The sequence below is a fragment of the Pygocentrus nattereri genome, chromosome 13 (assembly GCF_015220715.1).
Source record: "Pygocentrus nattereri isolate fPygNat1 chromosome 13, fPygNat1.pri, whole genome shotgun sequence".
In the NCBI taxonomy this organism is placed as follows: Eukaryota; Metazoa; Chordata; class Actinopteri; order Characiformes; family Serrasalmidae; genus Pygocentrus; species Pygocentrus nattereri.
This window is the reverse complement of record NC_051223.1, coordinates 27,734,312-27,876,943: the sequence shown is the minus strand read 5'-3', so window position 1 is coordinate 27,876,943 and position 142,632 is coordinate 27,734,312. Positions and strand designations below refer to the sequence as shown.

Here is a 142,632-nt window from a genome sequence, read left to right as displayed (position 1 = left end):
TGTTAAAGGACCTCAGCCTCCTCAGGAAGTACAGCCTGCTTTGACCCATCCTGTACAGGATGTCTGTGTTGGCTGACCAGTCCAACCTATCATCCAGTTGCAGCCCGAGTTACATGTAGGTCATTACCCTCTCCACTTCAACTCCCTCAATAGAGATTGGTTGTGTGGGTGGCCTAACCCATCTCCTTGGTCTTGGCAGTGTTCAGAAGCAGGTTGTTCCCACAGCACCACTCCACAAAGTCCTTCACCAGGGTCTTGTACTCCTCCTCCTCCCATCCCCTTACACAAGCCACAATGGCAGTGTCATTCGAACACTTCTGCATGTGGCACGTCTCAGAGTTGTACTGAAAGTCTGAGGTGTACAGTGTGAACAGAAAGGGGGAAAGTACAGTCCCTTGTGGTGCTCCTGTGCTGCTGACCACAGTCTCTGATGTACAGTCCTTCAGCCTGACATACTGAGGTCTGCCAGTGAGGTAGTCAGTAATCCAGGACACCAGGTGTGGATTCACTTGAATGTTAACCAGCTTGTCTCTCAGTTGGAGGGGCTGAATGGTATTAAAGGCAATGGAAAAATCAGCATGGCATCCTCCACTCCCACTTTCTCCCTGTAGGCGAACTGCAGGGGGTCTGTGGTGTGTCGAACCTGGGGTCTGAGTAGGTGTAGAAGAAGGCGCTCCAGTGTCTTCATGACATGGGATGTCAGAGCAACAAGCCTGAAGTCATTGAGTTCACTGGGTTGCCCCCTCTTGGGTACTGGAATGATGCATGATCCAGTACAGGATTCCACAGTTTGGGAACCCTCCCCAAGCGCAAACTCAGATTGAAGATGTGCTGTAGGGGTGCCCCCAGCTCAGCAGCACAGGAGCTAAGTATTCTAGGACATACTTATAATATAATAAACTGTGATACAAATTCATTTTAGCAATATGATTTGATTGGTTAAACTTTGTGCTTATAGGCAGACTCAGAGAATATGTGGTCCTAAGAAAACGTGTAATTCAGATATGGATGTTAATGGGTTAATCCTGCTCATGGAGATCCACTGCCTTGCATTTTAACCATGCCATGCCACAATAAGCCTGATCCAGCTCATAAAGGTGAGTTGGGCAGTGGATCTCCACAGGCAGGATTAAAAAGCTATGTTTCCTCTACCAATCCCGTGCATGCCGGGTGCTGTGGCATTACAAAAACACTACTACTATGATGTCGCTCAGACGAAGACAATTCACAATCTCATCTAAAGACAAAATTGTGCTAAAACATCAAAAATAAACGTTTAAAGATAACCCTCATCTTTTTACCATTAACCTGCTTTGCTCTACTTTGTTTTGTCAGAAGGACAGAAATCAGCCTTGACGATAACTTTGCTCCAGAAGATATAAACATCCTGCTTTTGAATTTTAACCCAACTCTAGCCATAGTCTCCTAATGCCATTTATTAGATTAGTATAGGACTTGGAGAAAGTCAATAGCATTAGTACCTATTCATTTCAAAGAGATTTCTCAGTGGTGCCATGTCTCCATGGAAGTGTGTCTTCAACACTGCCATATCTGTTTCTTCTGCCTATTTTCAGAAAAGGAAAAGTGACTTTGAAGGAGAGTCTATGGAGAGACTTTTTTGGCACAAGGTGGGATTTATACCATTTGACCCCTAGGGTTGGCAGGGCTCACTCCATGAGCCAAATGCTACCTGTCTGGTTTATACTACTCCTGACAGTAGAAGGACCATAATACCCTACACTGCCCTCTTGTGGTGCTTTGCAGCATCTCTAAGTCTGATATCTTTTTCACCAAGCTCATGTTTTTGCCTGCTTTTGACTATCTCTTAGTGAGAAATGCAAAATGCATTTACAGTACACAACTGCAGAGAGTGATAAACTGCTTCTTAGAGCAGACTACTGTGTAACGTAAACCATGGGGAGAGATTATTGGAGATGCTGGGTCATGCATACCAAATTGCAGAGTGCAACAGTTACATCCCCCCTCCTTACCTCTCAGGTACTATGGTATGCTTTCAGTTGCTCATTTTCGTGGAAAAGGGGAGGGAGGGCGTCATGTTGCATTCTGTCCTCTCTTCACCATGTCTCCCTGGCTGTTTGAGACAGCACAACTCCTCTTAGAGACGGGAATGCTGGCTGGGGATTACCAGACAACACCACGCATGAAAGCTATCCATCAGACACACTGTCCTCTCCAGACATGTGGCAAGCTAGCAGTAAATGAGAAAAACCGTATGTGTATGTGTGTAAATTTGAGGTGAGAGAGTTTATCAGTTGTGTAATGTATATGAGGCTAAATGGAACTGCAGCTGTTTCCTGTATAATCTTGAGACCTCCAGCCAGTCTGCATTTTGGTTGTATTCTAACACTAAACAGTGTGACAGGGAATCAGGGGCTGTACAATACTACTCACTATAGAGTAGAGAGCAAATGTGGACTTCTCAATGATCTTTAAAGAACAGTATACGCCAAATTTGATGTACACATGAAAAGTTCTGCTGTGATCTCAAAGCAGAGAGCATTTTCTTGGAACTCAAATTTTCCTTTGCCCTGGTGTTGATAGAGAAAGGTCACCTCTATATAATGATATGGGTAATGCTGAGCTGAGACATGGGGTATGACAGTAGGGCATGCCAACAAAATTTGTGCCAGTGGACAGGCTCAGGCAAAAACCACAGCACTTTCTCACATATCGTAGAGATAGCTATGATAAAAAGTGAACGTCTAGAAAATATGGGAAATGATGGACACAGAGCACTCAAACCTGCATTTATAACTGCAGTTATAATTGGATTGTCTAAAGTTTAAAAGCATGACTACTCAATTTCTCTCCCTAAACCTACTTTATATATTTAAATCTCTCTTTTCTGTTTCCTGTGATGTTTTCACCCATCTCTTCAGTTAAGAACCCTCCAATCTGTGTATAAAAAGGAGCTGTTCTAAACTTCATTCCAAGTTCTCAGACCTTGTCCACACAGAGATACATTTGAATGTCTTTTTTCACTCAGTCTTTTTGAAAAGAATGTAAAAATGTTAACATGCCTGCAAGATGACATAAACTGCATTTAAGTTGGTCCATGTTAGTACGAACAAGGCCTCAGAGTTCCCTCAACTTCTAAAATTTTGTAGTTACTGCTCATAGTCAACCATACACAGAAAATTCACATCAGATTTATTTATAATTTAACAACTTTCTTCAGTATATGTAAGAATCCGCTGCACCCAGTAAAAGCTATGTTTCCAGTGTAGATGTGATCTCAGCTACTGAGGTTTTGAATAGAGGTCACAGAGTTGTTCTATTTCTGTCTTTGCCAAATGGCTTTTGAGAATGTGCACAGTCATTTGGTGGAGTTGAAAATTAGCATCCTCTCTTAGCCTCACTGAGATCTTCAACAATATTTCTTGGCCGCAGTTAAGAGTTGATGAGAGATCAGACGAGACATGTGCAGCCTACATGGCGAAACACACAGTAACAGATCTAGTGGACTGGCAAACATGGTGAATGTTAAGTAATTCTGGCAAAGTGTTCTTAGTTTTTTCTACAACTTTTATAAAAAAATAAATGTGTAAATATTACGTACAATGAAAAAAGTGATGCAATGAATGTGTGCATCATTTCAATATTAATTAAAGGTATTACAATACATTTTTGCATTGTGTTCTGTCTCTCATTTGACCAAATGTGGTCAGTAATTGTGCTGATGTGATTTGGTTGACATGGAAATTATGAACATATGAATGTGAGGTATAATGTTTTTTGTTGTAAATTTCACTCAAAATCTCATTTATTACATGAAAACATCATCTAAATATTGGTGGGCATTATTTATATCACACAAATAATTGAGTGAAACAAAGATGACATTATGCTAGTTTGTTGGTTCCATATTTTAGTTTTTATTGAGGTGCACAGTCAGTGCACACAGATTAGAGACATTCTACACTGAATAGTGTATAAGGACAGCCTTCAGCATCAAGAAGGATCTCTCTCACTCCTCATATGGACTGTTTTCATTCTTCCCATCTGGAGCATCCAGGCCAAGTCCTCCAGACTCATGAACTGCAGACTATTTCTGCCTGGCAGTCCTTTACACCTCTGAACTCAACTGCTACTTCAGTCCTAGTGAAAATATGCTCACTAATAGTAATAAAAATAAAGGTTTTCTAAAACAAGAAAATAAAACTATAATGTCCACTACAAAACTAACTAAAACAAAACAGAATTACTCAGGGGAAAAAAAATAGCTTTTGTTTTTTTTGTCAAATACATGTTACCACAGTGTTTATACTTCTTATAAATAGATACTTCTTATAAAGCCTTAGGCCAGATGTGGGGAAAGTCCAGTCTTGAGATTCCTCCACAATTTGTTGATTTTCTTGCATAAACACACCTGATTCAACTCATGAATTAATTGCTGTGCTTAACTGGAAAACTAGAGCAGGTAAATCAACAAACTGTGCTGAACTTCATTTAATTTATTAAATTCAATGTATCAGTTCATCATCTTAAAATTGTATCTTAGAGCAAATGTAAGGGTGATTCCAGTTCAATACAAATAGCCAGCAACACCATGTGCTTGTTCTTTCTGTCATTCTATACAATGTATATTTTTCATATAGCTTCCTGTACTCTCAGATGAGCCCAATATATTAGCATTTTCCTGGATCTACAACATCTTTTTGTTTTATTATTCATGATTCAATGATGTAATAGAGAAAATAATCTCCATCAAAGCAATCTGAGAAGGCATGGAGACATAAGTCATCCACAGCTGTCTGAAAATAGGTGTAAGTACTTTCTTCAGGGTAAATTTGTACTGAATGTTTCTTTAAACGTCATCAGTTTAAGCCCTGCATTGTGGGCTGGACAATCAGTTTAAGATAAAATTGATCAGGACAAAAAAAATCTATGGTTTTAGAACCATGACTATTACCTGCCCAACATGCACTTAACCTGAAGGAGACATGATTCTACGTCCTCTGTAGCCACTATGGCCAGCACACCATAAGGCTCAGGAGAATTCCTGGTAATTCTCCTAAAAATCCCTAGGGTAAGTAGCATTAAACAAAAAAGGAAGCATGATATACTTTTGGTCCAAATAAAATTCATAATAATTAATCCACAACATCAAAACTGAGAAGGCTTTTAGTCATGGATGAGAAATGGTTGAGCTCATGTCTTTTGCAGAAAAGCATGATCATTGTTATCTTGGCAAATCTGAGCATGTGTGGCTTTATAGAGACATCTACCGAGACTTGAGCTGAGACATGTAATGATATAATTCAGGGGCATCATAAAAATAGAGGACCAGAATTGAGGACCTCTGATTTAAAAGTACAAAATCCATCAAGATTAATGCAATGTTACTGCATAAGTATGCACCCACCTACCCTGCACATTTTAATGTTTCCTCTGACTTCCTCTGAAGTGGGTGTGCTGGGAGTAGGGAAAGCATTTAAATGTGCAGGGCAGGAGTACTCCAGAACGAGGTAGAGAACCTTTGTTTTGAGAAATTGATTGTGAGTCTTGTAAATAAAAATCATCAGTGCAGATGTCTGCATTTACCAAGCATTTTAACTGTATTTTGCTAATTTACTACAGTAACTCATGTGCACATGAAAGGGGTTAAATCAGGTGTACCTTATATTATTAGAACCAGGTGTGTTGGATCTGAACTTTCCAGTGTCTGATTTCCAGGACCAAGACTGAGCAACATTGGTTTAGTTTGTGAGGTGAAGCTTTTTTTACTTAGGTTTAGAATGGGCTACAGTACTAGGGTTAACCTGTAGATGGCAGCATCTTAACATTTTACTCTCCTGCAAGTAAAGTTTTTGTTTCTGAAATGTCAGCCGTCTATGGCCTGACATATCCAGCTAATGCAGCTACCATATGCAACAATTTTCTGATTCAGAATGAGTCAGCAAAACGGTGACTGGCTGCAGCATTTGTCGTTCTGTAATCACAAACTGTGATTGTGAAATTACAAAAACAATGTTAATATGTGCTAAAAGCTTTGACAAATGTGTCCCTTAACGTTACTCACATCCTCTCAGCAATGAACCTTTTGCTCAAAACATTTATTCATCAAATGCATAAAATCAAGCTGTTGCATCTGTTTGCATATTGTAGTTTGAAAAGCTGGCAGTCAAAAAAATGATTTCCATAATAAACCAATTATAGAACAATGAAAGGACCCATACAGTATTATTTATTTATTTATTTGCTTATCTATTTATTTTTGTCCCCTAAGTTCTGCTTATGCTTTTTTCCATATATGAATGGTGTGGCTTGAAGAAATTGTGTATTTTGAAACTTTATTTGCATATCGCAACAAACTATGTGCTGTATGTTAGAACTATAACATTTGTAATATGAATACTTGGTTATTATGCATGGAATCACCTGCATATCATGATGTCTCTTCAACCAAGAAAGAACTTAGTGTTATACACTAAGAACATTATACTATTATACAGAAGTTATATGGTTGGTATAGTATAGCGGGTAACACCTCTGCCTTCTACACTGTAGACTGAGGTTCAATCACTGCCTGGGTAAACACCCTACTCTATACCAATAAGAGTCCTGGGCAAGACTCCTAACATTACCATTACCTACCTGTGCAAAAATGATCAAAATATAAGTCACTCTGGATAAGAGCAAATGCCTGTGCCAGATTGCAAATGATAGATATTTTTCCTCTTTAAAATAGGGGGTTTCCAAACAACACAATATTATTATCCTTCCCTCTCAGACACTCAAAGCTAGTCTAGCATTTATTAAATATTGACCTGAGCTTTGCAACAGATGGGGAGGATCTACCATAAATATGAATATAATGTATCCACCATAATGGATATTGATTTAAATTATTCTTACATAACCATGTGCTGTATATACATCAGTCTGATATTGTGCCAAATATTTGTGAGTTTCATATGGGCTCCTACATTGCCCTTGATTAGTCTTAGAATGAATAACATGCTCTGATGTAACATTCTGCTTTATAATGCAGACATGCTGTGAAAACATCATATTGTGGCTTAAACTAATTGTTGGTTTTCATCTGGAAAGTTAATCACAGATCACAGAGGTCACATTTCATAATGATTATTTATTTCAAACCTCAGGGTTTGACATAACTATCCATTCTGTATGAAGCCATAATTACAGAGGTGATCAGTTGAGCTTTCATCATAAGCGTCAGTCAAAAGCACGCATCCATTCAGAATGAGGACAAATTACAGAAAGGCAGAGACTGTCATATTTGTAACAATAGATGTGCCTTTAACAAATAGTCTGAATAAAAAAGGTGTGTAAATGAAAAGAAAATATGCACATGGCTGTGTTATGTATGTCAATACAGCACAATACATAAAACACAGTCTACATATGCATAAGTAATAACATCATTGTGCAGTGTGACATTTGGCCCTAGGTTTACCATATCTATTTCACCAGAGCTAATAATCCTTCACCAGGATGGATATGCAGGTTTCCCACTGTAATAAAGGAGCAGGTATAATCATCATGCCCAGTGCATGTTGGGAGAGTTTTATCATTAGAAGGATTGCTACAGCGGAACATGATATCTTACAAACCAAACAGGCCAAAGTTCTCCTGATATTAGCCTTTACCATCATCTAACGCTCTGAATTCCGTTCATGAAGTCCTTGCTAATTAGCTGATAAGTTGAATCAGGTGTGTTTAAGGAGGCAGCATGCTGAAGTCTGCAGTGTTTTGGCCCACGAGCACTCAAGTCTGACACGTGTGCTACAAACCATCAACACAACTGGATCTCTTGTTGCATATACACTCTGAAATGTAAAGCAGCCAGAAAGAGTTTTTTGCAGCAATGATATGAACCAGTGTTTCCCAGCCCTGGTCCTGCAGACTCACTGCCCTGCACATCTTAGTGTTTTTTCTGCTTTAACACTCCCACTTCAACTCAGTAAGGAGGTGTTAATTAGCTGACTAGTCAGGTATGTTGAAAGCAGATAAAACACTAAGATGTGCCTACAGCACCAAAATTGGGAAACATTGCAATAAAAAAAGGTTTCCTGAGGAACCTTTCAGCTAAATGGTTTTAACAGAGTTTTAAAACATTCTTTAAGCCATTGGTTTTCAAACTGTGGGCCAGGACCCAGTGGTGGGTTGCAGTGTGGGAGCAATAAAGCCACATCAATGCATATTTTCTCAATTACAGTGGTCCATGATAAGCTATTTAAAATAATACAGTTTACAATCAGTAGGTGGTTCTACATCCGTTATCCATTTAGTTACACTAAAGCTTTAGTGCCTATTAAGCAAAAAACAACAGTAATCAGAGCCTACTATGCTAGCAGACAACATGGACCAGAACAAATGTAAATAAGACATAATGCCCTACAAAATGCTAATGAAATTTTTTAATATATTTTTACTGAAGATAAGAGAATGAATTAGAGCTACACATAAAACAAATAAATGCTTTCATTAATGCAAGTTTTATTGTTTTCTCATGCTTTTTAACTGAGTAAACAGGGATTTACAGCTTAAGGACTTCACTAAGTGGTTCTCAGGACAATTAGTACCTGTGTACTTGTGAGTCATGGCATGAAAAGTTTGGGAACCCCTGCTTTGGGGAACCAAAAGTGGTTCTTTGATTGCATCGTGCTTATCTTTTTAGCATATATTTATGCTATTTATATTTATATATTTAAGCAAGCATATTCTCTTTAAACTGGTTTGTTGTTTTACCGTGACTCTTTTAGTGTTGTTTTATTTTGACGTATTCAAATGATTGTTGACTCACATTTATTATTATTGTTGCTTTTTCCTGTTTTGTAAGGTGACCTTGGGTTTTTGAAAGGCGCCATGAAATCAAATGTATTATTATTATATATGTTTTTAAATCTAATACAGCTGGGATCTGATGCCCATAGGCCAAAAATTAGAACTGACACTAGATTAAAGATATCTTTATCTGTCCTTTTAAAGAGACCAAATCTTACATTTTTTTCTTTCTCATATTTTACCTTTACCCTGAAGTCCAATCCTGCTTGATCCTCACCCTGGAGATCTACCTCCCTGGAGAGTTCAGATTCAACAGATTTATTTTTCCACTAAAGTTCTTCTATGTTTGTGTACATTTATGTACCAAAAACAGTCAAAAATAACTTTTATAGGACAGTATTCCAACCTTTCTTTTTCTCTTAGTATTAAACAGACTGTTTTTGCCATTGTGCCTTTAAGAATGATATACACTATATTTCCAAAAGTATTCATTCTTCCAAATCATTGAATTCAGGTGTTTTGATCACTTCCATGGCCACAGGTGTATAAAACCAAGCACATTTGCCTGCAGACTGCTTCTACAAACATTTATGAAAAAAGTGGGTTGCTCTCAGGAGCTCAATGAATTCCAGCATGATAGGATGCCACCTGTGCAACAAGTCAAATCATGAAAATTCCTACTAAATTGCTACTAAGTATTCCACAGGCAACTGTCAGTGGTATTATAACAAAGTGGAAGCGATTGGGAATGACAGCAACTCCATGTGAAATGACAGAGCGGGGTCAGCACAGAGGTTGCTAACTGTCTGCAGAATCAATCGCTACAGACTTCCAAACTTCATGTAGCCTTCAGTTTACCTCAAGAACAGCATAGAGAGCTTCATGGAATGAGTTTCCAAGGCCAAGCAGCTGCATCCAAGCCTTACATCACCAAGTGGAATGCAAAGTGTCAAATGCAGTGGTGCAAATTGCCACCACTGTACACTAGAGCAGTGGAGATGTGTTCTCTGGAGTAACAAATCATGCTTCTCCATTTGGCAATCCGATGGATGGCTCTGGGTTTGGTGGTTGCCAGGAGAATGGTACTTGTCTGACTGCATTGTGCCAAGTGTAAAGTTTGGTGGAGGAGGGATTATGGTGTGGGGTTGTTTTTCAGGAGTTGGGCTCAGCTCCTTAGTTCCTTTAGTGAAAGGAACTCTTAATGCTTCAGCAGACCAAGAGATTTTGGACAAGTTCATGCTCCCAACTTTGTGGGAACAGTTTGGGAACAGCCCCTTCCTGTTCCAACATGACTGTGCACCGGTGTGCAAAGCATGGTCCATAAAGACATGGATGAGCGAGTTTGGTGTTGAAGAACTTGACTGGCCTCCTCAGAATCCAGACCTCAACCTGATACAACACCTTTGGGATAAATTAGAGTGGAGACTGCGAGCCAGGCCTTCTCATCCAACATCAGTGCCTGACCTCACAAATGCACTTCTGAAAGAATGGTCAAAAAGTCCCACAAACACACTTCTAAACCTTGTGGAAAGCCTTTCCAGAAGAGTTGAAGCTGTTATAGCAGCAAAGGTTGGGTCGACATCATATAAAATCCTGTGGATTTAGAATGGGACCTCACTCATTTCATATGCGTGTGAAGGCAGATGATCGAATACTTTTGGAAATATAGTGTATGCAAATTACCTTGTTGTGATTGGCTGCACTGTACTGTGCCTTATTTAACAAGCAGTCCTGGCTAAAAAACTTCTTATAACTTAAGCATGCAGGTTAAACTGTTGTAGGATGAATGGACGGATAAACTGTACATAAACGTGTTCACTCTTGTGAAATTTAAGGGACAGGGCCCTGTGTTCTTGTATGGCCATGTGGCCTTATAAATGAAATCACTAACATGATACAGTTGCCATTATAGCCAAAGTTTGAACCTGAGAATGAAAGTGGCTACCTTGAAAAATGAAAGAGACATGTGACATTGTGACATTGTTATGAACGTATCAAATAATGATAAGAGATGGTGGACAATATTACAGTAACTTAAGTAGGATGGAGTAAAGTTCCAAAGTCAAAGGTAAAGATGCAGTACCAAGCCCGAATCACTTGGTGTCAGAACTGTGCTGGTGAGGCAGGAATGAATGTCAGTTCTCCCTCTGTGGGATTTGGTAGACAGGAGCTATAGGAGACTATAGAAGACTCTTTACACATGAGGCACTTTTGCTGAGTAAAGCATGAATGACTCAATCACTGAATAACTGGGAAGAGGTTGGGGTGGGTAGGAGTGGCAAGCTCAACTGCACTGTGACCCCGTCCACTGCAGAGTAAGATATTAGTGACTGAACACGCATACACACATGGTGAACAACCCTGCAGGTGTCTGTCAGTGATATCTCGGTCCTACTAAAACTGAGACTACACATTCAAGGACAAATCACAGGTTTTGCACATTATTATCACATTCGCTTTTGTCATTTCTCCTTTTTCTATATTTCACCACCTTGGATATCTATATTCATCCTCAGGGCTCCTTGTGATCCTGTGATCCAGTGTTAATGTGAAGTAGGTTGATATATGTGAAGCGGTGCTGTTCAAAGGAAAAATAAGTGGATGACCATTAAGTATTTATCTGAGAGACTTCATCTTGTGCAAACATTGCACTCTATGTGTATGCGGGTGCTGTGCATTGCTGAATCTCAAGGCCGACCTGTCCTTTGAGTAAGTCTCTGCAAAGGCCTGGGCTGGGCTGGTCTAACTCAGGACCTCATGGAGCTTTTGCTGGTCTGTCAGTGCTGGTTGTGGTGCTGTCAGCACTGGTTGTCTCTGATGGAGGCCAGACGGTCGTGCAAGGGTGTGTGTGTGCTCTCTGCAGTACCCCTGCGCAATCAGGTGGCCTGCATTCATGCGGGTGGCGGCCTGCTGCAGAGTCCTGGAGCAGGGCCAGAAGCTAGGGTTTGGATGCAATGATCTGAACTGCTGCTGCCACGACAGGGCAGAGCTGAGAGCCACTGCAGGGGATTAAATCATTAGCCCTTGGACACAAACAACTAACCACAAACATTTACCACTGCACCAACTTTAGTAAAGCTCAGCCCTGTGCTGTAATACAACCATAATTAACACGGTGCAGTTAGTAAACTGCAGTAAGTGAACTATTGGTCATTTAAATACCCTCAGTCAGAGTGTAGATAGGAAGTTGAAAAGGGTAAAGGACATTCCTAATGGACAATTCTGACTTTGGTCTTAGGTTAACAAGGAATTCATACTTCATGAAATACCATATGCATGCAATACATATTCAAACAAACAAAGATATAATATTTTCTTTGCTTCTATACCACCATACGGTTTTGTGTACATTGTGTTTATGTCCAAAAGTTTGTAGATGCTCATTCATATAATGCTTCCTACAAAATCAAGGATATTAATAGCCTCCCCCATCACTCCACAGAAAACTGCTCAACAGACCAACGATGGGTGCCATTAAACCCCTCTATCCAACACTTGGAATTGAGCATGTTTACTTTAAGCCTTAGTCTGATCAAAGTGTGGCTTGCAATCTGTTTGCTAACAGTACTTAGCCAGCTAGACATTTACCCTAATCCCAAAGTGAGAACAAACATAACTGTGCACAATATTGTAAGCACTTTAATAAATTTAGCGAAACATTAAAAAATACATTTTTAAAAACTCAACCTATTTACCTTCTCTCTTTGTATATTGTATTGCCTTTTTGACCCTTAGCCTATCATAGATATTGCACCCTGGCCCCCCAAAACAAAATGTTTGAGCACCCCTGCTTTTTGCTCATATGCGGTGGCTCATTCTACTAGCAAAGCTGTGTGTGCGCAAGTGAATGTGTCAGCAATGTGTGCACTTTAATGTAGCTGAATTCACAAATTAGAAGGGATGTCTGGATACTTACATATTGTGCAAACTACACTGTATGAATATGCTGACTGCCAATACACTGTTTATATGCACATCTGTTGCCTACGTATTGTTTTCTACCTATCATGCATCATGCATCAACAATGTTGTTGAATGATTGTGTGGCCTCTGGCAAGTAAGACTTTCACTGTCTCTATACTTTTACTAGGCATATATGGCACATAAACCTCGATGGCATGAATAAATGGCAATAATCAATCTCTAGGCCTGGTGAACACAGAGGCAGAATGTGTGCTAATCTAATATCTTCAATTGTTATTTTGTGGTTCATCCAGTCTTTTATGCATAATTGCTCCTGTCAGCATAATGAAGGCACAAATTAGAATCTTTGTGTTTACTGTGCCATCAGCGAGACGTAAGCAGTTATATATATGTAGATAAAGGTGATATCCAAAGCTCTAAAACTCTGATATCCAAAAAACAAACTTGGCAAAATAAGGCAAAACATTGAATACTTCTCATAACAGTATATTATAGTTATAGTTTTCAGATTATACTCCTCTAAAAGTGAACAAATTCATGAGGAGAAGCACTGGTACTCCATATTTATAGTGTATCGTGCATGGCTGTGTCAGTAAGAAGGCTACATTCATTTTCAAAGTGTGCTAATTGGCTGGCAGGAATCAGCTATGTTGGATAGGTCCTGCTAAATACTTGCTAAAATATTGATGTTGCCCAGTATGCACAGCTGAAGCCTGAGCTGTTCTTAGATTACAGTTAGAGTTTCACAATGTTGGATACATACTACATATGTTGAGTAAGAGAGTTGTACTCAGCCAACAACGCGGTCAAAATATGGATTTATGTATTTGTTGCTTTTATATGAAAACCGTCCTCTTTCACACTTAATAGTTCTGCAACTAATATAATTTTTGTATAATCTCTTTTGCAATTTCACTTCAGTTGGACTTTAACCTGCTGCTGATGGTTCCCAGCAATAAAATGTCTATATAGCTTGGCTTTAAAAGGTGATACTTATGGTATGTGAAACTATCACCTGTTGGTTTTGAAACAAAAAACTATACATTCACCAAATAACTGAATTCATATATTAATGTTAGCTTAAAAGCATCTAATGCATTGCTAGTATTATGTTTGTATTAACCATGTTGTCTTGTAGACTGTAATGTAGGACATTAATGAGAACAATGCAATTTCTACATGAGACCACACTTCTAAATGGATTATACTGCATAAATCGATTAGAATTAGGTGGACAGTTAGATCACTGCCTCGTCTAAGCACTCAAGAGCAAAAGCCATCCATAATTAAATCTAAAATATCCCTTGTCACTGATCTCTCTAAGCTTTAGTGAACTGGAAGGCTGCATTTGCCATGAGGCATCCAGGGGACTCTTCCCATTTGGTAATCATTTTTCAATTATTTTTTATTATAAATGGAAAAAGAGCACATAGATTATGTGGACACAAATCTCTTTTAATCAGCTTTAGCCGTGCAGTTCCAGAGACAGCTTTTCTGAACAGGATGGGTGATACTCTCAGATTTATCTTTCAGATTTATCTATCTGCAAGGTGATTACATTTCAGCAACCAAACTCTGCTTTCTATCCCGTTTATAGATGAAACTTACAGTCACCATTCAGTACAGTGAGTTATCCACAGGAAAAGTGGAAGAGAAAACATAAGACAAACAGAAGATGATCTGAATCGCTTTTTGTTCTTCTGTGTCTTTACACATAACATATATGCACGCACACACTGAGAAATGTGATCCTAGTGTTACAGCATATATCAAGACCTCAAGGTGCATTAAGAATGAACAGGTCTTCAGTTTCACGGTTCTCACTCTTGGTAAACACCTGAGTGGTCAGGGGCCCTTTATACTTACTATTGTCACCCACCTGTGTCTCATGTGGCTTTTTGCGTCCTCAATTGCCCATTGAAAGAATTGGCATCTTATTACAGTGGTTTTTGGAGCGACTGTAGGCAAAATCACTTGATCTCGGCTTTCTACACTGTTCTCTTCAGACCTCATTAAATTCATTGAATGTAACAGATCTCATACAGTTTTTCCCTGTGGATTTCATTAATGATTTCAAGTTTAGTTTTATCCATTTCTGCTTGCATCCCGTGTCAGTATAATATAATGGAATTTCCTGCATTGCCTGTTAGTTATATGACCAGGTTTGAGGTTGGTCCAGTACAGGTTATAATGCAAAGAAAGCAATATCATGATATTTTCCAAATTTACTATGGTTTCAGATTTATGTACACATTAATATGGTTAATAAGTTACCTTTTCTGATTGCTGCTACTGAATGTAAAAGAACAGCTTATAAACTTGACTTGTTTTGAATGATTACTTTTTGCTCTATTTTCTTCCCTTAAAATTACACTCAAAGATGATCCATTGTAAATGTTAACCAAGCAGATAAATGACATACATTGACATTAATTGCCATGCCCTGGATACTATAAATGAAATGCACAAAGTAGAATTAAAAAATTTCAAACTAACTGCTTGGCAACAGGTTTTCTGGACATTATGTCAGACACCTTAAATCCCTATTTTCAAATTTATAGCTAGAAATATTGCTAAAACTTAAAAGCAATGTACATTTCCTACTAATACAGGCAATATATCATCCAGCCATATTTTTGCATAAAAAGCTTACTTTGTAAGCATATGCAGTGTCAGAGGAAGAGGACATAAGTACTTCAATCCGAGAAACACATGGTCATACAGTAAAAGCACATTAAGGACATTTATGATTTGTTATTTCCCCATGACATGACTGTTAAGTCTTTAAAATTCAGGGTAATCAGAATAAATTATGTTGACACTGAGAACTCTCAAATAAAAAGCTGTTTTTGTCTAGGGCTATGCTTAATCTGTGTCTGGACAATTGGCCCACATTTATGAACTATTCTTGGACGTGTGATATTAACAGACCCATCCCTCTTTGCCGTTTATCAGAGCAAGATAAATGTCATTCCCTTAGAACTGTACAGTGTTGAGGCCTGTGTTTGCTTGTATGTAATCTTAGTACTTTTTTATTGTTGTTGCTGCTGCAGGGCCAGTTTTCCCAATGGGCCAGGAATATGTTGCAAGCTTATTGATAAAAAGACCTACAGCTAAAGATACTATGCTTTAAGCTTTGCCTTTTATCACATAAGTTTTATTTTACCAGATCTTCTTGTATGCCCTGTAATTGTTATCCAACGGCAAACCACAACAATGAAATATTCTACAGTGTCTTTTGTGATACTTTAACTGAAGAAGAAATGTATTGCAAAAAATAACAATTTGCTTATTTCTCACAAAATAGGAGCACAATCTAACAGGGATTATAGCACATTCAAATTCCAGATTTCTCTATAAAGAGAATGGAAACTCTTAGGTTACTCAGAAGAGGCAAGCCTCTGTGCTGGTGTTATGGACGCAGATCCTGGGTGATTCACTATTTCCCAATGTTTTTTACAAGCGCTGGAAGGGGAAACATAAGGGAACCACCCTAGCTAACCATGTACAATTTTGGGCTGAAGGTACTGCGAAGTTAAACTCTCATACAATCGCTCCTTATAGAAGTTGCAGACGGTATATGGAAAAAACAAGTAGGAAAAACAAAACCACCCCATGAACCAAATCCATTCCAGAGACCTTAATATCATCACCTGCTTTAAATAAAGCCACCATGAACAACAGTGAAACAGCTTGAACTGTAATTATAATGAGAAAATTAGCTTGAACTATTTTAAGTAGGCCTACTCTAAACAAGATTACATACTCCAGCATTTAAATCAGCCTAGAGAGATTTGGGCCTGTCAAGCACAGATAAATCAGCCTAAGATATACAAATCTGTCAATGCATCTCTACCTCTGGCATTATGCTTCAATCCTCAGGGTATTTTCCACCCTCCAAAACAAGAACTGATACCCTTTTCATCATTAACTGCTTAGCCTCTGTTAGGATCTGACATGCAAGGCCAATTTTTCAAACTTGTTTTCAGGAGCAGAACTCACATTGCGAGAACTGGCCTATGTGCCTAGCCTGTCTGAGAAAGTCAAGTCATTGTACTGCATATAATTTGAAGAAGACTAAACTGCTTGCACTACAATCAAGAGACGTTTGTCACCAGCACACGCAAGAATGTGGAACTTATGACAACACCACAGTTATAAGGCACTAAAAGTACATGTATTCAAAGGTCAAATGCCTTACTTTACTTATATACTGTTCATTTAAAAGTCCAGATCATCTCAGGTGACTAGAGTTTCTACACATTTATGACCGGCTCACTGCTACACTGTGTGACCAAGGGAGTGACGCATTGCAGGTACAAACGAACCAATCAGAGCCGTCCGCACGACCGCATTTCACAGAGTAACCCTCCGCCGTCAGATAGTTCTCATGTCTTTTTGGCGAATGTTTTTTCATTATGGTAAAATTAGAATAATGTCTCCTTTTTGGTATTTCCAGAAGCATATACGATTAAGTCTGCCCGCGATTTAGCGAGCAATTTTGTGGTACTTTTGAAAGGCTCCTAGCCAGAATGCAGATGAGCAGGCGGATGGACACAAGCATAGGGGAGGCGTTTATGTACAACCGTCAAGGCGGGTCTACGCTGTACTGAATTTTCTGTTCTCCATTTGAGGACTGGTCTCAGTGGGTGGAAGGTGCAAAACCACAGCAAAATGGTAAGTCGAAACGGGTGTTTCCTTATTCGTTCAGAATATATTGGGGATACGTACTTGAGAAAATTAATCATTTACGATAATCGCTACGAAAGTAAAAAAAACGATTGAATGTCATTTTCCGTGCTGCATCACTCGTTCCGTGTTCAGCCTGCCCGTATCGGCATTGACTTTAGATCAAGGCTCGTCAGCCAGGCGAAAGAGCGGTTTTCATAGATTATGCGTTCGTGTGCCGTTACAGCGTTCAGTGCACGAGCAGTTTGTTTCCACGCGCCTTCCTCATTCTTGCGTTGTTGCTTTGGTTACGCTATGGTGGAGCTTGTTCGCTAGCTAGTTGTCATAAGCTGGGTGAAGTTAGGATGGGGAAACTAACAGCGTTATACTGACTCCTTAGGAAAAAAAGTTAACTGGCTGTGAAGGTGTAAGAACCGCTTGGGAAATGATTTAAATTAAGTCTGTCGGAAGCGGTTGTTTTTAAGACTGACATTAACTACCAAGCAGAATTTCCGGAGGAGGTGTGAACTTGAACACAGTTCGCTGTGTCTGTATAAATGCCATTTCATTCATGTCAATTTAACTGTTATTATATGGACGTTTACTGTATAACGGAAATATGGATATGTTTGCCTTCTGTCGAGGCAGACTGACATGATGACTGATTATGCAACGAATGTAGCTGTTTGAGTAAGTTAACTCCTAATTAGCTTGAACATCTCACTTGCAGTAAACGAAGCTAAGGTTAGCTAACTAGCTAGATAACCACGCTAATTTAACGTTATTGATTTTCAGTCAAGAGCTGTGAGCTAGCTAGCTAGGTTAAACAACTCACGAATTAGCAAGCTAGCGTTAGCTAATGTCGGGTCGTGTTGGCTGTCCTTTTCTCAATGTCTTGTTAAGTCCTTGTTAGCTTAGTATGTGAAACAGTCTACGCCTGAGTGTTTATTTTTATTTACCTTTTACCAAGAAAAAGACATTACTCTCAACGCCTCTGGCTAGCTAAGCTAACTTGGCCAGTGAACTGTCTAACGTTACTGCTTTTATGTAGCAGACATACTATAGGGGTTTATTAGTTGGCTCCATGAAATTTAAGACGCTTGTGTGATAGCTTGTCCCATTAGGCATAGCTTGCTTATAAGGGAAAGGGTGTGAGATCAACCTGTAAACTGATTTAGGTTAGTTTCTTCTGGTGAGGAGCCTGAAACCGACTGTTTGTGAGAGTTGTGGGCTGTCGTTAGCCTCCCTCCCCCAGAAATGTTGGAGGGCGGGAATCCGAGCTCTTTGTTCAAGGCAAAAAGGCGCGCTGTTCCAAGCGGCACACAAAGCTGGTTATTAGAAACTAGGATTTGAAAAAGCCCTAGCTCCTTTTGAAAAACAAATGTATTTAAACTTTAAACACTTTCTTGACTGTCATTTTTTATTTCCAGGCTGATCAACTTACAGAAGAGCAGATTGCAGGTAAGGTCATAAACTCGCTTTACCCCACCCAGTTTAGTCTAGCTAGCTTTGCACATTCCTTTTTGCTTGATCTGTTGCAGTCTTGCCATCTGCTCATATGTTGGATTGTCAGCTCGTTTGTTGCCTTTTAAGGCGGGTTCTTAGACGAGCCTATGTGTTAACTCCCTGTGTGCGTGAATGGGTTGTCCAACTGCAGAGAGATTACTTCCTGAAAACTGCCACTAAAAAAAAAAGTCAGGGGCCTTGTGGAAACTTTGTGGGAACAAGCTATTCCTTTGTGAATTAATTGAAACCCTGTAGGCTATTTACATTTCGATTAGATCCTATGCTACTTCCTGCAGTTTATGCTTCATGTGTTTGTTACAGGCCTCTGTCATGCCTGGTGCATTTTATTTGAACTTTTTTTAAACTGTCAGACCTGGTGTGCAGTTCTGAGGGGCAAAGGAACTGTGGGAGAGCTACACTTCAGAATACCATGGATTTCAACCCATGGTGTACTGGACAGATCATGGGATGCGTTGCAGCCATTTCTATCTAATCTTCTTCCCCACCTACCAACCAGGGTGCTGAACCCAGCCATATTGGCTAGTGTAACAACCAGTCAAGCCATTTTGTGTAGCTTCTGCTTCAGTAACTTGTCGATGATTACAGATCTCGGTCAGTATTATTGACATGGCCCTAAACTGGTTAGGGTGGTTCAGCGTTGCTAAGGCTGTGGTGTTAGTGTGCCACCGCTCCCTTCTGCTCTAGCCATTTGTTACAGTATTGTTGGTAATAGTGTCTTAGCAACACTCATTAATGCAACTGTTAAAGAGAACATGTTTTAGCTATGCTTTAAGTGCCAGCAGTGAATTTGTAATATTCTGCTATCTTTAGAAGTAGTGATTTGAAAGCAGACTTCTCTGTTTGACTTATGAGGTATGTGGGAGCTCTTTATCAAGATCTGCTATGTTGTTAGTTATAGGAAGATGTGAATGCATTGCAATCAAATTGCTTTTCGTTGTCGATTTTGGGGTTTTGTTTCCACTTGTGAATGTGTAGAGCTTTAGGTAGTACTGGACAGTTGGTGTGAAGTAGTGTAAATATTTAAAAATTAAAGGTGTGTATTTTTGTGTAGTATAAGTAGCACTAGTAAAATGTACTGTATTTTTGTCTCAACAGAATTCAAAGAGGCTTTCTCGCTATTTGACAAGGATGGAGATGGCACCATCACCACTAAAGAGCTTGGTACAGTGATGCGTTCTCTTGGCCAGAACCCAACAGAGGCAGAGCTTCAGGACATGATCAATGAAGTGGATGCAGATGGTGAGAACACATGAACCCATTTGGGGTAATTTGCAGTAAAGAGACCACAACTCCTAGAGCTGTTTATTCATAGTTTGAATGCTGATCACTAAATTACAGTAACTTTTTTTTTTTTTTTTTTTTTTTTTTTTTATAAATACACTCTGTGGGCTAGTACAAATGTGACCAATCTTTTTTTCTCTTATGCAGGTAATGGAACAATAGACTTTCCAGAGTTCTTGACCATGATGGCAAGAAAGATGAAAGATACAGACAGTGAGGAGGAGATCAGGGAAGCTTTTCGTGTCTTTGACAAGGTATGTTCTGCCAGTTTTTTGGTGCTACTCTGTGCACAATACCCACCTGCTGTTATGATTCCCAATTTTCTTAATGGCCTAAATGTTTTTGCCAGGATGGAAATGGATACATCAGTGCTGCTGAGCTGCGTCATGTGATGACAAACTTGGGGGAGAAATTAACAGATGAGGAAGTAGATGAAATGATCAGAGAAGCTGACATTGATGGTGATGGCCAAGTCAATTATGAAGGTAAGGACACTGTCAGAAACTAGAATTTAGTTGGTAATAAAGCTTGAATAACAGGCTAGAAGTCTACTGAATTAATGGTCCCATTTTCTGTCTTTTCCCACAGAATTTGTACAGATGATGACGGCGAAGTAAAGGCCTTGTACAGAATTTCTTGTATAAAATTTGCCTTTTCTTTGTAACTTCTGTAAAATGTTTCATTTTAATTCTATCCATCTTCTGCTGTCCAAAGGAACTGCATGGGTTTTTTTTTTTTCTTTTTCTTTTTTTTCCCCCTCCTGTCATTAACATCTTTTTGATCTGAGCAGTCGCAGGACCAGGTAATGGGTATAGGCGCACATGTTGGCTGGCACGTTCTTCTCGTGCTTTTTGCTGTATGCCTGCCTGCTACCTGTTGAGTGAAGATATTGAGGGTCCAGCTGACTTTTTTTTTTTTTTTTTTTTTTTTTTTCCCCCTTATTTTTGTTCTTTTTGATTTATGTGGAGGAGCTACTCTGCATGGACAACGGACTAAGTATGTGTATATACACGTGTGGAAAAAGATCAACATTGCACTATTGCAACATCGGTGAATGAAATACTAACGGGTTTATCAGCAGGTACTCGTACACTAGTCTTTTTGTATTTGTTCTGTTCTCCAGGTTATTACTATGCTTTATAATTAGTCACGTTTTCTTTTTTAACTGCTTATGGCATAGCCATGCCTCAAAGAATCCATTCCAAGTTGTATATTTGTTTTCCAATAAAATTAACATTTTATCCCAAAAATGCCTTTTTTTTTTTAATTGTTTTTAAAAAAAAGCTATTCAGTCATAAGTACATCTGTTGCCTTGTTTTTAAATTCTTTCTTTGGATTAAAACCAAACATTATACAAGACAGAGCATTAATTCTGGATAGAGCAGAACTCTGACCCATATGCAGCAAGCTCATGTACCCTTCCTATATGTAAGTTAGGTTTGTTGTAAACCATGCTGCTGGATTGAGTAGATGAAGCATATTTATTCCAAAAAAGAAACAATCCTGGTTCATAAAGTTAAAGGTGGGGGGGGGGGGGGGGGGGGAGGATAACTGCATATTGTGGGAGGGTTTGACATGTGATCACAGTCCAACTGAGCAATTTTGTCAATATTTCTCCAGCATGGAATGGCCAGTGTGTTTTTCAGTGATGTTGTAGTGTCAAAGACTTGAGACCTCTGCAAGAGCCTTTATACTTAATCATTTGGTTGCTTGGTTCTGCTTGGATGTTTTCAGTGGTGCTGCTGCCTGAGCCCACTACTGCACAACCATCTCCATAAAAGGGACCGTTGAAAAGCAGCCAGGGTTCCTGGTGTTGTACATACAAAAGGTTTGAGGCTGGAAGGCAGAAAGACAAACGCATTGCCCAAGTGTGTCTTTGTTAACAGCATGCATAAATGGTGCTGGCTGACAGGGTCTTCTGAAGTAATCAAGTGTGGGTGATGTGGAGTTCGAGGAACCAGGCTCAATCACAGTGCAAACAAATGTGAAGGAGCTGTGATGAAGACCAAGTTATGTGTGAATGGTCTAATGTATCAAGAAAAGTATGCTTCTAGTTTCACTGGGCTGTTTAGCACAGACCTGCATTGGGCTTTTTGACTTAGATGATCATGTTCCATGAAGTCTCCTAGCAACCATAAATTCCAGTCCCAAGGGTAGCTGTGTTCTCTTTTTCCAGCAGACTCTGAAGGATCATCTCAAAGTTCAGTAGAGCACGTCATGTAGCTACACTGCTGCCTGGGGACTTACATGGGCGTATCTTAGGAGAGGGACGAATGCATAATTGTATTAATGGTGCTTTTTTTTTTTTTTTTTTTTTTTTTTTTTTTTTTTTTTTTTTTTTTTTTTTGGGGATGTGTGAGGGGAAGACATTAAGGCCTGCTTCTTCGCTATGCTTATATTAACACTTCTAGCTCATGGTGGATGGCATCCTCTGAGCTTGTGAGATCAAAGGCAGGAACAGTCCACCTGCCAGCAGAGCCATGGAGCTGTGTGACATTACAGAAAGCCCAAGCTATCAATAGCTTTGAGGTTAGTTGCTGTAGTCGAGTTTCAAAAATGTTAGTGCTGCAGTGTGTGTGAAATCAGACAGTGCAAACTGTTAAAGCCCCTGGAGGCCACAGCTCTTCTTGTCTTTCTACATCCCCTTGTGAAAGAATTGCAGAAGCTGATGGGGAAACTGGTTAAAAGAAGAAAGATGGGTAATAAAAGATATAAATCCTCTCCTCCAGGATTTACTCTGCCCATTTGTAATTTGATGGGAGAAAGAATGGTATCACTATGCTGGGGCCTAAATAGTTTTTTAAAACCAGGCTTTAGTGAGACGTGTACATTAGGAAACATGCTGGCTGGGTTGCACAGAAGGCATGAAATAGGCAGAGTCGTTGAGTTTGAAAACTTGGACACGTTTAAAATTTTCATCAGTCTATTCGATTGTCTTTGTAATGGAAATGCATCATCTCCCTCAAAAAGGATTCTTGTCAGGTAGCCTGGCTGTCTGTCTCTGAGAGGAGCTTGTGATGTTGGCGTACTTATGATTATACCAATCACTCAGCACGGACACAATGCAAGCCATTCCCAGAATGTGTCAGACGCCTCACAGACAGCTCCCCTGCCACACTGACACTTAATAAGATCATCTTTCTCCCCTGGTCCTGGCTGTCCACCCTCTCTGCGCGTGGTTTAGTAATCGCTGTGGCCATTATCACATGTTGCTGATGGATGTGTGTGCGTGTATGTGTGTGCCTGAGTACCCAGCTGCTCCTGTTGTTGCCATGATAAATGAGCAATGGTGTTTAATGGGTCCCTGTGCCCTGCTGTGATGGTTATTTTTTAATCCGGTGCTTGGGGGTGGCTAGGAAGGGCATGTCTGATTGGTCTTGTTTGTACCAAAGATGGCATCAGAACAGATTCAGAGACAGATGTGTAGCCTAACCTTTCACCTGAACACAGCAAACAGATCAAACATTTTTTACATAATTTGAAAACATCAGCTATCCTTCATTGGTCTATCTGGCTTTTTCAAAATGTCTGCATTATTAATTCATTAAGGTATAAATAAAATTTATTCAGAGTGGTTTGATGTGAAGAGGTCTGTTCTAGAGAAACCTACCAAGTCAGAATGGTTCACAGTGGTTATAAAAACCAGATGTCAAAGTTGAATGCCTTTAATAGCTGCCTCACATAAGTATGTTACATAAAATGTACATGTTACATTTAATTATGCCTGTAACATTGCTTTAGAATAGTTCTGCAACAAGGTTTGTGGCCTAAAATGTATTGTTTTGAATCTGGAAAGGTACAGGCAGGGTGTCATAAGGCAAAATAGTCCCTAAAAACTTTTTCAGGTTTATCACTATTTTATCAAAATCTGTTACATATTGTTGTCAGAGAAAAACCTTCTATTTCTAAAATGGTAATTCTTGTCTTGAAAGTTGACGAAACTAGATTTTTTCCAAGTCCTCCTGCTAACTTACAAAACTTTACATAGTTTTAGGTCCTCTGAAACAGGTCATCTCGCTGTCCCACAATTTGGAGGCCACTGTTGGAGGCAGATCTTTCAGTGTCATGGCCCAATCTTTGGAACCCAATCTCTCTATGACTGTCCCGCACCTTCATCCTTTAAAGCTCAGCTTGAAACCTGCGTCCTCTCAGCACTATAATTCTTCTGCTTACTAATGTTTTTTCCTGCATCTGTAAAGCCACCTTGGGTTGGTGAAAGGTGCTATATAAGTTGAACTTAATTGTTTTTGAATTATTATTATTAATTTAGGACTATTTTTGAATTTTAAAAAATTCCCCTTTCATTTTTCATGATGGAAAATCAGTAGATATGGGCCAAACATTACTTTACATGAAATCTTGTTTCATTAACTTGCATTAAAACTGAAGAACAGTTTTTCCCTTCTCCAGAAACATTCTCGGTGCGGAGAAACGAGGTTGCGTTGAGCTCAGTTGCTTAGTGACCTGCTGTTTGACTGGCACACTGTTGGACAGGTTAACCTCAATGGAGTCTCATCCAAGTCGGCACCTGGTCATGACACGAGAGTTTTAAAAAGAGATAATGTTCAGCAGCTACTGCTAAGGCTTTGCTGGGCTGGTTTAACAGCGTGCGACTAAATTAACACTTCCTCCTGAACCTTACAGCCCCCCTCCAACCGAAAGGATTAGGTGACACCTGGAGTCTGATGACGTGTCATTTCTCTGCAACCAGCTTGCCAGGAGAAGTGGAATACGCTTAATGTACACACAAACATGTGTCTGTTCTTTATGTCCACTTTCACTATGTTTTAAACAGATTACATAAGCAAGATGAAACTAATAATGAAGTAAAAAAAAAGGAGTTCGGCACTGAAGGAGAGCTTTCCTCATAAAGCTTATTAGGCGTCTGGCTGTGGGTGGCCTGGCGTGGGACATGGCTGGGTCAGAGAACTAAGTAATCTGCTTTCTTACTGGTGTCTCATTTTTCTTTCTAGAAAAGCACAGACAGAAGCAATGTGTGCTATTTCTGCCCGTTTGCCTGCAAGGGCCCAGGGCATGGTGGTGAGAGAAAAAAAAGCGGGGGGGGGCTGCTGAAAATAGTGGAAAGCAATTAGAATATCACAAAGTCCAACCCCTGGAGGGAAGACTGGTGAGATTTTTTGAAACGAGCTATGTTCTGAGCTGAGTGTGCAGGGTGTGCAGGAAACAGAGAGAGAGAGTGTGAAAGAGGGAATAAGAGAGTGAGTGAAGGGGGAGTGTGTGTGTGATGTGACAGTGCAGGAATGTTACCCATAGGGATCTGAAGCCAAAAGGAGAGCGCTTTCTGGCTCAAAGGCACAGAAGAGTCTTTTCAGGAATTGTCAGTGGCCGAGATTATGTTAAGAGGCTGTCTCTCTGTAGCATTTGTGGAAGAGAAGCCACCCATGCCTAACACACTACAGAGTGCATGTAAACGGAATAAAATAAACCACAAGAGCAAAGGAGTATCAGCAGTGTGTGTGTATGTGTGGTTTTTGTGGACAACCGATCATCTTTGTGTTCTCTTCTGTAAGTGCTGGAAGAGCCCCAGGACTGGCCATGGTCACGTCATTGCAGTGAAAACTCCTTTTTCCAGCCAAGGACTCAGCGATGGTGGAGTGAATGAGAAGGATTTTACAAGATCTTTCCTAGCACAGTATTCTAACCTCATATACTGTGACTTGATTACATTTCAGATCAGTGCTGACCCAGACTACTCTAGCAGTTCCTTTGCATAAACTGTATATTTTTACAGGGTAAAATAATTGCTGAGTGGAGCTCTGCATTCTGTTTTCAGGGCAAGAGTCCATTTTGTAGCCTTTTTGAATGACTAAAACATCAAAAGAAAAATGTATTTATTTATTTATTTTGCCGACACTACAACCTTCAAAGTCGAACATGTCGATGAAACATAAGTTTCAAGATCTGTGAAAAGATTTTAGTGAGCCAAATAGTAACATAGATTAAAATCAATACCATTCACCAAAATCAATACCATTCACCATATTGACCTTTTAAGACTTCTGTTTGTGTTTCTGGGCAACAGCTCTGTTTATTTACTGCAATGGCCCCAGGACAGCCAATAAGGCAGCAACTAAATCTGACTATAGGTACTAGTCTGTGATGTGTGAGTAAAAAAACAAACACACACTTTTCTAAGCCACTTATCCTTCTGTGTCACAGGGGTGCTGGGGCCGAATGCAGGAAACACCCTAGACAGTTCACCGGTCCATCACAGGGCACAAACACCTTAGCATGTCTAATAAGCCTCATTACGTGTCTTTGGACTGTGGGAGGAGCAAAATCCATGCAGAAAGGACCCTGCTCGCCCAGCCAATTAGGCGAACCCAGGCCCTACTTGTTATGAGGCAAAGCCACTACTCACTGCGCCGCTACACTGTCCAAGTAAAAGGTATGAAAGGTATGAAAAAGAATTCACTACAATTATCACATGGTTGTTAGTGATTGGACAAATGTTTAAAGTGCAATGCAAAGGTTTAATATTGAGTTTTAATGTTTCACTGGCAAGCTGTGGCAGCAATAATGTAATCATGCTCATGTAAATCCATTTACAGTCATTCTCCAACTGCTTGGCAAAGTGGCTGCTCGTCATCATCTCACTAATGTCCTCATCCTTTCTAATTGATTCAATACCACAGCAAGACATGGTGATCAATGGCCAGGCCTCCTCTGGCACACTGCTTTGCAGTCAGCCAATTACACCATGAATGTTATTCATACAAGGATAATTTCATTTTGGAGCTCCATTCCAGAGAGGATACATATCATGTTTCTTGGTTTACTCTTCAGAAACAATCAGTGAACAAAGCAAGCAAAGTGCAGATGTTCCAGAGATGTTCATGACATCAATGAACCAGGGAGGTCCATGATGTCATTGAGGGAAATGCTGTATTCCATTTACACATATGTTCCAGTCCACTGTTGTCAAAGCATTTTTATTAACCTTGGCTCGCAAACACAGTAGATGCAAGATGCAGTGTGGATAGCAGATTTCTATGAGAAAGTGAACAACAATAGAATTATTTGTTTTACCCAAACAAATTGTCCCATGCTATATTTGTAACTGAGTTCATGTTTGTGTCGGAGGAAGGGTTATCATTGTAATCCTGATCTATTAAGGCAGAAATCACTGGTAATCTCAGTGACTGAGAGTCTTGTCAACAGAATAAGACAAGGGATTAGGTCTTCTTCCTGTGGAAAGCCTGTTGCTAGGGAAATGGATCTGCCATGCAGACATGAAACCTCTAAGTGGCTTCTTGACAGATTTTCACATCTCTGGAGAATGATTTAGTCATTTTCACCAGGTCAAGCATCCTCTTTGTGGCTGTTTTAAGTCGAGAGTGACTAATATTTCAAGGACAACTGCCCGTCTCGGTTTCTCCTCCAGAGCATCTGGATTCTTAAGCATAAAAACAACTGGTAAGGGCTCCAAGCTATCAATGTAATTTCTGATGCTTTCAGGTGTGAGTTATCATAGACATTATCTCTGAGAAAAATTCTGAACAAATTCCTGCTTTACAGATGGACTGTTTGCCTAGTCAAGGCTAGCAAAACCTAATAGTCTACCAGCCCAAGTTTAAATAACTCAGTTTGTGCTTGACAGAGGTGGACGAAGTACACAAACCATGTACTTGAGTTAAAGTAGAGATACCCAAGGTAAAATATCACTCCAGTAACAGTAGAAGTCCTTACTCTAGACCTCAACTTGAGTAAAAGTACTAAAGTATTTGCCTTCAAATGTACTTAAGTATTGAAAGTAAAAGTACTAAAAGAGTAATTATGGCTCTGATGTCCTGTTATCATTTTTATAAAAAGACTTGCTTCATGAACTCATTTTAGGTGAAAATCCTCCAGCGTCTCTCTTGGTAAACCAGTCTTTTAATAGAACGTCATTAATTAGTGACGCTGACGTCTATTAAAATGATCATAAGCACAAAACACTGAAGGGAAACAGTTTCCATCAGGGAGAACCGAGTGGCTCTGAAATCACTTTTTACACACAAGCAAAGTTTCAGTTTAAGATTACTTTATAAATTAGTTACAAGTTGAATAAAAACTTGCTTTAACAAATAAGGTTCACAAATAAGTTTTCCTTTACTGTATTGATCTGTAGGCCTCTGTTCATAAACATGAACTAACTGAAACTAATTTACTATAAAATGAAAGTGTTTGTATGAATTCAGAAAAAAAAGAAACATGACTGTCATGACTGCATATGTGATATGTGTACATATTTCTATATTGTGGTCTATTTAAACAAAGTTAGGTTAGTTCATAATTTAGGTAGATGTATGTGCTCCCAAATTTTTATGCTGCTGCACTGACGTTGAACCGTGTGCTGCACTGGGTCAGTATGACCAACAGATCTAAACAAGCTCAGAACAAAGTGACCGCTGTGCCCTGATTGGTGTTCTTGCTTTGCGCTTCTTTTGTTTTGACATGTTACATTTTTATACACACAGAAACCAAAAGGAACGACAGATTTCTTAAATGTAGTGGAGTAAAAAGTCAGATATTAGACTCTGAAATGTAGTGGAGTGAAAGTAAAAAGTCGCCCAGAATGGAAAAACTTAAGTAAAGTACAGATACAGAAAAACTACTTAAGTACAGTAACTAATTACATTTGCTTAGTTACTGTCCACCACTGGTGCTTGATTATGTTCAGTTGATTTCAGTGTTCAGTGGTGAACCGTGACTGCAAAAACTGTGGTCAGCTATGTTAGTAAGATAAGAATGTTTTTCTAGAAGAATACTTACAATACAGTTACAAGAATACAATACAATACAGTGTTAACATGACAAGCAATGAATTTAGGTGTTCAGAACAAGTTAGCACCTTGTTGTGACTTGCTTGATTTTATTTAGCATTAGCATTTTGGAACAAATTATACTAGATATTATTCTAATATATTATACTGGACAGTAATAATATATTGTTCTCCATACAAATACTTTGAGAACCTAATGGATCACAGCGCTCACACCTATAGCTATATATAACTCTATAGCTCTATCAAGGATTTATCTCACTAAAAAGTAGTGTTTTTCAGAAAACAGCAAGCTCTGTGTAAGATCTTTAACATCAAGCTTCTTCAGTGTGTTGTATTCATGATGAGTACAAGTAAGAGATCAGTGCCCTCCTCAGAGTCTGTGTCCAGGCCTGGGGTAATCCTCTGATCCATCAGGATGACCCAGGCTCTCTGTGATAGGCATCTAATCTCTGACATGTGCTCTTGCCTATGATTAAAACTCCAAGTAAGACGGCGTCTATGAGACCAGAGCATTACACAAACACACACACACACACACACACAAGTGAGAATGCAATCCACTGAAATCTCTCTGACCTTAATTCAACCTTTCAGAAACTCTCCAAAGTACAAGAAAATGTATTCAAATAAACAATGAGTTGGAGGGCAGGCACAAAAAATCTAATTATTAAAAATGGCTTGGGAGTATGTCTGACCTTCAGATGGATATTGAAGCTGGAAAGGGAATCAACACAGAAATGAATAGGATAATAGTCCCTGTGCTTTTCAGTGCCTTTGGAAAGTCTTGAAGTGGCAATGAAGTGAAGGAAAGAAGAAAAGGAAAGAATAACAAAATGTTCCCCTTAGATCTCTCTTGAGAAATGAGTCTAATATTGTAATGGATTTAGATTTGTGATGCAGATTATAACTGCAAGTGCTACAGGTTTTTTATTCAGTAGTCATGCAAACAGTTGTCCTGTGTTGCTTTGTAATATTTTTGTGCAAATGCTTTTTTAAAACTAACTGCTTACCATTATATACTATTACAGTGAGGAGAATATACACAATACCAGACATTACCAAAGCTATCAAAGAAGGTCACATGTGAATTATCCATGGCCCCGTACCCCACCTGTGCATTTTTCCAGTGGCTCTCCAGATGAGATGGCCATGACAGGGCCTCAGTAATAGAGCCAGGCTGCAGAGCCCTGGTGTCCAGTTCCCCTGCCAACACTGGCTCCCCTGGATGGATTGTGCTGCTCTATTGAATGACTCCTGAAACTTTGATGAGCCTGAATAGGCCACTGCTCTGCTGACAAAAAGAGAGTGCTGTTTGTCCAATAGTGCCGCTGGCATGATGTTGGGTCAGCCGTGGGACGTGAATAAAGCTTGTTGTGTTAATCTGATGACACGCTTGTACTTCCAAAAAACAGTGGACAAGGGGAAACTTGTGGGTTATGCCAAAGGGCACAATCAATTAGGCTTGTAAACAGGGTCACTACCAGAGTTCAGCAGAGACGAGAGGAGCAAATGAGTTTAAATTCAACGGTTCAGCTTACTGTATGCAAAACCTTAGAATAGGCCAACCACTTGGATGTAATTCTGACTGATTATAGTGTTTCTTAAGAATGTCATCCAAAAGTCATTTAAGTTGTTTGACATTATTGGGATAATAATAGTGTGGCTACATTGATGGAACTGTACTGTTCTATTCAGGCTCATCAAAGGCTCCAGAGCCTAAAGCTGTTTGGAATCAAATACACATTTTACCCACCCAGAACTTGTGAACACATGATGCAACATGTACATGTTGAAGAAGTGTGGCCATGTAAACTTGATACAAGTGCCTGGTAGGGTTCTGAAGAACCAGAGATACATTTACACAGACTGCTGTTTTGCTTAGGCACAACAAATTCATAGGTGGGCCGGATCTTACTTCCATAGACAGTTGGGATATAGGCTACAAAGTGAAGTATGTCCATAATTGGATTTGTTAAATGTCATTTAAACAGTGCTGTAGGAAAAAAAACTGCAGAAGAAACTCACTAGTTGACCAGAACAGAGAAGCTTAGCACTTAATGGCCAAAATAATAGTGAAGCAATAATGACTGGCTCAGGATGAGGTGACGTAACACCAATTATGGTAATTGGTTAAACTTGGATTTTGATTGGGGGATGAGAAAAATTATTAATGTTATATATTCAGCGAATGTGTTTTCATTATTCACTATTTTTTCCTCAAACTGTTAATTAATTTTAATATTAAAAGAAAATCTCAGCAGTCATTTTGGGTGGCCCAAAGAAAAAATTGGTGGGCCTAGTTCCACTGGGTCCAGTCATACCAACAGGTTATAAGTTATGCATACTTTTGGTACTGTATAGAATGCCTTTCTGCTCTGAGACACTGTTAAAATACAAGAAGAAAGATGATGCAGGATTCAAACAATATTCTGCTAATATAAGCATCTCTTTTATATTTCTAAAATATACACAGACTACATGTTAAAAAAGAGAACAAGAAAAATTCTGAATCCAGTGAAGGAGAAGAGGAATTACATCCTCCAGCTCAAGCCAGGTCAAAGAAGCCCACAGCAGTAGAAGACTCTCCTGGAGATCTTAAGGGCTTTACTGCGATCAGCCATGAGAGGGGCACTAAGGCTCAATAGGAAGGTTACACATTTACCAGTGCCCTTATGAGACCTTACCTCAAATGCCCTGAGTGAGCAAGTGAGAGAAAGAAAGAATACCTTGGATTTTTTGTGTCTGGAGTCATTGTGATTTGTTCTTGAATATCATTGAACAACATTATAACTACAGGAGCTCATCAATCATTGTAGTTTACATGCAGAGAATCAGACTCTAACAAGGGAGCCGCTGAGGATCTCAGGGATTATCAATGATTAGCTCCTTCACACAGAAGCTCATTCAAAACTGAAAATAGAAAGGTATCAGTGGGCCTGGACCCCTATGGCGTGTCCTATTTCTTCCATTAGATTCCCCAGGTTAAATAATTCTGTTCATTAGCATATCTGTCATGATTGGCCCCTCCCAGTCCTGTCCATGTGTTCATGTTGCGTTTTGGTCTAGTCCACGTGATGTGTTGCTTGTTCTCTTTGAAGTGTTTTGTTAAGTATTTGGATTTCTGTGTTCTTTGTCATGTCTGTCCCTCCTGCTCTTCGTATGGGCTACCTGAACCTGGACTGTCATGACCACGGCCCTGGATTTGCCCCAAATAAATTTTGCTTTTCTCTGCATATGCGTCTGCCTCCTCATCGCTCCACGTTACAATATGAAAGGAAAAAAATCATCCTAAATCAACACTGCTATACTCTTTAAAACAACATCCAGCTGTACAGTCCTAGCACAATCCTTTAATAACTATAGAACCTTTGTATTATGTGGAGGATCTTTAAACTTTATATCCAAAATATAATTCTTGGTTCTTTAAAGAACAATCTTTAGGAAACCAAAACAGCATCACCCCAATATACCCCAATGATTTTTTCGAAGTGATCTCTGAGGTGTTTAATTGTAATGAAAACGGACTCTTTCGTAGTTCAGCTCAATACTTGCCCTCATTTATTTCTTTCATTTAAGCATGAATAGCCACATGCAAGCATCTCCTTCTCCTAACAGATGGGTGATATAATGTGTTCTGGCCATGTGTTAAGCCCCTGGGTTTAGCATGTGCACAGACCCTCTCTCACCATCAGTTACTGTCTGATTGCATTCTCTAAACAGAAAAAAAAACAAGTTCTGTAAGAAAAATCTCTATGGGGGAATACAGAACACAGAAATATTTGCCAGAATGCTTGGATTACAGGCAAACGAGCTTAGGAACAATGTCCAGTTGGACACCACGGACTGCTGGAGAAATCAGGTTGCGTCAAGAATGTTACATTATGTAATGTGCACTTTCTCCCAGTCAAAATGGCAGAGCCACAGGCTTCATTACTACAAGATGGAAAAATTCACTGTTAATTAATGAAGAACACAAGGAGTCTTTAGAGATCTATTTGTTTCACTAATGGATGTCTTCAGCTGATAGATTAGTGGTAATCAAGGCATTATCATCATCAAATAGACTGTTCACTGACTTACACAACAAACGTAATGCTTCAGTGTGCATCCTTAAAAAGTAGAACATCTGAATTCACATTCAGTGCAAAATATGAAAGATGTTTTCCAGTGTTGTTTAACCAGGTTGATAACTTGGACCTAATGCTACATGTTGCTGTTGTCGGAAGAAACCTTGCATCTCTATTTTTCAGTTCTTGGCATAATTTGAAAATGCATGTTGCTTTTTACATTGTGTGTTCATTTGATGGTGAATGGACTAAAAGACTTGGAAGAAAGTCAGTAGGTTTTTTCCTTCTCCTGTAAAGTTATCATCTTGGAGATACAAGAATTTTTTCAGACAACAGTGATATATAAGTTTTAAGTTCTGCATGGTTCATTTTCAAAGGCAGGATAATTGGTCATGTTTCATTGGAATTAGTTGAATAAAAAACACTGCATGTATATTTTTATAGCATTTTTAAAAATGTGGCAGTACTGGCAGCTTTTTGTCTGTGTTGGCTGGAGTGGTGTAATGGAGCAGTGGAAAGGTGTTCTCTGGAGCTAAAAATCATTCTTTACTGTCAGGCTGATAGATGAATCTGGGTTTGGCAGATGCCAGGGAAATGCTTACCACAATGCATAGTGCCAACAGTAAAGTTTTGTGGCAACAGTTTGAGGAAGGCTCATTGCTGTTCCAGCATGATTCTACCCCTATGTCCATAAACACATGGTCTGATGAGCTTGGTGTGGAGTGGCCTGCACAGAACACTGATCCCAACCCCATAGTCACAAAGTAGGGGTCAACATTGTGCTAATGCCTATAGTTGTGAAATGGGATGTTAAAAATATATGGGTATATGGGTATGCTGGTGAGGTGTCCGCATACTTTTGGCCATACTGTGTAGCTTAATGTTAGTCATGTTTTTAATGTTTTTCTGCCACCTTAAACAACTGAGGATGCGTGAATACTTTAAAATGGGAAGTAGAAAGTTCCAAGTTGGACAAACATGGCCCAAACCTTAGCCATTGCATTTATCCTTTATCATGTATCAGCTGTATGAGCTTTGCCTGGTGTTTAAATCAATGTCATTATGTAAACTTTATCACTAAAAGGTTGCCTGACTTCTCATCGCCCCTTTTCAGTCCAGCCTTCCTCCATCCTCTACTCCTCTGCTCTCTCCTCCATACATCGCTGTACATTCCTTCTGAGAAAGCAATTGCAATGAAATAAAAAATATTCAATTATCCACACTCCAATAGTGTAGCTACGCCCTGAGGTCAGTGTTGGGGGATGGCAGGGTGTTTTTTCTGTGTTATGAATGGATAAGTGAATCTCTCATTGGTCTCAGAGCAGCCCAGCTTTTCACCCCAATCAGCTTTGCCTGGTCGCTGTCTCTCATCAAAACTAGACATGTCGATCCCAGTTGGGCGACCTACATGTGCCTGCAGACAAGGGACTGGCAGAAAGCAGAATAAGAATGCAAAAGTTTCTTGTTGAAGCTTTGGGCAGCCCCTGAACTCCACATTGCACAGAGTAATCTGACCACCATCTCACAAGTCTGTACGAGTGCTCTGTACAAAAAATGCTACTCCCTTTCAACTTGGTATGGCAAAGAATGTAAGAGCACATGCCCCAAACCGCAGTTGTAGTACTGCACATGTATATCATGTATATTCATGTTTTATGTACATTATGTACGCTGGACTTTTCAATTGAGCAACAAAAAAACACAGAGTTCTAAACAGGGCCTTTGTGTTGACGCCCAGGGCGTTTGCTGTTGACAGAAGAGGGGATCCCTTTGGTAGATTAATGAGGAGCAGCCTGCCTACTCGTCCTCTTTCATGTTTTCTCTTGTCACAACCTTAATTATTTACCAAGCGTCTTCTTGTTACAGAATGTAGAAAAGCACAGTTTTAAATGTGTGCATTTCCTCACTGCTCCCAGCTGACATGAATGTTTAATGAGACAAGGAGGAGGAATGTAAAATGTTCTGACCTTAATTTATAATCTACCTAATCTATACTCATCAATATATAAAGTAATAAAACAAATACTGTTTTAAAATCTATTAGATTTGAGAGTTAATTTGCCAATAATGCAATTTAAGGGGCTTATATCACAGAAAATCAAATGTCCCACATCTTTAAAAAATTTTTTTTACTGTAATATATAACTTTCAAAACGTATCGCTCACTTCCTACTTCATTCAGTCCATGTATGTTTTTTGAACATGACACAATACAGGGTGGGTAATCAGAACAGATTTTATTTACATATGTCAGTCTTAAAGGTGCAGTAACAGAAACAGCCTGTTTAATTGTAAGGGCTAAGGGAGAGGCTGGAAATGGTCATGTAAAAAAGAATTATGACTGTTCTTGGTACATAATGTCACACAAAGGTCAGCAGTGGACACCTACATGTGGACATGTACAAAAAAACCCTGCCGTAACTGCAGTTCTGCACTTCCTCATTACAATATGAGACATTTACAGTAACACCATATTGATACCAAGGAAGAAAGACCTTAAAAGGTATTCCATAGAGCAGAGTATGTCAGCAAAAGAAGAACTGTGGTCAAAGTGATATGGAAAGTATCTGAGTTTGATGCTAAAATACCAAAAGGGAATGAAAAGAATATAATACTTGGAACAATATGATCTTTGGAAACAGTGCACTCACTCACAGACACCCATACACAAACACAGTGAGTGATGCAATGGCCTGAAATGTGGGAAACAATCACTAGCTACTCCTCATACCATGTTCTAGGTCTCTACAGCATGATCACCATTGTATTATAATTTCAGCAGAATATATTTTTTAATGAGTTAAAGGGTCAATATCTACATATTTCCTGTATTGTAATTTCCACTTACAGTATATATGAGGATTTATGGGCCAAAAAAAGTCATAATTAATTTGTATATGATCATTTTCCAACCTGTCTTGATTCAAAAGTAGTCAGGGCTGAAACAGTCCTTATCAGTTTTGCATTAATGGTCAGGGCTAAACAGATTTTTGCTGAATAACTGGACATGTGTAAATGTGTTGGTGTTCATAACATCGCAACAATAATGAACTAAAAGTGAGCTGTTTTTGTAGTTTAATTTTTATATATAAACTGAATGCACTGGGGGTTAATGGCTTGTTAAAAAATCAATACAAACTTCATTTTTCATTATATGGATTCTTTATGAGATCAGAGGTATGGACCTGGACCTCTGGCATAGCACCTACAGTATGTGTAGACCACAATGTCTGTTCAAAAAAAGGCTCATGTCTTATGACTTCATGTCATGGCTTATAATTCATTTTACGTGACCATTACGCAACCTCTTTTTATCCATTAGTATCTAACAGCCAGTTTTCATCTTTAACACACACACACACACATATATATATATATATATATATATATATATATATATACACACATGTCTGTGTGCATGTGTTAAAGATTAGCCTTCAGGCTCATCAGTTGGATGAATACTGACCTAGAGATGAACTCGTGCTAGCTCAAACAACACAGATGTGGCTTATTTCAGGAGAAAGTGTTGCACACAGGCAAGTGTGTGTGTATGTATGTGCATGAGATTAAATTCAGATCAGTACTGCCATGACCCCACTTAGATTTTTGCACTTCCCCCTCATATCACATAAACATGGGCACAACGTGAAGGTAAAAGAGAGAAGGAAAAACCAGTAAACAAAAACATCTACTTCTTTGCTAATTATTCTGCTCAAGCAGCATGTACAAAAATTCAGGCACCTGAAGTGGGTGAGGAACATGTTCTCCATAGCCAAGACAGCACTGAAGAGCCTGAGACAGCTGAAGAAATTCAACATGCCATAGAGTCTGATGATCCAGTTCTACGCAGCATCATCAAGTCGGTCCTCACATCATCCATAGCAAACGTTTTATTCCTTCACCTTGCAAAAATGAGACACTTTTACTGGAGTTATTTAAAAACGATCAGGATGGTGGAGAGGATCACTAGATAGGGTCTGCCAACACTTTAGGACATCTACAACATGAGGGTGATGAAATGCTAAATTACAGCTGACCCCTATTCATCCTGGACATCACCTCTTCCAGCCGCTCCCCTCTGGTAGAAGATTCAGGGCCATCAAAACCAGCACAACAAGACATGTTAACCGAATTTCCCTCAGAGCTGCAGCACTCATTAACCACAGAGGACACCTTACACTTTAAACTTAAACTAAACCAAACTAACCTCCTTTCTGTATTAAAGTAACTCCTCTGTAGTATCTTGCTGCTTGCACATCTATCCAAATGTTATTTCTTACAAATGTTCATATTATTCTGTATTATTCTGTATATAATAATTATCATATCATATGCCTTCTCAGATCCACATATGTATAGATATTCATATGTGCATATGTAGAGATATTCACAGATCTCTTTAGTTCATTTCATGTTGGCTCTTTATTGTTCTTTTGTATTTGGTGTTCTACTTGTTCTATTCTATTTATTGTAGTTTTTTGTGATCTGTTCCTTACAACACGTAAGCTCTTATTTTTACTGCAATCCACAAAGCTGCAAAAATAGCATGCTTTAAATTCATTATCTTTGTGACGTCATTAAAAAAACAGCACATTTTTATGTTTAAGCCTACAGCAGTTTAGCCCCGCCCAGTCACACAGAATGTTTCTGCATGGACTGCTTTTCAATAACAGCCAACAGAACAGGGCATATCTACATATATCTGTCTTAAAGGCACAGCAACAAAAACAGTGTTTATGTAAAATGTATGTTATTATGTTATGTCTTCATGTAAAAATGAATTACAACTGTTTTTTGGTATTTCAGCCTACACGTATGTCATGTGTGGATCTCAATGTAAAAAAGGGAAGTGTAAGATATGGACCTTTTAAGGGAAAACTAACAAACAGAAATGTCTATAAGACATGCTGAAGAATTAGCTGCAAATATTCAGTATTCTAGCTATTGTGAAATAGGCTAATTTAATCTAACTAGTTGACCCGCTGCTAAACCCCTCCCCTAAATATCGATTGTCTAATTGTAACTTAGCAACAATAATAAGGCCTGGGCAGTTTGGGGTTTGGGGGGAGGAGGGAGGTTTTACTCATTTCATAAACACTTTTTTCCCAGAGATATTTCCAAGAAAGAAATTTTCTTGTTATACCACTCCCAAATAAGCATACTAGACCTTTACATTAAAAAAAAGAAAAAAAATCCCCAGTGATGTTTCACAATTGCTTCCAGAGACACAGTCTTTGCACTAAAAACAAATTAAATAATGAATGGGTTCATGAAAAGAAAGAACACCATAAAGCCAGTTGGATGAGCAAGCAATAGAATAGACTTTATAGTGTAGACAGATCAACTGGATCATAAAATGCCAGAGACAATAGAAACCGTGTGTGATTTATGTTCATGCTCTTTAAGCACACAGTCTATGATTAGGCCAGAATTCTGCGGCCATCTCCCCTCTGTGCCCTAATTGGTGCAGCGAGCACATGGGCGTGCTTTAAGTGCCTATCATGCCCTTCAGTTTCAGTAAGTCGCTGGGCCTTGGCTGAGGTCAACAGATGCCAGTATTTAAAAAGCTGGCAGTGAAGAAAAGGGCAGCAAGCATTCCACCTTGACAGAGTGTGTCACACAGAACAATTTAGGCCAGCAGGACCCATCCTGTTTACAGATCTGTGGTGTCCCCTGTGTGGAGCTGACTCACGGGGGGCCGCTCACTGCCCACAAAACGTCAGCTCAGCTCTCTTTTCCCCAGCCATTCACACCTTACCGACAGAGCTCTATTTCTGAGTGTCTCAACCTCTCTCACCCCCCCCCCTCTCTCTCTCTCTCTCTCTCTCTTTCTCTCTCTCTCCCACTATCTTTCTTTCTCTCTTTCTTTCTTTCTTGCTTTCTCTCACACGTTGTCTTTCCTTATTTCTTTCTTTTTTCTCTCTCTCTTCCTTTTATTGTCTTTCTCCGTCTTTCTCTCTGTCATACTGTCCTACACTCACTCTCTCTCACTTTTTGTCACTCTTAGACCTCAGCTCTCATTCTATCACTATTTTTCTCACTCTCGCTCTCTCTCTCTTTCTCTCTCTCTCTCTCTCTCTCTCTATGGATGCAATTAGTCTGGTTGCTAGGAGATACCTGAAGGTTTGCGGATTCTGCTGAGTTATAAAAAGCACACTTTGCATCAGCTAATCAGCTAGAAATTTCCTCTTTACCATGAAGACGGAAAAGAGCAAAGGAGGTGGTGAGAAGACAACAGCCACGTGGAGAGGAGGAGAGGAGAGAATAAGGGTGTGAAAGGTTTTGATGTGTAGTGTTTCTTTTAGAAAGTTCTGAGCGCTCGGCTCTCAAGAACACTGAACTGTCTTCATTCCCTGCTTTAGGCTCCATTTCTCACAGCAACAAAATGAATCGACTACAAAAACAAACACAGCTCTTACTCAAGAGCCCCCCTGAGAAATGTAATTCTGTACAAGACACAGTCATCACCACCGGTCTCAAATGACTACTACAGAAATGCTTCCAGGTAAAGTGCGGAGGGAGCTGTGTGTGGCCAGGGAACTCTTTTTTCTGTTTCCTGTTTATCCCTCATTCCACTCCAGCTCCCAACATGGATTCAGGTGGAAATAAGTGTGCTGGGAGTTCATGGGGTGGAGCTGAGGGAGAGAGAGAGAGAGAGAGAGAGAGAGAGAGAAAGAGAGAGAGAGAGAGAGAGAGAGAGAGAGAGATGTTTGACTTTCAAGCACCTTTATCTAATATACTATAACAAAAAACATAACACGAAAAGCCTTTTTGTCTCCAAATTAAACAATGAATAAATTAATAAAGACTCATCTAAAGAGATAGAAAGAGAGAGAGAGAGAGAGAGAGAGAGAGAGAGAGAGATGTGGAGCAAAAAGAAAGGGGGGTGTCTAATTGAGAGACAGAATGAAATAGGAAAGAAAGACAGAGAATAGAATGAGGAAGAAAGAGAGGGGAATAGATAGATAGATAGATAGATAGATAGATAGATAGATAGATAGATAGATAGATAGATAGATAGATAGATAGATAGATAGATAGATATTATTATTATTATTATTATCTCTAATTAAATTGATGTATATGAATCCTCACTCTCCTTTTGTTACAGTGTCCGATCACAGTTTGAAACTGCTACACTGTGACTCACTGTGAGCTCCACTTCTTCTATAAAATCATATTCTCATTTTAATTTTCACACTGAAGTCACACTTACAGATACACTCTGCTCATGCTACACTTTGTGTGCTTGTGTGTGAGTGAGTGAGAGAGAGCAAGCGAAAGAGTAAAAGAGAGAGCGGTAGCTGAAAGCCACGGGCAGTAATGAGAGTAGATCGATACTGAAGTGCATTACTGATGTTTCCCACTCAGCAGTCAGATGCCTCTATGCAGCTTTTAATGAAACCTGTCTGTCCACACCCTGACCACAGCTACACACAGCCAGAGTGGATCAGACTTTCAGCTGCGGTATCAAATACACACCCACATGCTGAAGCAGCGAGAGTACAACTCTTTTGTTATGAGTAAACATATACAATAGCACTGTGCAAAAGTCAGAGACCACCCTCCAAGTTCCTCCAAATTTTTCAGTGGGAGAAAACTAATTTAACAGAACATTACACAGAAGCCTAAACAATTAAATATGGTATGACGTTTTTGTTCTTTTCAGATACTTTAGATTCTTTAAAGAAAACTTCAGGGGTATTTTTCCAAACCTACAAGGTAAACTCAATGATGTTAAGGTCTGGACTCTGCATTTGGCCAGTACAATGTTGTGAGAAGATCAGCAGCCTTTTTATATGATTTGCAAATTTTCTTCTTTTTTTCCTTTTCTTCTTCTCATTAACAGCTCCTTGACAGCTACACATTTTTTCAGAGCTATAGTGTTGAGTTGTCTTCTCACAGTGGAAGGATAGACAGAAACACCTGTGATTTTTTTCAAATCTGAAGCAGTAGGAGAGCTTGATTTTCTCCTCTCTCTCAAAGATGAAAAAATTAAGTTTTGTTTATCTGATAGTGACAGTTCTGGTGGTCTACCAGGTCCACTTTCCTATTTTTTTTTTAACTTTTTTTAACAGATTTGGAAAATCCTGTTTATTTTCCTCTAACTTTCCCCATCCTTATGCAAATGGGTTATGTTATGTCTAATATCCTCAGAAATATCTCTGGATGATTAACTTGTATCTAGAACTAATCATCTAACATCAGTACCTGACCTCACAAATGCTCATGTGGCTGAATGCAATCAAATCCTCACAGCAAAGTTCCAATATCTAGTGTAAGGCCTTCCTGGAAGAGACTGTTTATGCCCAAAGCAGAGAAACTCCTCATGAATACCCTTGATTTCAGAAGAATTATTGAATGAGCAGGTGTCCACAAAGTTTTGGGCATGCAATGTGTTTGCAAGGCATGCTGCTCCAAGACAAACGCATTAACCAAACAGGGTGAGCAGAGCTTTTGTTTTGTGAAGAACCACAGGATAACTTAATTTGGTGTGGCACCCTGGGAAAGGGCTAGAGAGAGACAAGTAGAGCAAAAAATGAATTGTGTAAGGCCTGCTCCAAAAATACCCCCCTGCTGCCAACCCCCACCAGCAGGCAGTGCAGTGAGTCATCCTACCCCCTCACTCTCATCTCCAGTATCACTGAGACAGGCTGAAGCACTCCGCTGCTCAGCTGTGTTACAGCCATGCTCATGGCAAAAAGAGCTTTAATCTACACATATCAATAGACACGTGTCTGTGGACTGGCTGTTCTACTGGAAGAGCAGAGAGGTACAATATGACCTAATGACAGTGCTGCTTTGAATGTTTGCTAATGCTGGACAAACTCCTGTTCCACGACTACTGCAATTTTGGCTACTGAAGAACTGAGATTCATGATATAAAACTATAATTTTTAGTGGGAATTGACTGGTGTGAGATATATATATATATATATATATATATATATATATACATATATATATAAAACCAATATATCAGGGCCCAGGCTGTACTTCGGCATGGAAAACATGAATCTCCAACCGTGAGTGATCAATGCCAAATGCAATTATTAGCTCGAAGTGACCTTTCTGTTTAGTGCCCCTTCTTCTGGAACATCCCACAAGAGGTAAATATAACTGGTGGAGACCACTAAGGACAACATAGTACTTCCATCTCACAGAGAATAAATCACATGCACATCTTAATATTTCAGGACATCTTATTAAGAATATCTTGGAGTATAATGATTCTGACTTTGAAAGAAAGACATGAAAGAAAGTGTTAATGCTAACATCCACAGTAAATGAATATATCACTAGACCAAATGGACATAGGCTTGCTTACAATCAGCATATCAGTAAACATGAATTTTTTCACTGAAACACCAGTTGACTCAAGCAAAGTTGTCAAGCCCAACCTTTGTTCCAAGACCAATGTTAATTGGTAGTACAGATAGGTTAGAGTCTTGTCAATGACATATGTAGATATAAAATGGCCTGAAGCTACTACACTGTGCAAAAGTCAGAGTAAAAACGGTCATTAAATACTAGTAAAATGTTTTAGGAGACATTTCTTCAGATACTATATTTAGGATAATTCACTTGCATAAAAAATGTTTTGTAAAAAATACTTAAGAATACAGAAAAAATGGGACTTCTAGCAATTGTGCAAAACCCAATAGACCACCAAAACTGTTACCAGCAGATAAACTGTGCTTAAATACTTCCACTGTAAGAAGACAACTCAATGCTATGAGTCTGAAAAGATGTGTAGCTGTATAGAAGCTGTTATTGAGAAAAGAAAAAGTACAAAAAAATACAAAATATACATTCCAAAGCATCAAGACACGCCTTGTAATTAGTGAATTTAGCCACTTTAAGTTGAACCCATTGTCAAAACAGGTTTTCAGTTGCACTCAGCTTATATAATCTCCACAGAAAAGCTTTGCCAAATTTAATGGGATGTTCTCAAACAGCCATGTATAACCATGCCCACCACCACAAATCAATTAAAGGGTATAAAGCCCCCAGCAATGGGCTATGGAGCAGTGGAACTGCATTCTCAGGAGTGACAGAGCTCTGTCCAATATCTTTTGAATTAGTTGGAGCGGAGTGTGTGTTCCAGAACTACTTATCAGTACCTTACTTTGCTAAAGGTCTTGTGGCTGAATGCAATCAAATTCTCAGCAAATTCCAGCTTTTAGTCTAAAGACTTTCCAGAAGCATGTACTCTTACTGCAGCAAAATTCCTTATTTATACTCTTGGTTTCACAAGAAACTTTGAATGAACAAGTGTCTACAAACTTTTGATCACAGTGTATGTTTAGTTCCTGCCTGATATGTATTCTGCTTTTTCCCTCATGTTGAAAATGACTTAACACCTGGATGTTTTGACTGAAAGTGAATCAATAAAGAGTGGGACCTGACTGTATATTGAATTACAAACAATATTCTGACATTTGAAGGACCTTTTATCTGCATTGACAGACGTGTGCCTGCATCATATCCCAGTATCCAACACCTGCAGAGGATTCTCAAGGCTGTGAGAAGGGAGCATTCAAGGGCACAACTGGAATCAGGACAGAACCTTTATCAGGGAGCTAAAATGATGTAATGCAAAGAAGAAAAGAAGAAATTAAACTTGTCTTTTCAGATAAAATCAGAGACACTTCGATAGAGATGGTGGATGGATGTTTCCATGTGACAGGTGCAGGCACTTGCTAAGATGGTGGGCCTTGATTTGACACTGCTTTAAAACCACTTGTGACTCATCAGCATCAAAATCACACACAGAGATGATTGTAAACATGACTCACACTCTGCCCACTGATCTGACTGTCAAATATTCATCAAAGACCAGAATTTACCATATTAAAACTCTGGTATATCAGATCTATTTACCATTTTTTCATGATGTGATGTGTTTTAGGTCCTATATAACTTGTCTATTTTGCTTATTTGTTGGGTTGTGTACTACTTTGACCCCTTAGACCAGGGCTGTCCTGTTTTAGCCATAAAGGACCAGTGGGGCTGCAGGTTTCATTCAGGCTAAGCAAGATCATATTTGATTTTGCTTTAATCAAGTGACCTTTCTATGCCCTACTCACAGTTGCTCTTTTTGCAGCAGATGTTGTATCCAAACAGACAAGCTTTACAGAAAGCTGTCTATGCTGACACCATGCATGGTGAAGAGGATGGTTTGAGTGGACAAAGAATCTCCAAGGATCATAGAAGGGGAACTGCAGATATTTGTTAGGTCTTGGGAGGGTTTGTGAAGTTAATAAAACACTCTACATGTTGAAAAAAATGAATTGCATTCTACAATTTCTCATCATGTCAAATGCAGAGCATTGAACAGGTGTGCTCCCACCAGTTTGAAACAAAAACCTGCACCCACATTGACCCTTTACGGTAATATTGGATGTTCAGTTTCACACTCTTATAACATTTATATTACATTCATAATAGGTAACAATTTGTAGTTTTGATAATATATTTGAAGATTAATGACTGAATCATATGCATTAATAATAGGGTTAACATGGAAGGATTTGGTCTGCTTTGTTGATGTTAGGACTAAGAGATTTGTTGAGTACACCCCTCATACAACCTGTCCACTGTTGGCATCTCAGCAGTGGAACTCAGGAGTCTGTGGGTCATGTGGGAGCTCTGTTGGTGAGAGGACAGAGTGTGAACCCAGAGAACTGCAGGCAAGCACTGACCTCTCTTTCCCATGGGATCTCAGCACTTCGTCCTGTCTCATGGGCTGAAAAGTATTGACTTTATGTACAGAATCTTGTAGTTCTAACCAGTCTGAAGACAGCTGACAGACACTGCACAACATCAAAGACCTCAATACTTGACCAACAATAGCAACTAAACCTGTACTAGTGAGAGGCATCTCTTCCTCAGACAGGACAAGGGCAGCTGCAACTCCACTCTACATTTATGAGCCCCACCTGGCCCATTGACCCAGTAATCAGGAATAGTCCAGTGTCAGCAATGTGCGGGTGGCATTAATTCTCTCCATACATCCCAACCCTTTAGAGAGAGACCCATATGTATGATATACAGTTCCTCTGTGTCTTCACTCAAAAATGCATTATTTTTAGTCCTTCAGGCTAAGTACATGCTAAACATTCTAAACAAACTACAACAATGAATGTCACTGTGCTTATCATTCAATTACATGGCAGAAAGTCTAATATACATTATATTGTCAAAAGTATTCACTTGTCTGCCTTCACACGCATATGAACTTGAGTGACATCCCATTCTTAATCCATAGGGTTTAATTTGATGTCAGCCTATACTTTGCAGCTATAACAGCTTCAGCACTTCTGGGAAAGCTTTCCACAAGGTTTAGGAGTGTATTTATGGGAATTTTTGACCATTCTTACAGAAGTGCCTTTGTGAGGTCAGACACTGATGTTGGACGAGAAGGCCTGGCTCGCAGTCTCCGCTCTAATTCAGCCCAAAGATGTTCTATCGGGTTGAGGTCAGGATTCTGGTCTTTATGGACCTTGCTTTGTGCACTGGTGTGCAGTCATGTTGGAACAGAAAGGTGCCATCCCAAAACTGTTCCCACAAAGTTGGGAGCATGAAATTGTCCAAAATCTCTTGGTCTGCTGAAGCATTAAGAATTCCTTTCACTGGAACTAAGGGGCCGAACCCAACTCCTGAAAAACAACCCCACACCATAATGTCCCCTCTTTACACTTGGCACAATGCAGTCAGCCAAGTACTGTTCTCCTGGCATCTGCCAAACCCAGACCTGTCCATCAGATTTCCAGACATAAGACGCTCTAGGGTCCAGTGATGGCGCTTTACATCACTGCAATCAACACTTTGCATTGCGCTTGGTGATGTAAGGCTTGGATGCAGCTGCTCGGCCATGGAAATCTGAAGGCCACATGAACTTTTGGAGGTCTGTAGTGATTGACTGCAGAAAGTTGGTGACCTCTGTGCACTATGCGCCTCAGCATCCGCTGACCCCACTCTGTCATTTTATGTGGCCTACCACCTCATGGCTGAGTTGCTGTCATTCACAATCACTTCCAGTTTGATATAATACCACTGACAGTTGACTGTGGAATATTTAGTAGCGAGGAAATTACATGACTGGACTGCACAAGTGGCATCCTATCACAGAACCATCCTGGAATTCACTGAGATCCTAAAAGAGCGACCCATTCTTTCACTAATGTTTGTAGAAGCAGTCTCCACGCCTAGGTGCTTGGCTTTATACACCTGTGACCATGGAATTGATTGGAACACTTGAATTCAATGATTTGGAAGGGTGAGTGAATACTTTTGGCAATATAGTGTATATTTGTATGCAACCCTATGAAACACTAGTCAAATGAGATGTTTTGTTTATTTTATCTGTGAAAATAAAACATTCTCTACAGCGAACACAATTCTAGGAAGAGCCCCAGGAGACTTCCTAATCATTTTTGTTGGGGGTGGAGTTGATTTCCCTGACAGTGAAGTTTTCACAGGTATAAACACCCAAATGAAGTGAACAGCAACCACCTCCTTTCAATCCTTTGACATTTGCTCATATGTGCAAGTTTCAGCATAAGCCCCTCCTGTGTTCTAAAACAACATCCTAGCAGACCACATATATTAAGATCCAACAGCAACAAGGCACATTCATGAATCTGTAAGCGTTGTTCATGGACCTTTGGGAAGATGCATAGATGCTTACAAATTCTAGCTCATTAGAAACATGATACACATTTCCCTAGGAGGATATAAGGCAATTGTTTATTTTTGCAAATGTTTGCCCCATGGTGCATTCTCCCGTCAGCTCTATAGCATTAATCTCACAAATTTATGTATTCATTTCTGCCAACACGTCTCCCTGTAAATCTCTCTTTTTATGAAGATTAAATAGTGGAGCCTTCAAACTTCAAAACTGAGACATAGACACATGATGTAAAGGAACATTTGATGACAAGTCTTCAATCACCCACTATTTCAACCCACCAAAGCAAATATATGTACACATATTTCCTCATATCCAAAATAAAGGAGCCATGAATGGCAGTATATTTAATGTCTTAGCATTGAAATGGCAAATATCTCATATAGATAAAATATATATGTATTTTCTCATATCCAGAACATATGTGCAATATGTTAATATATGTGATGTCTTAATGTTGAAATTCAAAATATCCCATATGGAAGAACAATATATGTACATATATTTCTTACTGTCCAAAATTTCTGCATAATATATGTTACTAAATGTGATGCCTTAATACTAAAAATTCAAACAAGAAAAATACCTGTTCATATATCTCATCATATACAAAATATATGTGCAACATAGGGCAATATATATAGAACCCCTCTGATGACATCCTATATAAATAAATATAATGTGTGGCTATGACCAAGTAAGGCATGGAAACAAGATAATTAAGTCATGACCAAAACTTAGCAAGGCATGGGATTGAGATCCTAATGTGTGGCCACATATGTAAAGCATGATTACGCCTTACTTTGTAAGCATGATCATGCCCGACTAATGCCTATGCCTAGCCATGCCTAACTAAGTCGTGGCCATGCATTAAGATCTTGTTCCCATGTGTTAATAAGGTGTGGCCATGCATTATTTTTATTCATATGAGATGTCACCAGCAGGGCTCAATAAATATGTGAATAGTTCATTTACAAAAAATCATAAAGGCCCTTCTTTAAAAAATACAGCACATTCTGAACATTAAATATATTTAATCACAAAAGTCCTCATTGTTCATTGGCAAAGCGCTGCAAGTTCACGTTTTAAAGCAGAAACAGTCAAATGGCAAATGTTCTCCAGCAGAACCCAATCAGACAATCAGCGTGCAGTATTCGGGTCAGGTGACACAACACTGTCATGAACTGTTTTAGATGACTCCTTCTCCTTACAAAGTGCATAACGTAGGTCTTAAAGTAATGAATACTGCATCTAAGCAGTGGATATTGTGTCTAACAAAGAATCATTCTGTATTCAGACACAATTCAGCCACAAACTGGACAGAACTGTAAGTCTACATTTCATAATTCACATAGTATGTGCTATGCACTATATAGGGAGCAGTGAGCCATTTGAGATTCAGGATTTTCAGAGACATGATCTTATAGATGTTTAATTTTGCCCATTAATGTGTTTTTTGGTTGCAATTTTTAACACTTTATCTACTTGTTTAATGTAAATAAATATTGCACTTAAAAGAAACCTGTCTATTACATGGCTTTGTTCAACACTGAAACATGACATGACCATTGAAGTTTTCTGCTTTTGCTAAAAAAAAAAAAATTTCAGTAAAACAGAAAAATAAGTAAACTTTAATTCTGTAAGTTACCTGTATTTTGTAAAATTATTTTTTCACCATCAAAACCCAACAGCAGTTTGTTTCATATTACCTGGATTAAAGGATTAACTGTCATGTGATGTCTTAGCACTGAAAGTCCACCTCTGATATAGAAAAAATGTACATATGCATATATTTTCTCAAATAAACCAGCCATTAGGGGTGTACTTCTGGTGCCGGTCCCAAGCCCGGATAAATGGTGAGGGTTGCGTCAGGAAGGGCATCCGGCGTAAAACTTGTGCCAAAACTATCATGCGGATCACAAATATGATTGCCATACCGGATCAGTCGAGGCCCGGGTTAACAACGACCGCCCCCGGGGCTGTTGATCAGCAGGGTGCCGGTGGAAATTGGACTACTGTAGGTCGAAGACCATCAAAGAGGAGAGGAGAAAGGTGGGTTAGAAGACAGTGAGAGAGAAGGAAAGGCAGGAGTGTGGAGGTTAGAGTAGGGACTCTGAACATAGGGACAATGACTGGTAAAGGCAGAGAGCTTGCAGACATGATGGAGAGAAGGAAGGTTGATATTCTGTGTGTCCAGGAGACCAGATGGAAAGGAAGCAAGGCCAGGAACATTGGAGGTGGATTCAAACTGTTCTATCATGGTGTAGAGAGGAAGAGAAATGGAGTAGGGATAATCCTAAAGGAACAGCTTGTGAAAAGTGTTGTGGATGTAAAGAGAGTGTCAGGCAGGATCATGAGCCTGAAGTTGGAGGTTGATGATGTAATTTTGAATGTGGTCAGTTCATATGCACCACAGGTTGGTTGTCAGTTAGAGGAGAAAGTGGAATTTTGGAGTAAGATGGATGAAGTGGTAGATGGTGTCCCTAGAGAGGAGAGATTAGTGATTGGTGCAGACTTCAATGGACATGTTTTTGCAAAGAGAATGCCTGAGGACTGAGAAACTACAGCTAAGGTGGTGAGAGAAACTGGCAAAAATGTGTTGGGTGTTTCGTCTGGTCAGAGGAAAGAAGACAAGGAAAGCTGGTGGTGGAATGAGGAAGTCCAGGAGAGTATTCAGAAGAAGAAGGCAGCTAAGAAAAAGTGGGATAACCAGAGAGATGAAGGAAGTAGGCAGGAGTACTGTGAGGCTAGTCGCATAGCGAAAAGAATGGTGGCAAAGGCAAAGGCTCAGGCCTATGATGAGCTGTATGAGAGGCTGGACAGTGAAGAAGGAGTAAAGGACTTGTATAGTTTGGCTAAACAGAGAGATAGAGCTGGAAAGGATGTACAGCAGGTTAGGCTGATAAAGGATAGAGAGGGAAATGTACTAGTGAGTGAACAGAGAGTGTTGAGTAGATGGAAGGAGTACTTTGAAGAACTAATGAATGAGGAAAATGAGAGAGAGAGGAGGACAACGGAGGGAGAGATAGTGGATCAGGAAGTGCAGAGAATTAGTAATCTGGAAGTGAGGGCAGCTTTAAAAAGGATGACATACCTGTGGAGGTATGGAGATGTTTAGGAAAGAAGGCAGTGGACTTTTTAACCAGGTTGTTTAACAAAATCCTGGAGAGTGAGAGGATGCCTGATGAGTGGAGAAGCAGTGTACTGGTGCCCATTTTTAAGAACAAGGGTGATGTGCAGAGCTGCAGTAACTACAGAGGTATAAAGTTGATGAGCCACACCATGAAGGTATGGGAAAGAGTTGTTGAAGCAAGGCTAAGGCGAGAGGTCCAGATCAATGAGCAGCAGTTTGGTTTCATGCCCAGAAAGAGCACCACAGATCTAATTTTTGCGTTGAGAGTGTTGGTAGAGAAGTACAGAGAAGGTCAGAAGGAGCTGCATTGTGTCTTTGTGGATCTAGAGAAGGCATATGATAGGGTGCCAAGAGAGGAACTGTGGTACTGTATGAGGAAGTCAGGTGTAGCTAAAAAGTATGTTAGGGTGGTGCAGGACATGTATGAGGATAGTGAGACAGTGGTGCAGTTGGAGTGACAAATGGTTTCAAGGTGAAGGTAGGGTTACATCAGGGATCAGCTTTGAGCCCCTTCTTGTTTGCAATGGTGATGGAAAGGTTGACAGATGAGGTCAGGCAGGAGGCTCCATGGACCATGATGCTTGCAGATGACATTGTAATTTGTGGTGAGAGTAGAGAGCAGGTGGAAGAGAATCTGGAGAGGATAGGAATGAAGTTCAGTAGAGACAAGACGGAATACATGTGTGTGAATGAGAGGGAGGCAGGTGGAAATGTCAAGATGCAAGGAGTAGAGGTCGTAAAGGTGGATGACTTCAAATATCTTGGGTCAACCATCCAGAGCAATGGACAGTGCAAAAAAGAGGTGAGGAAGAGGGTGCAGGCAGGATGGAGTGGGTGGAGACGCATTAGGGCTGATGTGTGACAGAAGGATAGCAGCAAGAGTGAAAGGGAAGGTTTACAAGACAGTAGTGCGTCCTGCTATGATGTATGGTTTGGAGACTGTGGCTCTGTCTAAAAGACAGGAGGCTGAGCTGGAGGTGGCGGAGATGAAGATGCTTAGATTTTCATTGGGAGTGACAAGGCTGGACAAGATTAGAAATGAGCAGATCAGAGGGACAGTGAAGGTGGAGCAGTTTGGAGATAAAGCCAGAGAGACCAGGTTGAGATGGTTTGGACATGTGTTGAGGAGGAATAGTGGATATATTGGGCAAAGAATGTTGGAGATGGAGCTGCTGGGTAGAAGGAGAAGAGGTAGACCTCAGAGAAGGTTTATGGATATAGTGAAGGTGGACATAGAGATGGTGGGTGTAAAAGTAGAGGAGGCAGTAGATAGGGCAAGATGGAGGCAGATGATCCGCTGTGGCGACCCCTAAAGGGAGCAGCCAAAAGAAGAAGAAGATATATTTTCTCAAATGCAAAATATACATATGTATGTTTTTTCCAACAAAACTGTATCTTTGACACTCACATTTACAAAGCACTGGTCATGCAGCAAGAACAATGATGCATGCCTATATCAAGAATTTCCCCCACTATCTCCTCTCTTAGCATCAAGTTATGGATTATGTAAGTATGCTGTACACAGCATTTGCCAGGGCTACATAGTTAGCCATATCTGTGGATGAGTCACATATCCTCAGTGTGATATGAGCTTATTCATATTGCACACACTCCCCCAATCGCACATTCTGTCACTCCTATTTATACTTCATCCTCATCCCCGACCAGCTCTCACAGCTTTACCCCATTAATCAGATCTTAAGCAGATCTTCTGTTACCACTGGCATGAACAGAACCAGCGTGTGCTATTCGGCGGCACTCAGATGGAATACTGATGAGAAATTTGTTGATGTCTTTGTACTCATTAGAGCTGCTTGTGGAATTCTCACTTGTTTTTGCTCTACTGAGTCTCACAGTAGCCCTGTGTGCATCCTACACTGTGTTAGCACCCACCTACAGGACAAGGCACTATCATCGTTGTAGTGTCCAGTCATGTGTAAGTAGGCACTCGCTTACAAGCCCGATTAATGTGTATCACTCCATCTGAAGATAATTTCAGATTCAGAATCCAGAAATTACAAATCTGTATTGCATTTTGTAAATGCAGTGTTCAGTATACAGACACATTTTTATAGCAGTCCCCTTAAATACCCACCTACCTAACAAAAAAATGCATCCTTTGAAAAAACAGGATCACTGCTTCTTTCAAACTATTTTCATTATAGTTGGCTGCAAATGGTAAACAGGCTTGTTAAGACTCTAAAGAAGAACTCAACAAACAACTTTTTTGCAAACCATGAGGTTCTTGTTAAAGCTGGGGTGGAGAGATAAATCACAATGAAATGCCAGTTATTAATCTGAGTGTTACTGAGTTCTATTGAGGAGTGATTGAACTGAAAAGTGGACATGTCAGTGAGTGGACAGCTGTACTGGACACATGCATACATTAACCAGAAATCACATAGCACCCACATCATAATCAAATTTGCATGATTTGTTGTTGGGATGTAATTAAATGTTTATAGAAAATATTTATTCATTTATTTAGCAAAAGTGAGAATATGTTTTTGAAAAAACACCTGTCATATCATACTGTAATATCATATACGACAATACATATGATATGATATTGTACATATGTATATGATATATAAGATATATCTCTAGTTGTGATCTGTAAGTGTCTTTGGTTCCTAGAAAAGCATTGTAAAAATGTCATATATTATATTGAAGACTTCATCAGTATCAAATACATGAGTATGTAGCTTTTATGAAGGTGACTTTACAAAGCCTAAAAATAAACGTCTTCACTCATTTCACATAAACAGGATAATTTTATTTATTTTTCTCAAAATTAAAAAAAAAAAAACAGCGCACACACAGACACACACACACAAACACACACACACACTAACACGTAAATGCACACACACACACACATTTGTTCTCGTTTCAAATATTCTGCTTGTTGACCCAATTAGAGACTCTTCTCAATCTCTGAACCAATCAAAGCCAACCATGTGGTAGGAATCCCCATCACCGTGGCAACTATGAGGTCACACTCTCTTCCAGTGCCTTCAGCCTCAATGTGCAGCGGCTGAAGGCTTAGCTAAGACAAGGCTTTGGTCGAAATGCAATTTCTTTCCCTTGATGGAACAGCTGCTCTGCGTGTGTGTGTGTATGTGTGTGTGAGCCACTCATGCATGTATACAAAAGCGTAAAAGAGGTTGTGCATCCTGAGCTAGTTCTTCTGCGGTTGCGTCACCTTTAAAGGGGGTATTCCCCCTATCCTGAAGATCACAGCACATATTGTTGTGTGTTTGTGTGCATGCACTGAATGTAAAGCAGTGAATCTAATTTCACACTCATTTCAAAATCAGCTTCCTGCTGCATGATGCAGAAGTGGTTGCAAAAAGCTGCACCACAATGGCTGATCCATATAGAATAGATCAGAAATGGTTGTTTTCAAACTAGTCCCACTGTTTGAACTGATTAAAATCTTTCTGCCTAAAGAAAAATACATAGGAGAAGAAAAAAAAGGAAAGAAAGCTGCTTGATTATCCTCAATGGGGATTTTTTTTCAGATACTCTATTAGCTATTATTATTCTCCATTTTGGTTCCACTCTTCATCCATGTTTAACGCAACATCCCTTTCACCTAAAGGAAAGCACTCGCTCTTGTTAAAATGTTAATGATGGCACCAATAAATGAATTGAAAATGAAAAAGGCCCTTACATGTTTTATGAGAACTGCTGGCTGACTGCAGCACACAGAGGCCAAGAGACCAGCGAGTACAGAGGAGATGTCAGTCAGGGGGGTGAGAACTAGAATGGAGAGGAGAGAAAGAGAAAGGACAGGAAAAAAGAGAGAAAGGAAGGGGAAGCAGAGAAAGAGAGTCAAAAGCAGAAGAGCAGGAGGGTGTAGAGGACTGTCACTTCATCAGCTTTTCCACTCCCCCTTGCCCCCTCTTGTCTTCCTTGGTGAAATGTTAATATGACAGGGAGCACAAGCCACAACCGAGGATCAAAAATAGGTCAGAAAAGAAAAGAGGGAGTGAAGAACAGCTTGCTCCATGATTTAACAGAAGAGAGAAAGTAAGTGCGAGTGAGAGAGAGAGAGACAGAGACAGAGAGAGAGAGCATTTTCAGACACTAATGGTACTTTGAGGCTCATTACTGCATGGTGGCTGGACATAGATCACTTACAACAGACTGAATGGAAGCGATTACGGTGTGTGTACTCACTCCTGTGTGTTTGAATCTCAGTCCCCACTGCTGGCCTGGCATGCTTTCATACAGTGTAGGTCAACTGCATACATCAGTACAGTTCCTGCTACTAAAAGGAACAGTTTTTCTTTCTGTGCTTTTTCTCTCTATCTCTCTCTCTCTTTCTATTTGTCCTCTCTCTCTCATTCTCTTGCTGATGCTAAAGCTCAGATGGGAGCTAGAGGGGGGAAGGGACGCAAAGCAGGGGCAGCAGCATCTGAAGGACTGTCTTACACAATCACAGAGCGAGGTAGAGTATGAGAGAGAGGAGAGAGCATGAGAAAAAGAGAGAAGAAGAGTAAAACCAGAGAGAAAGAATGATGCATGAGGGGAAAAGGAGAGAGAGAGAGAGAGAGAGAGAGAGCGAGAGAAAGAAAACATGAGGAAAAGAGAGATGAGAGAGAAAAAGAGCAACTAGAGAGAGTGAAGAGCAAAACGAGAGAGAGAAGAGAATGAAGAAAAGCATGAGGAAAAAAGAAAAGTGAGAGAGAGAGATAGAGATACAGAAGAGAAATAGAGAGAGAGAGAAAAGGAGAGTGAAACAGAGGAGAGAGAGAAAAAGACAGCAAAATACAGAAGAGAGAGGGAGAGAGAGAGAGAGAGAGAGAGAGAGAGAGAGAGAGAGAGAGAGAGAGGGAGAGAGAGAGAGAGAGAGAGAGAGAGAGAGAGAGAGAGAGGGATTAATGCAGGGCCAAAATCCGATTCCGGCAGAGGAACCAGCATACATGTGCAAACTCCTTTAACATTTCTTGCTTTCCTTTCTTCAGTCAGAGTTCAGCAGGGACCTTTACTGTTTGTAAAGCGAGGTAAATCAGCCCCTGATCCACCACAGCTAGCCTATATCACCAATGTACAAATGTTGAAGATTTTGATCTGGTGTGTGCAGGAGTGACATCTGTGAGCCAAACAGCAACAGTGTGTGAAGCCCCAGTACAAGAATTTAAAATTGCACTGAGCGCAGGCCACTGTCAGATCAAGCAGGCTTGTTATTTATTGTTTCAGATCAATCTTAAGATCAGTTAGCCAACTCGTTCGTTTTTCTGAATTTAGCTTGATTAATCAGTCAGATTAAACAGGACTGTATAGTGCTCATATTCATGCCTACAACAGTGTGTGTAAAGAGGAATGCTAATGAATTCACACACATGTAGCCTTTCCTTACATTGCTTCATTAAAGTTTACTGAAGGACCATGTGAAAAAGATAACGGGCCCACATTAGCACCAACTAGCTCCTCAGCTAACATCTGACTAGCTCCAGTGTTAGCTTTTGCATTAGCTCATCTGAAGGGGTAGCTTTTGTAACTAAAACCTCCATGTAATTAGATATGAAAGCCTAATGCTTAAGAGTTGAGTGACTAAATGATTTCCTTGGTTTGATTAATGCAAACATGGTTTCTAGAATCCACTTTTATTCCCTTTAAATTGGTCGATATTCATATTATGTCTACACTGAATGGTAAAGTTAATGAAAAATGGTTTAAATGCAGGCCTACCTTTCCTTTCCTACCCCTCCCTTTCCACTACTGAGCTTTTTAATCTGTTTGTAGAAGTGCTACAGATGCTGTCATGTAGCCAGAGCTGAAAGTTTAACGGAAACCAAAGGAGGCGGAACTTTCTTAGAATTTTGCAGTCTGTTCCATAGAGCTGTGATGTCATACAGGTTATCTTCATTATAAGAAACAGTTGAGATGTCATACACAGCATGTTCTACTCAAAGAAACCCCCTATTATTTCACATTATATTGTGCACTCTGCAACACTTAACTGGGAAAGCAGCATGCCCAAATGTTCACTTTCCCGCTGACCTCATAATCACAAGCTTGGCCCTTTTATTATATGAAAGCAATTTGCACTTCATGTAATTTTCATTTGGTTCCTGTGTGTTCACAATGGCCCTTGCCTCTAATACTACATTAATGGATTATGCCTTTATCCAGCTTGCTTCTCTGCAGCCCCTGGCCCTCATTACCACACCCAGAACTGGAGGAAGAGAAGTTCTGCTCTCCAAGGAGGTCAGTCAATTCCTCTACATCTCACTCATCAGCTTCTTGCGCATCTACTGAAGCTTTATCTTTCTCTCTCTGTCTCTCTCTGTCTCTCTATGTCTCTCTCTCTCTCTCTCTCTCTCTTTCTCTCTCTCCTTCAGCTGTGTATACAGACCAATGGGGTCCCGTTATCTTGATCACTTCTTTGTACTGTTTAGTCCTAGAAAGAAAGATGGAAGCAGAGAGAGAGAGAAATGGGAGGAGCTGGACAGTAGAATGTACAGTATGTATGGTGCTCTCATGCTACTGCATGAACAGTGTAAACTTAGTCCTCCCACCCTTGAACACTCAAAGGCAAAAAGCATCCAAGGCCATTTTATGTTCTGTTCTGTTCTGTTCTGATCTGTTCTACTCTCTCTCTCTCTCTCTCTCTCTCTCTCTCTCTCTCTCTCTCTCTCTCTCTCTCTTTAGCTCTAATTATACTGAGAAGTAGGCTGCTGTTCTAGTTCAGTGCACCCAAGTGGGTGGCCTGATTCACCATCAATGGAAGGACAGAGGCAGGACAGAGGCAAGATGGGCATGTATTTATACATACACGCGCACATGTGTGTATACATGTATACACATGACAAGATTTCACAATGTGTGCTGCTGCTTTTGAAGAGACTCTGACATGAACATGGTGGAAATGAAGAATTAAGACATTGAAATCTCTGGAGGCTATATTAAAGTGATTACTAACAATATCAAGGATTTTAATCTAGTATGCAAGTACACAAGAGTATAAAAAGTATAGAGAAATTACTGAGTGAAATTATTTGTACTGTCAAAATCTTACTCTATTAAACGTGGAAGAATGAAGCCAAAACATACTTCAGATATGCATTTAAACCCAGACAAGTATATAAATGCAAAAAAGAAAGAGTTTTAACAGGTAAAATAAAGAGGCTGGATATTTTGAGTGTGATATGTTTTGAGTGTGTTAATTTTAAGTAATTCTTAAATGTAGGAACGAAGTATAATTCAATCCCTGGTATGAATCTGCAATGTCTGTAATTTTAATGTCTGACAGCAATGCGTCCAGAGTGAATTACCTTATGTAACTACCCAAACATGGAGCTTCATCAGTAATAATCCTGTTCAAACTTCACAGAAATAATTTTTAAAAACCCTGTTAATAGTTTTTGTTCATGTTGTTTCTGTTATTATAATAATAGATTATTACATTCCAATTCACGCTATCTGTTGTAATTTATCCCATGCAAATCGACCAGTCAGATCCCTTATAAATTACATTACTGAATTTCATGTGTTAGTAGACAAGGCAAAACATGAGTTTCAGGAGTAGGTACAGTAGCAAATGAAAGTACTGCTTGTTTTCTTTCTCTCTCTCTCTCTCTCTCTCTCTCTCTCTCTCTCTCTCTCTCTCTCTCTCTCTCTCATACACACATATTCACTAGCTTGTTACAAAGCCACAAATCTAATTCCATCTTGAGTGGTTGCTCAGCAACCCAATCATAAGGGCCCAGTTTCCCAAAAGATCATCATATCAGATTTATCTGATACAGAGAGCTTCCAAAGTCATCTTCTAATTACCATCTTACAGTTTATCTTTGGGCTAGAATGTTTCTGAGAATCCAGGCCTTGTTCAGACAGGCTGTCAGTAGCTTCTTCCTCCATTAACACACATTATAACAATTTCCTCTCCTCTCTACATATCACATCTGCCATGAAAAACAGAATTGTTTTGTAAAAGAAATTTTACATTTAAGTAGGTGAAATGTAGTATACATTGAGTAAAGATTAAAGATAAAGGAAAAAGAGAGAGGAACACAGATAGAATGAGAAAATGAGAGAGAGTGAGAGAGAGAGAGACCTTTGCAAACATGTTGACTTGCATAACCATGAGCAGCGCTCAGTGAAGCTGAGGCTGCGGTTGCTTAGCAACCGCATCCATGCAGCAGCTGCATTGCGACATAGAGTTGGGAATATTCTGTCTGAAGTTGACCATTTCCCCACCCACTAACCCCTCATGACATTTAATTAGAAAGGTGCATCTCTGCACTGAACAAAGCTAAATTTCTAGGTACGTCACCTTTGCATCGTCTCTGTGACCTCAGATTCCAAAAAGTTTTGAAGGTGAACAAACCTGCATGAGATAAACACAGTCACACGCATGCAAACACATACACTTGGTCTACATCTGATTCACCAGGCTGTCTAGATTGTGATATGCTGACTCACTCCTTGTTTGAAGAAGTCACGTGGGTGGAGAAGTGCAGAAGATGTGAGAGAGCGAGGGGAGGCTGTTTCAGGGGTTGCAGGAAATCTGCAAACTGTAGGCCAAACTGTTCTGAGGATATGTCGCAGTTATAAAATTCATGTTTTATAATGCTTATACCCAACTTGGCAAAATAACACCCACCCTTGGCATCAAAGCAAACATCCTGAAGCTCCCCTCAGCAAAGCTATCCAGCACTATCTGCAGTCAAAAGCAATGAGTTGTGTCTTAAGTGTCTTGTTAGGCTGCACTGGCACCTGCTGGTCATAAAGAGAAACAGTGATATGGTGCAAACCAGTTAAACAACACATCCAGTGGATGTATAGCAATGTCATTAATGTGCAGTCAAAGGGCTTGTGCACACTAATGTGTTTTACAGATAGGGCCTGATTAATTAATTAAAACATTTCTTGTATAAATGAAGAAAAGCTGGTCCTGCAAGCTTCTGAAAGACACTACTGTAACTACACAGTGTATAGTCTAAGTGCAAGTATAAGTTAGGATGTCAGTCATTTGAGAAAGTCATCTAAATCTGAATGTAGACATTGTAATCTGTGGTGAGAGTAGAGAGCAGGTGGAAGAGAATCTGGAGAGGTGGAGGTTTGCACTGGAGAGGAGAGGAATGAAGGTCAGTAGAGACAAGACGGAATACATGTGTGTGAATGAGAGGGGGGCAGGTGGAAAGGTGAAGATGCAAGGAGTAGAGGTCGTAAAGGTGGATGACTTCAAATATCTTGGGTCAACCATCCAGAGCATTGGACAGTGCAAAAAAGAGGTGAGGAAGAGGGTGCAGGCAGGAGTGGGTGGAGACGGGTGTCAGGGCTGATGTGTGACAGAAGAATAGCAGCAAGAGTGAAAGGGAAGGTTTACAAGACAGTAGTGCGTCCTGCTATGATGTATGGTTTGGAGACTGTGGCTCTGTCTAAAAGACAGGAGGCTGAGCTGGAGGTGGCGGAGATGAAAATGCTGAGATTTTCATGGGAGTGACAAGGCTGGACAAGATTAGAAATGAGCAGATCAGAGGGACAGTGAAGGTGGAGCAGTTTGGAGATAAAGCCAGAGAGGCCAGGTTGAGATGGTTTGGACATGTGTTGAGGAGGAATAGTGGATATATTGGGCAAAGAATGTTGGAGATGGAGCTGCTGGGTAGAAGGAGAAGAGGTAGACCTCAGAGAAGGTTTATGGATGTAGTGAAATTGGACATGGAGATGGTTGGTGTGAAAGTAGAGGAGGCAGTGGATAGGGCAAGATGGAGGCAGATGATCTGCTGTGGCGACCCCTAAAGGGAGCAGCCGAAAGAAGAAGATCTAAATCTGAATGTAAGACCTGAACAAGATGAATAAAATGCAATGAAAGACATCCAGCCTGCTTCAAGATTTCTAGAGTTCTAGATATCCATCAATCACTATTACAGATTTTTATATGGACTATTTTACCAAATTAGTTGTTGTCCCATAGTGAAAACCTTTTTTTGAAAAAAAAAAATCAAAATTGCTTTATTTCTCTGAAGACACACCTTCTGAATGGCTGGAACAGGTCTGTTCAGCTTGTTAGACAGAACACTCTGTCCAGAAGGTCACCGCCCCTGTTGAATAGAGAGTTTTTTTCATTTTGAAATACCTGGAGCCTTTTACTGAGATGACCAGAAAGTTGCCTTACCTCACTGACATGACTTCACTTGGAGTCCTCCTGCTTTTTTTGCTCCCCTTTGTTGGATCATTACATGCTTGTGAGTTGACTGTTCAAATTTATTTGCTTTATTTGTAATAAAATGTCTCACATTTATAGCAGTTTATGCCCTACTTGACTGCTAAAGGTCAGTGATTTTTAGAAGCAGCACCTGGATTAGTTTTTAAATATTTAGTTTGAATCATTATTTTTAGTAGGGAATATAGAATATAGCAGTAATTTTGCTATTGAAAAAGCTTGGTTAAGAGGTTCTATTGTATGTAGACTTGTCTCTAATTTGTGTTTCTTTTGTTAATGCTTTAGGCTCGTGTGGCTCTCTGAGCTGGGCCACTTGCGACGAATCTTCATGTGAATGTTATATCAACATTGGTGAACAGCAAAGACAAATTCTGAATTGCTCTATAAGTACGTGTAAATGTTTATTGGAAGTAAGATTTTTCTATGGAAATATTTACACTGCTCAATTTATAACATATAATAGAATCTTGTGTATTTTTGAATGTCTTGAACTTTCACTGACCTTTTTCAATTCTTTTTCTCCTCTTTGTCAGTGATTCCAAAATGTTTTCTGATGAAGGCAGAGATGTATAGCCTTAAACATCCTTCATCCTCACAAAATAAGCCCACAGGAACAGCTCTGGCTGATAGTGAAGAGCTTTATGATCCGGAGTGTGAGCCCAGTGGGCTTTTCAAGGCTAAGCAGTGCAATAACACAGATGTCTGCTGGTGTGTTGACAGTGCTGGAGTGCGCCGCTCTGACAGGGGCGACAGAAACCTGAAGTGTGAGGAGCTGGTGGAGACAAAGTAGGTTTGATAACGTCCAAAATAATAGCATAAAAGTATTGAACTGAAATGCTCAATTTATTTAAATGTGTGCTTTTTCACAGCTGGGTGCCTGTCCAGTTGAAACACAAAAACATCAGCATGGCCCTGCAAAGGTGAAGTTGTAGGTTTCTTGTGACTTTGTAAACGTTTTGATGTGCTGTGGCTTTTTCTAATGTACTGTTAATAATAAACAAATACCAAGACGTTCTAGTAATTGGAACCTGGTTACTTATTTACAGTGCTGTTGCCAGTGCCATTCAGGAACAGTACAAAACAGACCAGCAACTGGATAGCAAAATTAAGGTCAAGGTAATGATTTTTGAAAAATATTATTAGTCATATTAATATGAATAGTATAAGTCAGTTATCAATTCAAATAGTTAAAATGTTAAAAAATGCATTTAAAATGACAGTATAGTGTTTTTAATCCAGTTAACATACAGTTAGTCAATGTGTATTATATACATTACCATTCAAAAGTTTGAAATCACTTGCCACCTTCAGTTTTCTATTGATTTAGACACAGTAATAATTTGTACAATGTGGATTTAAATATTACAAACTATTCTTAAATATTATAAAAACTATAAACTATTTGGTCAATTAGGAATCTGTCTTGTCAAGTTAGAACTTTACATATTAATTTAGTTATAACTTAATTCTCACTTTAGACTTATCTACAGCAGTCAAAATTCTGAACACATCTAAAATGTTCTCTTTTTTATTTAAAGATTCTCTAATTATTTAAACCTGTGTGCCCAGTAGTAATATAATATAATCATTTACTATAATCACACACATATTTCTGTGATAATCTATTGAACATAAAACATTGAACTATCGAACTACTGACCAGTGATTCCAAACTTTTGAATGTTAGTTCAGTAAATGCAGTCACTACAGATACAAAAAGAATACAAAAATAGTGCAGAGCTTTGCCCCTGGTAGCCCTTTACATTATTACACACACACATAACTCACATTGTTTTCCTGTAGTATGATGTTGATGCCCGCCTCATCATTCTGAATGTGAAAGATGACACTGGTGATTGGGATCAGGATCTGTCTGAATTGGCCTACTACATGGAGGAAGATGTGAGAACAATCCTTTTAGACATTTGAGTGTAATCAGAGGTGGGCAGTGTAGCACAAACACCTGCTCAAGTAAAAGTATTGTTACTTTTGTAAAATAATGACTTATGAGAAATTAGACCCTTTAAAATTCTAGGCATTGTTTACATTATAAACTAGGGCTCGTTATTCAGTAACTACTGGGACTTCAGTGCAAACTGGTTGAGCCGATGTTAGGTAATAGAAGTGTGTAATAAAACTTTGGGCCTGTCGTGGGCCATTTAAGGGGTTAAAAGTATCTTTCTACATTACAGCTTGAGGAGAAAAATGAGCAGGTTTAAAAACTATTCAAGAGAGGAATTCGACTGATTTGTCAATATCAATATTTGGTGGTGATTGGTCCCAAGGGTCACAATGTGTACAATGCAAATATAGACATTTCATTTACTGTCCAAAATGACCATTGAGCCTACATGTGTTTTCCGAGTGTTTATGTGTAATGTTGATAGTAGTGAAATAGCAGTAAATCTGACAACAAAAATAGTTTTTTTGGGGGGTCTATTTTACCTAACAGTGCCCTTTATGTACCAGTCTGCCATGAATGAATTTTTAAAAAATTAGGGCCAAAAAACTTATCTTAAACCTGTAATAAAATAATGTCCCAGGTATCAGGCTGCATAATTACATGTAATCATTTTTACCGAGGGAGGTTTTAGAGGCATTAAGTGCCTCAGTCATCAATTCCTGTCACTACCATTGTGCATGCTGTTATGAACAAAAGCAAACATAAAAATTTAATTAGTACCTATACGCTAATGACTAAAATGTAACTGAGTGAAAACTACAGTCTTTACTTTTCTTACAATATACTTATTAGAAGTTGAAGTATTATCATTTGAAACTGCTCAGGAAATTCATCCAATTCCAACTTGAGTGCATATTACTGAGTAAATAAAGGTTGTTACTACCCACCTCTGGCATTGATATATTAATTTGTAGTGTATTGTTATTTAGCTGCTGATAACTGCTTACATTATTTTATCCTAAGGTTAAGGTTCAGCCACTCCTTGATGATCAAATGAAGTTGGAACCAACAGTCATAGACCAACAGATAGAGATGGAGAAAGTCCTGGTGTACTATCAGGGAGAGAAGGCAGAAACCAGTGGCATGCAGAGGCTCACTTCTGGCATTCTCGTGGTCACTGTTGTGATCATCCTGACAATTCTTGTTGGGCTTCTCATTCTGGTCAGTCACCTTGAAAGACAGATTTCTATTGAAATCTATTTTTCTGCAGTGTACTGTATGATTCTGTGCTGAAACAGCACTGTGCAAAATTTTAGGAACCTAATCAAACTATTTAAAACCAATTATTTTAGCAGTATGTGTGCTTCTGCTTGTAAAAATACTGTAAGGATCATTCTACCAAACAGGTTTAAAGCCAGAGTTAGAAACACATTTCAGACTTGTAACTGACTTGAACTTAAGACTAAAATACTTTTGCTTTGAGTGACCCTGTACTTTACTTATTTATATATTTATTTATATATTTATTTTATTACACTACATTAATGAGCATTTCCCTTTGTCACTAACAAAACAATCAAAACATTACTAAAACGTACCAAATGTTTCTGTAGTTTCATGACAATTTTAGCTAATTTTGAGCATAATTCAAAATGCTGGTACATGACTAGCAAACACCGCCTTTAACATTCACACACAACTCTTTCATTGAAACACAACAAAAAAGTTGAATATACGTGTTTTGGTAATGACTATGCACTGATTTTCATACTTGGAGACACAGTTACTTCAAAACTTTGCTCATCGCTTAGCTATGGGGGACAGGTGCTACACTCTTTGTGGTTCAATAGAGACATGAAAATGTGGGATAGCATGTTTTTTAATAATTTTTTTTATCCAGCAATTTAAAATGTGATAAATACAATCTGGGTAGTGCTGTCGCCTCACAGCAAGGAGGGCCTGGGTTCAATTCCCCGGCCAGGCAACAGTGGTCCTCTCTGTGTAGAGTTTGCATGTTCTCTCCATGTCTGCATTGGTTTCCTCCCACAGTTCAAAGACATGCAGTCACGCCAATTGGACATGTTACACTGCCCCTAGGTATGAGTGATTGTGTATGTCTGTCTGTCTGCCCTGCGATGGACTGGCAACCTGTCCAGGGTGTATCCTGCCTTCTGCCCAATGACCGCTGGGATAGGCTCCAGCATCCCCCTGTGTCCCTGAGGGAGAAGCAACTTAGAAAATATGTGTGTGTGTGTAAATATAATCTCTTTCAACTTCACCTTAAAATGCATTATTAAGTTTATTAAGTATTTTTAAATGATGTAGGGGTTAGGGTTTGGGACAGACACTTTCCAATAGATAGTACCTTATAAATTATGATTTTGTATTTATTTGGCTTATTACTCTCTCAATTAATACATTGGGCTTAATATATCTTATATATCATAAGACAATCCTTATAAATATCTAAGATCTAAATACATAATAGTTACTATGACCAAGATTTGAACTAATTCAGTAGAATTAGAATTAAAATGTATGTCATCAGTTCCACACAAATAAAATATATGACATCACCACAATTATTACCAAATGTAAGAAAACTAAAAGACAAAACACTTTATGTAATGTATTTTATTCATATGGAAATGGTGCTCACTTTTGAATCAGGGGCATTCAGCACATCTCTTTCAGTGATGCTGACTACAGTCTCAGAGATGTCAAATGTGAATGTAATTCTCCTCTCTTCTTTTAGTTCCTGATCAGAAGACAAAAGCGAGGCACATATGAAAAGGCCCAGGTGAGTTTACTGATGACATTGTTTTTAGATGTACTCTCTCTCTAGTCATTCATATTCACCAGATCTGACAAAACTAAACTGGAATTTTAGTAGTACTCAGAGTTGTCAGAGCTGATTGACAAAATCTTTAAAATTCAGTGTTTGTGCAGCTGAATAAGAGACAAATTGAGATATCAGGTTCAAGATATGCATGTCTTTAACTTTTCACGTTTTTTTTTTCAGACAAGTGAAATGGAGGAAATTTAGACTTTCAGCTGAACTTCAGGTCTGTGAAATATAGAAAAAGCTGGATGGAATATGGAAAAAAAAACATCTGACAGTGCATTTAAACTGTATGTGTTCATATTTACACTACATTGTCACATTTTGCTCTCTATGGTGTTTTATTGAGTCTTAACTGAAGCTCTACACACTTAAAAATGGTTCTTCAAGGGTTCTTTAGTAAAGAAAATGGTTCTGTATAGAACCATGAACCTTTGCATGATTAAAGGGTTCTTTGCATCATGAAAGGGTTCTTCAGAAAAGAAAATGGTTCTATACAATACAATATAGAGCCCCCTAAAGCACATTCTTTAATAATCTGAGGAACCCTTTCACAGCTTTAATAATGCAAAGGGTTCTTTGAGTGTTCATGGTTCTATAAAGAACCATTTTCTTTACTAATAAACTTCTGAAAAACCATCTGTATTAAGTGTGAACATTATTCATTTCTGAAATAAATTGTATATCGTACATTAGAATAGTTTTCTATTTAAGAAAAGAAATTCTATACTTTTAAGAGGAAATAGTATTTTGGTGAAAACCATTACAACAATATTTTTAATCAATTTTCTATCAAGTGGTGTAATTAGCAATGAAATGATGCTTCTGTTCTGATTACTGATTTGAATGTAATAAAGCAGGCACTTGTACAGAGAATTATGAATTAATAAGGGTTAATACAAGTGTCTCTGGTTAGTCTGAAGTACTGCTGTAAACAGATGGTTATCTTTAAAAAATAACAGTAGGTGGCAACATTAAACAGCACAACCGTCATATACTGTACAATGCTGTTTCTAAAAGTGTATTTATGATTTACAAATGCACATGTAATTTATGATTGCAAAACATTGCGTACTTACATACATATATAGTACATAGAACATTATTTCCTGATAATACTCTATATTCTTTCAGTAGAAAAAATGAACAGTTTGATTTCTGTATTGTAATAATTATTATCTTTGGATGGTAGTAAAATTAAGAGTATTTTACATGGTTTGTTCTTTTTTTGACTTTAACAGATAATTGTTTGTGTACAGAATTTAGAATTGCGATGCCAGTCATTTTCACCAAAAGGTCCTGCATCTCATATTCAAACTAAACATATCCTACATGTAGTGCAGCCTTAATTTATGGTTCATAGAACACAAAGGACCCAACTGCAATAGCAGCCTTATTAAAAGCATGGACAAAGAGAGCCTTTACCTTTCAAGAAATCTAAACGCATCTATGATCAGTGTTGTGACAGATTAACTACAGAGTCTAACACATTTCGAATAAAGGAATATTAGGTTGTCATATATACTCACCAAGCACTTTATTAGAAACACTACACTGGGCAGAGCCTCCCATTGCTCTCAAAACAGCCACAATTCTTTGTGGCATGGATTCCACAAGATGTCCTTTAAGATTCTGGTCTGTGTTGACATGACTACATCATGCAGTTCCTGCAGGTTTTTCAGGTGCACATTTATGCTGTCAGTCTCCTATTCAACCACATACCAAAGGTATTCCATTGGATTCAGATCCATTTTCCAGTTGTAGTAAGTCTGTTCCCACTGCAGCCTCATCTTTCTGTTCTTGGCTGACAGAAGTGCAACCCGACAAGGTGTTTTGCTGTTGTAGCCCATCTCTCACTTTTCTGCTCACCAAAATTGTACAGAGTGGTTATTTGAGTTCAAGTAACCTTTCTCTCAGCTCCAACCAGTCTGACCATTCTCCTTTGACCTCTCTCATTGACAAAGTAGAACTGCCGCTCCTTGAATGTTATTTCTTTATTATTCTTTTATCTCTACACTGTTCTGAACTCAGACTATTTTTGTAACAATTTTTTGCCATTTGACAGAGAAATGCAGTCTGAAGAAATGGCTGCCTTACATAATGGTTACACAGTTCTGCAAGGGCTAGGTCTGGATAAACTTGCATGTTTGTGAGAACAATTACACACTACAGAGAATATAGACCCACTCAGCCTAGAGAGCAGCAAATGTAAAAAGAAGACAGAAGCACAACTGAAGACAGCCACAACGCAACTCAAAATCATACAATGTATTGTACACTGGAAGCAAGCCATTTCAATCCAGCACTAGGTCAGACTGGATTGTACTCTGAAACTACATATTAACTATTGTCCTTGAGGAAATAACAGGCCTGTGTTATATTCCTGAATCCTACCTGAGTGTCAGGAATGGGCTAGAAGGCTACAGGTTACAAAATATGTTTGAGGGCACATAATCATACCATGCTACCCTATGGGGATATCTGCTCATCCAGCATTTCTTCTGAAATCAAGGGCATTATTAAGCTTGTCTGATGCAGTAACAGTTTACAGTAGATGCTGGAACATTGCTGAGAGGAACATACACGCAAGTCAGGTACTGATTTTGGGTGGTTAGTTCTGGATCACAGACACCAGTCAAGGTCATCCAAAAGGTATTAGATGGAGCTCCATCAATGCAGAGAATGCAGCTCCACCACCCCACAGCCCAGTGTTAGGGGACTTTATACCCTGCTATCATTAGCATTGGAAATGTTGACCTTAGCAACTGCTTGAGACTGTCTTATTCAATTGACACTGTTTTTCTGAGGAAATTATACAAGCTACATGCACACAATTGAGCAGTTGTGTTTGTAATAAAAGTAGCACCTTAAAGTAGCCAAATTCACTAATGAGATAGGATGGATAAAAGTGGATACTTTTGGACATATAATGTAGATTTCCTAATTTTTAACATAATGACAGGAGGCACAGGCTTGACAACACAGCATTTCATTGAACGATACATGCAACCAGTACATAGTACACAGACTCAAGAAAAAAGTACATATTCCACCTGTACTCTATTCATCCTAATGTCAACACAACATATGCCCTCACTCAACTTAGACTAGGCCACGTTTTTTAGGACAAGAAAATATCCCTGTAGACTTTGATCAGTGCAGGGTCCCCAGTCAAGCCTTAGAGGAAGCTCTAAACACTGAACTTGTGACTGTTTGAGCATTGTGGCCACTGAGAGGTCATATGAGGTGGAAAAGAACATGACAAAAAATATGTACATATAATCAGAAATACTATTAATTAGAAGGCTAACACTAACTGTGCACAATCTTCTTCTTCTTTCGGCTGCTCCCTTTAGGGGTCGCCACAGTGGATCATCTGCCTCCATCTTGCCCTATCCACTGCCTCCTCTACCTTTACACCCTCCATGTCCACCTTCACTACATCCATAAACCTTCTCTGAGGTCTACCTCTTCTCCTTCTACCCAGCAGCTCCATCTCCAACATTCTTTGACCAATGTATCCACTATTCCTCCTCAACACATGTCCAAACCATCTCACCCTGGCCTCTCTGGCTTTATCTCCAAACTGCTCCACCTTCACTGTCCCTCTGATCTGCTCATTTCTAATCTTGTCCAGCCTTGTCACTCCCAACGAAAATCTCAGCATCTTCATCTCTGCCACCTCCAGCTCAGCCTCCTGTCTTTTAGACAGAGCCACAGTCACCACTTCACCACTGTCTCACTATCCTCATACATGTCCTGCACCACCCTAACATACTTTTCAGCTACAATTGACTTCCTCATACAGTACCACAGTTCCTCTCTTGACACCCTATCATATGCCTTCTCTAGATCCACAAAGACACAATGATGAGTGTGAATTGTATCAGTAGAGGCACATTGCTTTTTAAAAAATTACCTGCGTTGATGTTTAGATTTGACCAATATTTCAAACCAATATTTAATGTCATATTTCTTGTGCTCTGGAAGAGCAGAACATTTAGGTGGTGCATACATCTCTTGTTACTAAACAAATTCTAATACTGTTGTCAATAATTTGATTTTATCTGCAAAACGTTTTCATAAAAACTAATTTTCTCATTCAAATACAAAAATTGAGAAATGGAGAATTGGATTTCATCCCTTAAAATGATAAATGATCAATTTAGCAATACTATCCTCAAATACCTGGAGCTTTGTATCAAATTCTGAATCCCTCAATGTCTGGTAATTATTGATAGTTTTTTAAAATAATAATAATAATAGAATAATAGAATTTTATTTGATAAGCACCTTTCAAGACACCCAAGGACACTGTACAATAAAAAGAAAAAGAAATTTTAAAAAAGCATAGAAATATGTAAAAGCAATACATATATTTTACAAAAATCACAGTACTGGCTCACCCAAAAGCCATCTGGAGAAGGTGGGTTTTAAGATTACCTTTGAACATAGCCAGGGTCAAACAAGCATGCAACTCAGAGGGGAGACTGTTCCACAGCTTGGGGCCAGCAACACTGAATGCCCCGTCACCAACAGTACACGGTATAGAGGGAGGAACTTTGAGGAAATGTGAATCACAGGAGCGAAGAGTGCGAGCTGGAGAGTATAACTGAAGCAGACTACCAAGGTAGGAGGGGCAAGGCCATTTAAAGATTTAAAAACCAGCACAAGCAATTTGTATCGAATGCGATGCTGTACTAGGAGCCAATGAAGCTGTTTCAGTTATCTAAAATGAGACTGATGTGCTCCCAGGATCTTGTGTGGGTTAAAACCCTAGCAGCTTAATTTTGCACATACTGCAGCCCATTCAGAACCCAAGCAGGGAGTCAAAGTAGCACAGCACAGCAGTAGTCAATTCTAGATGTTACAAAAGCATGAATAATAGTCTCAGCAGCAGAAAAAGAGAGAAAAAGGGTGGATCCTAGCAATGCTCTTCAGATGGAAAAAGTCTGCCTTACAAGTGTTCATGATAAGGGGTTCAAAAGACAGAGTGGAGTCAAAAATCACTCCCAAATTTCTGATCTGGGTCGAAGAAGAGACAATATAACCAGGAATAGAGACAGCAGTGTTTCTCATCTTTTTAACTGTAGCTGGAGAGGCAATTAATATGGCCTCTGACTTATTACTATTCAGACTCAGGAAGTTCTCAGTCATCCATGTCCTAACATCAGCTAAACCGAGGGTGGTAAACTGTGATATGGTTTAGTATATATATATAGATCTGCACATCGTCCGCAGAACAATGAAACTGCAATCCATGTCACCTGATGATGTCACCAAGGGGAAGCATGTACAATATAAAGAGCAAAGGGCTAAGAACGGATCCCTGAGGGACACCACATGACAGGGAGCACAAGTCAGATCTGTTACCTCCAATAGAAACAAACTGCTGCCTGTCTGCTAGATATGACTGAAAACAGGCAAGTGCAGTACGAGATATGCCAATCAAATTTTGAAGCCGATAGGCTATGGCATACTGTATCAAAAGTGGCAGTAAGCAAATTCAACAAATCCTTATCAACTGCTAATAAGAGATCATTCACCACCCTAACAAGTGCAGTTTCAGTGCTGTGAATCTTCCTAAAACCAGACTGGAAAACTTAAAATAGGTTATTGGATTCAATATGGTTTATTAACTGGATGGCTACTGTCTGTTCAAGTATTTTCACGAGAAATTATTAGAGATTAGAGATTGGCCTGTAATTTGTTAAATTCTCAAGGTCTAAACCAGTTTTGTTGAGAACTGGCATAATGGCAGCCAATTTCAAACAAGCTGGGACAAAACCTGAACTGAACATTGATGTATGAACCTGAGTATTGAGAGAACAAATTGAAGCACGACAAGCTTTTACCCAGTGTGATGGCATAGGGTCCAGTTGGCAAGTGGTAGCTCTAGAGGACTTAATAAGCTATAAGACAAAACTTTTATGCACAGTATTAAAAGTGGAAAAACGACTGCTGTTAAATTGAAAAAGACAGAGGCTGGAAATTCAATGAAGCTAAAATAGGCTGAAATTAAGAGTATATTAAATCAATTTTTTGATAAAAAACAAGCCATTAACCATTAACCGAGAGCAAAGTTATGGTGATGGGGCCAAAGGGAAACATTTCACAGGATGCAGTAACTTATTAACAGTAGAAAAGAGAGCTCTAGAACAACCATGTGCGCCTTGGATGCTTTGTGAATAACAGTGTTTTAGCTATCTTCAATTCCTCCTTATAGCTAAAGTCTCTGTAAGGGCATGGACAGTCAAGTCAGTTCTCTTCCAACAGCGCTCAAGCTGATGACCAACAGCTTTCAGTTTGTGCAGTTCTGGTGTGTACCAACCAGCAGGATGTGAAAAAGTTATTGTGTCTCCTAAGAGGAGCCAGATGATTCAATATACATGAGAGAGTTTCAACACAATGGGACACTAGGATATCAGGATTCATAGATTTTCGTATTCAAACTACCGTCTGATCTGTAAAAGAGCATTTTCAAATACACTATATTGCCAAAACTATTCGCTTGTCTTCCTTCACACGCATGTGAACTTGAGTAGCATCCATTCTTAATCCATAGGGTTTAATATGATGTTGACCCACCCTTTGCAGCTATAGGTTTAGGAGTGAGTTTATGGGAATTTGGGAATTATGGTAATTCTTCCAGAAGCTCATTTGTGAGGTCAGATAGTTATGTTGGATGAGAAGGCCTGGCTCACAGTCTCGGCTCTAATTCAACCCAAAGGTGTTCTATCGGTTTGAGGTCAAGTTCTTCCACACCAAACTCGCTCATACATGTCTTTATGGACCTTGCTTTGTGCACCGTTGCTCAAACCGTTCCCACAAAGTTGGGAGCATGAAATTGTCAAATCTCTTGCTCTGCAGAAGCATTAAGAGTTCCTTTCACTGGAACTAAGGGGCTGATGTAAATGAAAGATTCTCAAAATTAAAATGCCATGTAGTATGCAAGATAAATCATAAACAAAGTACAATATGGCCTAGCACATTAGAGCAAGTGCCATAAAACAAGCTTCATCAGTAAGGTGTAAGAGAAAAGAAAAAACACTTTATAGGGAGCGAGTGAACTTGTGGACTTCTCAAGGCCAAAAACCGAGATGGAAAAATACCAGCAATCATATTAGAATTTGTTAGAATGTGCCTGGCACAATGTTTTTTTTAAAAATGATTCAGACTAGGCTTGGACATAATGGTTTCCACAAGACCCCATATGATAGATTTATGGATGTCAATTTGGGTATAATGGTGGTGTCATGAAATCAGGAGATAACAAAAAGAGGTGGGGTGACACTTCAGCAAGAGTATAAAACATGTGTACAAACCCTGTATATGTGCGAGTGTTGTCCGAAGGCCTTTGGAAGAACATTCTCCATGCTCAACAATGGAATAAAGGACCTGCACTTCTGAATTCTGAAGAATCTTGTTGTATTTCCTAGTTCATTCGATTCTTTTTATTTTCTTTCAACAAACAATTGAATTCGTTTTATTTTACAAACCATAAATAATACTTAGGCTTGGTGGTAAAACAAGTGTCGAGTCACGACAGGACCGAGCCCAACTCCTGAAAAACAACACCACACTATAATGCCCCCTTCACCAAACTTTACACTTGGCACAATGCAGTCAGACAAGTACCGTTCTCCTGGCAACCACCAAACCCAGACTCATCCATTGGATTGCCAGACAGACAAACGTGATACGCCACTCCAGAGAACACATCTCCACCGCTCTAGAGTCCAGTGGCAGCGCTTTACACTACTGCATTCAACACTTTGCATTGCACTTGGTGAGGTGACTGGGATGCAGCTGCTCGGCCATGGAAACCCGTTCCACGAAGCTCATGAAGTTTGGAGGTCTGTAGCAATTGACTCCGCAGAAAGTTGGTGACCTCTGTGCACTATGCGCCTCAGCATCCACTGACTCTGCTCTGTCATTTTAGTGGCCTACCACTTCGTGGCTGAGTTGCTATTGTTCCAAATTGCTTCCACTTTGTTATAATACCACTGACAGTTGACTGGAATATTTAGTAGCGAAGAAATTTCACGACTGGACCAAGTGTCATCCTATCACAGTACCATGCTGGAATTCACTGCGCTCCTGAGAGCGACCCATCCATCCATCCATCTTCTAAGCTACATCTCCCTCAGGGTTGCAGGGGGGTGCTGGAGCTTATCCCAGCGGTCATTGGGCGGAAGGCAGGATACACCCTGGACAGGTCGCCAGTCCATCGCAGGGCGAGAGAGACCCATTCTTTCACAAATGTGTGTAGAAGCAGTCTGCATGCCTAGGTGCTTGGTTTTATCCACCTGATGCCATGGAAGTGATTGGAACACCTGAATATAATGATTTGGATGGCTGAGTGAATACTTTTGGAAATATAGTGTATAAAGCTGGTATTGTTAGACAAACTACTCATATTAACAAAATACGAGCGCGCATTTGAATGTATTCACTGCTGAAAACCTAGAGTGTTGTACACCTCAGTAAAGCAGTTCAGGGTTGATCTGTCCTGTAGGTGGCGCCGTTCAGGGCGCCAAGAAGCTCTGAAAGAAGAACAGAGAAAGCGGGAAGTCCGAGAAGCCCCGCCCCCTCGCTGAGTCGGTGGCGGGAGATTCCAGCATGGCGGTGCAGCCGAAGCAGAACTTGTCTATGGACAGTGCGTCGGAAAGCGGCTTCATTAACTTCTTCTTTTCTATGCCTGAGAAACCAGACACTACAGTCAGAGTGTTTGATCGCAGCGATTACTACACCGTGCACGGAAAAGATGCTCTTTTTGCAGCGAAAGAAGTCTTCAAGACGAATGGAGTCATCAAACACCTCGGCTCAGGTAACGTTGGCGCAGTGTCTCAGCAGCTTCGTCTGGGTACTGGACAGGTGTGCTGTGCAGACTGAACAGGTCAAATAGTATCCCAAACCATTTTACAGCTTTCGCGCAATGTTTGTCTTCACGGCTTTGCAGGATTAGCTAAGACAGCTGGCTAACTAGCATCTGGTGGTTAGCTCTTTAGCTCTTCCATTAGTGGCGTCTCAAAGCGACCACCCGGTCCTGTAAGCAGAACTGGTTAACTGGGTTAACTGGGTAACAACAGTTTCAGCGTAGTTCTGGGTAACGAACGTCAGCGTTATTAAGCGGACTAGATCGTGTTATTGGAACACGCCTGTTCTCTGAAGTAGTAGTGTTGTGTGTTTGAGTTGTAGTGTAGGATCTTGTTTATGACCCCGGAAAATGTCCGGTTTTCTCAATACTTTATTATATACACTAAGAAAAGACGCACTTTTAAGGGTACAGCCGTTGTCGCTGGGGTGGTACCCTCAGGGCTATGTCTTTAGTACTTAGGCAGCGTGATTGTCATATTAGCCAGTTGGGTTGCAGTTGTTTTATAGCTTATAGTTAGAACTGCGCCGAAATGGCAAAAAAAAAGAATATCACAATACTTCAAGACGTTTTCACTATATACCGTTTATAACGTTTTTTATTTATTTCTGATATAATATTCCACACACTAAACAGGGCTAGTTATACTCTCTTTGCAATCAAACATGCAGTTGGGAAGTGGTTTTTAAGTGCTGACAATATCCACAAAAAGCTCTGAAAAGCATATGGTTACGTTGTGATGTAATTTAGCATGATGGCGACATATTGTCGTATTACCCAGTTATATTTTTGTTGTATGTGAGGAGTTGACTTGACTCCATATACCCTGTCTTGACTCCAAGTTATTTTGTCCAGTATTTTGTTTGTAGTGAAAAATGTTGCATGACTTAAAATGTAAACTAGATAACTTTACAAACAGGGATTTGATTCTGTAACAGTTTTTAAGCGTGGAGTTTTCAGTAGCTTAGTCTAATTTCATTGTACTTCAGGTTTTTTTTCTTGTCAATATATGACATTCTTATAGATATATTTTTAATGCTGTACTGTTATCATTTCACTTTGGTTGTCCTGAAATGCAGGCAGCAGGAGGCTGGAGAGCGTGGTCCTCAGTAAAATGAACTTTGAGTCTTTTGTGAGGGACTTGCTGCTGGTCAGGCAGTACCGTGTGGAAGTGTACAAGAATAAGTCAGGCAGCAAGAGCAGCAAGGATCATGACTGGCAAATAGCCTTCAAGGTACTGTAATCTAATACCAGTGGTTGTCCAACTTTTTTGCAAGCCTTTCATTTTGGTTTAGTTGTGCACATCATATGTATGTAGTTTGAATAGTAATTTTACCTGGTTCTGCTTCCTCTTAGGCCTCTCCGGGGAACCTGACCCAGTTTGAGGAGATTCTGTTTGGTGGAGGAGGCCTGGGGGAAGGGGCTGCTGGAGTGGTGGGAATACGTCTGGGCACAGGAGGTGATGGGCAGCGTGTCGTGGGTGTTGGATATGTTGACAGTACACTCAGGAAAATGGGTGTCTGTGAGTTTCCAGATAATGACCAGTTCTCCAACCTGGAAGCTCTCCTGGTGCAGATTGGTCCCAAGGAATGTCTGCTTCCTGGGGGCGATGTGGCTGGAGATGTTGGGAAACTTAGACAGGTAAAAACTAACAGCTGTCGCAGGGAGAATGGGCCACATGGTGCTTCACTGTTTTGCTCTATGATGTGTTCATCACTTATTCCTGTTTTTGCTTGTGCTTTTTTGTTCATTCTTGCTTCAGGTGATACAGCGTGGAGGGATTCTTCTTTCAGACAGGAAGAAGGCAGAATTTACAACCAAAGACATAGTTCAGGATCTGAACCGCTTGCTGAAGGCTTGCAAGGGAGAGACAGTGTCAAGTGCCGCACTTCCAGAGATGGAGAAACAGGTTATTGGACCTAAGATGGTGTTTAAAAGAACAAGCACATCATTCATTTGAATACCTAAATGCACCTTTCCGCTGGGCAGTGTGCTAGGGCCAGGTTGCAAATCTGTAATCATATATTTTGTCCTTATTTCTATTTCCCTGTGAACTGTACCATATGAGTACACATGCTGACTGTGGTTAATTTCTTTCTTGAGGACATAGCTAAAAAATAGTTTAGACCATTTGTTCAGTCAAGCGATATTGTCACAGGGATTTATATACACCAAATGGTCTCTGATTTTTTAATTATTGTTATTACTATTATTATTAATGATAATGATATGTTAGTTGCACCAACAAGACCCAGACCTCCATAATTGCCTGCAGCTTACACCATTTATAGATATGTTGGAGAAATACAGCTGAAAAGAAAAGCTTTTGATTAATGCTTTTTCCCCCAGATTGCTGTGTCCTGTCTGGCAGCTGTCATCAAATACCTGGAGCTGCTTTCTGATGAGGCCAACTTCGGCTCCTTCAGGATGACCACATTTGACCTCAATCAGTACATGCGTTTGGACAATGCTGCTGTGCAGGCTCTTAACCTCTTTCAGGTCAGGGGTCATGAAGCTCTTAATAATGAATAAAAGTATTGTAAATGTTATTTAAGGGTTAATTTGTCTGATCAGTTCCATTGTAGCTCATTTATTGATGCAGCTTAATGTATCTCATAAATATTAATTTTATGTACTATTAAGTCTCTCAGACATGTATTTTTATTGATTTTTGAATAGATCAGTCATTTTCATGGTATTCTTTTAATTTATTATCTTTAGTAGTGCATCTTTCTCACTGATAAAGGATTATCTAATGTGCCCTTTTCCCCTTAGGTTTCCTCTGATGATCCATCAGGTACTCATTCTCTGGCAGGGCTTTTGAACAAATGTCGAACTCCTCAAGGCCAACGACTGGTCAACCAGTGGCTCAAACAGCCTCTGATAGACAAAAACAAGATTGAGGAAAGGTGAAGGCAATAAAAAATACATTGTGTATAGTTTGCAAGTTAACTGTTGTCCACATTTTTACAAATGTGTGCAAACTTCTATTTGTTAGTAATTTATAGAAGCAAAGTAAAGGAATGATTTAGCAAAAAATTGAATTTGCACAATTTGGAGCCATAAAACTGATCAGAACAACCATGTAGCTGTACAGTGGGCACAGCCATTTTAGATAACGGGTGTTGAACCTAATGTTTCTATTTATAAACATAAATCTTTGATTTGAAATTTATAAATACAAACAACCAAAATTCCAAGCTTGATCTGTGGTCTCCATATGCCTGTGTGACGTGTGCATGTGATGGGAGTCAGGATTTGGAACACCACCTGTTCTCTAAATGGCTGTCCCAGCAAGTCTGCTTGACTGTAACGAAAACCTGGAAGTGGTTAGAGTGGGTTAAGAGAAGTTTCAGGGATGTGTTTACAGAAATGATTTGAGTGATTATTGACTTCTGGTGTTTATTAGCAGTGAGCCTCAATCACCAACTGTTCTTAAGATTTTTTTTTTTTCTTAAAACCTACATACACAGCTTTCATGAAGGGTGTGAACAGTTTTGTGGTTGAAAAACATCATGAATCTGTTGTAGACTTCTTGGGACCATTCTCAAGAACATATTTAAGAAAAACTTAGGACTTTATTGGTGAATAAGAGGGAATGTTGGCCTCATAGCACCTATGCCAAACTGAAGTCAGGGCAGTCGTGGGCTGGAGGTTAAGGAACCAGCCCTGTGACCGGAAGGTCACCGGTTAAATCGGCTGACAGTCTATGACTGAGGTGCCTTGCGCAAGGCACCTAACCCCAATTGCTCCCTGGGCGCCATGGATAGGGTTGCCCACTACTAAGGGTGAGTGTGCTCACTGCCCCCTAATGTGTGTGTTCACTAGTGTGCATGCATGTGGGTGTTTCACTGCACGGATGGGTCAAATGCAGAGGTCTAATACCACATTGTGCAAAACACAGTTGGCAAAATGGTTCTAAATCCTAATTAGCAAGAAAGGTTCTGCTCCAGATATGCCTTAGCTAATTGTGTTGTTAGAATTTGGAATTTTAATGTTTTTCATTTTTTAAATGTAGAATAATTTCTTTAATGTTTAATATGATTTATGTTTTTGAGATGTAAAATGCCGTAATAACCCAGAAAAAAAGTTATCCCTATTAAATAGCCTTTTGAAGATATCACCAATTTGTGCTGATGCTCATGTTAAGTCATTTGACGTGTCATGAGTTTCAGTGTGACCACTTTGTGCTGTCCTTTGTGATGAAGGTGAAAAACATTCCTAACCTCATGCTGTCAATTTTGAGCTGTTTGTCAGTGCTCTGTTGGGGTTTAGCTCATTACTTCCACCTTGTGTTCAGAATTAGATTTGCATGCCACAGACATACAGAATTGCTCATAAAATAAGTAAAATGGCTCCTTGTCTCATCTTGAAAACTTCTCTTTACTTAAATCATTATGAATTCTCTGCCTCAGGAAGACCCTTCACCTTGTTACATAAAGTGAGAGCTATGGATGTGTAACAGCTCTGCATGAACAAAGGGAGAGAGTTAAGCCAGTCTTCCCACTTGTTTGCATTCTGTGGCATATCAAAGACTGAACTCGGTTGTTGCATCTCGCACCAATCTAGGTTATTTGTCCTTGTCAATTTGGAATGAGCAGTAACTTAACTGCTAATCCAAATATTAAACATATATTATTTAGTTGAAAAAGTGTAGCATATCATAAAACATATAGTGGATGCACAATCATTACCACTATTATCTGTGTCTTTCAGGCTAGATCTTGTGGAGAGTTTTGTTGAGGATTCAGAGCTGAGACAGAGCTGTCAGGAGGACCTGTTGCGGCGCTTCCCTGACCTGAACCGTCTCGCTAAGAAGCTCCAGAGGCAGAGTGCCAATTTGCAGGACTGTTACCGGGTCTACCAGGCTGTGGGCCAGTTGCCGGGTCTTGTACTGGCCCTAGAGAGGCACACGGGTAAAAGAGCACGTTTGTGAAATCCATCGTCTTATTTTGTGAATCAAAGAGGAAGCTATGTTTGATTTCATCAATAATTTGTCCCCTTTCTTTACATTCAAGGGACTTGTAATCTAGACTTTTCACATGTTGCTTTGGAAAATTGAGACTTCAATGTGCTCATACAAATGTAAGAAAATTGTAAACAGCACAACTAATGTTATTGTCATTGGCTGCAGTAGTTTGTTTAACCACATTATAGGTTTGAATAAGCCCCCATTAAGCTTGCTCATTGTGACAGGACAGTATTTGCCTATTATTAAATTACTACTGCACAGGATGTGCTAGGTAAGTTGGGGAATGCCAGTTTTGAGACACTGCTGCATTTGAGTGCCTTGAGGTTAAGGTCTGGAGGGACTCGGGGCCACTAATTTTCTTTTATCTAATCAATATTAAGGAGAAGGCTAGGGTATTTTTCAGAGTATTTTAGCCAACAATTAGTTGTTAATCACAATAACTTTCATTTTAATAAAATATTTTGAAGTGCATGCACATTTATGCTTAATAATGGTAACCACATAACCATAACCACTTACATTCATGCCTCCTCTTCCACCACTGACAGGGAAACATCAAATCCTATTGAATGCAGCGTTCATTTCACCCTTTAAAGATCTCATCTCGGACTTCTCCAAGTTTCAGGAGATGATTGAAACTACACTGGACATGAACCAGGTGAGCTAGTGGAGGTTTGCATCTTTACTGTCTTGTACATTGTATACGTTTCAAGGTCATTCAATTAATGCTGTGTTGGTCCCTCAAAAGATTGAGCACCATGAATTTCTGGTGAAACCCTCGTTCGACCCCACACTGAGTGAACTGAGGGAAAACATGGACCAGCTGGAGAAAAACATGCAGGCAACTCTGAACAGTGCAGCTCGTGAGCTTGGTAAGAATGACTTATCTTTTAAGCTTACCTGTTTGTTAAGCTTTTTATACGGCTGGATTTGCTTGCCTACATGATGGTCTTTTGCTCCCTCATGTATTTTCTTTGACTGCTGCAGGTCTGGATGCAGGCAAGACAGTGAAGCTGGAATCCAATGCACAGATGGGTTACTACTTCCGCGTCACCTGCAAAGAGGAAAAGAACCTGCGCAACAATAAGAAGTTCACAACTCTGGACGTGCAGAAGAATGGAGTGCGCTTCACCAATAGGTAAGAAGTGTCCAGTTTTGTAATATGTGCAGTAATTCTTTGTACTGTGGCAGGAGAAACTTTTTTTTTTTTTTTTTTTTTTTTTTCCCTTTATGTGACAAGCTGATGATAGACCTTAATGTGTGAAAAATTTGTTATTGATTCTGCCTTACAGTAAGCTGAGCTCTATGAACGAGGAGTACATCAAAAACAGGGAGGAGTATGAAGAGGCTCAGAATGCCATTGTTAAAGAAATCATAAGCATTGCTGCTGGTGAGAAGCATGTCTAACTTTACTACAGACCATGTAGTAATACATTCATTGGCAGAATTAGTTTCTGTATTGTTCGTCATGTGATGTTTTGCTTTTGTTCTATAGGCTATGTGGAGCCCCTGCAGACTTTGAATGAGGTGATAGCCCAGCTGGATGCAGTTGTCAGCTTTGCGGTGGTGTCCCATGCAGCCCCTGTGCCCTATGTGAGACCAAGGATACTGGAGAAAGGAAGTGGAAGATTGATCCTGAAAGGGGCACGACATCCTTGTGTAGAGGCGCAGGATGATGTGGCCTTCATCCCCAATGATGTAACCTTCACTAGAGGAGAACAGATGTTCCACATTATTACAGGTTCACCATAACTGAAATTCAATTTCATGGTTCATTGGAAATGATTAATAGGATAGTGCTGCCACTGATATGGGACATTGTAGGATGTTGCAGGCATGATATACAACAAAGTTATGTAAATCTATCTGTCTGCTTCTGAAAGGCTTTGAGAGACATCTATAAACATATTTACAAATCTAGTCTATTAATTGTTTTTTTTTTTTTTTCTTCTTATATATTGTTTTGCTGTAACTTGCAGGCCCAAATATGGGTGGGAAATCCACATACATCCGTCAGGTGGGTGTGATTGTACTAATGGCACAGATTGGCTGCTTTGTGCCATGTGATGAGGCGGAGCTGAGTGTTGTAGACTGTGTGCTGGCCCGTGTGGGTGCAGGGGACAGCCAGATAAAAGGAGTATCCACCTTTATGGCGGAGATGCTAGAGACGGCAGCTATCTTACGGTCAGTACCAGAGTGCTCAGAGTGCTGGGCCCTTAGACTTAACAATACCTGTAATAAGCCTCAGAAATGTATACAATGGAGTGGTTAAATACCTAAATTGAGCATGTTTTTTTAAATCAGTAAATATATTGTTAGGCATTGTTATGTCTGATCCTGATTTATTTATTTTTTCCCCCACTTTGCTTTTTTTTTATCAGTTCTGCCACTGAGGACTCCCTGATCATTATTGATGAGTTAGGCCGTGGCACCTCCACATATGATGGCTTTGGTTTGGCTTGGGCCATCTCTGAATACATTGCCACACGTCTCAAATCATTCTGCCTTTTTGCCACTCACTTCCATGAGCTGACTGCTCTGGCACAGCAAGTACCTACGGTCTGCAACCTCCATGTCACGGCACTCACTACTGACAGCACTCTTACGATGCTTTACAGGGTGAGAAACGGTGAGTTGAATTTGTTAGTGTGATTCCAGAACAAAATTCATTGAGTGTTTTTATGTGAAATGGTGCATCGTTGAAAAGCTTGCTCGCTCAGATTTTACAGTAGTGGTGACAGGAACCATGAGTTGTAATGAATACAGTGCAGATATTGCCATTTTATTTACTCTCAAAAATGACCATTAAACTTCTGAAGCTGAAAACAGTAAATAGTGGTCAATCTGGAGGGGAAAAAAAAAGTTTCTTTGGGTGCTGTTTGTCTTTACAACACCCTGCATATGAATTATGAGTTTGACATGAATTAATTTTAAAAACTGGTTTAGTCCAAAACTTAATCTGGCAATGAATTTGAAACCATTTTGGCTAATCTCTCTGCAAGGTAACTTCGGATGTCTGGTTCCTATCAACAACACCTGTAAACAATTCTTAGGTTTCTCTAGAACAGAGCATATTATGTAAAACCACTTGGAATGAATTTGTTTACAATTTAATTTTGAAAAAATGTTGAAATATCAGTGGTGATTTCCTTTTTAAGCCAATAGCACTTTATCAAATGTCTCTGTGTATGTGTTGATCCTGAACCTTTACCCTCAATCAGGTGTTTGTGACCAGAGCTTTGGGATTCATGTGGCAGAGTTAGCAAACTTTCCTAAACATGTAATTGCTAATGCACGGGAAAAGGCTCTAGAGCTTGAGGAGTTCCAAGATATCTCCAGAGTAGATAAAGAAGGGGTAGATGCTGGACCTGAAGCCAAGAGACGCTGCATGGAGAAACAGGTGGGCCATTTTGAGGTTTTTATTTGGTATTCTCTGCAATTTGGTGAATGTCTTAACTCTGTAATAACTGAAAGTACGTTTCTCTTACGCCCATTTACTTCAAGGAAGGAGAGAAGATCATTGAGGCTTTCCTGGCTAAGGTGAAGTCGCTGCCAGTTGAGGGCATGACTGATGAAGCTATAAAGGCAGAGTTGTGCAAACTGAAGGCTGAAGTGGTGATCCAGAACAACAGCTTCGTTAATGAGATTGTGTCCCGAGCTGAGAATGTGAAAATGGTTTCAGTGTGAGAGGACTGTGCAGAGGCTTATTATGTGAAATAGATTTCAACCTCTTTGTCAAACAACCTGTGATGAATATATTTTACAACTGTTTTTTTCTGTGTTTTTCCCCTATTATCTAGACACTTGTCTCTCTTGCCTTTTTCATTATTCTGTTTTTCATAGTAAACATGCTTTTCCTATTTGCATTTCGTTGTTATTTTCTTTCAGCTGCCATCCTGTTTACCAGTTCATTTGACATTCATTACAGTAGTGCCATATTGTAGATCACAATTCTTCTAGTGGATGAAAAACCTCACATAGCTGAGAACTGAGTGACCTTTAAAATGCATTTAATATCTTGCCTTTTTCCATCAGAGATGTATGTTTATTACAGTTATGTCCAACTGTTTGGTTCCCAGTTTTCTGCAAATGTGTCCAAATTGGCCCATTGGTATTACAGACTAAAATCCACTTTTAAAAGATTTTAAAATTTGCTACCAAAGAAAAATGATGCTGCAGGATTGGTTTCCTCTAGTAGGTGTCTTGTCTGTGATCATATACATTGTGTTTATTATTATTATTATTATTATTATTTCAGTACATACGTTTTTATCTTGGACAGTTCATACCACATACAAGCAGACCTGTTCTAACCAGGGCTACATTCATGTACCAGAACAGACAAAGTAAATGACCTAAATGTTGTTATAGATTTAGCGATACACACTTGATAAAAGAAACCAGTGCATTTGTGAATACCTTTAACTTCATTGGATCTATTGACTTTGTCTTGAAGTCAAACACTGAAAATGAGTCTTCATGGAAAGTGTAATTTAGGTTTGTTCGAAGCTACGTGTAATTCACATAGTCTGACCTTTAGAATTATATCCAGCCCTTAAAGTGTTAATGACATTTTCACGAACGTAGTCATTTGTAATAAAGTAGATTTTATCAAATGTAACTATAAGTGTGTATTCACTGTGTGCATGTGTGCGTTCATTTAATATATTCACTATATCCAGCCCATTAACGTTTTAAATACGTTTCTTTAACGAAACCCATCAAAGTCTAACTTGATAATTTGATCTTTGTTAAAACAATCTTGGTCAGTAGCGTGTGTTTATTTTATTTATTCTCAGTGTCACAGTACTCAGAGCTAAAACAGTGTTGAGTAAGCCCTTTCTTGTGCAGATCTCAGTAACGAGCAGTAGAAAGGGACCGGCAGGCTGGATTACCGTGTGTAAAGTGAGGGCCCACTGCTTATAGGTTTCCATGCCATTGGTGAACAGGGATCCCTTGTGATTTCCCCCCCTTTCCTTTCGTTCGTGTCCCCGTGTGCGTTAATGGCTCCTCCTGCAAGAGAGAGACGGAGCTTGCACCGAAGAGCACAGGGGGGAGCTGTCCGCGAATACCCCAAAAAAAGCCCAGCTCACACAGAGTTGGCGTTATTTTAAGTGTTTACAGCGGCGAGTAGATTTATTTGAAAACTAGGGACCTTATGTTAACGCACGAAAGACGACGTTGGAGGCAAGCGTTGTAATTTTCTGGAGGAAAAAAATTCTACTCGCCAAATGAACTCCGTCAGAGCGACCAGCAGAAGACCAAGGAGAGTGAGGCCGCGCCCGGTGCAGCCGGAAAGGAACAACGGTGAAAGAGGTGAGCTGGGGCGCGAATAATACGGAACGCGAATCTGGTGGTTTTATGTCTGTTTAATTCGTGTCGTTTGGCGTGCCGTGTGAGGGGCCATCTGTTCCAGAGCCGCAAGGACTGAGCTGCTTCCACAGGAAACGTCGAGGCTCGGAGACGGTGGGCATGCAGGGCCAGGCCGCGCTTTGTTTGGCTTCATTGGCCACAAATATGGAGTAGCCTCTCGGCTAACTCTGTAATCAACGCTAACACTCCGCGCCAGACAAACCGTGCTGTTAATACATACTCGGGTAAATACATCACACATTGAAATACTTCAAGCTCAAGTGTTTCTTGGAGGGCTGTTTCTGTTGGTGAACGAAGATAATTAAAGCGCGTATATGGGCATTAATCGTGCGTTGCGCAGCTGGTTAGCTAGCCAGTGGGCTGCCATTTTGGGGGGTGTAGTTAGTAGAATTGAAATTAGCTTGGCTAACGCTAGCTGCTTTGCTAGCTAGCACCAGGGCAGTTTTGGCAAATAAACAAAACAGTTAACCTAGGTTTGTTATCACGGCGCGTTTTATAGTGTCCCTAGGTGCACTTAGTTGAATTAATGAGTGTCAGTAGTTTTTAGGTTAACTTTTGCTACTGACTGTGTGTTTACTCGGGGGCAGGATTTGCTAACAGTAGCTAGCCGACTTACCAGCTAGCTGGTTGCCAGCTAGTTAAGCTACGCAGTTGAGTTCATGCCGAAACGAGTGTGGAGAAAACCATCATTTTTCGGATTTAACTTGAATTATATTTGGGTTCATTCTCAGGCCCTTCCGTGTTATTTGCTGTTAACGTGTCGATGGTAAGTGTCAACACTACGCGTCGGGTAACGTTAAATTAGCTGGACGTCTCAGTCGACAAGGCCTACCTCGGGCTCCCTGCAGCCACAGATCAACCTTACATTATGTCTGTGATAAGTAAGTAGAAGCCGTTGTCTTTACCTTTTAGCCAACTTGCAGTCTATATTGAACGTATTTTCTTGCTCAGATCGTTAGTTGGTTTTGGAGCGTGTATTTGTACTTTGCTGGTTAGGTCTTTGTGCTCATGGATATCAGACATTTTGACCCTTAATTGTCTGAAAGTGATGTGATTGACTTGGTCGCCCATTTGTCTGACAGTGGTAACAGCAGTAATGCGTAGTCCGTAAGCATTAAATTATGTAGTCCAACTGTTATTTTTTGTTTGTTTTTTCCATGCTATTCCAGAAATCTTCATCACGGGCTGTTTGGCTTAGTAGAAAAAGGGAGGGGAAGAGTTTTAAGTACAGGAAGGCTCATTCAGGAGTTAAGAACATCCGATATGTAATACCCTTTATCTCACCCTGTCAATTAAGTAGACCAGGTGTGATCTAGCTTTGGGCAGTGTTAAATCATGCAGCTGATGTTATTGTACCATGTTTGTAAATGTATATGGGTGTGATGTATGTCAGGGGTGTATCGTAGTATTGGCTGATATGATTGTGACTTTGCTAGTGCACAAGGAGTGTCCTTATCAGTATAACTATTTTTGTCACACTCTTGTAAGAAAGTGCAGAACTGCACACTTGTAGTTTTTGGGGGTAGGGGCAGTCACATCTAATTATATTCAACTGCCTAAGTAAGTAAATATTCCCAATTAGATAAATGATCACATTCCAGTAGCAGGTCTATCCACTCAGACCAGATCGTGTAGCAGAGCAAGACTTGATTTGAGCCCTACAGCCTGACAGTGGTCAGGAGACTGACATTGTGCTGCTGTCTGACAACAGATTGCTCATGAAAGATTACTTTATCATAGAAACTTCAAACTGACCTGCTGGTATTGCAAGACCTATATAAATGTGGCAGCTGCTGGAACATTATATGGATCTTCAACCTACTTGCTGTGCCCTTAGGGCCATTGATATTGTCAGCTGTCGGTGAGACCAGAAAAACTGTAGGTTACACAAGAGAGTAGCTTCAGTTGATGCTGAGCTATAGATAAATGCTATTATCTATTGATTTTATTCATCTTTGACTTTTTGATGTCTCCAGGTACAGGTTGTGTTGTAGAGAAGACAGACTGTAGGCCTCTTAGATAATGACAGGTAGGTAGGGTATGGACAGATGGAGGTGTTGAAACAGGTAGGGCTTCTGCAGTTAGTGCAGAATGCAGCTTTTCCACATACAGCTTTTTTTTCCCAGGATTGACGCATAGAAGATGATGGATAATGCCTTTTCCAGAATATTACATGACCTTCTTTGAAGTGTTATTACCTCAGTATTTTCTGCAGTTTGCAATTCTTTGCTGTTTTTAACAGAATCATCACAGTCTAGTAGGAGAAAATAATAAGTAGATTTGTTGACATTACTTTTAAATTTTAGGTAACAGTTTGCAGAATGTGGCTTCCACTATCACTATTAAAATGACGTTATCGTTTCTTCTTTGCATTAGTACAGTCGTTTAGGCCTAGTTTTCGTTTGCTTTCAGATGGTTTTCCTATGAGCATGTGTCTATTTTCACATCCCTGTCCAGTTATGACTTATGGTATGCTGCATCATTTTTACAGGAGAACAGAATTGTAAAATTAAATAAATAAATAAAATTCTGATTTCGATAAGCCCTCCCTCTCTGTCTGCCAGACTCTCTCTCTCACTTCATCTAGGTACTGTTTTCTGCAATACGCTGGGAAAGGGGAAAATACCAGACGTATACAGCAAAATCAGACTTCATAGCTGCTACTGTATGTTGATAAATGCTGATAGTTTTTGTTCTCTCTCTGTTTCCACTGTGTGCAGATGAGGACATCCCTGCAGATATGGTTGCAGAAGAATCTGGTCCAGGAGCTCAAAACAGTCCATACCAACTTCGTAGAAAGTCCTTGTTGCCTAAGAGAACTGCGTGTCCCACAAAAAGCAGTATGGAGGTAAGATTTTCATTTTTAAAACTCTTTATCCAATCACAGAACCAAAAAAAATGTTTTTGTAAAGGTTCTTTCGGACGTTGTTTACATAATGTCTAACAGTGTTGTTCATGTTTGCAGGGAGCCTCCACATCAGCTACAGAAAATTTTGGCCACAGAGCAAAACGCGCTAGAGTGTCCGGAAAGTCCCAAGACCTTCCAGGTGAGTGAGGAAACTTGTTCAGATGTGCTAGCAGTTATGCTGAACGTATGTGTTCTTTCCTGGGGGGTTGAGAGGACGTGAACACTTACAGCAAAGAAATGCTAAACACGCACTTTAGTTTTCATTAATCTTTGTTGACTATGGGGAGCTAGTAGGATGGATGTTCCTCTACATTCAGAGTTTGAGTTGAATCTATATTTGAAAAAAAAATCCCATATTTGCTGGCTTTAACATCATCTGTTTGTTTGATATGGTTGTAACCAAGTGTAACCAAAACCAAAGTACCAGGAATTAAATACCTATTACCAATAGGTACATAACACTGACCAAAAAGAAAATGCTCTTTCACAGCATGTACACTGTCATTATACATGGTACAGTTTGTGTTTAGTCTTTTTATCTCCCAAGCACTTAAAGCAGAGCTATACACAATTTAAGAAGGGCAGAAAGGCTTCTGTAAATGAGAACCTTCAAGGTAAGGGAAATTTTAAGCAATTAAATTCTAGCCTAGAGAAAGAGAAACAAGTGGTCTTGGTATTGTTACTGCCAAATTATGTAAAAAATTCTTTTGTAAAGGTTATTTCAGTCAGTCACGGTGCTGGGTCATTGGTAGATGTTCAGCAGCACAAAGCAGTAAATTTTTCCCACAGATGCTCAGTTTCAAGATTGTAGCTTATACCACATTGAGATCACTAATGCCAAGAAAGAGTTCAACATGGATAAGTCATAGTCTGCTCTTCTTGCATTCAGATAAATCAATCATAAGTATGTTTCAGTACGTGTTCTATATAGGTACAAGTAAGGCAGGTGCTCACCGGACAGCTTTTGATTTTAGCCCAGCATTTACTGACAGAAGTTACTCTTTTTGTATGGTTTTGGGCTCATGAACACCTCTGCTTTAGTGAGAGAACCATTTCTCATTTTTAAAACATTTGCTTCCCTGTCTTTAAATTGGACTCAGTTTTTGGACTCACCTGTTTGTTTTTATTGGTTTTCATGTGTTTTCTAAGAAATGTGGAGAAAGTAATACATATGCATACACATGTATTTCATGCACTCTTTAAATCCAACTGAAAACTTAAATTCAACCCATCATATTTTTTGGCTTTGCATTGAGTGCATTTTAAGATGAGTATCTCCCTTTAAATTTCTGTCATCTGTTTTCACCCAGCTGCCCCTGCAGAACAGTATCTGCAAGAGAAGCTTCCAGATGAGGTGGTCTTGAAAATTTTCTCATACCTGCTGGAACAGGACCTCTGCCAGGCTGCCTGTGTCTGCAAGCGATTCAGTGAACTAGCTAATGACCCCATTCTCTGGTGAGCAATACGTCTTAAACCCATTTGGGTTTTGTTGGGATGTTTTTGAAGTGCAGTTTTGTTTGTCTAGAATTAGCTCTAATTACTTCTCATTTTGTTTTTTAATTTGACTGATTTGGATGCAGTAGAAGTAGTAGCAAGGTCACTGTGTTTTTCAGCTAATGTTTTGTGAAGTGCCTATTAAGAGCCTTATTGCTGTATGTAAATTGCATTGAGATGATGGTGTACAATATCAATGCTGTATGCTTCAAGTGCTTTTTCCTCATCATTGCTTTTTAATTGATTAAGAGATTTTCCAGTAGAATGGTCTACTTTATTCGAGTAGGCTAAATGTCAAGATGTTACTTTTGTTTGATTGTTGTTTCTTCATGGATACCGTAGGAAGAGATTGTACATGGAGGTGTTTGAATACACACGGCCCATGATGCACCCAGAGCCAGGAAAATTCTACCAAATAAACCCTGAAGAATATGAGCAGCCCAACCCATGGAAGGAAAGCTTTCAGCAACTGGTATGACTGTCTCTGTGAGGGATCAGTAGGGCCTCTTAAATCGTAGTTCCATTCTTTCATGGTGATAGCACTAGTTCATGTGTTTGTAATTTGTTGGAAAGGGGGTAAAAAGCAGTGTTCATAGTATCCGCCCTTCGAAGAGTCATGAATAAACAGTGGACATGTTGGTTTCATTCTTTTGAACACATGTAGTTGGTTCATAACTCAGTCCTTTGTCTTTTTGCAGTATAAAGGAGCACATGTAAAGCCTGGTTTTGCAGAACATTTCTACAGTAATCCAGCCAGATACAAAGGCAGAGAGAATATGCTGGTATGAGCTTTTGTTCCTACATTGCCTTATGTAATTGTCGGACTGTATTCGCTGGTTAAACAAAACCTATACCCATTTTAATAAGTGATGTTATTTCTTATTTGCAGTACTATGACACCATTGAGGATGCTTTGGGAGGAGTTCAGGAGGCCCACTTTGATGGGCTCATATTTGTTCATTCTGGCATTTACACAGATGAGTGGATCTACATTGAATCTCCCATCACAATGATTGGTGCAGGTAAATTGGGTTGACATGTTATTAAAATAACAGAAGTCATTTGACAGATATGTGCCATGTAACAACATTTCTTATTTTTTTGTTTTTTACAGCCCCAGGAAAGGTGGCTGACAAAGTCGTTATTGAGAACACTAGAGATTCAACGTTTGTGTTTATGGAGGGTTCAGAAGATGCATATGTGGGTTATATGACCATTAGGGTAAGTTTTATTAAATCTTTGTAGGCTGTAACCTTCAGCCCCCTACTACAGTTTGATCTGTTTTATCTAGTTGTTAACAGGGTAAACTCTGTTTTCTTTTTACCCACAGTTCAATCCTGATGATAAATCAGCCCAGCATCACAATGCGCACCACTGCTTGGAGATCACAGTGAACTGTAGCCCCAACATTGACCACTGCATTATCCGTAGCACCTGTACAGGTACTGCTACAGCTTTGTGTTTTGTTTGGGTCATATCTGCCCTATATGTCTTTCTACAGTTCTGAGTGGAGGCATCCTAAAGATATTGTGCACTCAAAAATTACTCAAACTTTATTTTCCTGTGCATTGTATTTGATTGAGATTCTCTGTGAATCCCTACAGTGGGCTCAGCAGTGTGTGTAAGTGGCCAGGGTGCATGTCCTACCATCAAGCACTGTAACATCAGTGACTGTGAAAACGTGGGGCTCTACATCACTGATCATGCACAGGTAGGAACCAGAAAATCATGTGTAGTGACGCACAGAGCTATTTGTTGTTTTGTCCTCTGTGGGGCTATTAATAATGTAATGTACATCCTGTTACCAGGGACATATTTTACAAAGCATTATTTCTGGGTTAGCTGGATAATTTAAGCCCAAAACATGAATTTTCTGGTGTGAATGTCCCTTAGAAATGTTTTTCAAACATAAGACAGACTGGGAAAGACTTGTGCTTATATATATATATATATATATATATATATATATATATATATATATATATATATATATATATATATATATATATATATATATATATATATATATATATAGAATCAGTAATTTGTTTTGTAAGTGGTACAGCACCAGAGGATGAAAATATTGGCTTAGCAAAAAAATATTGCTGCTTCATATCCAGCTGTTTTGGCATTTGTGAAATTAGAAATTACAGATTTAGGCCTATAGCAAAACAGCCATTAGGGGTTATAAGATAATAGTCTGTGGGAGCAGTTTGTTTTAAAGCAAAAATCTTTTTCTTGCCGGCAGCTCTTTATCATCATTGAGTATGTAAACAGTGTTTTGGTAAGAAAGGAGTGAAAATGCTGTCTTGTCATGTATGAAAGGATCTTTGGAGCCCTCTTGTGGTCTTGGAAGCCTAAGTATATGTTTATACCTCATGTAGGTTATTTGTCAAAAGGTTTATAGACACTTCCTCATCCAGTGTTTCGTCTGAAATCAAGGGTCAATACAAAGTGTTTGTCCCCACATTGCTGCTGTAACAGCCTCTGCTGTTCTTGGAAGGCTTTGCACTAGATCAGTGGTTCGCTGTCAGGTCCACAGGGCCCCACAGACAGTCCACGTTTTTGCCTCAACTCTGCTTTCACCATAGAGGGACAAAGGGTAAAGAAAAATATGGAGACTCTGGGGACCCTGAGGACCTGGTTGGGATCTGCTGCAACAGGTGTTGAAGCATTACTACAAGGGTTTTGGATGATTAATTCTGGATCACACACCACTCCAGCTCATCTCAATGGATGGTGCTCCATCACTTCATGAAATGCAGTCCCACTTCTTTACAACCAAATGCTCTGGGATTTGCATTCATCTAGCCATGTACATCTGTGTAACTACAGTTTAGTTACACAGTAATAAACTAATGTCTAGGATCAATCTGTATTGTTGTTCATAGTGCAGTGCTAAAATCAACGAAAACTGCACATTTATCAATTCATACATTAGGTAAATTATACAGGTGCGCTAAATGTAAAATATTTGCAAATAGAACTTGTACAATAAGGAGGATTCATTTACAAGACTATAGGATGTGGTCTCAACAGTGGGCCAATGTTTTGTGTACTTTCAGATTGCTGTACAACCAAACAAATTTGTGTATTTTAGGGCATTTATGAAGATAATGAAATCTCAAACAATGCGCTAGCGGGGATCTGGGTGAAAAACCATGGCAACCCAATCATCAGGAGGAACCATATCCATCATGGCAGAGATGTAGGAGTGTTTACATTTGACCATGGCATGGTAAGTTTTCTGCTTCATTTAGACTTGTCTAATGAATAAATCTAAAGCCTGTAGGTTTGTTCCTGATTGTTTGTCTCCCCCTTCAGGGCTACTTTGAGAGCTGCAACATCCACAGGAACAGAATTGCAGGTTTTGAAGTGAAGGCATATGCTAACCCCACAGTGGTACGCTGTGAAATTCACCACGGCCAAACAGGAGGCATTTACGTCCATGAGAAAGGCAGAGGCCAGTTCATAGAAAATAAGATCTTTGCCAATAACTTTGCTGGTGTGTGGATCACCTCCAACAGTGACCCCACGATTAGGTCAGTGATCCTTTCCAATGGTTACCTTTTCAATGATTAGTGGACATGTGAAACTTGACCATGAATATTCTGGAAATGTTTACAAATTGACATGACCATTTAGTTATTTGTTTTATAAAATAGACACACAGACTATATTTTTGCTGCTTACAGGTTTTTCCAGGTTGTCGGTTTATTTATTTTGTTTGCTTTACTGTAGGGGTAATGCCATCTTCAATGGAAACCAAGGAGGAGTTTACATATTTGGTGATGGCAGGGGTCTCATAGAGGGAAATGATATTTATGGAAATGCCCTGGCTGGCATTCAGATCAGAACTAACAGCTGCCCTATAGTCAGACACAACAAGATCCATGATGGACAGCATGGAGGCATCTATGTGGTGAGTATACACAAGTGTTGTTAATATTTGTAGAAGTATTATTAGGGGTTGAAGCACTACGTGCCTGGTGCCCTATTGCTGGGATTCTTCTTCCTCGTCTTCTTCACTAATTGTTGGAAGATACTGTAAGTCATGAAAACCCCAAACGTGCAGGGTAGGTGTATTAACATATTACTTGGGCAAGTGAAATGACCCCAGTCTACCAGATGGTGGTGCTCTAGAGCAAAATGTTTTGCCCTGTATTTCCTGAAAAGTCAAAATTCTCTTATTACCTTGTTGCCTCACTTATCTCTTTAGCTCTGCCCCCATATTTTCTGTCATACAAGCAAAATACAGCATCTATGTTTTTGTACTAGTTTGTACTAGGTTTTTTTTTTTTTTTTTTTTTTTAAGATATCAAAGGTGTTTCAGGATAGTCTCAATCTTCAGGGTAGCTTGACATCCCAGTCACTGTAGAATACAGAATGTTTAACTTGTAAAATGAGTAATTGCTTTTTTTTTTTTTTTTTTTTAATCTAAATATTTACACATCAGTAAAACATGCGATTCAACATTGTTGTGTGTATGTTATGAAGTGAACCATAAAAAGCAAATAAAATAAACCACTAATGGAAACCAAAAAAATGGAAGAAGAAAAAAATAGAATAGAAATGTAAAAATCCATACTTATTCAGTAACGTCATACTTAAAATTATATGCTCATTTCCTTACATTGCTCTTACAGACACAGTGAGCTTGAAATATTAAAACAGCTAGTTTATATCGAGTCAATATTATTGTTTAAGTGGAGCAGATTTGCCTTTTTAGTTTTTACAGAGCTTTTCAGGCTCTCTCTCGCTCGAGCATGTGCTCACTGTATTTCCTCTCACGCATGCTCCCTGACAGGTCGATATGACTTAAAGCTTACAATATTATTAATCAAGGTTGATTTTATCGAAGTGTCATGACAAGAAAAAACAGCCATTCTGATCACCTTACACTAAATGTTTGAGATGATGTGAACATGTGAGCATTTCTGAATGTTTTGCACTGAGCCAGACAATTTTGCAAATACAAATAGGCTGCTAGTGGCTTACCATGAAAGCATGTGCTTTTGCAACACTAATGGGGTTCAATTCCCCATTAGAGATAATCAACAGGTATAATTTTAGTGGACATATCAGTTAGGGATTTTAATCTTATGGAATGGGCTTTTGTAAGAATACAGGGGCTTACACATAAGGCCTCATTGACATTATGATGCTTGGACTATGCAAATTCCTACTTCTTGTTGTTGTCGTTGTCGTCGTCGTCGTCGTCAGTTCCTTGTAAATTCATTTTGTTTGAGTTGTGTGAAACAAGTTCAGTGTCTTGCTTAATGATGCCTGCCTGTTTTACAGCATGAGAAGGGCCAAGGTGTCATTGAGGAGAATGAAGTATACAGCAACACTCTGGCAGGAGTGTGGGTGACCACAGGGAGCACACCTGTGCTCAGAAGGAACAGAATACATAGTGGCAAACAGGTACACATCCTTAGCTTGATTTCTGGGTCGTATCATACAGTGATTGAGGCTCTTGCAATCAAAGTCTGAATAACAAAATCAAAATAACAATGTTTGTGATTTCTCTTAATAGGTTGGCGTGTACTTCTATGATAATGGCCACGGAGTGCTGGAAGATAATGACATCTACAACCACATGTACTCTGGGGTCCAGATCAGGTAGTGTGCATATCAGTATGATAAACATATGCTTCTAGTTTTTTTTTTTTGTGTGTGGTGGATTGTGTAGACTTATTTTAGTCATCTTGACACAGAACTGGGAGCAACCCTAAAATTAGACGAAACAAAATCTGGGGAGGGCAAAATGGAGGCATTCTTGTTTACAACTCTGGTAAGTTTATGCCATTTTGATAATGCTCATCACTCTTCTGACTCACGACTGTGCCTGTGTTTCAATAATTTTTGCTGTATTAGGCCAATAGCACTGCATCTATAGCAGCTGTATTTATATTTGCTGTTAAGAGGGTAAGAGCCTGTGTACATCAAACAAATACAATGCCTGTTTTTAACATTGTGGTGATCTGTCCACAGGGCTGGGCTTCATAGAGGACAATGAGATATTTGACAATGCAATGGCAGGGGTGTGGATTAAGACAGACAGCAACCCCACACTGCGCAGGAATAAAATCCACGATGGTCGGGATGGGGGTATCTGCATATTCAATGGTGGGAGAGGTAAGGAGGAATTGATCATTTAAATCATGAACACAGCCATGTATTAGATCAAAATAACTGTGGATAGATATGTATATGAATTTGTTTGGTTATAGTCAGTTGCAGAGTGCATTGCATTGCCTTAGAAAGGAGAGTTAATTGTTTTATTATATAGGTCTTTTGGAGGAGAATGACATCTTCAGGAATGCCCAGGCGGGCGTTCTCATAAGTACAAACAGTCACCCAGTGTTGCGGAAGAACCGGATATTTGACGGCTTTGCTGCAGGTCAGTTGGGGTGCTGATGCTTTTCAAAATGTATTGCTTTGTAGTAGGAGTGCAAAGATAAATCAATAAATGCATGTTTCTCCTTTCTTTTAATACTTTTTTTTTTTTTTTTTTTTTTTTAAGCTGGTGATCTTGTGTGGGTTTTTTTTTTTTTTTTTTTTTAAGTTGTTTTGTACTACACTGTAATTCATTTACGATAACTAAACAATGTTTCACGTTTCATCCTAGGCATTGAGATCACAAATCATGCTACAGCAACCTTAGAAGGCAATCAGATATTCAACAACAGATTTGGGGGGTTGTTTCTAGCTTCTGGTGTCAATGTCACAATGAAAGGTGAGTTCTTAATCTTCAGTACCGCTGTGTACCTTCTGATCATGGGTGTAATCTAAATGTTGGTTTTCATTCCTTCAGATAACAAAATCTTGAACAATCAGGATGCCATAGAGAAGGCTGTGAGCAGAGGTCAGTGCCTGTACAAGATTTCCAGTTACACCAGCTATCCCATGCACGATTTTTACAGGTACAGTAACTGATCCGTAGCTAATGGAAGCTGAAGAAGTCTGGAATTTCATTTATCATATATTAACATGGTTGCCCTTCTTGCTCTTTCCTTTGCTTTAGGTGCCACACCTGTAATACAACAGACAGAAATGCAATCTGTGTGAACTGTATCAAGAAGTGCCACCAAGGGCACGATGTCGAGTTTATACGGCATGATAGGTTAGTGATGATTTACAAGCCAGTGTTATTCAGTTTTATTGTTGTAAATGAAGGCAACCATTAGGGCTTCTCATTTTAAAATATTTCTTAGGCCACATTTTCAGTTAAATTACAGAATTAAATGTATTGCTAGATTTAATCCAGGACAAGTTGATTAATCCATGCACAGCTGGTCTAATCTCATCTATAATCTTCTCCATCTAGGTTTTTCTGTGACTGTGGTGCAGGTACATTATCAAACCCTTGCACGTTAGCTGGAGAGCCAACACACGACACGGACACTCTGTATGACTCTGCACCTCCTATAGAGTCTAACACGTTACAACACAACTGAGGCCGAATCTGCCCTCCATCTCAGCACCCTGGTCTTTAATTTAACCTGCCTACAAAACAAGAGCTTCTGACACTTTGAGCTTGGAAAGACTCTGTGTAAAGAGACAGGACAACAAAATCTTACACTTAAGTTGTTATATGGGAAAGAAAACCATTTGAGGACATATGTGGAACTCCTATGAAAAGCTGCCTCTTTGCTGGATAGAGATGTCTGTGTGTTGCTAAACGAGAAGTGTTCTGATGCAAATGGAAGCAAGAGATTCCCTGTTCTTTTTCAGTTGTGCAAAATGGCTCTTGACCTGCAAAGAGTTAATGGTTGTGTAGAACTTTGGAAGAGTTAAGAGTTGCACAGAGAAGCAATATGTTGACTCAGGATTCTGGAGATTAAAAGACGAGACTACAGCAGCGTCATGTTTTGGAAGAAGAGCGATGGAAACTTCCTTGGTCTTTCCAAACCTATAACCCTGTGCAGTCTCTGTGATGCGTGCAGGTTGAAATAGAGAAGATCTACTGCAGTTTTGTACAGACCTAAAAGTGGCCAGAAACACTTGGAGCCATTGCCCCTCCCACAGAGAGGCATCTTGGATAGAGGGAGAGCCATGATGACATGGCTTCCTTGGCAACTGTTTCTAGGTAACAGATGTGCTGATTATATGTATGGTATAAAAAAAGAAAAAAGAAAACTAAAAAAATGTGGTTAGCACTTGCTTTTTTTAATATGTTAATGTTATTCTGATCAACAAATATGATTTTAATGCTTTCTCATGTAGTTTTGTATTTTCAAGCAAAAAAATCTTACTGTATTTGAATGTCTTTTATTTTATTATATATTATAATTATTATTGTTATTAATATTTTCGTTAGCACACGATAGGCTTGTAATCATACAGTGTCTCAGCATATAAATTCTTTCTGTGAAAGAGGTTTAACGAAGAAAAAGATTTGGAAAACTTAACACTAAAATGTCCTCCAGCTATGGTTTTTGATATGCATAGTGTGAATCAGTTGGTAATGTGTGTGGGGTTTTTCGTTTTTGCTGGAGAGGGTGTCTCCCTCCGATTGTGATTAGTCCCACAACTCTGCTTCACTGCTGAATTTAAGGTGTTTTTTTTTTACTACACTTTTTTGTTTGTTTCAAAAAAAATGTAATTTTTGGAAAACTGAATTTCTAAACAGAATTAAATGTCCCAAGGGCAAAGGAAGTGTTTGTGAACTGTAGAATATTATCTTTGTGAAGTGCTTCACTCTTCACTTGAGTTTCGTAGAACTGTTTCATCAACATGACGTTGATGTCCCCCTCTTTTAATTAAGACATGTTTTCTTTTGGGTCTGTGGCCCATCATGTGCCTGTTTTGAGTGTTATGTAGAATTGAAAAGCATTGCTGGAGTTTGCTATGTTAAAGGCCCTGGCCTCTTAGCTGAGACACATATCTCTACAGCCTCGTTGTCTTTTGCCCCTCAACTTCATCCCCATCTATGTGTAATGTGGTGACTGTGGCCTCTCATGCCGCCTGAATTGTATGCATGTACCATAACATCTAGACTTAATATATTGTGAAGTATTCAATAACCATTATGTAGATGCTAGTATGAATTTAAAAAGGGTTTAATTTCCTAGAAAAAAAAGAAAAAAGGAAACTGGTCATTTTTAAGAAAATAAACTTTATTAGATCAAGGTTGACTGTGCTTTATTTTTGTGGGATATTTCATTGCGGTTAATTTACTTGGTTTGTGTCAGTTGATGTGCCAAGTTTATCTTATCTAAAATAGTTGCTCAAAAAAATTGTCCCCACTTATTTTGACACTAGTTTTCATTATTTGGGCCAATTTTAACAGCAGTAAACTTTCAATTCACAAATTAGTGTAAAATTGTTGATTTCTGACTGTTGGGAATGCAACACCAGGGTCTGTTGCTTGTTATGAAGTTTTAGTTTCATAAACTTTTGGTGTGACTTCAAAACTGCCTTTTAAAGTTTTCCTTAACCCTATATTCCTGGCAACATAATACACCTTTAGAAAATAGCCTTCTTTTGGGCAGACTTCAAGAGCTCGTCAAACATGGCTTGATTGCTAGTGTAAAATACAGTCCCATCGTATTTGCAGGTGTGGCTTTCCTGACATAAGGCGATAGGCAGAGTGTCTGTGTCTGCCGAGCAAATATTGTCAGAGCAAAGTCCTTAAATCATCAGTGTTTTGCACTATTGGAGAATTTTACTGCTGCTTGTCTCAGCGGGTTATCCTGTAACTGATAGAGACACGTAGGTTGTTATTGACTCAATTCATAAAGCCTCTGCTTTTCTCAATTCTCTGGTAAATATGAATATTCTCTGGGCAAACAAATTGAATTAGGGCCCTTCAAATTCTCCAACAGAGCCTGTGTTGACTGATGGAAATCAGTTTAATTGCAATGTGATTAATCATCGATGACACAAACATTATCAGTACTCATATTTATTTTTATTGGGTGAATATGTACACTCTTTAAGGTGCCAGGAAGGTTTCTTTGCATGATGCCATAGAAGGAAAAAAAAAGCTTTTTTTTGTGTGTGTTTTTGTTTTTTGAAAAGACCTGTTCTGTGAAGATTTTTAAAGCCTTTCAGAGGTTCTTCATGCTCACAAGTCTCTTATAAGAGCTTGGTCCTTTAGGAAACCAAAAGAAGCTTTGTGGCTTTTCAATTTATTTGGACTTCTTTTTCCTTAAAATTGCCATTGCCTTTCCTGGGATAACCTTGTTTCAATTGTGTGATGAGGTTTTACATCATTTAGCTTCACTTAAATTTCAGTACACCACTAAATGGTATTAGTTTTTTTTTTTCCTCTGTTGTGTACATTAAAATATAGCAAAAATAGCAACTATGCTTTTATTAATATGAAACAAGGGCTTGCCCTTAATCTATTAATCTAAAAAGCAGTAATCTATTAAATAAGCAAGACTTTCATTTAGATTATAACAAACCTTATGTTTGGGACTGGACTGCTATTTCTTCCAGACAGTAAAATTTAGCCTTAACTTTTTTTCATCAAGATAATACTCCAAACAAATCTATTCAGCTTGTCATATCAGATAGCATTAAGTATATTTTTTATCTAAGTGACAGAAACAGCCCACATTGAGTTCATTGTTTTTGTGAGGTAAACAAAACCAACACATTTAAATGTATTAATCTATTCAGTTCATTGTGTTCAGCAGTTCAGCTCTGCCCATTCACAGTGAAGTTATAAGGAATATTTCAACTGCAAGACTGCTCATTGAATAATGCACGAGGTCATTTACGTATCTCAGTTTAAAAGGGACAGAAACAAAAATGTCAAGGTATAAAATGAGGATGGAAAATTAATGTCATGTCAAAATGATTTGAGACTTCTTAGTACATAAAACTACACAAACATTGTAAGAAAATGTCAAAATAAAATACTGGTGAAGATGCAGAATACGGGCCCTTTCAAGACAATTATCATTTTCCATTGTAAGTGCTTTTCAATTAGACAAATGGTCATTACTGGCACAGAGTAGTGCTTCATTGAATGGGAACATGAATTGTTTGCACATGCTCTTGGCCTTGAGCTGCTAATCTGTGGACACGAGTTGTATTGGCCCAGCAGTTTGAATATTTAACTAACTAGTGCCTTCAAAGTGAGCCTAACTTCTCTGTGTACCAACTCATGCACAAGCCATTCTTTGATATTCATAAAAAGTAAACTATGCTGTCAATATCAGAAAGAAAGTAATTTGAGTTAAGCAACAGAAAAGAAGTGCATTAATGCTTTCAAATATTTCTGGAAAAATAAACCTACGAATAAGCAAACCTGCTGAAAAAAAAAAAAATTTTGTTTCTGTTGGTTCCTGGTGGTTGTGTAATGTGTTTTGGCTTTTGTAGTGTGTTAGGATCACAAAGTAAAGGATCCTAAAGGTTTAACAGGTGACCAGTGGCTTTTTGTAAATGCATTTAATGTTTTCCTAATGGGATCTAAAGCTGTTCTACAGAAGACTAGTGGTGTCTATTGGAAACCCTCAAGCCAATTTCCATTAGAAAGCAAATGTTTTAATCCTAATGATCTGTAATGGTCCTTTTTCATCGGGAAAATTAGAATATGATAATTAACTGCCTTTTTCGACTTTTGGTTTCTCTGGTGACGTTGAAACAAGAGTTTGAGGTGCCTTGAATTCTTCTCTTTTAGTCCCCCAGACTTCATGTGCATATTTTATGTATGTTTTGCCCTGTTAATGCAACCTTAAGCCAGCACCCATCTGTCCTCATTGCCCTCTGCAGAAGCAGACAAACATCTGCTTACTAACCCCCCTCTTATAGCCCCCTATACCCCACTCCCCTCACCACAGAATCAATCATTCCACAGTGGGAGGCAACATATATAGAAGATAAAACACCTCGGACTACTGGTACTGCTGTCTGCAGTAGATACTGTCTATAAGGCCACATTTGAAAATGTGACTTCTTAATGATGGATATTGAATTAGATTTCAAGATGCCTCTTGTGTTTATTGCAGTGTTGACACTTTCCGTCTATAGAAATACTTTATTTTCCGGGTTTCAATCTGAGACTAAATTCTGAACTGACCTCTAAATAGGAGGACTGAAGGGGAGATAATGACTGGGTGACTGGGTCACTATGCAGGCTCACAATGTGTTATCTCCGTCCACCCCAGCCTAAGCCATTAAAAGCAGCACAGCACTTATGTAAGTTTGGCGGCTAAACGCTAGAACGATTCTACGTCACGACGCGAAATTCCATTTCAGGCGCTGCCTCCAGGACTTCCCCCGCCGAATTACGTCACGAGAATAGAGTCAGGGCCTCTCCTTCAGAGCTAAACATTCCCTGAACGGTAATATGTGCAGGAATAGTGAGTTATGTCACACATAAACTACATAAACGCTGAAAGCAACGACACGTATTCTCTTTTTTTTCTTTATTAGAGTGAAATATTCGTTTTTGATTAGTTTTTATTGGGTCACAACAATACAAAGAAGCATTGTTGGGAGAGGGGAAAAGTTACATGCATGAAGTGAAAACACTATGAAGAGGGGAAAAAATAGTTTTATTGCGTTTTTCTTCTTCAAAGGTTCGATTGCCATAAAATAGTGTTTGGATTCCAAGATGTGGACTAACAACACGAGGCCTCTTTTTACTGAATTTGCATTTGTGAATAAAGAATGTAACAAGAAAAGCGACAGATGTGATCGCGGAACGCGTGACGTCACGCGGCCCGATTTAACTGTATTTCTGCTGACTGGTGTGTCGATATGACCGGGTCTGCTAATGTACGATGAGATATAATGTTAAAACTTTCCGAAGCGTAAGGTAAAAAAGAAGCCGCAAAGCTTGGTGCCAACATGGAGTGTACGGCGGGCAGCGACTGCTTAGGTTTGCTAAAAAAAAAAAAAAAAAAGTGCTACCGCGCTGCGGCAGTTGTCAGGGGAGATCGGAGAGCAGCGCTGTGATTGGCTGAAGTGGCCCTGTTGCCTTGGCGACAGCGGGGGGAGTATGGTAGCGTTGCTGTGCAGCGTGATCTCTGCGCCGCGCTGCGTGCATGGAGGAAGCAGCTGCTGATCTTTTGACACACACACATTCACGCACTTACACACACAGACACACAGCACAACACGAGAGAGAAAGAGAAGGCGACTGCATGAACGCAGCGAGGCTCCGTCGGCGGACACGACCTTAGAATGCACGAGTGTAAGTGACCGTCTCTTCATTACTCCTCTGATAAATGTGAGCCTGCCTGTTTCGACACGGGCTGCTCTGAATAACACGTTTCACACAACGACAACATGACCTGTGATATATAAACCCCACACAGTTAACTGTGGGCTTCGGCGAATGTCCAGGTGCTCGGCTCGATGTTTATTCGGCGTACTTTCCTTCTGGAGTGCCTGTAACGTTACCGAGCGATTTTACGTCTGTTTTGTTTCACTGTAAAAGAATCCCCCGAATTTCGGACCATGTGATCCAGCTAGCTAGCGTTAACTAAGTTGACTCACTGGAATGCACACGCTTTGCCTTTAAGCTTACACAACACGTTCAGCCAGTCAGCAACAAAAATAAAACTGTACATGTAAATGTGTTTAAATACGTGGTTAGGTATATATTTCGATAGTGTTCGGACAAAGAATGTTATGCAGCAAAAGCTATTTTAACGCGAACTGAACGTCGTTTCTCTGAAGAAGCCACGCATTAGCTCTTATGCTACGAGAGCTAGCTTAGCTTAGCTCGACCTGGTCCCAGAGCCTTCGGCTGCTGTTTTGTGTGTTTTTGTCGTTTTTGTCCTTTTTGAGAGTCATAACTATACACACATCGTTTATTGAACACTTAACGGTGGGTTACGGTTCAGTGTGCGTCAAGGTGGTCGACGGAAGTCACGTTTAAGTACTTTAGCTACTTTATTTTGTTGACTCATCATCTATTAAGAAAGCTGAATAGCATGTCCGTCGAGCAGACACGAAAATACTACGGAAAAAGGGGGTAGGCTTGTATATCTGAAAGGTTATTAGTGAAGGTTACAGTGCTGTCCATTTTGTTTCGAGTGGTGAGAATCTAGGGCGACTATGTAAGAGGAGAGTGGAGGGTGGGGGCCACTATTGTTACTTTTTGTTTCTCTATTCGTGTGGTTGTCTAATATCGGTGGCCTTTCAATGCCACGCGGCATTTTAAAGTGAAGGTGAAACTGAGCTCTTGATAACAAAATGTGCTGTCCGCTCGAGCAGGCAGCGTATCCGGCAGGCTGGCCTGATTATGTTCGTATGAGTGACACTGACACGTGGTCAGAAGGAGCTCATAGCTGGGCAGGACGAGCAGACAACTCCTGTCACATGACCAGCGCATAGAGTTCTGCTTTCATGGCCGAGAGAGTATCCACTTCAACAGCCCGCTCTGTAAACACACAAACACCTACAAACAAGAGTTGGTCATTTCACCCGGGCAGTTCAGGAGGCTCCAGGGTTCAGTGTTGTTGTAGGATAGTGTGGATTCTTCATGATAGTCTAGTTCATCAATGGTACTGTTTGAACAATGAACAAAAGTCATGTTTCACTGCAGTATGTTATGAAGTGTCTGGATTCAGTACCTTTTTCCAAAACAAATTCCAGAAAATGTGCAGTTAATGCTTCTTTTCAATTTATTTGATTATTTAGCATTATGAAAGTACAATATTGTGGCACTGAGAGTTTTGCCTGATCCATTAAGACATGCGTCTCAGAAAGCAAGATTCCAGCGTACTTTATACTTAGTTCAATATAACCCTGAATTTTCTGTCTCACAATGGTGGATCACTGCCGGGATAGGCTCCAGCATCCCCCCGCGACCCTGACGGAGAAGCGGCTTAGAAAATGGATGGATGGATGGACAATGGTGGATCACTTTTTACCAGGTTTCCATCACCTCAACAAGTTATACTGCACACCTAACCTGCTCCTAGGCAGGTTAAATCTGGGATCATAAACAGCCCTTAGACCAATCAGGGAGAGCCTTCTGATAGTGGGCACCCCTGGTGCTTTTGGGGTGACTTTTGTCCATTGTGATATTTGTGCTGTTGGTTACATGAAAAATGTCACTTCTCAGTAGAGAAAATGCAGATATCAAGAATATAAAGCAGTTATTACTCCAATAAGCACTAACATGGTGTCTGTGATGATAGTATTGCTGTCTATAATTAATGCTTTGCTTTCTGCGTATATATGTATTATCACTTAATTTTCCTTCTTTCAAAAATAAGCCACTCTACTTATGTTTCACGTGATCGGCTGTTTGTCATAAACCTATTGCTTTCATGTGCATGCGCACAAGGATTTATCATAGCTCCAATATCTATTCCTATGTTATCAGAGAAGGTTGTTAACCATAATCATAAAATGAGTTAACTGTGACTGCATTTGTTGTTTTTTTGAAGCTAAACCTTAGTCAGGAGTCCTGTCTTGGTAGAACATGCTGTGTGAGCCAGGCCCATGATTTCTTAGTCGCGTATAAACCTCAAACAAAAGAGATGTTTTTGTGCTACAAATGAATAGCCGTGAACTAATTTGTTAGCCTCAGATTAACATATAAGCCATGAGCTAACAAACTAGCCATGATACAGTAATACAGTGCAGTATGTTACAGTATAATGTGTTGTTACTAAGTTGTTTCTAAGCTTTGGTTAGGTTTACTTATTTGACTGCCATTGAGCTAATTTCACTTCTGAAAGGTCATCCATGTCTGTCCATCAGTTTAACAGTTCAAAGATTCGGATCTTTGTCACTGAGTCCATGTTCTTATGGCAATGCCAGTTGATTCAGAGAGGGATTTGTCTAGTGTGTTTTTCTCAAGATCTGACTTCCATGCTGGATTAATGAACAGCGCGATAGCCGCCTCTTTATTGCTGCTCTCTGGAGGGCTCTTGTAGGGCACAGCAAATGATCCCTTGCTTATTGCTGCTCTCCTGACACCAGGCCGGGAAATTAATTAGTCTCATTATGACTCTCACAATGACAGATATGTTCTGGTGTTCTTGTTCTTTCTCTCAGTGACTGAAAAATGTAGAGCGGGAGATTTAGTTTAACATTCTCCATTATGGTAGCTGGAAAACTATCACCTCTAAATCAAAGGCTGAATCACCTACATCTTTGAATTATTACACTTCTCTTTTTCTAGATGGGATAAGGATCCTTGGAAAAAATGGCATCAAGCTCTTTATTAAATATAGCCATTTGGTGGCTGTAGTCATAACTCCAGTCTTTTATATTAAACAGGTGCTTTGGCTTGTCAAAATGCAAAATGAATGAATGTCTTTTTAATGCTCCTGCATGGTACTTATATAAGTGAACCACTTTGCACTTCCAAAACACGTCACAACTCAACAAGCAAGCCTGACTTGTGTCCTAGCTTTCACCAACCAAGTAACGACTGCGTCCTTTGTCTGGAGACCCCTCCTCCTCCCATCTTCTCGTTATGGCCCAGCTGCACATATTTCTCATCTGCAGTTAGCCTCTTTTTGTTTCTCATGCCCTCAGCGACAGACTGAGAGGTGCAACTCACATCCCCAGGAGGCTGGAACGCTTTGGTTGCCATGGCTACGTGGTGACACTGGGGCGTGGTAATCAAATATAGGCGCTGCACTTGATTTCTGTTGCAAATGTGAGCCCCCAAGTTTGACTAGGTAGCGTCGCCCCCTGAACGCGCCCCAACCCCCACCCTCCCTCAGCTCAGCCTGGAGTACTCAGTCTTCTCCCTTTCTCTACCATCCCTCTCTCTTTCCCTCTGAAAGATTTAGGTCTTTAGAGCAGCCGGCAGGGCCATCAGGGCCCCTCTGCCCATTAACAGTGATGCTAATGTTAAGCGGTGCCTTGATGCAAAGGTCCAGCCCCAGCCTTGTAGCCCCTGTGTCACCCTGGTTACAATGGTCCCCATTGTTTAGGTCACTCCTGCCTGAATAAATTGGGTGTGTTTAATTGAGATGGCAGAGTGTGAGAGTGACACAGGACGGGGAGCAGGCGGCACGCTGGTGGGACAGCATGCGCTACGACTGATTATATTTGTGTACTTAATAATGTTTATGTGCTACAGGAAATGTGTGTAGAAATAGCTTTTGCACTGTCCAGTTGATACATGAGTGCTAGTTACTGAGCTACTTTGCATGTGTTGAAATTATGCTCATTAGTTTTGACTTTATTTTGGGTCAGTGAGATATTTGTGCTCAACAAATTTAATTCAACAAAAAATATGTACAGCTGAAATTACCTTCCAATCTAAAGTTTAACAGCTCTAGGCCTCCTCATGAATTAAATGTCCAGGTCATGTCAGTAAATGGAACCTACTAGGAGCACAAAGTATAGTTTAAGTTCTACACTTAAAATGTTTTTTTTTTTGTGTAATATTTTGCTTTCTCCTTAAAAAGAAACCCAAGGCATTTTGACAAAATGTACCCAAGGTTTAGGATTACTGCTTTTCAGATTTCAGAGCACTTTCTTCTGAATGTGGCTAAGTAGCTTGGTTTCTGTAATGTAACCATGTGTTGTGGTAAACAGAGATTTTGTGTTGTACAAGCAGCAAGGGGTAAACGTAACACCACTAAGTAGAGTTTCAAAGTTTGTCAGAATTCTTTGCAGAATTTTTCATAAGAAAGGCAACAGATCCATTCGTTTCTGTCAGACACCTTCCTGGTGTCAGGGACCCTGCCAAAGAAAATATCTAAATCCAGGATGAATTTGTAAGTGAAGAAAGTTTTGGTATCAATAACAGTTATTAATCTCCAGCTGCTGTGTAATGAGGGTAGGTGACCTTCCTGCTGGGCTGTCAGATCAACTCTCTCAGCGCTTTACTGAAACACCAGGAGCCAGTGACTCATGCCTGATGCTCTGTAGCTCAGTACTGATGGCAATAAGAACGTGCAGAACGGCAAATCTTCCTTGCAAGAGTTTCTCACAGAGACCCTCTGGTTGAGGTGGGCTGATTAGACATGCTAGACCATGCAGTGCACTTTTCACGCAGAGTGTCATCATGCTGTTTTATTACCAACGAACGATTGCTTCCCCAGCCCAGAGTAAAAGAAGCAGTTCAGCAGTGCATTAATCCTCTCTTAAATATTGATGGAAATTAGGTTGCCAGAGCTGGATGATGAAAGGGGGAATAGGTGGATGTTGGATATTTTTAGAAAATAATAAGTTTTCAATGTTGTTGGATTTTACTTTGCTGTTAGAATGGAAGAACGTAATTCAGTGCCGTTGACTGCAGTTCTTAACAGTAAGGCCTTGCTTTGTGGTTGCATTTGTTGGAAAGTTCCATGCCAATAAGTTGGCTATTCAAATGAGCGTGTGTGTGTGTGTGTGTGTGTGTGTGTGTGTGTGTGTGTGTGTGTGTGTGTGTGTGTGTGTTTTTTGAAAATGCTCCACCCATAGACATTGTGTGTGATTGTGTTTGAAGTGGCTGTGGACCATTGAGTGCTGTCATTAGCACTGTCTCTTTTTGTGGATGGAGAGCTTGTAGATGTGCTGATGAGCTTGCAGGAGCAGGTTGGCTTTGTCTTGCTAATGGAGGTTAACGAGAGCCAGTATGTGATGCCGGAATCAGATCAGAGACAGGGTAAGCAGGGCATCCAATACAAGCAGGGCTCATATCCCACATTTTTCTTGTTGTGCCCCCCCCCCCCAAAAAAAAAAAAACCTTGTATGGGTTTGTGTAGCTAAAATAATCATGATCACTTTAACCACCACATAACCAATTTCTAGTTTATCATTGAGGCGGTTTTATTTACTCTGCTTTTAAGACTGATATATGTGAATGACCTCACATTCACATTGGCTGCCCTGCATTGTCAGGCCTGAAACACTGCTCATAACTTTCATGTAAATGGGCATAGATAAACTTGTTTGCTGAATAGCAAAAAATAAATGTGTTGGTTTTCAAATTCAAAACTAGCTGTTTTTGCAGATTATTATCTATATATGAAATATATGGACTGGGGAGTGGATGATATGTTTTGAAGCAATGTGTATGTAATACACTAATTGCTTGTATTTTTAAAAATGTGAAAAATGGTACAGGTTCTTTACAAAATGCAGTTACCTGGATAAGCTGCTGTTGCGAAGTACCTCTTTCCCCCTTAAGAGGCAATGTCGAAGTTTAAACCAAGACTGCTTAGCCTTGAGTGTGAGTAATCAACTGAAAATAGTTTTTCTCATGCTCTGCTCTAGCTGATTATTTTGTCAACAACAAGAGTTTCTCAGATGAACAGGAAGAGGTTTTTTTTACTTGTGTCTAGGGTGTTTTAGAAAAAAAGTCTTGAAAGAGGAAGAAGCACCCCTCCCCTTTCTTTCTCCCCTGCTCCATTTTCCAAAGAGAGTGAGATAGACACAGAGACGGACAGAGTGAAGGAGATAGGTAGAATAGAGAGAGAGAGAGTGAGAAAGATTCAGAGCAGCACTTTAGGTGATTATTTATTTATTGATGTGCTGTATGGTTTCCATGGCAGTGGCTCATTTGAGTGGTTGTACCGGTAGGAAGAGAAGAGAGGCAGTCACTTTCCGCCTGCAGCCAAACCTCCTTTGCTTCTGCTGATTATTTATTCATCAGTGTATTCTTTGTGATTTCCGTGGCTGTCCATCAGAGGAAGCCATTTAGTCTGCATCTGAGCAGCACTCTGATTGGTCTGCTTGGGCTGTTGTCTCTCTCCTGGACTCCAGGGGCTTCCTGTTCCTCCAGGCTGTCTGGGGCTGCCTCGCTGCCTGTGGCCATGACCAGGGAGATGTGGCCTGGCTCTCACACAACCTCTTTGTCCTTCTCTGTTGCTCAGTTTTGCAGAGGACATTACTGAGCCTTGAATGTAGGCGCAGGGGTTTGTGCTATGTTTCTACACTGCTTCAACCTGCAAGGCTTTTCTCCTGAATACACACCCAATGTGTTGTTGAGAACAGAAGTAGAGGATCACAGTCCTTTCAGGCACTTGAGTAGATTCCTGAGAGGCCCTTAACTTTGTCTTGAAAATCCTCTCAAGAGCCTCTCAATTCTTCTAAGAAAGGAGAGGGCAAGGAGAGCAGAAGACGGGCGTAACGGCTGACAGTGTCCAGAGACAAATCCAGTGAAAATGGCAAATATCACATGATCTCGTAGGGTTCCGTAATAGAATTTAGGATTATCTCAAATTTGATTTTTTTTTTTTGCCACAGCCTCAAACCACACCTTCCATGGCCCTTCCCTTGAATACTGTTGAGTTATTGTACACCATATAATAGAGTTTAAAATAAACAGTTTGAGATCTAATGCGATTTTTGATTCCAAAGTCGACAGCTGATTCAGCTTTTGGTATTTTGTTTTTTAAAAATGTCCTTATTCCGCTGAATACCACTGCTACTTCTGTTCTATTCTATTATATTCTTCTTAATTCTTCTTTGGCTAAAGAAGAGACCCTTAAAAGAGACCAATGAGGAAATAGTAGATGCAGTTTTACCTTTAAGTGCACTGTACAACAAATGTTCAGTTTTCATGTTTTTTACTGTATTAGAATTCTTACATCTTATATGCTTATATTTGAGTTAAGCAAACACCAGTGATTTATCTCATCACTGAAATTTGTGACCTCTTCCAGTTAATTAATTTAAAGACCATTTAATGACTTCTAACTGTATGACTGTATAAATGAATTATTAATGGTAACCCTGCTGTCAGTCTATTTTCCCTTTTTTCTGTAAACTGGAATCTCAATAACACTTGTATTTGCCTCCATAGATCCTCTCGGTTTGATGGGTCCAATAATCGGCATGTCTCCAGATAAGAAAGCTGAATCTCCAGGATCTCAGGGTGTGTGTGGAGCAGGGACTCTCCCAGAAGCAGAAAGCGCCTCCAGCCCTATGGCCACTAGCCTGGACCGAATTGGCCCTGCCGGAGTGGCAGGTGTGTCTAGGGCGGAGCCCGAGGACGATGAGTTGACCAATCTGAACTGGCTCCATGAGAATCTCTTGCAGAACTTCACTCTGGGAGGACCTGAAGCCCAGTCCTGCAGTGGGCCCTTGTTTGACATTGAGGGCAGTATTAGTTCACCCCATGGCCACAGTTTGTCTTCATCCTCCTCTTCTTCTGTTTCATCTGGAAGTCCAGGCAGTGAAAGAGATCCCCTCAAATCGAAGCCACCTTTTTCCTTCTCGCTTCTCATCTACATGGCTATTGAGCAGTCTCCTAGCAAATCTCTTCCTGTAAAAGACATCTATGGCTGGATTCTGGAACACTTTCCTTATTTCTCTAGTGCCCCCACTGGCTGGAAGAACTCGGTGCGCCACAACCTGTCCCTAAACAAGTGCTTCCGCAAGGTTGAGCGAAGCCTAGGGAAGGTAAGAGGACCACAGAGGGAAATGGGCATGATCGGGTGCGCAGTCTTGGTCTTGAATATCTACTACCCTAGAGAGTAAATGTGCAACATACCTAGCTTTAATATTCAGATGCCTCTGGATGCCTTCATTACCTGGATCAGGTGTTTTTAATTAGGTTTCTTGCTACACTGTGCAGTGTTGTAGAACTCCAGGACAAGATATGGTCACCCCTTTTCTATTAAATTAACCTTACTGTTTAGGAACCACATAAGGCAGAGGTCTTAAATACAAAGGGGCTGGTGTGGCTACAGGTTTTTGCTCAAGTTAAACTTAATTAGTTCAGCTCAGTCTTCAAACAGTTGTTCAGCTATATGTGTGTTCTTGCTTGGTTGGAATGAAAACTTGCAGCCACAGTGCCCTTTTGCAAATAAGATTTGTGACCCTTAATATAGAGTATAAAGGCAGCAATTAATATAGGGTATAGTGATAGCAATTTAGCTAGCACATTCAGTTAACCATGTCATGTGAACTGTAATGAGCAGCATGCTTATAGCAAGGCTGGAACAGACGAGTGTTGATTTTAGGCTTTTTTAAAGCAGGCTGTCAGATGTAAGGCATGACTGATTAAGCAGAGGTGCAGGAGAACTGAACTTACATTTCATTTTGGTGTGAACTGAAGAAAGCAAAATGCCTTGATAATGTGTTGCTTTAATATGTGTCTGTGTGAGTGTGTGAATCTGTGGGTTTCATATGGAACAGCCTGGTGTCTGTTGCCATGGCGATGTTTCCTCTTTCCTGTTTATGAGCACGGCTGGTGATTTGAGTCAAGGTCATATCACCCCTGCAGGACCACACCTCAGAGAGGTGATGAGCCTGTTTTACGAACACACACCAGAATGTGCCCTCACATGTACAGACACATATGTACACACAAAGGCAAATGCTGTAAAGGTCTGTTCTGTTCTGTTGTGCTGCCTGAGGATGATTTATGGCTTTTGAAGTATGTATAAATATTACCTATGATTCACAAAAAATATAAAGCTGTAGCTTGTTGTTGTGGACAGGTGTGCAGTGAAAAAACCATACAGCGAAATCTACTCATAGTGCTTCCTGAAAGCTCTGTCCCAATCTTAGCTCGCTGATGTCAGACTGGTTTCTTGGAATTTTAACCCCTCCCCCTCTTTCATTCAGACCAATGGGAAAGGCTCTCTGTGGTGTGTTCATCCTGAGTTCCGGCCCACTCTGATGCAAGCCCTGAAGAAACAGCATTTCCCAAATGCACACGCCTTGTACACCCCACCTGCCTCTCCTCCCAGGTACATTCACTTTGGAATAAACTGTCCAAATTGCAATAATTAGCATTTTACCTAAGTTTTTTTTATGAAAAGTTTCATTACAAAACGCTATGTATTTGTACAAACATCCATTCCATTACTGTGTAAATAGTAATTCCAGTCTCATTTGTCTATTCAGGGTATTTTTTAAAAGTCTGTTTGAATCACACCAAAATAATCTAACTGAATTGTGGTGAAAATGTGGAGAACGCTAATTGAACTGAATCATTGTATAATCATTGTAAAAAGATTTACACCCCTGGTATTTACCACACCTATCTAAAGCTACTGGACAATACTGACATAGTGTGCTATATTGTATACAGTGTAAGTAATACCTGCCTCTTGCTTTCACCATAGTGCCTCATCTCCTCCACGTCACCTGTTCACCCTGGAGCAGGGATACTCTACGAAAGGTAAGAGGACTTGACTACTGCGTCTCAGTGCATTAGTTCTGTTCTGGAGGACTTTAAGCGGGTCATATCCTTCACACACCATTAGCAAATGTATCATTACACATTTAAGCATATCACTCATCTCGGCTCCTTTTGTTCAGTTCATCTCTGCCGGTCCACACTGAGCGCAAATGCCATCTCTCTCCTGTATTTTGTAACCTTGACAACCAAGGCACTGATGCTTTTGTACTGAGGGATCGCTCTGGCTTCAAGTGACTCATTCACTCTCTCTCTCTCTCTCTCTCTCATACACACACACACACACACACACACACACACACTCACACACACACACACACACACACACAATCACTCAGTGTAGTGCACTGACAGTTGAAACCTGTGTCCATCCAATGTTTCTTTCTCTTTTCAGAATCTGATTTTGATGCTGCCACTGCAATGATGCTCTTAAAGTCTGCCTCTGAGCAGAACATTGACCCATGTAAGAGAACATTATTATATAGATATCATACATCATTCTGCCACCTCCCATTCCCTCCTGTCTTCTTTTTGTCTTACATCCATTTTACTTTCTATACATGAATGTGACTTCATATTCACATTGTAGGCATGTACACTGAGTTGCCAATTCATAATGTACACCTACTTTGTACCTACACTCTTTGGCCATTTTATCACATATGTAGGTGCACTTGGTAGGTTTACAGTTACATCACTGTAACAAATCTATTGCTATACACAATTTGTTTACTATCCTACCTAGCCGTAGGGTCCAGCACAGGACCACAGCTGATCATATGTTTTAGGGGAGTATCATTCTCAGTACAGCAGTAAAGTAACACCAACATGGTAGTGGTGTGGTATTGTATGTGATGCTGGTACAAGTGTAACAGACACAGCAGTGTTGCTGGGATTTCTAAAAACCTCTGTGTTACTGCTGGGTTGTACGGAAGCTTAGAAGGTTAAGGTGAAAAAAAAATCAACAGAGTTGCCCTGTGTTAGTTTTTCTGCGTATACCACATACCAAAACAGCCGAAAATATTTCGGAAAATATTTCTAGCTACAAGCAGGTTATTTTAGCTATAAGCAAGGTACCTCAATTTTTTCCACTATGGAATGAAAAAAGAAAGAAAAGTCAGTAAAAAGTATGAATTATTCAGTGTTTCCATCAACTACTCTTATGTGTAAATTTCCAGAGATAATTATGCACTTGCATCTAATTTTTTAAGACAAGAGTCTCATTGAATGTGAGTCAAGGCATTCAAACCTTGATTGACTTTTGGTACAGTTTGACGGCCCTCTGTCAACTGTACATGATTATAGTACTAAGAGTTTAGAGACGATAATCAGATGCAGCTGGTGGCCCATTTAATGAGAACTGAAGTTACTCCCACCCATCGCACACCATACCCCTGGGAACGTCAGTCCCGACGTAGCGTTGATGCATATATTGAGTCTACATTTTCATCTTCCTCTGTGTTTCATCAGCTGGAGTGGAAATGTACACTGCTACATCATTAAGTCATGTCAACACGGTGCTCTTTTGGCAATATCTGGTCAGCAATAGTCCCCTGTTGGTCTCTTTGCATTGATGGTAAAGAGTGGTTTATAAATTATTAATTGTGCATAGCAGCAGATGGGCTACAATTAATAATTATATATACATGCAAAGTGCACTTGTGTACTATAAGGTTTGCCTTATAAAATGGGTACCCAACACACTGTCACTCAGTGTATGTGAATGATATATATGTCCATTTTTGACTTTGTATCATTTGCATTTATAGTTTTGATTCTCCTAAGCTACTGTAACACCATTTGTTCTTATCTTAATCTCTTTGTATCAGGTGATCAAGAGGGGCCCATTGACCTGTCACGCAGGGACCTGGTAGTTGTGAGTCGGGACCCAAAACAGGACCACACCTACAGCAGCTCTTCTGTTTCCCGTTCACCACAGCAGATGCCTCGCTGCCAGGCTGTAGTCTCTAGTCTGATTGCGCATGTGGAGCAAGAGAGAAGGGGTCCAGCCCACAGCAGTGATTACACACCCTGGGGTCATCCATCAGGGAAGCGGGCCAGACAAGAGTCCAGGCCCGAGGTGGACGAGGAGCTGAAGGAGGCAGCAGGATCTCTCCTGCACCTGGCTGGCATTTGCACCAGTCTGGGCGCATCAAAACGCAAGAGCAGAAAGCTCAACAGTAAATGAACCCCAGATTCCCCAGCCTGCTGACCCCTTTACCCCTGACCCCTTAATATGTGACTTGTTTCTGTGGCCTGTCAGGCCTCTCTCCTCTGGTTCTCTTCTTTTTGAAGTTAGTTTGTTTGATTTTCTTTTTTTTTTCTTCAAAACCTGGATCAAAATATCCTCGTCATCTCATCAATTAGGCAATACTAACACATACACAGGAGAGAAAAGCCATAGTGACAATTTCTTTTGTTGTACAGAAAAGAATGGAAGAAAAGAAAAGATGGACGTTCCAACAAACCACCACCAACATAAGTTATGTAAGAGTAAAAGGGTGTGAGAACGTTGGAAAACAAACAAAAAAAGATTAACCCAGAGGAGATTTGCATGCTTCCACATCTAAAAACAACACAAACTTATTTATACTGAGAATGAATGCATGGATTTCACAGACTCCCAAGTGGCTTGGGCTTCATCATAAAGAAAAAATGCTAAATATGAAAAAAGAAAAATGAAAGTGCCATTGATTTTGGATCTTAAGACTTTGGTTGCGAAATCCGATACAAAGATAAATGCAATAATTAGTTGACCTAAATACTTGTAGTTATTTTATTTTTGTACTGCTGTTTTTTGTATTTTGTCTGGTGAAGATGGCATGTCCCCTGGAGCCCTGTGCTGTCACAGCTATGATGTCAAAACCATGTGACTTTCCTGTTCATCCTGATTGGATCAGCACCGTAATCCTGCCCTCCTGAGCAGTATGGTTATTGTGTCATGCAGTTGTGGAGATTAACAGCCTGAAAGCAAAGCTGTTGCTCTTTGCATGCACATTCACATCAGTATTTATTCACCATTTATCTGTGTAGTCAGCGTAGTCATGTGCCATCACGTTCACCAATTTAACTCCCAGTTCACAGTAATGTTGCTTTAGCGTTAAAGCAAGCATAGGAGACAACATGGAGAGGCAGATAGGACCTCTTTCTGTGTTCTCCAACCCATTAAGTTGTTTAATCTCTGCCATTTAAATAATAATCATCATCAATAACCGCTTCTGGGGCTTTTTCTTGTTTTCTGGTGTGAGCTCTGAGAGCAGTCACAGAAGACTAGCTAAAAAAAGCCCTGAGTGGACAGTTGTGGGAGCTGTGAAAACTGCTGCTTCTGAGTGAGAGGTAGCCTAGCGCTCCACTGCACATACAACCTCCAGAGATTTCTCTATGCTTGAGAGGAAACCAGAGACAATGGAGACTCTGGTAGAAAAGCGGCTGTGGGTCAGACTGAGGCAGCCAAGAGAGGAAAAAACACACGTTTCTACAGCTCTTTTTGGGAGGAAGTCATGGGAACTGACTTACAGGAAGTTGAGCTGATGAGAGAGGAAGTTGAAATGTGTGGCGGAGGTGCTGAGCGAGGTTAGAAATGACTGCAGCATGCTGATCAGAATATTCTTCTGACCAAGAGTGGATCTGATCTGAGCACAGTGCAGACTCTATACTGGACTTTATGGACTCTTTGTCCAAACTTATTTTGTTTTTGTTTTTTTGTTGTTTTTTTTTTTCTCTTCATGTCTTTGGAATATTCTCAAGGATACTATTGACCACTGCAATTTTTTGAGGGGTTTCAGGTTGCATTCAGGTTTTAAATCTGCCTGAGTAAGTTAAATACCATTGCCATTTATTTCTAGTTAAGTTAACATTAAACCATGTTAATCAGCCACTGCACCTGGCAGGCCAGTAACTGGTACATGACTGCTGAGCCTATTGAACAAAGGCAGCTACTAACACAGCGGCTACTAAAAGGGGGTATACATCGATTTTTTTTATTTTTTTTAAACATTTCTCCATAATTTAATACTTCTTGTATTCATTCAGAGTTTGATGTGAAATGTTTAACTGTAGAGAAACTTACAGTCTCTTTTTTTATTTATTTATTTTTGATAATGGTGGTGATATAAACCAGGTGTTGCAGTGTGTACTGTGCAAGAGAACCTAACTGTGTCTTCTGAGTTTTTATCTGTGAAGTTGCTAATGTAAAATAGTGGTATGTCCAAAAAGAATATCTGGAGATTTTGCCTACAGCGCCCTGCAAGTACCTGTCTGACATTAATAGATTTTAATATGTTGTAGGCCAAAAGATTTTCATAAAATTATTGTAAAACAGTGTCTCAGGCACCAGGCAGCTTATCTATAACCATTTCATGTAATAGCTTCCTGTGAGGTAGCATTTTAGAGGCATTAAACACTTCAGATGCTGAGTTCCTGTCATCACCACTGTGAACAGTTTTTTTTTGTAGAATGGAGCACTTCACATCATATACCTCTGAATGACCCTGTTTACATCTTAACAATGTAATTATGAGGAAGTTTTTAAAAATCGATGGAATTTCCCTTTAAACTGCCTGCTGTTGTGAAGTTGTTGTCCAGCCTCTTTCACCAAGGCTACCAATTTCCCTTGATCTGTACATAGTGATAACACAGAATGCAAGTATTATTAGAGAGGGTTTAGTGGAGGGCAGAGCTGTAGTACTTTGAAGGTAATGAAAGCAGGCACTTGCTTCTCCCAGACCAGGAATATTGAATTAAAGATTCAGTGAATGAATTAAATTAAAGAAACAGGCGAGTGATAGTTATTTCCCTATTATTATTATTATTATTATTATTATTATTATTATTATTATTATTATTATTATTATTATTATTATTATTATCATTATTATGCTCCACAGATTCAGAGCTGCCAATCCAATCAGTTTGCTCACATATGTCTGCCATGTCTGTCTGACAGACTCAACCTTTTGGTTTTGTAAGCTAACCTCTGTTAATAAAATGTTTATAAAGTTTATTTTTTGCCAAAGATATGCAATTGTTGCATTATATATGGTATTACAGAATAAAAAAGGTTTCTTTTATGGTCGTCTCTCTCTTGATTCAGAAGCATAATTGTAAAGTAGAGAAGTAGGACTTTGAATGATTTGTAACTAAAAACTAAAATCAGGCTTGGTATTTGTTTTTATTGAGCAGTAGTGCCACCTGCTGGGGAAAGTTAGTAAAATATCTAAATCATTGAGGAAGTGATACTTTGACACAAGCAATTAATGGCACTTTGTAATAGCTTGGAATGTGTATAGATAAGCAGACAGATACATTGGTAGATGATATTATTTGGTGCAGAGCTTGTTTTTTTTCTCATTAGCTCTCTGTGTGTGGTGTTCGCTGTCCACCAGGCCCTTGACCTGCAGCCTTGAACTTCAGGCCTTGGTGCTTGAGTCATATCTTCATACCAGATTCCTCTTCCTGTGTGTACTCAGGCTATGGAGTCCAGCTGCAGCTGCCACACACATCCCTTACTCCCACACAGGCTTTGAAACACTGAAAATTTCCAAAAAGGAAAATGAACAACCAAGACAGAGGCTTGTTGCCTAAAACCAGTGCAGGTGCAGAGATAAGCTGTGCTGGAACGACCCCTAGCCTGGTCCATAAACTAAATACAGTGCTTCAGGGTTGTGCTTCATGTCAGTTTGGACAAGGACGGGGCAAATATAAAGTAAACAAGAATATTTGGAAATGTTGCTTTTTTATTTTTTAATATGAATTCAGCTGTATTTTCAGTGTATTTTAGACTACACTTCTCCCTTTTTCTGTACTGTTCTGTCTCTGTTTCTCTGTCTCTATCCCTACACAGGTGTGTCTCTTCTGGTCCATCATCTGGACTTGGCTCTAGCTGTGAGGTTACTGTGACACTGAACATACTGGATGTGCTAATGATTTGTGATAAGGGGAAGAGGACAAGGTACAGCAGTGTTCTGTTACTAAAGAGCTTGTGCTCCCCACATCCCTTCTCTGAGGCATTTTTTAGTGATAAACCTCACACAGAGAGCTGGAGAGTTTTCTGCAGTTTGTTGTTTAGATGAGATGCGGCCAATTCAACATCACAGATTTCCAGAACTGAAGAGACCATGTCAGAATACCTGTATTACTTTGTTCTTCTAAGCCTCCGCTAATGAAATCACAATTCACAAATGCTTTTTTAAGATTGTTTTTTTTTTTACATGTTGTTGCTATAATAACAAAACCTTGTGCCTCTAAAATACATTGAAGACGCATTAATGAACAAGATTCATTCCAAGGAATTTTCAACCATTTCTTTTAGTCTGTTTGCACTGAAATGTTTACACAATGTAATGGACAAAAAATGAGGTTACCAGGTTTTGATATGACAAAAACAATATTTGATACAAAGCTGATTTTGTAACATACCTAAAATATATCTAATACTGAAAGAGCAAAAAAATAGTATTTCTAATCTGTCAGATTAAAGATCAGATTAAAATAGTAATTTAAAAAACTTCAAACAAGAGCAGCCTCTTTTTCTCCTGGACATGTGGTAAGCTGCTCTCACTTAAAGCTACACCTAACGCTAGAGCTCATATCAAGATTTATATGACTTTTTGTATATGCATACACATACCTGATAGAACATAACTGTAATCTCAATCCTAATTCAGAACATAACCCTAATCTCTAACCCATTAATTATGTAATGTGAAACAGCTACTTACACAAAAAAGGTTATCACACAGTTTGGAATGTGTAATGCTCTTTGTCCATTAGATCTACTGACAGGTCCTCCTCACAGTGTAATTTAATTCAAGCCTAATACATGTCTGGATAATTGACCATTCCACTTAGTAGTTAAGCACTTAATGTAGATCTACATGTCCACTTGTCCAAGCCAAGATGAGTCCTGATTGACTTGCCATGGTGGAAGGAAAACATGGAAAATGATTCCCACAGCATTACACAGACAGCATGGTCATCATCCTCTATGCAAATACAAGTCAGTCATTTTCTTTCAACAGGTCCAATAATCACAGTGATATGATGGAGAGATTTTGCCACCTTTTTGCTTCACTTTTGGTGCAAATGCAGATGCAGTTTCTGAATTTACAACAGCCATTGCTGTCAAGACAATACTAACTACTCAATACCAACCGCATTTGAAGTTGAATATGTTTCTTACTGAGCATTATAGATGGTTAAAGCCCTTACCAAAGAGCTAACCTTCATACCCTGCATTTTATCCTGGAGAAGCAACTGTCATATTTTGTCACATTTAAAGGGCCCATATCATACACGTCCACGCTGAGGTCCTCTTATAACATTTGTGTGGTCTTTTGTACCAAAAACATTTGATTTCTATGTGACCATTTTCCAACTTCTCTTTATCCCTCAGTATTAAACAGGCTGTTTTCATTGCTGTCTTTACAACTGTAAATGAGCTCTGTTCTGATTGGCTGCCCTGTGCCTCGTTCAAAAAACAGTCCAGGCTGAAACATGCCTTGTAGGTTTTATAGGCAAATATTTGTAATTATACAACAGTTAGTTCAGGCCATGCAAGCTGAAGCGTTTGTCACAAACAGTGTATCACTCCACTGACCGCTGTTGCTAAACGAGTTTGACAGCTGTGGGAGACGCTCAAGCTATTTGAACATTTTTACTTCTTACTTTGTGCACAAACTGAAGACTTTTAAGATTACATTTGGTCTCATTTGGTCAAACTCTGAAGATGAGACTACACTAAAGTCCTGAACTGTCATTTGGTCTGAGTGAAGAGCTGGAGAACGAATTGCTGGCTGTGCAGCGAGTGAGCAGAGCTCGTTATCGTGATGCAGCAAGCTGCTTGTTAAGGAACTATAATCTGGAGGAAGAAACTGCTGACATTAAAACATATTAAATGCCATGTTCACAGCCCCATTTTTAAATTTCTTGCTTTATTTAGTTACAGTCACTTTATTTAGTTTAGTGACTTTATTTAGAACAGTACATTGTGAAACTTTTATTTTACTTATTTATTTATTTATTTATTTGCTTCTATTATGTTTACATACTACACCAAATCTTTGATTTCAAATAAAGCAAGCAACATTCAGTTTACCATATGGGCCCTTTAAAATGAAGCATATGTTGTTCCTCACCCCCCCAAAAAAAGACAAAACAAATTTTATTATCTTCTTGAAGGAATAGTTTGGTGAAATGAAAACATTTTCCTTTACGCCAAATGTAAACCTGCATCAAGTTGTTAAGTAATTCAAAGTACACTTGCCTGTATGTTTTCCGACAGTGTATGATGTGCGGTTATACCGTTAAAAAGACAAAAGTATGGACACAATTCAGGCTTCAAGATGTTTGCTATTGTTTTAGCAATTTTTGGTGTTTGGCGTTTCTGGCATCAAATTCAAATGGGCATATCATTTTCAAAGAGCAAAAGCATTTCTCAGTTTCAACATTTGAAATGTTGTCTTTGTACTTTTCTCAGTTAAATATAGGGTTAAATGATTTGCATATCACTGCATTGTTTGTATGTACATTTTGCACAGCATCCCAACTGTTTTGGAAACAGAGTTGTATTAGCTTCCATTACTTGTTAGCTACATTAGCACAGCTTGAGTGCAAAAACAAAAGATGTAAACTAAGGACGCAAGACATGCCACTGCTGAATGACTTCATTAAGGGGGAATTCCACAAATTTTTCTAAATTTCTGTGTAAAAGTCTTTCAGGGTGATTTGATGTGAAATTATTAATTGTAGAAAAACTTACTGAATTTGTTTTCTTTAAAGTGTTGGTGATAGGAACCAGGAGTCACGATGTCTGCAGCACAGATATGACCAATTTATTCACTATGCAAAATGACCAATGAATCTACATATGTCCTTTTTTCATATTTAAAGTTTTTAAATGTAATGTTGATAATGGCAAAATAGTGGTAAATCTGGAAAAATACTAATTTGGCCTAGAACACCCTGCATGTACTCTGAATGTATGTTGAAAATCAATTTTAAGCCAACTTCTTTTCTCAAAACTATCGTAAAACAGTGTGTTAGGTTTCAGACAGTGTATTCATAACCATTTCATGTAATATCTTTCCATGCGGTCACGTTTACAGGCATTAAACACCAGATGCTATCCTCACCACTGTGACCAAGCTTTTGTAGAATGGAATACTTCACATCAGACCATGCAGAATGACCCTGTTTACATCTTAATTTCATTTTGTGGAAATTTTGACACAAGGTTTCCCGCAAGGTTACTTTTAAGGGCCTTAAACTCTTTGGACAGCTGGTTCAAATCACCACCACTGTGAAAAATTTGGTCTCGATTTGTTTCTCTAGAACAGAGAATTTCACATCAAACCTCTTTGAATGACTTTATAATGTAGAGAATGTAAAAAGAAAAAAGGTGGAATTCTCTTTTAAGTTTAGGAGAAAGCTAAGTTGGTTTGATTGTTTGCCAAACTATTCCTTTAAGACTAAAGACGCAAGAGCTACCGTGGAATTATTCAATTTAATAGTAGGAAATTGTACATGGTAGGAATATATTAATTTTCTTTTTTCCTGTTTGTTGTTTCGAAGTCCAAGCAGCACAGAAGGGAACGTAAGGGAACACGATGAGAGCAGCTTGTAGCTCGCAGTTGTGGAAGTCCTCTAAGGCATGAGGGGGTCAGACAGGCTCAGTGAGAGTGACTGAGCTGCACCAATGAGTACAGCGTTCCGTCGCTGGTCTTTGGAGAAACCGGCCAAGCCCCATTTTGGCCCGAAGAGGTCTCTGTGCGGTAGATGTGTGCGCGTGTCTTGAAGCAGCCGAAGCGACTAGCCAGCATGAAGAAGTCCTTCTTGAAGGTCTTGGTGAAGAAAGCGTAGAGGAAGGGGTTGGCACATGAGTTGATGGGGTAGAAGAGAACCAGCAGCAACTTGGCGTGCGACACGGTAATGAGCGGCAGCTTGAGCGCCGCAGAGATGGCGAAGAAGGAGATGGGTGCCATGCACAAGAAGTCGGTGAAGATGAGCACAGCCATACGCTTGGCCACACGCATGTCAGCGTGAGAGTGCACAAAGGCAGGGTTGCGCACGGTCACGTAGATGCGCAGGTAGCAGACGCACACGCACAGGAAGGCGGCTACATTGAGCAGCAGCAGTAGTATCACATATCCCTGCGACAGCGCTGTCTCCACATCCATGGGCAGGCAGATGCTGGTCTTCATGTAGCTGCTCACACCCACCATGGGCAGCAGTGCGATCAGCACAGCAAAGAGCCAGCCGACCGCCATGAGCGCGCATGCATGGCGCAGACGAAGCTGCCGCTCCAGCTGCATAGCATGAGTTATGGTGTGCCAGCGCTCCAGTGTGATGGCCGTCAAAGTGTACATAGACAGTTCGCTGGCGAAAACTGTGAAGAAGCCGGCCGCCCTGCAGCCAGGGCCAGTCTGCCAGTCGATGCCATGGTTATAATAGTGGGAACGGGTCTGGATGTCCACCGCAGCGATCATGAGCAAGTAAATGCCCATGCAGAGGTCAGCAAAGGCCAGGTGGCACATGAGGAACCTGGGCACCGTCAGCTTGTAACAGCTACTGAGTAGCACCAGGAGAACAATGAAGTTGCCAACGATGGCCAGGATGCTGATGAACCAGATGAGGACCCGCAAGAAGGTGAAGCCCATTATGTCCTCACATGGGTTGAAGGCATCTGGTTCCGGGTAGCAGCTCACTTCTGTCACATCCTTGCAGTGTTCCTCAAAAAAGTATGGCTCCAGGTTACGGAGAGCAGGATCGCTGCACAAATGGTTTTTCTCTGACCTGTACACACACACAAAGACTGAAATAAGACAAATGAGCTCTGTTCTGACTGCCTGTCCTGTTTTGTGCCTCATTGAAAAAGTTCTCAGAGCTGAGGCTAAAACAGAGCTAAACTGCTGTAGGCTGAATAGGTGAATATATGTAAAAGAGTTTTTGTGACATCACAGAAGCAATGAGCAGCATGGTTTCTATATATGGGCTGTATAAACTGGGGAATGCATGGTACATTTTAAAATTGTTAACATATAACATTAACTTTAAACTCCTTTAATTTAGAAAGGTTTTCTATGATATAAGCCCTTTAATATTCATTTCTTAATATTGAGCCTTATTTAGTACCTACTACACTGTTGCTGTCCAAAGAAAAACATGTATCTCCAAAATGATAAGTTTACAGGAAAGGCCAAAAATGTTCTTTACTTTCAATCTAAGTCAACGTGAAGAGATGGTTTTAGGCAGTGTGAAGGACAGCTGATGTGTGTAAATGATGTAGAAAATTAAAAATCAACAAAAAAGCATTCTGTAACTTCACTGCTTAAAAATTAAGGTTCCCAAAAGGGTCATTTCGAGACATGTACATGAGATGTGTGAATGTCATGAATCCATTTTAAGGTTTAAGGAACATCCACATCATGTAAAGATCTTAATCGTGACCGAGAACCATTTATAAACTTTCATTTTTGAAAGTACTAAGAAGCTGATATCTAAGATGTACAGTTATATAAAGAGTGAGAAAGTGAGTTGTTTAGGCGAAAATATTAGTGCGCCTCTTTTAAACTGTAAGCTGAAAGATTTCAGTAAGCTGTGTAAAGTTGTGCAATATGATGATATTTAATGCCGTCACAATAAATTACATTACAATAAAGCACAGTGTGTCTTACTGAATGCCAGGGACATCATCAGTACCTACAAAACACTGTACATTCATGTTTCATAACAATGAGAGCATAATTAGGTTAACTGGTTTTAATGCAGCACAGAATACAGTACAGTACATTTATTGTATTGATCGTTTTTAATATTTTTGTATGCAGCACTGCTGGTGTTTTCTTGTCTGCAATAACTTATCAACTTATTACACCCCCCCCCAAAAAAAAAAAACAAACAACAAAAAAAGGTATTGTGATGCATTGTGTATCTCATGTATAAAGGTCTAGTATATGTTTTTGTGATTTTACCCACCCCCAAAGCTGTCTCAGTATGTGTATCATGTGCAGCAAGGCTCTGAGATGTAGGCTTACTCACTTGTTCTTTTTGAAATTTTTGAACGCACAGCAGTGGCTGGGGTATGTCAGATTGGCCTGAGTGAGCTCGGAAAACAACTCCAGACTGGGTAACCATCGGAGAGAGTAGACGGAGATGGCCGTCAGCAGCTTCAGACTCTTCAGCATGCTCTCTGGTAAGGCACTGACGGCGGTGCGAGAGATGTCTCTGCACAAACACTCACATCAGCTTCATGTTCAGTTGTTGGGTGATTTACCAAACAGCATCTTTTACTTAGTCTCAGTGTAGTAGTCACTGACTATTCATTTTGCATTTGCTCTAGTGTTTTCTGCATGTGACCATGACACTTAACTGACTTTTTTATGATAATCAATGTGCATGTCATGCATTGCAATGAGTTCAGATTAGTAGACAGACTGTGGTAACACCTCTGCAAGAATGAAGAGAACTAGAAAAGCTGTAATTAGGATTTGTACAAGACATTTTAAGAACAGGATGAAGCAAGGAGCTGGGGGTGCATGGTTGATTGTAAGCCTCTGAGAATGACACACATGCTGGTGTAAAGGCTACTTGTGTGATGCAGCTGGCAGGCCGGATTATTGTTGATTGTGAAAGCTGGTCATGCTTACAGAACAACGGGGCCTTCAGCTCCTAGAAAGGCGAAGCTGTGGATATGCCTCAGTTGTTGGTTTCCCATGAGAAAACTAAAGAGGATGTGGGGGTAAAAAGATACGTTAGAGATTCCATGTAGTTCTATTCTATTTGGGTGCTTGAATTATTTAAGTTGTTACATTAAATAAATAAATAAATACATGGAAACAAGCAAAGAAATAAACTCACAGTTTTTCCATTTTGGTTCCATTAAAGGCATTTCTCTCCACTTCAGTGATTCCATTCTTTGTCAGCCTCCTATGATAATAATAATAATAATAATAATAATAATAATAATAATAATAGAACAGAAATTGGTTAAACAAGCATATCAGTAGTGACAGATATGTTGGTAACACTTTACTGTAGAGCAGTATTAATAAGGCTTCATTACTAAAACAAAATAAAAACTTTTATAATCACTTATGCAAATAGGTATCATTTGTCATAAAGGTTGTTGCCAACTATGTTGTCAGGTTGACATGTCATATGTCAGATGACACTGATTTTTGTGACATTTTATTGTCACTTTCTAGGGTGAAATGATCGACTTTGTAGCTCATTGTATTTCAGTGACATAATGCTGATAATATGACAGAGCTAGCCAAGTCAGGCTAATTAAACAAAAGTGAACATTTTCTTTGTCTCTTAGGTTAAGTGTGTTTTATTTTACCATAAAATCTAATGTCACATCATCAGCATTGTGTCAGTGTGCATACACACATAGAGGCTACAGAGTCTCTAGGTGTTTTAAAGTTGCTGTTATTAATAAAACTGCAGGTCCACATGAATTTGTGGTAAGACACTGAGATACAGTGCTTGAGGCTGTACCGTATTTTCCGGATTATACGTCGCTCCGGAGTATAAGTCGCACCAGCCAAAAAAATGCACAGTAAAGAAAAAAAAACATATATACGTCGCACCGGAGTATAAGTCGCATTTTTTTGGGGGGGGATTTAATAAAATCCAAGTTAACGTAACATGAACAGTTATTCAGATAACAATGACAAACTATAACAAAGAACATGCTAACAAGTTTATCAAACCATTTTTATCAAAGTTTATATCACTCCAAATCATCAAATCCATTGAACTCTTCATCCTCAGTGTCACTTATGAACAACTCCGCTAACTCTGGAGGTGGACGAAGCGCCGCTTATTCTTCTTCGTCGCTTTTGTCAGACTCGTCGTCAGTTACATTTGCAATTATTCCAGCCTTTCTGAATCCCAGCAGGATGCTTTCGGTTTTCACGGAAGCCCATGCTTTGCTGATCCATTCAATGACTTCCGAGAACGTAGCGTGGCGCATTCTCCCGGTTGCCGTGAAGTCCGTATTTTCCGGACTATAAGTCGCTCCAGAGTATAAGTCGCACCCCTGGCCAAACTATGAAAAAAAGTGCGACTTATAATCCGGAAAATACGGTATTCCAGCAATTGTTCCGGAAATCTTTGATGAATGGTGTTGTGTGTACAGGTTCATCCAAAGATGTGTGTTGTCTCTTTTGCTATTCATCCTGGATACGGGTGATTGCAGGAGCGCACATGAAAATTGCCATATTGTAAAATTTACAGATGATAGTCTGTAAATTTGTTGTCTCTGCTTTTTGGGGGCAGATGGAGAACATGTTACAGTCTTGCAGGAATTATGTTGTGAATAATGGTGTGATTTCATGTCTGGAAATGAATATCTTATACAATTGGTATTGTGGATTTTGTAAGCTGTAACCCTTAAAATGGACACACAAGTCAATGGATGGGCTGTAGAGAGAGTCAGTTCTTAGAAGTACTTGGATACAATTTTTGATGAGAAGCTAAGGTTTGAGGAGAATAAGGACGCAATTCTTTAAAAAAATACCATAATTGCATTTACTTTCATAGGAAGTTAAAATCTTTTTCAGTGAGTTCATCTGTTTCACTTCCTATAGCTCTTTTATTGAGAGGCTTGTTTCACTCATCTACATTTGCTGGTTTAACTCTCTAAGTGTAAAAAATAAGCTGTTAACAGAGTCTGAAATCTGTTTGCTCCAAAATAAAAATAATTGGTCTTACACTGGCTTTATTATATGAACAACAAACTCTGACCCCTCACATGTCCTCTGCCCTGCCTTTGAGTTGTTGCCCCTGGCCACCATTATCACTGCCCTAGATGTCGGTCTGTCCAGTGGAGAGTGTCATTTGTATCTGAGGCCATCAGGTTGATCATTGATCATTTACAGTAAGCTGTGTGCTTACTATGTATTTTATTTATTTATCTTTCATTATTCCTACTAATAATGAAGATCTATGAAGATGTCTGTCTGTAGATGTCTCTACCTTATATGTTTGTGTCTTATGTTAAATACCCAGTTGTGAATTGCCCCTAGGTGACAAATAAAATGTATTAAATTCAGTTCAATTCAATTAAATTCGTCAGATTTGTCAGATAACACGTCATCAAAAAACTGAAAAAAAAAAAAGTCAGAAAAAAGAAAACAAAAGCAGACATTATGACTGAGGACACTTGCTAAGTTTTTATAAATGTTTTTGAAGGTTTTTTTGTCCCTTGTCATTACTCATGGGCTAATGAAGGTATCATGTAGCCTTATGAACACTGCTATAAAGTATTACCAGTGTGTCCATGTTGTGATACAAATAGAACAAGTGAGGCCACTAGAGGGTCATTCATTAATCCCAGGTATTTCAGGCAAAAGAGGTAAGAATGGTAAAACTTTACATTACGGGTCACAGATTAAAGATAAATGATGTTATTAATAGGTCATTAGCTACTTATTGTTAGTATATCAATTTAATGTGCATTAAGCATTACTAAGTTACTGATTATGTACTTAGTAATTAGTAATTTACTACACTTTAAACTGATCATTGATCATTCATAGCTTCATTACTCATTAACTGAGTACTACCTGCTGCTTAGTACACTGCTAACAAACTGATATGGGTGTTCTCCTGTAAAGAAGTAACAGGAGAACTAATGAATACTAACATTTTGGTTCCACTGACTATCTGTTCATTCATCTACTCATTTAGCTTTTCCTTCGCTGTGCAGTCTTACATGGAACACTGTCTTTGATTTTTCACCTCAGCATATACGCTGCCTCACCATCCACAGAGCTGGTTTTACATATTTGCCATTTGCCAATTACTACTTACAGTACGTCATAATAATTAGCCATTAAACACCAACCCCCCGCCCCTCCCAAGTAAAGTGACAATGTTCTCTGCTAATAGTTATACTCTAAATTCCAGATTGAGAGCAGCCTATATACACTTTACTGTGAATCCCACTGTGAAGCCCTAATTAACCTGTCATTGGATGAGTTATGCAGGCGTAAAGTACTCATTTTCATTTGAATAAAAAATGAGTTATTGTTGATTGCTTGTTGGTGTCTTATGAAGTGTAATTTAGAATAACCGTTAATTAGTAATGTAGATAGACTCTTCACTCTGCTGTAAGGAACACAAAAACAGTTAGAGAGAAGTTAGAATATCACTAACTAATTAAGTGTTCATCATGAGTTTGTAGTTTAATTGGTAGTAAAAATGATTTCCTTAGTTATATTTTATTACATAACTTCTATTTGTGGATCTGTATAACAGCACACAACAATGCTTTTGCTCTTGTTTTGTTCTTTAGTGTACTGTGTGTTGCTGTAATAGATGAATTTCCCTCTGGGATTAATAAAGTGATCTCTTGATCTATCTGTCTATCATAGTGGTTACAAAGTAATAATGAATTAACAATAAATCTATAAAATAATTAGCAGATAATTAACACTCATAAGTCCTAGTTACTACTTCTTCATGTGAATAACCACGCTTATGAGTTCATAAGCAGTGTAACAAGCAGCAGTTAGTACACAGTTAATGGGTAAATGAGCAATGAACTGCTAACTAACTAAACCATCAGTTAGCAGTGTAATTAATTACTAATAACAAATTACTCAAGCAATAGCTAAGTAATGAAACAGTTAACTCATACATAATTAATATTTGATCACTTCTTGGCATATAATTATCACTTAATTTGCAACCTTAAATGTAAAGTGTTGCCACAAGAATTGCAGTTATGGAAAGGACACTTAATGATCACCCCTCAGAATATACTTACAGCTCAGTTATGATACCACTTGTAAGTCCAAGGAAAGCATTGCTAGGTATCACTTTTATGTGCATATTATCTTGTAGGTCACTAAAAGACATTATAAATTTAAAGTTAAGACAGCTTACAGTCATAAAGTTTTATACATTGATACATACTTTCATCCAGATGTTTGTTTTTTTTATGGAGTTACTTTGACTCTGTAAAACTGCATAGCTGTACACTAAGCAGACAGGGGGCATCCCAGTTACACCACATGGACACAGTCAGAAACCATGAATAAATGCTTACTGATAAGAATTTATACATGTTATGTATAAGAAGATATATATGTACATACAATAAAAATTCTAGAGCAGCAGACTGGACCTTGGAGAAGTCAGGAAGCACTGTAAGACCGGTGTTTGAAATAGTCCTGAAAGCACACACACTGATGCACATTTAGTAAAAATGGCTTGTTAATGGGCAATGGCTGTGTTTCCTGTGAGAAATGTTTGATATATTAATGCCCTGAGCTTGGGTCACTGTGGTTACAGGGCTTACAACATAACTCAGTTTAGACAGTAACTCATGAGAATATCCTCCCAATAGGAAACACAGAAATACCGGAAATTATATACTCACAGATATCTCAGCTTTGGAAGTCTCCAGAAGGTATCTTTCTCCATACTCAGAAGGTGTTTTGATTTAGTTATAGTTCTGTTAGTAGAAAGTAGAAGTGCAAGTCATCTTAGCAAGTACTATTCATTGATTTTAAAAAAATATATTTTACATTCAAAGAAATGAAACACACTTATTTAGTGTTGGTTTTCTCATACATGTTTAAATGGCACTGAAATGTGCACACATGGTGGCTATATGTCCATGTTTCAAATCTCTTAGCATTGGTAAAATTCTATTTAGTCAATTAAATAGAATAAATGTTTTGTGCCCATTGAGGCTGGAAGAGCTGAAACTTACATCTCTTCTAGTTTCGTTAGGTTTGCAAATGCGTAGGCTCCAATTTCCTTGAGGGCACCGTTCTCAGACACCATTCTGTGAGAACAGTGGTAATGATCATTTAACACAGACATCATCATCAGTGCAACACAAACAACAACAGTAATGAAGGAGCTAAAAGCCTAATTCAGTTGTAAGAATTTACTGTTTACATAAGTGGCGGGGTAATGGTTATGCTTGTAGTGATTTTCCTGAAGATGCAACTTGGCAATGTTAATTTAAAGATCATTTAGTTTTCATCTTAGCAGTTAAAGTTCCTTTATAAACCAAAGAGCTCATACAATATGGCATATAGATTTTTCTCCTCTGCTGCTATATTTCTGTGATTCATGTGTCCCATGTTTTACACTTCTCTAACACATCATGTTCTATGTCAAAGACTAAACATGTGTTCAATCAAGACTAAATACTTAATTTTTATATGAGTTTTCACATCAAACCTAAGCTGTTGATCTCTCATAATCCTAGACGTTTTGCCTGTCATTATCTTCCTCAGGCCTTGATATAGTGTATACCATTATTAGATGAGATTTCCCATCTTAGTGGATTTGCACCTGCACAAACACATGCACAAGCAAGCTCACACACTCTTCAGAAAAGTGGCTGCTTGTGATTTTTACTCACATTCGTTTGAGCTCGTGAAGTGATGAGATGGCCCATTTTGGAAACACAGTGATCTGAGTCAGCTTGATCTCCCTGCTCACAATCAGAAGATTATGTCTCAGTAAATGACTTGTTTGAAGCAAACAGCACCTTTGTGTGTCAGGATACATCGCACACTGTGCAAAAGTCACACACTCTATACTTTTATCTGAGTTATTGTCATTTAGGCTAATGTTTGTTTCCAACACTTGACACATTCATTATAAAAACTGATTTCAATGTAATTATTTTACTGCTTATAGTTCTTAAATTAAATTCTTTGAATACCATTTACTTGTACAGCTTGACATTTGAACCTGAGACACAACAGAATAGAATAGAGTTGCTTGTATTTGGGATGTCCTGAACATTTGGCAGACTACTTTTTCATTCATTTAATTGGCAGAAGTACAAGTCATTGATTTTTCAGTGTCAGAAAAAAGCAGAAAATAAATGTTTAGTATAAAATATTACAGCAGCCTCAACAACCATACAGTGGGTTGCAAAAGTATTCAGCCCCCTTGAACTTTTCAACCTTTTGCCACATTTCAGGCTTCAAACATAAAGATATGAAATTGTAATTTTTTGTGAAGAATCAACAACAAGTGGGACACAATTGTGAAGTGGAACGAAATTTATTGGATATTTTAAACTTTTTTTAGAAATAAAAAACTGAAAAGTGGGGCGTGCAATATTATTCGGCCCCTTTACTTTCAGTGCAGCAAACTCACTCCAGAAGTTCAGTGAGGATCTCTGAATGATCCAATGTTGACCTAAATGACTGATGATGATAAATAGAATCCACCTGTGTGTAATCAAGTCTCCGTATAAATGCACCTGCTCTGTGATAGTCTCAGAGTTCTGTTTAAAGCGCAGAGAGCATCATGAAGACCAAGGAACACACCAGGCAGGTCCGAGATACTGTTGTGGAGAGGTTTAAAGCCGGATTTGGATAGAAAAAGATTTCCCAAGCTTTAAACATCTCAAGGAGCACTGTGCAAGCGATCATATTGAAATGGAAGGAGCATCAGACCACTGCAAATCTACCAAGACCCGGCCGTCCCTCTAAACTTTCAGCTCAAACAAGGAGAAGACTGATCATAGATGCAGCCAAGAGGCCCATGATCACTCTGGATGAACTGCAGAGATCTACAGCTGAGGTGGGAGACTTTGTCCATAGGACAACGATCAGTGGTACACTGCACAAATCTGGGCTTTATGGAAGAGTGGCAAGAAAAAGCCATTTCTCAAAGATATCCATAAAAAGTCTCATTTAATGTTTGCCACAAGCCACCTGGGAGACACACCAAACATGTGGAAGAAGGTGCTCTGGTCAGATGAAACCAAAATCGAACTTATGTTTGGCGTAAAAGCAATACAGCTCATCACCCTGAACACACCATCCCCACTGTCAAACATGGTGGTGGCAGCATCATGGTTTGGGCCTGCTTTTCTTCAGCAGGGACAGGGAAGATGGTTAATATTGATGGGAAGATGGATGGAGCCAAATACAGGACCATTCTGGATGAAAACCTGTTGGAGTCTGCAAAAGACCTGAGACTGGGACGGAGATTTATCTTCCAACAAGACAATGATCCAAAACATAAAGCAACATCTACAATGGAATGGTTCACAAATAAACGTATCCAGGTGTTAGAATGGCCAAGTCAAAGTCCAGACCTGAATCCAATCGAGAATCTGTGGAAAGAGCTGAAAACTGCTGTTCACAAACGCTCTCCATCCAACTTCACTGAGCTCGAGCTGTTTTGCAAGGAAGAATGGGCAAAAATTTCAGTCTCTCGATGTGCAAGACTGACAGAGACGTACCCCAAGCCACTTGCAGCTGTAATCACAGCAAAAGGTGGCGCTACAAAGTATTAAAGCAAGGGGGCTGAATAATATTGCACGCCCCACTTTTCAGTTTTTTATTTCTAAAAAAAGTTTAAAATATCCAACAAATTTCGTTCCACTTCACGATTGTGTCCCACTTGTTGTTGACTCTTCACAAAAAATGTCAATTTCATATCTTTATGTTTGAAGCCTGAAATGTGGCAAAAGGTTGAAAAGTTCAAGGGGGCTGAATACTTTTGCAACCCACTGTATATGCAAATATAATCAGTTTTAGAGTATTTAGTGTTTTCCATTCTTTCAGTTTTTCAAAGAAATCTGCAGGGATGTTTTCCAGTCATAGAAGTTGGTTGTATTTTCTGCTCATCTCATCTAAGTAATCTCACTGACAAATTTAGGCCATAAAACCATAATTTACATCTCATATGTCCAGTGATAAATGTCTTGTCTCTTTTTCTCAATAACGGCTTCTTGACAGCTACACAACCTTTCAGACCTGTAGCATTGACTCCTCACAGTAGAAGGATGGACAGAAACACCACATCCTCTTGTTTAGCTAATTTAGACACACAGAAGAAAGAAATATATAAGTCAGCTGAGGTGTGTTTGGGTAGCTGCTGTTGTGAATGTCAGTGTCTCTTTGAAGGGGAGGGGGCACTCTTTAAAGAAGTGTCAGTGACACCTTTCAAAACAGCTTTTGTTGTTGAGACATAGCTGTTACGTATCAGTTTTAAGATTTGAAAGACAGAGGTAAAGAGTCACTTCAGTGCACAAAAGAGGGGACAAATTAAAACATCACTATGCAAGTTTTGGGGGTTTGGAGAACTCTGGCAGAAATCTGTAATTGCATGCATTGTGGGGAAGAACAATTTATATCATTTGTACTTTGGACTACTTCTACTTTGGATGAAAAAAATATTGCAGCTGTAAATACTGATATTTGCTGAGGCTTCTGTGTCATTTTTGTTAAACAAATGTTTCCTGTTTTTTTCCCCCTAATTAACAACTTAATGACGACTATGACTGGAAACTTCTGCACAGGATTGTAGGATTTCGACTACTAACCCTAGATTGTAATCATAATAATAATAATAATTAATATTATTATTGTTGTTGTTGTTGTTATTGTTGTTGTTGCTGTGTCAACAACAATAATATCATCATAATTTGTTTTGCCCTAATAATAAAAAAAAAACATCTCAAAATGCACAGTTAAAATACACAATAGAATAAGATGTGTAAAAACAGTGAGTGTAATGGCAAAACGATTTAGCCATATCAGTGATTTTTTGGGTCATTTTTTGATCGTAAAAGCAAAATGAAGCAGATCCAGAGAAGAAAATCATTAAAAACAGATGCTACTATAATGCATTCGCACAAGCTTGCATAATGAACTTCATACTACTTTATCCAGCAGAATACTGATAAATTTAATAACAAGTAGTATTGCATTCTCTGCTTTCTTTGCCAAACCAGTCCCTCCCTACAGAAGTAGTAAACACACCCTTTATCTTGAGTGAAAAGGAGTAGTGCAATCAGCAGAAAAAACAACTTGAAAACAACTTTGCCTTGACATGCCCATTTTACACTATTCTATTACATGAAAAACAAACAGCTGCGTGTTTCATTCCCTTTGCTACACTGTAAAAAACACAGTGCCATATTTACACTTTGGTGTCCTTTTGTCTCCTTTTGTATGTGTGTATAAATTGTTCTGTGTAATAGACAGAAGACAGAAATGAAGATGATGGGGATCAGATGGGGTGTCCTGACAGTCACTGGTGCTTATAGACAGTCTTCAAAGATGAATGTGCATTGTCTACAGTGCAGTGGTGGTCTATGTCCTCTGCTCCTTTTCTTTCCCTCTATGAGTTCTTGTAAGGACTACAGTTCTTGTAGAAGTACTGATCTACTAGTGTGTTTGAATCGTCACAACACCATTCATTTTTATCTAATATATTCAAAAATTTTGAAATGATCATAACAAAACATTTATTTAGTCATATGAAAACCTAAATTTTATAAGAAAAGGGACGACATATTCAAAACTTCCTCAATGTAACATAAAGTAATGCGATTGCAAAGTGATTTTAGACCATTTTGAAATGCTCACACAATGCAAAGGGCCTTTACCTTAATCCTGCAATAAGGCCCAATTCACTTAGCTCTTACCCCTCCATTTTGCGTGTTCATGCCTAGGGGTATGGTGTCCTGATTTTTGTTGAGATACAGGGGTAGGCTGAAGTGTTAGGCTGTATAGCCCTCCAAACTGAGGTTTTTCAGAGGCAAATGGAGTGTTATGAGACAAAAGAAAAAGTAGTCAAAAACTCCGACAAATGTAAGTATTCTCTGTTAAAATTACCATTGTATTGTGTAGTTCAATGTCATTTCAATGTATTTTGGTACTTCTCTTCATAACAATCATAAAAAATCACTGATAGTATGCTAATGTCTCAATTTTCCATTCCACCTTAAATGATCCAGCAGTACAGATGCCTGAAGCGCCAGAATGTAACTGCTGCATTTAACATGGGGTGAGAAAAAGATCACTGAAGAATTAGGGGTGGGTGATAATAAATAATTACCACTCCCCCCTCCTTGAAAGCATATGATGCCATAATTTAACTAAAGACCAGCAGTGAGGTTGCTGAACTTCCTCTGCTAACACTGCAGACTGGCAGTGTCGCGTACAGAGCATCACTAGTAGCCTGCTAGTTAGTTCTTTTTTTATTTGAGGATTGTCCATTTTGTAGGGGAAGATTTCAATGACTACACCTAGTAACTCAGTTCCAAGTGACAAAATGACAAGGGCTAGGGGTAATAATAAGAAATGGAATTGGGCCGAAATCTGTGGGAGGGTCTGTCATGGTTGGTTTTATGCAGTCTTTTCTTCCTTTAACTAGCCAAGATAAATATTTGATTAGAGTTTTTTTGGAAAGAAAGGCTCACATCAGCTGTATACTTTTAAACGGGTTCTAAGACATATTAGGAAAAAACTTTAATGTGGGGAAAAAAACCTTTACCTTTTGTGGAGATTCTTTAAACTTGTTGAGACTCTTCACACTCAGACATCTCATTTACAACAATAGTTCCTCAAAAAGCTCTCCAACGAAAAGTTCTTTAGGGCAGTGGACCTGAGAACTGGCTTAAGAACCACTGCTTGAGGGAACCAGTGGCATCCCTCCAAGACCTGTTTTTGGCACATTTATTGTTAAGAGTATAGCTGAGTGTTAGAATTAGTTGCCGTTAGCGTTCAGTTAGTTGCAGTAAACATATTAAGTAGGATGAGGAAAACCATCTGCATTGCTGTGTCTCCTCTATTAGTCTCTATCAGGCTCAGAACTGTTTGTTCCAGCTTCGTCAAGTAGCGAATTCATGCTGCTGAACCATGCTGTTGCAGACCCTCCACTCCCCCAAAAATGGCTAAAATTAAAAAGTAGCCAGTTAACTTAAAGCCCTCTTTGGGAAAGGCATGCAGAAATGCAGCAAATAGCAAATATCTGGAACACTCAGAGCAGCCATGCTGTAGTCTGTGCCGTGTGAAGGACGGTGGTGGGCAAAGCTAAAAATGGCCTGCGAGGAACACGGCTATTGATGAGCTAGTGAGGTACATGTCTTTGAGAATGACCTCAGCTCAGTTCACCAAATCCAACTGCAAACCATCTGAAGTAGATCCAAAAACAAACAAATCTCTGAGGCTTAATGAACCTAGGAAATGTCCATGTGTGCTCTCTCTCTCTCTCTCTCTCTCTCTCTCTCTCTCTCTCTCTCTCTCTCTCCCCCCTCCCCAGCAGAGTTAAGCATGCTGAATGTGCTTGATGAGGCTAGCAGATAGCCATTCCTTGTGATGCATGAAAAACAAGATGTGCTTTCTTGTGATGCGTGAAAAACAGACTATTAAAACTCCCCCTGCTGCACAGTTCAAGGCTGAGTGTGTATATGAGTGTGTGTGTGTGCAGTCCTATAGCCTTGAGTGCAAAAGATATGTTTCCTGCTCACAGTGTATTTTTGTTGTCATTCAAATTTCCAAAATTTGTTTTCAACAAGCAGCTTGAAAACAATAATAGAACAATATTATTGCACAATAGAATGATTTTGTCAATTTGGAGAATTTTATTTCAATTTCAATGATCAGAACAGTTCAGAGCCATCTAAAGCTCACCTCACTTTTAACTTAAGGCCAGTTTAATGATGCGTTTCAAATGATTTTACGTCTGTTCATACTTGTTTCAGTTAATTTGTTTTCTTTGTTACTTTTTCTTTATAACTTTGTCAGTGTTGTCATCATTTTTCCAATCTTTGCCATAGTCATATGTCATAAAATTGCCATTTAATCTTTTTCTGTCACGGATGCCTTTTTGTTTTTTAAAATGAATTAAAAATGTTTAGCAAAAGTTAAATAACTATATTTTTTTACATAATACAAAATGACATCATATGATAAACATCTTGTGATTTTGAACTGGTGTTATTGAGATGCAAGTTCAGAGATGCAGCTAAGATATATGCATCAGTGTTTAATGTCTCATTATCATGTATCATCTCATTTATGGCAAAACAATTTAAATTCTTACATTAAATTCATATTTAAATTGGGGAGGCTGGAAATGTTTTGTGGAATTTAATGCACTGTAGTACATATTTCATAGCATTTAGTTCCAGGAGACAATCTGCTTATATCTTAATGCAGCAATTAAGCACATCTGAACTTTGTTATTGTTGTGTGCATGCATCTATATACTTACACGTATGTGGTATTTTTCGGAATGTCACTCGGCATCTGATGGACTTTACTGCCCAAACAGAAGAAGGAGCAAGTCGTCCTGTTGGCTGAGCAGGTAGGAGATCCCAGATGTGTGCTGTGTGTGTGTACCACGAGACAAGTGAGACTGAAGCCCAGCATCATCATCCAGGCCATCATCTTCATCCCGCTGTCTGTCTCAGTCAGTCCTGCTTGATATGGCTCTTATTTCACTTTACCAGTTGTATATTGACCTGTATGCTGTCGCTGAGCTAAAGCATAGGGTGGTCTTCAGCGCAATGGTTAGCAGCAGGCCCCCATCACCAGATTCTGGACTTCCACAGCCACTCAAGTGAGCGTTGTGCTGTCTGTTTGGATTTGCTGGTCAGTGAATGAGTGGTAATGACTTTCTTGCTGAGCAGTGTGGTTGGTCAGGAGTGCTCCAGCCAAAGCCAATGAAGACCTTGAGAAAGAGGAACTCTGATAATAGGCTTGTGTTATTCTCATTTCTATTCCCACCCCATTTGCCTCCTCCTTCTCCTCCTCTGGTCCAGGATCTCCCATCTCTCCACTCTTTCTTCCCATTTCTTAACAGTCTGCATACATACAGTGATAGATACATCAAGTGCACTCATGCTAGCCTTCATCAGAACATAGTTTCACACACTGTTGGTGCTTTTAGTGGAAAGATTGCGTGACTTCCTCTGAATGTTTCTGCTTTGGTAATTTATATACCAGTATCAAAATGAAAGTTTGAAACAATGTGTTGAAACTTAAAACTGTAGTGCTGATTAGCTCCCCTGCCTCTTCTGAGGGTCTCTCATTTGTTATCTTTGCAGGAAACCACTGTCAAAAATCAAGACTGGGCATTCTTATGCATCCCATCAGAGTACAGTGGGCAGAGATAGGGGTGGTTCTTAGACTGTAAAAACACCCACTCAGCTGTGGAGGATGGTAGGTGAAGTGCTGGAGCCTATCCCAGTGGTCATTGGGCAGAAGGTAGAATAGACCCTGGACAGTTTGCCAGTCCATTGCAGGGCAACTGTAGAAATGGCTATACTTAAACAAACAAGCAAAAAACTTTTTTGAAACCAGATGTCTCAGGTTTTATACTGTAATTAGATCATCCTTGTATTTGTAAAGAACACAAAAGATTCTTTATAATTCTACATTCACTACACATTTTTCCTTGTCAGTGTACACACACCTTTGCCCAAATTCTTAGTTGGATTTTGTGATGAACTCTTGGTATACCCTAAACAACTTGGAATGTAAATCTAAATAGGAATGGGATGGATGTAAGTTTTCCAAAGGGTATGATGATTTTTGTCATTTTATGTTCAAATTGAGCCCTGCCACCATTATTTCCTAGAGTTAGAGTGTTTTAGGAAAAGAGGTCATCTGAACTGTTTAGTCTCAGAACCTTTGTTTGTGTCTGTCAGGCAGACATGTGATAGTAGTGAACAATGTGTTCCCTTACACTCCTAGGGCTAGAAGTAAGCCTTGCACTCCAAGCACATACACAGAGGGCGTTGCCAGCATTCTGGCACCCATTAATGACAGTGAATGTATTTAAAGAATGTTGATTTTCAGCATTTCAGAAACATCACAAACTACTATACTAAACTACTATCTTCTCTGTCCTGGCCCCCAGGTAGGGGACCTTGCACCTTGTTTCTCTCTATACCTAAGGATATTTTCTGATATCTTCTTTGTACGGCATGACACTGTGCAATTAACAATGGTGTGTTCTCAAATAAGTCCTAGTAATTGACTCATGATGTTCTTGCAGGGTTAAATTTCAGTGCGTGTCCAGTCCTCCCTGCACCTGCACTCCTCTGCTGGGCCTCTGTGTACAGAGAGAGAGCTATTCCAGCAATGGCAGCTATGTCCAAACCTGTCCTCCATTGCAATTTATACCCTCACTGCAGCCAAACCGCAACCTTGACTGCTGAGGAGGTTCTCAGAGTATTTTTCATATGAGATATTTTTAAATTTAGTTTCAGGCCTGAAGTTCTGAGTTCCAGCAGGACTAGTGTCAAACATTACACCTGTGAAATGTTTTTTTTTTCTTGTTAAACAGTAATTCTGACATTTAAATAATACAATGATTTGTGTTGATGATTTGTGTTGATGATCTGGAGTTCCAGATGTTTGAACTGACATAGTTGCCTGTCACATTGATCTTGAAAATAATTAGATATAACAGCAAACCAAAGCACATTTTTGGGTAATTCATCACTTTATCTCTAAAGAGTATGTGAAGTGTTTCTGAAAGTGTCTTTATTTAGCCTTTTTTTTTCTCTCTGTTGTTTTGCGCATTTGTCTCCTGTAATTAAGTAAACTGCATAATTCCATTATTGTTATTATTTGGCTAAAATAGCCATGCTTGGTGAGCAGTCAGAAAGCAGGTTGAGTTTTATCTGGCTTAAGTGAAAACACTGTACTCAGCAGAGGAACGGAGAGAGCTGGAGAGCTGTAAACTATTAGCAGGAGGAGGGATGTGAGGAGGGAGAGAGGCAGGTAATGAAAGGAGGTTACAGATAGAATCACAGCTGCTCTCCCTCCTATATTCCAGAGAAAGATAGCAGATTTGTGTAGTTTCTAAATGATTTACAAGCAAGATTAAACAAGGAATATTGCTGTTGCTTTGTGGTTGTGTCAGGGCTGTTGGAAATACAGCCTAAATTCCTTGGGAGTGAGTGACAGAGCCTCATGTAAATGAGCTCACTTAATTGGCTGCTAATTGATTGCTATGTATTGTGTTTTCTTTCAAAAACACTCTGGGCTGAAGCACTGTTTAGAACTTCACAGTGCCTCAGGGTAGGTTTATATGCTATATCAAACTCTTTCATTAAAAAAAAAAGTTTTACAAGATTCTGTCCACTTTAAAATGATGTTAAAGCCTGATGTTAGGACTGGAATAGTAGAAACAAGATCTGAATTGTTCTCCACATTATTGTTCAAAAACTTTCATTTGTCATATAATTTGTCATAATGATTGTTGTTATGTTATATAATAATAACATATGCATTATAGATTTAAATATCACAAAATAGATACCTAAAGATATTTTTGGATGTTTTTTTTCATTATTTCCAGGATTTGGGAAGAAGAAAGTTATGAAATGATAAATAATGTACATTATTTACCTATTTGCTGTAATAATTGATCAACTTGTCTCCCTGCAGATTTGCTTCCCATTGTGAAGCATTTTGGATATATGATTCATACTGGATATTAATATTATTATAACTCAGTTCTCTAGGTGAGTCAGCTACAGCTCTGTTCATCTCTCTGCACACAGCAATTTGTTTCTGGTAATTATTTAAAATCTATTACACAGTATTAGAACCATAACTGATTAGTTTATACATGTATTTGTAACTAAATTGGTTAATTGTTAAATTGGTTAATTGGAGAGCTGTAAACTATTATCAGGAGGAGGGATGGGAGGAGGGAAAGAGGCAGGTATTGAAAGGAGGTTACAGAGAGAATCACAGCTGCTCTCCCTCCCATATTCCAGAGAAAGATAGCAGATTTGTGCAGTTTCTAAATGATTTACAAGCAAGATTAAACAAGGAATATTGCTGTTGCTTTGTGGGTGTGCCAGGGCAGTTAGTTATACAGCCTAAACTCCTTGGGAGTGAGTGACAGAGCCTGCATAATCACCTTTTCCATCCCATTGCATTTGTAATGCTACCACATCTGCTGTGTTTTGATGAATTTGGCATGAGAGCAGAGCTGGCTGGCCTTTGGCTGGATTGAAGATCTAATAAGAAACAGCTAGCTGAGCAGCAGAGACACATGCTGGTTAATGTGCTTCATTAAATGTTTGCAGCTCATGTGGAACAATATTTACATGTCTGTGAGATTAAAGTAAGTTAAACCAATACAATATAAAGATTAAACCTTTCTTTAGCAGTTTGCTACATGCCTAAAAGTGAAGGTACTCAGTGCTCAGAACCACTTTTCATTTCCTTAAAAAACTTTCAATGGGTGGTTCTTTGGTTACCCAATTTTGGAAAAGGAATATGTGAGTGTGAAGAGTGCTTTTTTTTAAGTTTAAAGAACATCTACATAATTCAGTGGTTTTATGCAGAGCCTTTACATTGGTCATCTGCTTTACGTAAATGATCTTTCAACCTTGAAAATGCTCTTACAACTCATAGATCTCTTTTTAAAAAGTTCTTTAGGGAACCAAAAGTGGCATTTTTATTACATCACTTTAAGAATCCTCTGTGACACTTTTTTAAAGAATGTAGGTGGGTTCAAAGGGATATATGGAAGACCAAATGAATGAAGAATACAGAGCTGTTATTGCCTCATTTCTCTTGAATTGAATTCATAACAGATCAGCCAACTGGGTTTGCATACTGTGTAATTAGACCTCCACATTTAACCCATCCATGCTGTTAAACACCCGCAAACATGCAAACTAGTGAACACACACACTAGGGGGCAGTGAGCACACTTGCCTGGAACAGTGGGCAGCCCTATCCATGGCATCCGGTGAGCAATTGGGGGTTAGGTGCCTCATTCAAGGGCACTTCAATCATGAAATGTCAGCCAAGAGGATCGAACTGGCAACCTTCTGGTCACAGGGCTGGTTCCCTAACCTCCAGACTTCTTCAGCACTTCTTTAAGAAGGCAAATAATCCAAACCTGAGGACATAAGAAAAACAAACTGGGAATATATGTATATTTTTATGTCTGTAGATGGTTGTAGAACTACAAACCATTTATCCTCATTAATGCTGTGGTCAATAGACTGTTAATAAGTACTTGATGCAATATTTGAATGATGATTAGCTCTGCCCATTAGCTTTAGTTCACCCTCTCACAGTTTACTCTTTCTGCACAGCTCTGTCTGCACATCATGGAGAGAAAATATTTTGCCTATGTACATACATCCATACATACTCCTTAATCAACCCAAGAACTTGGTTATTATGATCCATTACTGATGGGGTAAATCACTGCATTTTTTCCCTGAGGTCAACTTTTAATGCTTTAATTAACCAAAAATAGTCATAATTCATTTTTACATGACCATTTTCCAACCACTATTTATCCCTTACAATTAAACAGGCTTCTTTTGCTACTGGGCCATTAAGCCTTTAACACTGATATGTGTAAATGAGCTCAGTTAATTGGCTGCTGATTTGTTGCTCTGTATTGCGTTTTCTTTCAAAAAACACTCTGGGCTGAAGCACTGTTTAGAACTTCACAGTGACTCAGGGTAGGTTTATATGCTATATCAAACTCCTTTATTTAAAAAAATAGATTTTGTCCACTTTAACATTATGTTAAAGCCTGATGTTAGGACTGGGATAGTAGAAACAAGATGTTAATCTGAGTTAAATCTGAATTGTTCTCCACATTATTGTTCAAAAACTTTCTTTTATCATATCATTTGTCATAAAGTTATGTTATATATAGTAATAACATATGCATTATAGATTTAAATAGTGCAAAATATACACCTAAAGATATTTTTGGATGCTTTTTCCAATATTTCCAGGATTTGGGAAGAAGAAGGTTATGAAATGACAAAAAAACATTTACTTCATCTATTTCTGCGATGGACTGGCGACCTGTCCAGGGTGTGTCCTGCCTTCCGCCCGATGTCCGCTGGGATAGGCTCCAGCAGACTAGCTGTTCGTTATTCTCACTATGCTCCACCAGAGGTCAGAAAAGTGCCACTAGAACATATGTGGATCTGCGCCACTAGGGGACAGCACCGGTAGATGCAGGTGACAGAGGAAACAAATTGAAACACATATTTCTCTGTGTGCATTGACCTGTTTGTTCTCTGTTTTTTTGGCATGAACGCATCCTTTATAAATAATCTTGTCGTGTGTGGCTTCCATCCACACTCTTTCCCAACAAAGAATCAATTATCTCCTAAACCTTTCTAAGAGATAGATTCTACATACATATGGGAATTGACATGCACCTCTGTTTACTGTTTACTGTGTATGCCCTAATATTTCTCCTTCAGTCACTTGGTGCTGTGCAGAGCTTTGAAGCGTCGAGCACTGGGCAGCATATGAGATACATATTTTATGGCATAAAGCCTTTATACTTTTGGCTGTCTCCCTACACAAACAGTGTACAATATCTTACATTCCCAAGAATGGGCTCCCTTGTCGATGAAATCAGTTTTGTGCTAGCTTCCCTGCATAGCTGCAGAAGATGGATCATCA

At 39.4% G+C, this 142,632-nt stretch overlaps 6 protein-coding genes across 7 annotated transcripts; 5 read left to right on the top strand and 1 right to left on the bottom strand.

The window, feature by feature from the left end:
- The first annotated feature begins 17,253 nt into the window (after nt 1-17,253).
- calm2b (calmodulin 2b, (phosphorylase kinase, delta)) lies at nt 17,254-21,425 on the top strand. The gene is made up of 6 exons (XM_017703199.2): nt 17,254-17,376; nt 18,798-18,828; nt 19,990-20,133; nt 20,323-20,429; nt 20,525-20,660; nt 20,764-21,425. The coding sequence occupies exons 1-6, from the start codon at nt 17,374-17,376 to the stop codon at nt 20,790-20,792; spliced, it is 450 nt and encodes a 149-aa protein (XP_017558688.1). The 5' UTR covers nt 17,254-17,373; the 3' UTR covers nt 20,793-21,425.
- Nucleotides 21,426-59,944: 38,519 nt separating this feature from the next.
- Nucleotides 59,945-65,993, top strand: LOC108430611 (tumor-associated calcium signal transducer 2-like). 2 transcript variants are annotated; one of them, XM_017703211.2, is made up of 9 exons: nt 59,950-60,059; nt 60,323-60,424; nt 60,571-60,823; nt 60,907-60,957; nt 61,084-61,153; nt 61,841-61,939; nt 62,964-63,161; nt 64,696-64,740; nt 64,963-65,993. In XM_017703211.2, exons 1-9 carry the CDS (start codon nt 59,969-59,971, stop codon nt 64,984-64,986), a joined length of 933 nt encoding a protein of 310 aa, XP_017558700.2. In that variant the 5' UTR covers nt 59,950-59,968; the 3' UTR covers nt 64,987-65,993. The 2 variants fall into 2 exon arrangements, with proteins under 2 accessions (XP_037399962.1, XP_017558700.2); XM_037544065.1 differs by lacking the exon at nt 62,964-63,161 and having other exon boundaries at nt 59,945-60,059.
- A 7,368-nt stretch (nt 65,994-73,361) lies between these two features.
- msh2 (mutS homolog 2 (E. coli)) lies at nt 73,362-82,498 on the top strand. The gene is made up of 16 exons (XM_017703221.2): nt 73,362-73,612; nt 74,740-74,894; nt 75,017-75,301; nt 75,423-75,569; nt 76,010-76,159; nt 76,436-76,569; nt 78,377-78,576; nt 79,181-79,290; nt 79,381-79,504; nt 79,620-79,770; nt 79,925-80,022; nt 80,128-80,373; nt 80,612-80,816; nt 81,014-81,261; nt 81,854-82,032; nt 82,137-82,498. The coding sequence occupies exons 1-16, from the start codon at nt 73,405-73,407 to the stop codon at nt 82,317-82,319; spliced, it is 2,823 nt and encodes a 940-aa protein (XP_017558710.1). The 5' UTR covers nt 73,362-73,404; the 3' UTR covers nt 82,320-82,498.
- Nucleotides 82,499-83,597: 1,099 nt separating this feature from the next.
- Nucleotides 83,598-97,542, top strand: fbxo11b (F-box protein 11b). The gene is made up of 22 exons (XM_017703233.2): nt 83,598-83,948; nt 86,726-86,853; nt 86,971-87,052; nt 88,224-88,368; nt 88,750-88,879; nt 89,106-89,189; nt 89,297-89,429; nt 89,522-89,628; nt 89,738-89,849; nt 90,012-90,118; nt 91,508-91,645; nt 91,732-91,949; nt 92,149-92,329; nt 93,709-93,831; nt 93,944-94,029; nt 94,125-94,201; nt 94,402-94,545; nt 94,700-94,810; nt 95,039-95,146; nt 95,225-95,333; nt 95,435-95,533; nt 95,738-97,542. Exons 1-22 carry the CDS (start codon nt 83,864-83,866, stop codon nt 95,865-95,867), a joined length of 2,637 nt encoding a protein of 878 aa, XP_017558722.1. The 5' UTR covers nt 83,598-83,863; the 3' UTR covers nt 95,868-97,542.
- A 3,857-nt stretch (nt 97,543-101,399) lies between these two features.
- On the top strand, nt 101,400-116,496 carry foxn2b (forkhead box N2b). Its single transcript, XM_017703266.2, has 6 exons — nt 101,400-101,563; nt 109,082-109,680; nt 110,851-110,975; nt 111,354-111,409; nt 111,822-111,890; nt 113,257-116,496. The coding sequence occupies exons 1-6, from the start codon at nt 101,554-101,556 to the stop codon at nt 113,613-113,615; spliced, it is 1,218 nt and encodes a 405-aa protein (XP_017558755.1). The 5' UTR covers nt 101,400-101,553; the 3' UTR covers nt 113,616-116,496.
- Nucleotides 116,497-119,791: 3,295 nt separating this feature from the next.
- Nucleotides 119,792-136,584, bottom strand: fshr (follicle stimulating hormone receptor). The gene is given in 11 exon segments (XM_017703253.2): nt 119,792-121,164; nt 121,167-122,218; nt 123,464-123,649; nt 124,072-124,146; nt 124,283-124,351; nt 128,202-128,282; nt 128,533-128,607; nt 128,817-128,891; nt 129,153-129,227; nt 129,816-129,887; nt 136,427-136,584. Coding segments are annotated over 11 exon segments (2,013 nt in total). The 3' UTR covers nt 119,792-121,069.
- Between the last annotated feature and the right edge of the window lie 6,048 nt (nt 136,585-142,632).

Excerpts from the sequence above, each read along its gene's own strand:
- calm2b (XM_017703199.2), top strand. Across the intron at positions 20,134-20,322 it reads CAATGAAGTGGATGCAGATG|GTAATGGAACAATAGACTTT; the intron begins GTGAGAACACAT and ends TCTCTTATGCAG. Across the intron at positions 20,430-20,524 it reads CTTTTCGTGTCTTTGACAAG|GATGGAAATGGATACATCAG; the intron begins GTATGTTCTGCC and ends TGTTTTTGCCAG.
- LOC108430611 (XM_017703211.2), top strand. The coding sequence starts at position 59,969 with ATGACCAGAAAGTTGCCTTACCTCACTGACATGACTTCACTTGGAGTC. Across the intron at positions 60,060-60,322 it reads TGTTGGATCATTACATGCTT|GCTCGTGTGGCTCTCTGAGC; the intron begins GTGAGTTGACTG and ends TTAATGCTTTAG. Across the intron at positions 60,824-60,906 it reads GAGGAGCTGGTGGAGACAAA|CTGGGTGCCTGTCCAGTTGA; the intron begins GTAGGTTTGATA and ends GCTTTTTCACAG.
- msh2 (XM_017703221.2), top strand. The coding sequence starts at position 73,405 with ATGGCGGTGCAGCCGAAGCAGAACTTGTCTATGGACAGTGCGTCGGAA. Across the intron at positions 73,613-74,739 it reads CATCAAACACCTCGGCTCAG|GCAGCAGGAGGCTGGAGAGC; the intron begins GTAACGTTGGCG and ends CCTGAAATGCAG. Across the intron at positions 79,291-79,380 it reads CTACACTGGACATGAACCAG|ATTGAGCACCATGAATTTCT; the intron begins GTGAGCTAGTGG and ends GTCCCTCAAAAG.
- fbxo11b (XM_017703233.2), top strand. The coding sequence starts at position 83,864 with ATGAACTCCGTCAGAGCGACCAGCAGAAGACCAAGGAGAGTGAGGCCG. Across the intron at positions 92,330-93,708 it reads AGCATGGAGGCATCTATGTG|CATGAGAAGGGCCAAGGTGT; the intron begins GTGAGTATACAC and ends CCTGTTTTACAG. Across the intron at positions 94,811-95,038 it reads ATTTGACGGCTTTGCTGCAG|GCATTGAGATCACAAATCAT; the intron begins GTCAGTTGGGGT and ends GTTTCATCCTAG.
- foxn2b (XM_017703266.2), top strand. Across the intron at positions 109,681-110,850 it reads TTGAGCGAAGCCTAGGGAAG|ACCAATGGGAAAGGCTCTCT; the intron begins GTAAGAGGACCA and ends TCTTTCATTCAG. Across the intron at positions 111,891-113,256 it reads TGAGCAGAACATTGACCCAT|GTGATCAAGAGGGGCCCATT; the intron begins GTAAGAGAACAT and ends TCTTTGTATCAG.